Source organism: Pyrus communis, chromosome 17 (genome assembly GCF_041283825.1).
Source record: "Pyrus communis isolate YQ-2024b chromosome 17, ASM4128382v1, whole genome shotgun sequence".
NCBI lineage: Eukaryota > Viridiplantae > Streptophyta > Magnoliopsida > Rosales > Rosaceae > Pyrus > Pyrus communis.
This window is the reverse complement of record NC_142581.1, coordinates 20833168-20967500: the sequence shown is the minus strand read 5'-3', so window position 1 is coordinate 20967500 and position 134333 is coordinate 20833168. Positions and strand designations below refer to the sequence as shown.

Genomic DNA, 134333 nt, shown 5'->3' with positions numbered 1-134333 from the left:
TCTCAAACTTCACAAAAATGAAGATCTCAGTGAGTGGAGCAACTTTCATACCTGCCACAAAGTCCAAAAGTGGACGGAAGATGGTCAATTTTGCCCACAAAGCCGGCGGGTGCCTAAAACTTCCCTATGTCGATTCATCGTCTACGGTGGTCCAACGGGGTCAAAGTTGGTTGGATTTTGCTCCTGGGATGATGGGCTACAAAGCCCAAGTGGTGGCATCGGCCATCACTTTGCCAATTTTCCAGAAAATGAAAAAGGGTGCCCGGAGCACCATGAGAACTGCCAACTTTCGTGGCCTCAAACCGCCACATACTGTGGTTAATCAAGGTGCTTCTTGGGTTTGGTAGAGGGGAATGAGAGCTTCAAGATGGTGGTGGTGGCGTCGAAATAAATCCATCAAAGTTGGCCGGAATAGGTATTGGAAAATGGGTGGTCGCGAGGGGAAAAATGCACGCGAAAGCTAGGAGGTTTCTTTTTTTTTTTTGTTTTTTTTTTTCCTTCTTTCTTTCTGATTGGCTGAAGGCTTTCCTCCTCTCCTCTAATTGGTTCCTTGTCCCTTTAATTTAATTGGTCCACTATTCCCACAAGGTGGGAATTCAAATAATTTATAACTAAACTTTAAATAACCATTTTCAAACGTCCATAACCATACCGTTATAATCTGGACTTGCAAACGGCTTTCGCCTATGCGTTCACACCAATGAGTACTACAAGAATATGTTAAAAGAATAAGTTATACGTCTCTCTAGACGATGGTCAACATAAGTTAAAATCTTTGCCTCTATGGCATTTTCGTAAATTCACGCTTTTAAAATAAAATAAAAACGTAAAATTTGGAACGGGTTGTCACAGAATAGTTTTTTTACCTTTTTTTTGGTTGACAAAGATGGTTCTATTAATAGGTAGTTTAGAAATAATAAATTTAATAAAATCCGCTCAGCCCGCCTAGGCCCCTGGCTAGTCTGCCTAGGTCTCCACCTAGGCCCCGCCTAGGCGCTAGGCCCCAACCATTGTCTGACTAACGCCTAGCGTCTTTCAGAACCTTGGTTGTAGATTTAAAACTTTCGAGAAACCCTAATGTATGATAGCTGTTTGGTGCATGCTAACCTGCACTTGTGGAATTTTTTTTTGGACAAGGAATTCATCTTCTCTTCTCTTGTACATGCATCGAAAGCTTTTCAGACTACAATGAGACAAGTATACTGATAGGATTTTTACCACCTGCGAAAGTAGGGATAAAAACACTAAAAAATATTTGCAAGAGTACAAGGTTATTATAGTATTGCAGCTCAAGTAATGTCGTTTTCCACAAGGATTGAATGAATAATTTATATTTAATCTTTAGCTCAGTATTTGAAACAAAGTTTCTAAAAAATATTTAATCTTTAGCTCATTATTTGAAAGAATGCAAAAGAAAATGGTGTTGGAAAGCAATTTAAACAATAGGATTTTGCCATCACCATCAACAATCCGGCAATTTTACCAATTTCTTATGAATTTTCGCATAAATGCTTTGAAGGTTAAGTTTTCCTAATACATATTTTTCTCATGATGTTCAAGTGAAAATGTATATCTAACATGAAACCCATATGTGATGTTCAAATCAAATATAAACATGCAAGACTCATTAAGCTTTGTGAGAACCCTTTGAAAAACCATGCATCCCTTAAGAGCGTGATATTCGCCTCAAGTGAACTTACAATTACTAAATTGCATCAAATTACAGGGTGATGTTCCAAAACAAATTGCATCAAATTACTTCTTTAAATACCCTAATGGTCGCGAATCACTAAGACAATTAGATAGTTTAATCACGATGATTAATAATTTAAAGCAAGCATGCATCCATTCATAAGCAAATTAATAAAATCACATATTCATGCTAAGGCTCATGGCCTCACCCTAGCAATAGGAATTAGTTACACATAATCATAATAAAAACTAGAGAAAATATCATTAACTAGAAAAAGGATTGAAAACACCTTGTAGGTAAAACATCTGAAGTTCTCCAAAATAGTGCATCTCCCCCTCTCCTACCCTAATAGCTAAAACCCTTAATTATACTACTACAAAATAAAACCCTACCTAGAAAATGTCTTAGAATAAAACTAGGAAACATAATAAAATAATAAAACAGTAAATAAAAGGTTTCCTATTTGAACTGAAATTCGGACTTCTCATAAAATTAGACATTTGACCTACCAAATCAACTTTAATTTGGTCCCAAAAGGTCTCTTTTGAAAGCTTAACTCATCCAAACAAATCCTCAAAAGGAATCTTCCTCAATATGCCATCTTGACCTCCAAAATACCAAAAATGTCCAAAAACGTCAATATGAGAAAGCTGAGCGATGGGCCTTTATTTCATTGCCACGGTCAAATGGCTAAGTAGAAAAATCTGAAACTTTGATACAATCATATTGAAAGACTCTCGAACATCCTACAAATGGAATTACTCCAAAATCCGTCCATTTGAATACATTGGAAATATAATTAAAAGTATCAAAATTCTCACAAAATAACCAACAAATTAATACTAAGAATCGGATAAAATATATAGTATAAAATGGACTCATAATATACCTAATGAAGAACTACTCTTTGTACCGAGAAAAGAGACCAACTTCCTTCATTATGTTGGCAACTGCCTCCTCCAATTAAGGAGATAATGGTCATTAGCTTGTCACAAGGTAAATGCTTCTTTATTTCAGATATGTACTGATGACAATTACTTGTTTTTCCAGTCATTAAACTGTAATGAAGTCTTACATTATTACAACTCATTTTACTTAGCTCAAGCATCTTATATTGTTTGATAAACTCATACAAAGAACTTTTACATTCTCCTACATGAGTGAATCAAACATAACAATATTGCACTTGTTTGAGTAAAAGTGATCACTGAGTTGTAACAACCAAATGACTTCGGCAGTCAACCAAAATGATATACTTGCAGAACTTAAGAAAACATAGTATCAAAATTGCATTTCCAGAGTCACATTCCAATATAACATAATTTAAATGCTGTCATTGAGAAAACATTGATTAAGATCGAAATAGTATACTAACAAACTCCCACATTTTGGTCCAAAGATATTATGAATATTTCATTTATATCAACTTTTCAAAGATTTATTTCATACGACTAACATGTTCTGTGATACTCTGTCATAACTTTGTCGTATTTTATTTTATCGAATGTATGAAATTACCAAATTGCCCTTGAGGCATGAACGTTGACTTTCGTTGACCGTCTCGTCATGATGCGTATTACTAATTGTCTTAGTTTATTCTTATTGTACTCAACGCCACAAACGTGTGGGCATAAACGGAATCAAATTTGGAGTTATAACGAAGATTTTATGTTACGAAACGTCTAACGTTTTTTCAGATATTTAACGTTTAGTCTCTTGTGACCTTAATTTGTGAGCCAATGGGATCCACTTTGGATCCTTGCCCCCTTGCTCCTCCCCCCTACCCGTGAGTCCCCCTTCCCCTTTATGCTTTTTGTCACTTCTATCTCTCCATCTAAAACTCTCTGTTTTCTCCTTTTCTCAAAGCTCTCTCTTGACCCTCTCTTTTCTCTCTCAAACCAGCCCTCCCCAAGGGCACCACAAGCACACAACAACAACCATGACTACACCACCACCTTCCCTTGTAGTCCCTACGAGTTCTTGAACTAGAAAATAGAAGAAAAACCTTTCGAAAACTCACTCCCCGAGTTGCATTGTACAAGGAACTTCTTTGGCAAATTCTCGCCATTCCCGGTGAAGGTAAGCCTCAAAATTGGTCCCTATCATATTAGACTGTGTCTAGGTTCATGATTAGTAAGTTTTTGGATGGTTTTGGTGGTGTAGGAACATGGAAAAGCTCAAAGAAAGTCACTGTGCAAATTTGGAATTTTCCAAATTGTGGTCATTTGGCCATCTTTCAGGCCATTTTTCTGCCAACTCTAGCCACCACTTGGTCCAACTAGTATGAATCTCTTTTCTACATTCCTAACTACATTTTGGCTTTTGAATCACTTGATTTAGACTTGTATTGAGCTTGGAATGGGCTCTTGAAGTTGGAGGGAAAATCTGGGAAATTCCTAGATTTTCAAAGGTGGCATGTGGGTGTGGGTAGAGGCTACCATGGACGGCGTGTGGAGCACACGCGTATACGCCAGAGGTACTATGCTTTGCCACCGTCCACGGCAGCGTCAATGACTTTCTAGCCAACTTTTCCAATGATCCCTCTTGGCTCGTGGGGTGGCTCGTGGCCTCCAGGGCCGCTGCCCCGTGGCAGCGCATGCAGCGGCATGTGGGGGGACCCAAGGTCCCTCCTTGGGTTTTTCGATGTCTTGAATCCATTTACGATGTCCGTTTTTCCAAATTCAATCGTTTTAGTAGAGTTTTTTGAGTTGGCCCCTTTATGTGCTTAGGTGTTTTTGTTAGTGGCATTTCCATCCTCTCTAGTTCGAACGGCTCTTCTACGACGAAGTATCTGTGAGTGGACCCCTTCTAAAATGCATGATTTTATTATTAGAAATGCATACATGAAAATCATGATTTTATGGCTATGTTTTATGAAACGTTTATGACTAAATTGGATTTACGCTTTATGAAATATCATGCTTTATTGAATTTATGTCTACTGAGATATTTATGAACATTGATTATGATATGATGTTTGAGCTATTGAGCTCTGAAGAGATATAAATTTGAAAGGTTATGTTCATGATTTTATGTGCTTACTTAATGGATATTCATTTATATATGCCTTTGGGTGGGCAATGTAGGGCCTTTGGGTGGAAGATTTATATATGCCTTCGAGCGGGTGGTGTAAGCCCTTCAAGAGGGTGATGTAGGGCCTTTGGGCGATGGTGATACCACTACTAAGCACACTATATACGATATATGTTTTATGAAGGTTTTATGGCATGCTAGGGTTTTCAAAAAACCTATTACTTATTATGCTATATGAGTTTCTAAAGCTGGGGGTTAGTACATTGAAGGATAATTGTTTTAGTATTACTTATATATAAACTTGGTCCACTCATGTTTTGTTTTGCGCCCCCTCAAGACCTAGGAACGAGGCATACGACCTAAGCTACGAGGCTTTCCCATATCAGTGAATTTGTGTCCTCCTCTCTGCATAGGACATCTCTTGTAATCTCACTTTCTAATATTCCTTCCGCTTTTATCTTGAATTAGTAGTGTGCTCTGAGCATGTCATGCATTATCACTTTTAAATTGTTGGCAGTTGAATATTATATTTTTATGAAGGTTTGTACTTGAATATTACATTGCATGGTTACGCGCAAAAATTATATGCATGTTTCACATGTTCTCGGCATATACATTCATTAAATGGCTTGCGTCACCCTCGGATGTCGGCCAACACGTGGTCATCCCGTTGTTCTTCAGACACCGGGATTGGGGCGTGTCATGTTCAGAAATTGTACATTGCATAACAAGTGAAACAAATTGACTAAGTACATTTCTTAGCATGTAATGTAACATAATATAGTAACATTCATTCTTAAGTACCTTACTCCGACATTAATAATGATCCAGTACGTAAAGGATGCAATCCCATTTTCAAACGTGCTTGCTGAATGTGGTGACATTTAGAGCTTTTGCCAATGGATCTACAATCATGTTATGAGTGCTAATGTGCTCGATGTCTATGATTTCTTCCCTCACTTTATCTTGCACTTTTAAATACTAGATGTCCATAAATCTCGAAATTTCTGATCTCTTCTTGTTTTTTTTTACAAAGAAACCTGTTGCAATGTTACCACATAAGATATTTACTTGTCTCTTTATGCTTCTTACAACTTTCATATGATAAATCAGATTTTTCATCCAATTTCCTTGTCTCGTTGCTTCAGAACATCCTATATATTCCCACTCTATAGTTACTGCTCTAGTTTGTTGCTTCTTGCTCTACCTAGAGAGTGCTTCTCCAGCTAACATAAAAATATTACTACTAGTAGACATTCTATCATCTACACATCCTCCTAAGTCCGCATCTTTGTGACAAATCAAACCTAAATTGTCAACATAAATGTAACACAATGCATACGACTGTATCCCTTTCAAATACTTTCTTTCCAGCATTTCAATAAGCCAGATCAGGATTCGACGGAAACCTTCCCAAAACGCTCAATGCAAATGCCGAATCAGGTCTTTGCATACCTGTGCATACATTACACTGCCAATTAAGGATGCGTAGGGTTTGTCTTTCATCACGTGCACATCATGGTCTATGATAGGGCACTACTTTAAAGAAAGCTTGTCACCTTTGCCAATTGGTAACTAACCATTACTGCAATTTTCCATGATGAATCTCTTCAACACTTTTTTAATGTACCTTTTTGTGCCAATCCCAAGTTTCTTTCTGACATGTTTCTGATGATTTCAATCCCGAAACATAATGAGCTTTCCTCATATCTTTCATATCAAAACTAATGGACAGCAACCTCTTAGTTTCTTCTAACAATTAATTTAGCACATGTACTTGCAAGTAGGATATCATCCACGTATAAAACCATGAAAATGAAAGTAGACTTCACAATTTTCATATAGATGTAATTATCAATTTTATTCTCAGCAAATCCAGAAGATATCACAACTTGATCAAATTTCTAAGACCATTGTTTACAAGCTTGCTCAAACCATAAATTGACTTGTTCAGCTTGCAGACCAAATTCTCCTTCCCCCTTTCACAGAATCCAAGTGGTTTTTTCGTAGAAATGTTCTCATCCCGTTCACCATTAAGAAAAGGTAGATTTTACATCCATTTGATGTAATTCAAGATCAAAATAAGCAGTAGTGCCATGATTACTCTAAAAGAGCCTTTGGTAGACACTGGAGAAAATGTTTCATTATAATCCACTCCTTCTCTTTGAGCAAATCCCTGTGCCACCAACTGAGCCTTGTGTCTTTCTACATATCCTTTTGAGTCACATTTGTCTTAAAAACCCATTTACAACCAATTGTCTTCAAACTGTCATCATTATCAACCAAACTCCATAAGTTTTTTTTTTCCATTGAGGCCAATTCATCTTCAACTGCAGCTTTCCATAGAGAGGAATGATTACTCTCCATTGCTTCTTTAAAGAACGCTGGATCATCATCATCACCAATATCATAATCCATTTCTTGTAAGTCAACCATGTAATCATCTGGTATTGCTGATTTTCTAGGTCTGGAGGACTTTCTCACCACTTGTTATGGCTAGTGTAATATAATAAGCTGCTGAGTTGATTTATTTTGAGTCACAGGCTGTTCAATTTCATTACTTTGTGCATGAGAGGACATTGCAAGTTGTTTTAATGTAGTGTATGAAACTGGGATTTGCACTGTCATGTATTGAAGTCGAAGAATCACATGGAACTAAGCTGGAGTTCATTCCAGTACTTGACCAAAGGTAATAAAATTTATTGATTTGAGATAGAGGCAGTCTCAGGCTTTATCATCTCCTTATTCTCTTCTTCAAATACATAAGACTTGTTGCTTAGAACACAAGATTCTTCAAAGTCTCCAATAACCTTTGCATTGTGACTTTTATGCATAACCAACAAAGTAACAACTAGTAGTCTTCATGTCCAATTTCCTATCATTTGGATTGTAAAGCCTGCCCTCACATTTACAACCTCATGTATGAAAATGTGACAGGCTTGGCTTCCTTCCCATCCAAGTTTCAAATGGAGAGACATCTTTTGTGGGCACTCTATTTAGTATATAGTTTGCTGTCTTGATTGCCACTCCCTGTAAGAACTTGGGTAGTTGAAAATGTGAAGGCCCTTGTAACAGTTAGTTCATTCAACAAAGTCATTTAAGGTTGATTTTTTGACAGAATACCATCCTTCACAGGTCTCATCATTCTTTCTTTAGATTTTTTTCCGAGCCTTCCATGCCAAAGCATTGAAGAAATTTCATTAGTGAGCATACGTTTTGAAACTGAATGTTCAAGAGTGAGACATTCTTTATAGTATGTACATTGTATTTGCCAAAAATATCCATTTGGGAATGCATCACCAATGAGATTGTCAAACTGATTCTTAATGTAAAATTTTATTTGATCATCATCTCCAATGTTAGGAGAAACCATCCTTAACAAACTGAGTGACTTAAAACAAGTTCCTTCTTATCAAAGGAACATAAAGAACATTGTTCAAAATTAGTACATAACCAGATGACAATCTTAACATGACTCAACTAATGCTTTAACTACCACTTTATTTCCATTTCCAACAAAGACATTTTAGACTTCCTTATTACTTGTCCCCTTCTGGTTTTGAAATCCCTTTCTTGATCAACCATGTTCTAAAACCATGATAATTTTTCCTCAAGTGCTCAGTAGATTGGCAATAAAAACATTTTTTTAAAGTTGACCTTATTAACTTTCAGACCAGTGGAGCTAGAAGCAGCGTGAGGAACAAAATAGAGTGTTCTTGTACTGTTTCTTAGGACCAAAATCAGTACCAACTTGATTCTTTAATCCTGACTGTTTCTTTCCCTTGTAGTTTTCCTTCTTGATTCCAGCAGCCATCTTTCCTTTGCCTTTTATTGGTATTGACAAGATTTGCCAATTCATATTTCTCAGCCCTTGACTTCTTCATTCTCTCCTCCTTTTGACAGCATACGAAAATGAGTTCATTAACGCTCCAAATTTCTTTTTGAGTATTTTAATTCACCTTAATCTGGTCATGCTCACCAGACAAGGAATAAAGTGCCATGTGTACCAGAAATTGGTCAGTGATTCCAATCTCTATTACATTCAACTTATTTGAAATGTTCACCAACTTCAGTAAGAGTTCTCAAACACTTCTAACCCCATCATGCTTAGAATTAATGACGGCAGAAAGGTGTGCTCCTTGTTGGAAATTCAAATCAAAATAGGTTGCTATTGTTGAAAATCAATGTCAAAGTTAGGCATTGAAAGTTAGGCAATGTTAGGTATGGTTGAATAAAAATTATTAGGTGCAATTAATGTGTTTTGTGTGGTAATAAATAATCTTAGTTTAATCATTTGGTTTGCTATAAATACCCAAGTTCTCAAGCATTGTAAATCATCCCATCCAAATCCCACTTCCAATTGTGAAGAAGCTTGTAAGCCTTCTTATTCCAACAATTTGTAAACCTTTTTCATATATCAAAGTCCAAGTGTTTTGCCAAAGCTTGTTGCTTCCCTCCTTTCTCTATTTCTTTCTTTGTCCAATTTTATTTGAGAGTGCAAAGTGAAAGAGGTGTGATAGAGTTTGTAAACTTATCACCCACATATTTTGGTATTGAGTTAGTAAACTGTCAAATACCAACAATTGGTATCAGAGCCAGAATACCATTCTGGCAGGTGCAGCAGTTATGGCGTCCAACTTAGTGCAACTCCAAGTTCCCACATTGAAGAAAGAAAATTATGAAAGATGGTGCATCCAATTCAAAGCATTGTTTGGATCACAGGAGCTATGGGAAGTTGTCAGTAGTGGGTATGTTGTACCCACTGCCGAGCAAGAAGCCGTATATACTGCGGATCAAAGGAACACTCTCAAGGACTTACGAAAGAAGGACCAAAAGGCGCTGTATCTTCTATACCAGGGTTTGGAAGATTCAACGTTCGAGAAGGTTGCAGAAGCAACAACGAGCAAGCAAGTATGGGATACACTCAGTACAATCTACAAAGGAGTAGATCGAGTCAAGAAAGTGAGGTTACAATCACTTCGAGCAGATTTTGAAACTGCTCATATGAATGAAGGGGAGAGCATCTCCGACTATCACTCAAGGCTCATTGTGATAGTAAATCAGATGAGGAGAAATGGCGAGAGACTCGATGAAGTACGAGTTGTGGAGAAGATACTCCGGTCACTCACATCTAAGTTTGAGCATGTGGTGACTGCCATTGAGGAATCCAAGGATTTGGAGGTGATGAGCGCAGAAGAGCTACTAGGATCCCTCCTAGTTCACGAGCAACGCATTCAGAAGAATGCAAGCCCCACAACGCTAGAGCAAGCTTTGGAGTCAAAGTTGAATATTGACAAACCAAATAAAGGTCGTGGGCAGTGGAACTCACGTCGTGGGAGCTCATCCAACCGTAGCCGAGGACGAGCCCGAGGAAGAGGTCGAGGCTATGCACAAAATCAAGGTCAGTCTCAGGAGTGGAGATCTACTCGAGGAAAGACGCATATCCAGTGTCACAACTGTAAGCAATATGGACATTATGCCAATGAATGTTCACATAAAAATGGTGAGCATGTCAACATGGCAGAATCAAGTGGAAATACTGATGAAGAACTTACAGTCTTACTAGCACACCATGATTCCAGAAGCCAACAAGATGTTTGGTATTTGGACTCTGGTGCAAGCAATCACATGTGTGGAAAGAAGGAGTTTTTTGCCGAACTCAAAGAAGGGGCCTATGGATCTGTAAGTCTTGGTGACTCCTCAAAGTTGCCAGTTGAAGGCAAAGGGAAGATCAAGATCATCCAGAAGGATGGAAGAGAAGAATACGTCTCCGATACCTACTACATACCAGGTATGAAGAGCAACATTCTGAGCATTGGTCAACTGCTCCAGAAAGGGTACATTATACATATGGAGAACATGCTTCTCACTCTCAGGAATGCAAGGAGAAAGCTTATTGCACGTGTTCGGATGTCAAAGAACCGGATGTTTCCGTTGAATTTGAACACAAAGATTGGAAGCTGCAACATCGGTGTAATGGAAGATGAGTCATGGAAATGGCATCTTCGATTTGGCCATCTTAATTTCAATGGCCTAAAGTTGCTGTCAAGTGGAGGAATGGTTCGTGGTCTACCCCAGATTGAAGCCACACGCCAAGTATGTGAAGGTTGTGTGCTTGGCAAGCAAGCACGACTATCGTTCCCTGTTGGTGATACATGGAGAGCAAAGGCACCACTGCAGTTGGTGCACACAGATATATGTGGTCCATTGGATCCCATGTCTTATGGAGGTAATAGGTATTTTATTACCTTCATTGATGATTTCAGTAGAAAGACTTGGGTCTATTTTCTCAAGGAGAAGTCAGCTGCCCTAAAAATTTTCAAGGAGTTCAAGGCACTCACAGAGGCAGAAAGTAACCACAAGCTTGTGGCTGTGAGATCAGATAGAGGTGGAGAGTACACCTCCAATGCTTTCCAAGCATACTGCAAGGAGCAAGGAATTAGGCATCAACTTACTGCTGCCTATACCCCACAGCAAAATGGGATAGCCGAAAGAAAGAATCGAACCATCCTTGACATGACAAGGTCCATGCTTAAGGAGAAGAATTTACCAAAAAAGTTATGGGCAGAAGCTGTAGCTTGTTCGATTTATTTGTTGAATCGATGTCCAACAAAGAGTGTCAAGAGGATGACACCACAAGAGGCTTGGAGTGGATACAAGCCGAATGTTACACACCTAAGAATTTTTGTGTGTGTTGCATATGCTCAAGTTCCAGAAGCCAAGAGGAGGAAACTTGATGATAGAGGTGAGAAGTGTGTGTTTGTGGGCTATAGTGAAGAGTCCAAGGCATACAAGCTCTACAACCCACTAACTGGCAAACTAGTGGTTAGTAGAGATGTCATCTTCAGTGAGGAAGAGACATGGACGTGGAACAACAAAGAAGTCAGTAAAGAGAAGATCGTCTCCACTGATTTTGAAGAACCAGAAGTTGTACCACCGATTGAGCAACAGCCGGCTCAAACAATCACAACAACTCCAGTGCACAGAATTGCAAGGAGTGGTCCTACATCTAGTGAGGAAAGCAGCTCCTCAACTCCAGTAAGGTTAAGGAATCTCACAGAGATTTATGGACAAGAAGAAGAAGAAGAAACCAACCTTTTCTGCTTGTATGCAGACCACGAGCCTTTCTCATTCAATGAAGCTGTGGAAGAAGATTGTTGGAAGAAAGCCATGGAAGAAGAGATTCATGCCATCGAGAAGAATGACACTTGGGAGCTGACAAAGCTCCCACCAAATTAGAAGGCTATTGGTGTCAAGTGGGTTTACAAGATCAAACGCACTGCAGATGGGAGTGTGGATCGATACAAATCAAGGCTTGTAGCAAAGGGCTACCAACAGAAGTATGGAGTGGACTATGATGAAGTCTATGCTCCAGTTGCGAGACTTGACACGGTAAGATTGCTAATCTCTCTTGCCGCACATCATAAATGGAAAATTTATCAATTAGATGTCAAGTCAGCCTTCCTTAATGGAGTACTTGAGGAAGAAGTGTACGTGGAACAACCGGAAGGCTTCCAAGTACAAGGAGAAGAAGATAAGGTGTATCGTTTGAAGAAGGCTTTGTACGGCCTCAAGCAAGCACCACGAGCTTGGAACTCAAGGATCGACAACTACCTTCACCAAAATGGATTTCAGAAATGTCCATACGAGCATTCAGTTTACATGAAGAATGGTGAAAAAGGGGAGTTCTTAATTATTTGTCTCTATGTAGATGATTTATTGTTTACAGGAAACAATGAGGCAATGTTCCATGAGTTCAAGCAATCCATGTTCAGTGAATTCGAGATGACTGACAATGGATTAATGTCATACTTTCTTGGCATAGAAGTGAAGCAAGAAAGTGATGGTATCTACATCTCTCAACAAAGGTACATGAGAGACATATTGAAGAAGTTCAATATGGACAAGTGCAACACTGTCAATACCCCAGTCGCAACTGGATTGAAGCTGTCCAAAGGAGGAGAGGGTGAGTTTGTAAACTCAACAGTGTACAAAAGCCTCGTTGGAAGCCTAAGGTACCTTACAATCACAAGACCTGATATAGTTTATGGTGTTGGACTCGTGAGTCGATACATGGAAACACCAAGGGAGTCTCATTGGCTGGCCGCCAAGAGAATTTTGAGGTACATAAGAGGTACTCTAAACTATGGTCTATTTTATAATTTTGGTGAAGATGCAAAATTATTTGGTTATTCAGATAGTGATTGGGGAGGTGACCAAGATGAAAGGAAAAGCACAACTGGCTATGTGTTTTTTCTAGGATCAACAGCTTTCTCATGGACTTCAAAGAAGCAATCAATTGTTGCTTTGTCATCATGTGAAGCCGAGTATGTTGCTGTAGCCTCAACCGTGTGTGAGGCAATTTGGTTAAGAAATCTGTTGAAGTCAGTGTGTCATCCACAAGTGGAATCGACTGTGATTCACGTAGATAACGTGTCTGCAATCAAACTTGCAAAGAATCCTGTTCAACATGGAAGGAGCAAGCACATTGATACCAGGTTCCATTTTCTAAGGGACCATGTGAAGCAAAAGACAATTGAACTTGTCTACTGTCACACCAAGGAACAAGTGGCAGACATCTTCACAAAGCCATTGCCAATTGAAACATTCCGGCTACTGCGTGAAATGCTAGGAATGAAGGCGTTTTGATTTGAGGAGGTGTGTTGGAAATTCAAATCAAAATAGGTTGCTATTGTTGAAAATCAATGTCAAAGTTAGGCATTGAAAGTTAGGCAATGTTAGGTATGGTTGAATAAAAATTATTAGGTGCAATTAATGTGTTTTGTGTGGTAATAAATAATCTTAGTTTAATCATTTGGTTTGCTATAAATACCCAAGTTCTCAAGCATTGTAAATCATCCCATCCAAATCCCACTTCCAATTGTGAAGAAGCTTGTAAGCCTTCTTATTCCAACAATTTGTAAACCTTTTTCATATATCAAAGTCCAAGTGTTTTGCCAAAGCTTGTTGCTTCCCTCCTTTCTCTATTTCTTTCTTTGTCCAATTTTATTTGAGAGTGCAAAGTGAAAGAGGTGTGATAGAGTTTGTAAACTTATCACCCACATATTTTGGTATTGAGTTAGTAAACTGTCAAATACCAACACTCCTATCTTAGCTACATATCAAACCTCTTGAATTTCTCTTCCATCTTAGCCAAGTAATCCTTAGCCAAGTCACAGTTTGGCATGCTACCTCGAATATGCTCTTCCCTGGCATTTTGCATAATGAGAAAGAGGTTTAATTTTCTCCTTCCCATTTTGCAAAGTTATCCCTATCTTGAGGACTGCTGCTGTTTGTCAAGGTAGATGGTTGAGGCATCTTGAAAGCTATACTGATTCTAACACCCCAAAATTCATCACAATTTTTTGCTTCCAAGTTTTAAAATTATTGTCATTCAACTTCTAAATATTCACAAGGTTAAGCATGTTAATCTGCATACAAAGTCATTTTAATTTGAGATTCATGAATTTGCGAACAAGAACTAAACAAAATATCCTTGTCACACTTGAATTTAAACCAACCAATTTCACTTTTGGCAAGGAACTGTCTATACATGTGTATGAATTTCAAGTTTCTTGCATAGACAAGTATAAAGCACATGATCAAATGTAAAGCATCACCTTTGGACAAGAAAATTTGCGTAACTACAAGATTTTCATCACTCACTATGCATCAGTTTATAAATAATACTCGTAAATCAATCTCTTTGGAAATTTATTCACTTGTTAATTTTATAAATTGCTTTCTTAATGCACAATGTGAAACTTTAAGAGCATTAAATCATAACTAACACATTGGTGTAGAGAATGAATTAGTCTTATAGTTCTGCGCTAGGTACGAATTTGTATGTGTGTGTATCAATTAGTTCATCAGTCCATCAAGCCAACCAAGACAATTCGTGAAAAAAATTGGCTTCTGATGTATTACAATTAACCCTTGAACTACCGTGAACACTATACGCAATGATATTGGATTAAAAACAAACAATTCATATGTTAAAATTGACATGTACTGCTCTACATACTATCACACATATATGCAGACTATAAATATACCATAATCAGAAAAACAGTAGCGAAAGAATTTTTAAACTTTTAATAGGCTTCGATCATGAGTTTAGGATTTGAGTTGATCGGCTCTGATACTGTAAGAAACCCAAAAATGTAGTGAGCTTCATCAGTTCATGCTTAGTGCAATTATATAGAAAAAAATGGTTGTATTTCATTTCGAATTTATAAGTGTGACTCGTACAAGATTAGAGCCACAATGGAGGGAAACTTCAAGTTATAATTATTTGAATTAGGTAGCAGTTAATTGGAGAAACTGCTTGTAACTGCATCCTTGATGGGAGGATGAGTTGCAGTACGTATATATATCACTTTGGTCTCTCTTCTCGAGTGTGTGTGATCCTTTTAGAAGAAACAGTCTCATTGAGTGTTCTCAGATCAATTTCATAACCAAGAGAAGAGAAGACAAGTGATTAACTTGTTGTCAATGTCTTCCTCTACAAGTAAGTAAACCCTTACCACTTGTTATAATTGCTGCATGCATAACAACGTAATAATTGCAGCAGTTATCATTCCATGCTACATTTTTGAACTAGGATTAGGGTTTGATTGTTAACGATCCTTATACATATATTTCTAACATGTGATATCAGAGCCACACAATTTAAACCCTATTTGACCCATACGTGTTTCAAGTATTTCGCTGTTCATGCTAACATGATTAAGTTTAACACATTGACAAGTCAAATAACTGCTACATGAACCTTGCATGCGTGTATTTTTTAATTTTGTGTAAATTTGGATCCGCTATCTTTTCTTAAGTTTACTTGATGTGTTTGAAATGTTGTTATGTGTTTGAAATGTTGTTCAAAACCTATATTCATTTAACTTATCTGTGATGTGTCTGGTTTGCAATTGAGTACGATTATGATAATGATAAATTCCATGCAATATGCATCTGCAAACATATCAGACCAATGAATTCTGAGACTAATTCAGTATAACACCAAAGTGTAGGACTAAATTATCATCTCAGAATAATGTGATAGCATAGATCATGGTGATATGGAAACATTAACAAGTTAAACACTTCCAAAGAAGTAAGTTTGCTGGGTTCGCTTGTATAATCAGTGTATATGGAATCATGAAACACATGCTATTTGTCTACTCAAATTCACCCAAAGGTGAAATTTACATCTAGTATTGGAATTTTTCATGATTTGGTTATGCAGTAAATTTGGAACTCATGGTTACGTATGGTCAGTTTCTTGCCCAAAGGTGTAACTGAAACCATAATTGAAGTGTGACAAGAAGTTAAGAATTCATTCTTAGTCATATATGTTTATGAGATTTGTTTTCCAAATTCCTTTTGGTTTAAAGCAGGTTTCAACATGATGAGCCTGGTAAATATGGAGAAATTGAATGGCAACAATTTCAAAACATAGAAGCAGCAACTTGAAATGAATCTTGGCATATTGGATTTTGGTATTGCATTCAAAGTTCCTTAACCTGCAGCCTTGACGGATGCAAGTATTGCAAAAGAAAGGGAACATTTTGCAAATGGGAAAGGGCAAACTAGATTTCTTTGCTTATAATGCAGAATGCAATGGAAGAGCATGTGAGGGGAGGGATTCCTAGTTGTGACTTGGCTAAGAATTATTTGGACAGAATAGAGGAGAAGTTCAAAAGATTAGACAACGCTGAAATTGGTGTTTATCTGTCAACACTAATAAACACCAAACATGATGGATCAGGGAGTGTTCATGAACACTTGCTGAAATTGGTTAATATTACCAACAAATTAAATGCCTTGGATATTGGTATCACTGATCAGTTCCTTGTTCACGTGGCTCCTTACTCATTGTCCAGTGATTATGAGCAACTGAAAGTGAGCTACAACACTCAGAAGGAGATTTGAAGCATTAATGAATTGATAGCCATTTGCAATCAAGAAGAGGAAAGATTGAAGAAGATGAGGTCTAAGAACATTGAGATTGCTAACTTTGTGCATACAGGAAAAGGCAAGGAGAAAGTCACTGGTGTTAATAGAAATGAGAATTACAAGGGAAATAAGCCATTTGCATTCAAGAAGTCCATATCAACTGCTGGAACAACTTTTGGTTCCAAGAAGCATTGCAAGTCCATATGAAGATAAATGCACTCTCCATTGATTCTGGACCTAAGTACAATCACAATAGTGTAAAAAAAAAAAAAAAAAAAAAAAATGTCATTTCTGTCATTCTGATGACCACTTAAGGAAGGATTGTCCTGGCTTTAAAGTTTGGTTAATCAAGAGAAAGGATGATGAGATAAATTAAGAATGGAATATTGCCAAAGATGTTAATGATACTGTGGAATGTATTAACTGTTTTAAAGGCAAACTAACACCTCAACAAACAAGTGTGCAATAACAAGAAGCAATGATCTTTTAGATATCGTACATACAGATGTATGTGGACCATTTCCAACAAGAACCATTTGTGGAAATTCATACTTTGTTCTCTTCATTGATGACTTTTCAAAATACACTTTCATATATTTGATTTCTGAAAAGTCTCAAGTTTTAACTTGTTTTAAGAATTTCAAGTTAGAAGTTGAAAAACAATTGGAAAAATCAATTAAGATTGTGAAGTCCGATCGTGGAGGTGAATATTATGGAAGGTACATAAAAAAAAGGACAACAAAAGGGTCCATTTACCATACTTCTGGAACAGAAGGAATTGCAATACAGTATATAACTCTTGGGACACCATCATAGAATGGTGTTGCTGAAAGAAGGAATAGAACAATAAAGGAAATGGTCAGAAGCATGTTTTCTCATTGTCAACTACTAGAATTTCTTTGGGGAGAAGCAATGAAAACAACCAATTATATCTTGAATCAGGTTCGAACAAAAGTAGTGGCATTAACACAATTCGAAATGTGGACAAGTAGGAAGCCTAGTCTAGCTCATTTTCACACTTGGGGATGTAAATGTGAAGATACGTTTTATTAATCCAAATGAATTAAAATTGGACATGAGAACCACTAGTTGTTATTTTGTGGGTTATGCAAAAAGGTCCAAAGGCTACAAGTTTTACTGTCCTAATGCATTAACAAAGATAGTGGAGAGTAACAATGCCAAATTCATTGAAGATTGTAGTGATATACACTCATATTCCAAAACTTCATATGTGTTTGAAGAGAAATGTGAAGACCTCATATCACTGAGAGTGAGTGTACTACAAATGCCATTGTGAGTGTTTTGATACCTATGCCAATGGAGAGTTCACAAACATGGAATGTTGCACATATGCCATCTCCACCAAGTAATTTAGTACAAGATGTTATTACAGATCCATTGCAACATGATTTCCATGATAATACACTACAACAAATAACTGCACATGCATTAACTTCATCACCTGCTCTCGAAACCTTACCCATTCAAACAAGAAAGTCTAGTAGGCCTAAGAAATCTACCATTCCAAGTGATTATTTGTGTTACCTGCAGGAAGTTGAATTTGACATTGGTGATCATGATGATCCCACCACATACCAAGCAGCAATGGAAAGCTTCAAATCTTCACAATGGCAAGCTGCCATGGAGGATGAATTGGATTCAATGCAAAAGAATAGTGTTTGGACATTGGTTATGCCTGCAGCAATTGTCATACCTATTGGATATAAATGGGTGCATAAAACTAAAAGAGACTCATAGGGAAGGATTGAGAGATACAAAGCAAGGTTGGTGGCCAAGGGTTTTACATAGAATGAGGGTCTAGATTACAATGAAACATTATCTCTAGTTTCAATCAAAGATTCATTTCGAGTGATCATGGCACTCACTACTCACTTTGACCTTGAACTACACCAGATGGATGTTAAGACAACCTTCTTGAATGGTGGTCTTGATGAAGAGATATATATGAAACAACCAACTGGATTCATTGAACATAGGAAGGAACACATGGTTTGTAAACTTAACAAATCAATATTTGGACTCCTCTGGACAATGGTATAAAAATTTTGATCAAGTTATGACAGACTTTGGTTTTGTAAAGAACAAGATTGACGACGGCATTTACTTCAAAATGGTAAAGTCCACCTTTATCTTAAATTTATGGTTCTCTATGTGGATGACATTTTACTTGCTAATGATCATTTACTTAAAGAAAGCAAAAACATGTTTTCCAGTAGCTTTGACATGAAAGATTTGGGGGAAGCACATTATGTTTTAGGCATTGAGATTGCAAGAAATCGATCCAAAAAATGGTTAGGCTTGTTACAGAGAGCCTACATTGATAAGGTTCTCAAAAGGTTTAATATGAAGAATTGTAGTGGTGGAGATTTGCCACTTGGCAAAGGTGATAAGTTGTCATTATCACAATGTCCTATTACTGACTATGAAATGCAAACCATGAAAGATAAGCCTTATACTTCTTTAATTGGTAGTGTGATGGATGCACAGGTTTGTACCAGGCCTGATTTGGCTTTTGTGTTAAGTGTCTTAGGAAGGTTTCAATCGAATCTAGGGTTAGCTCACTGGAATACAGGTAAAAAAAGTGTTGAGATACTTCAAAAGGACTCAGTCGTATGTGTTGTGTTATCATCATCTAGATGATCTGGAATTGGTATACTATACTGATGCAGACTTAGGTAGATGCATTAATGACAGAATGTCTACCAATGGCTATGTTTTTCTAATGTGTGGTGGTGCTGTCTCATAAAGGAGCAAGAAACAGACTACAAGAGCAATGTCTACTATGAAGTCTGAATATATTGGTTGTTTTGAGGCAATGAAGTAGTGTAACTGGATGAAAAACTTAATTTATGAGATGAAAATTATGAGAACCATTGAAAGACCACTCAAGCTCTACTGTGATAATACAGCTGCAGTATTCTTTGCTAAAAACAACAAGAGATCAAAGGCATCAAGACTTATGGATATTAAGTATTTGAAGGTTCAAGATAAAGTAAGAGAGGGTGTGATTAACATTCAACATATCAGCACACATGACATGGTTGCAAATCCAATGACAAAGGCTTTGAATGTTACAGTTTTCAACAAACATGTTTGGAAAATGGGTTTGCAATCAACATTTAATGTTCTTTAAATGTGGGAGGTATCAATATAAATTTGTATGTATTGTGTAAGCTATCAGATAATGTTAATACATGTACTGTAATGCTAAAGTTTAATGCCTTTCATATGCTTAATGATTATTAAAGTATTTAAGGTATCTGTAGTACCTTGAGACCAAAGAAATGTGGGAGTATTCGACTTGCATGCAATTATGTCCCAAGAATTTTGTTCTCTCGAATACAACATAGATGTATTAGAGTTTAATCAGTTTGTGGTTTTAGAATTCTGACATTGTATTCAATGTTAATAGCTTTAAAACTCAACTGGTGGATTTTCAATATATAGTTGTTAAAGTCATTGAGAAAATGCAATCAGTGATCACATTTGTATGTATATTTGCAATTCAGAATAATGAACAAATTTTGCTCTTTTGGGAGAATGTAAAAAACCCTAAAATGTAGTGAGCTTCATCAATTCATGTTTAGTGCAATTATATAGAACAAAATGGTTGTATTTCATTTAGGACTTATATGTGTAACTCGTACAAGATTAGAATCACAAAGGAGGGAAACTTCAAGTTATAATTATTTAAATTAGGTAGCAGTTAATTGGAGAAACTGCTTGTAACTGCATCCTTGATGGGAGGATGAGTTGCAATATATATATATATATATATATATATATATATATATATATCACTTTGGTCTCTCTTCTCGGGTGTATGTGATCCTTCTCGAAGAAACTGTCCCATTGAGTGTTCTCGGATCAATTTCTTAACCAAGAGAAGAGAAGACAAGTGATTAATTTGTTGTCAATGTCTTCCTCTACAAGTATGTAAACCCTTACTACTTCTTATAATCGTTGCATGCATAACAACGTAATAATTGCAGCAGTTATCATTCCATGCTACATTTCCGAACTAGGGTTAGGGTTTGATTCTTAACGATCCTTATGCATATATTTCTAATAGATACCACATGTAAACCTTATTAACAGAGATTGAGATTGACTCAACCAAACCCTAGAACATGCTTCATTAAACCCTAATGAAGTCTTACATTTATAACAACTCATTTTACTAAGCTCATGCCTAATAGAGTTCCATTTTTTCGAGTTGAGTATCAATAATCAAACTTGTACTATCAACCACCACTATTTTATCTCTAGGATTCAGAAGTATTAACATTTGACATCTTTTAGCACAAGCAAAAAAATTTCTCACATAAGACACAAGAAACCAAGATCATGGGGCGATAGAGAAGCGAAATGGAAGTCTTTTTGGTCAGCATTGTATATGAAGTATTAACTTGAAATTGGGGTTAACTTTCAACAAAGATTAAGGAGAATGGAGAACAAAAGAGATTGTTGGTGAAGACGAAGAGATAGAATCAGAGTCATAATTAAAAAGGTTTCATATTTTTTCTTTTCATTGTGTGTTTTATTTATGAAATAATCAAATTAATGCTCATTAAATTAAATCTTAACCATTGATAATGGACTAATCTAATGATTTTAAAATTTATGTCTAAAATGTAGTGGCGTGGATCCTTTCCCATATAAAGTTTGAAGTAGTTTTCAAAATTGGCTATTATTAAATTAAAACTTTGTAACTCATTTTGAAAATCACCCAAAGTTGAAGGGTGTAAAAATTAGTTGGCCTTGACTATAAATTGAGGCAGTGTAGTTTTCTTTCCCTTTAAATGTCAAGATGGTTTCTGTGTTTTACTCTATTGGCCAATTTAGTCCCTATGTTTTCAATATGGCCAAATTGGTCCCTGTGTTTACTTCTATTAGACAATTGAAGACAATATGTTAAAAGACCGTTAAAATTGACATGTGCCAGGCACGTGAGAGGACAAAAATGTAATTTTATGTACACCCACTAAACATATATGATGCCTATCTTTAGAAATTGTAGCTTGATAGGAGCATATTTAGGCGACTTACTTAGCTTGTTTTCGTGCATCTATGTTGTTAATTCATAGTTGTTTTAGTAGTTTAAGCCATTTTCGTGTGTTTTTAGGTTCATATGGCTAAGGAAGCAAAAAGATGCATTTTGGAGCATTTTGGAGCAAAATTGGGCTTGGAATGGATAGCATATGCTTGGAGCCAAAGTGTTGGACAAATTTGAAAGCCTTGTATGCACTTTGGACATAAAACAAAGGGCCTAGCCCAATCAAACAATCCTTTGAGCCATGCAAAACCTCTAGCCCAATCAACAACCCTTAGCCACATGCATTCACATGCATCACAACCCCAAAACTTGCATTCCCCCTTGCATTTTCAGCCATTCCACTTCATCATTACACCACCTTCTCCATCTTTATTCCACATGCATTCATCATAATTCACCCTAGCTACCACCATTCACACACACATGCACTTACTCTTTCATCATTGCACCACCAATTCAACACATGCATTCACACACCAACAACAACACCTTGCTGTGTATTCCCTTGCCTTTCCACCAACAACCTAGCTGTTTTTCCATCATTATTTCATCCACATGCACTCTCAATCATAACAGCCACATTCACTCTTAAACAATCATCCACATATTCTCCCATTCCCCCTATAAAAACCCATGCATTCATACACAAAAAGGATTCATTCCATTCACAACACAAACACATATCCATAGCCGTGCATATCCTTCCATTTCTGTGCAGTTTTTCTCCTCCATTGCAGCCACTATCCAACCACTTCCCATCCCTCCAAAACACTTCACATAATCCCCAAAGCTCACCTTAGACCTTGTGCTACAACAACGAGGAAGAGAAGAGTGCCTAAACGTTCATACAATTCAAGTTTGAGTTGTTGGAATGTTTAGGTGTTTCTTTGATTTCAATGTTTAAATTCAATTTTCTTTGTTTTGTAATGGAAGAGAAGAGTGCCTAAACGTTCATACAATTCAAGTTTGAGTTGTTGGAATGTTTAGGTGTTTCTTTGATTTCAAAGTTATGAGGAACTAAACCCCCCTTTAGCTAGGGGGTGATTCGAAACTATGTTTATACTTGCAATATGAATTGATTACTTTCGTTGGAATTTCATAAGTTGTGGATTCAATTCGTTTAACCGTTTGATTGATAACTTATTTATGTACGTTTATTAAGAATGCGCGCTTAATTTTCATGCATGAATATGACGCTAGAATATAAGTGAGTTTCACTTAATAGTTACGAACTTATATTCACAAGTAGTGGAGGTTGCTTATAAACAATCGCGTTAAACGAATTCTTGGCATAAGTTTCATGCGTATTCCATAGTAACGAATGCCTCGTCAACACTTATAATTTTCATTGAACTTAATGATCTTGGTTGAATGTCTCTATCATGCGTATTCCATAGTTAGGGACTTTGATTAAGAATAATTTGGTTGTAATGCGTATTCCATTCAATCCAATGAATCTAGGGAAATCTGAAAGTTAATTTAAGCGGACCTAATTAACTTGGAGCATTGAGTTTCATAATTTATCGAAAGACCAACCGAAAATCAATCTTGTATTGCAAGTGTGACATGTGTGGAGAAGAACCCCTTGGCTATTCCATCATCCATATTTTCATCACATTCATATTTACGTTTATTCGTTTTACAATTTGCTTAGTTTATTAACTTGTTTTGTTATTTCAATTTTCGTCAAATCAAACTCCCCCCCCCCCTTATTTTGTTAAGTCTTAATCATTTGATTTGTCTTATTTTATGTTTTTAAGTATTTGGAGTCTTTTGAACTTGTTTTGAGTCTTTTAAGTTTGTCTTAGTGTTTTAAAAGTTAGTTTTATTTATTTGAGTCAAGTGTTTAGCATCCCTAGTTAATCCCCGGTTAGAACGATCCCTACTTACATCATTACTACAATTGTCACAAATAGGGTTTAGTTTGTGTGCGTATAAATCTCGCATCAAATTTTGGCGCCGTTGCCGGGGATTGGCAAATTTGCTAATCCCTTATCTTGAGTCTTGTTTAAATTGTTTAGTTTCTATTTTGTTTTAATTTTTTTTGCACCGTGTGTATGTGTTTTGTTTTTTTTTTGTTTTTGCCAAGTCTATTAAGTTGATTACTTATCTTGTTTACTCTTGTGTGTAGGTACTAGTTTATGACCCGTAGCTCACAACCTGTTCGTGAGCATATCTCCGACTTTGACGGTGATTTCGAAAGGACTTTGAGAAGGAAAAAGAAATCACAAGCATCTAATCCTCCTAGTCCCGAACCTGAATTTAAAGAAGAAGTACCAACCATGGCAGTGGACAATCGGACCATCAAGGAGCTCTCTGCCTCAGGTATGGGCAATGCCGCTCCTTTATGCATACAATACCCTACGGCAGCTGAAGGTAAGACAGAAGAATTTGAACTTAAGTCTAGTTTATTACATCATATTCCTAAATTCCATGGGTTGTCCATGGAAGATCCTAACAAACATCTTAAGGAATTTGAGGTAGTTTGCTCATGTATGACACCCATCAACGTTGATGGGAGTATTTTGAAGATGAAGGCCTTTCCATTCTCACTTATGGACAAGGCCAAAAATTGGTTGTTTGAATTGTCTCCTGGAACTGTCAATTCTTGGGAAAGTATGAAACGTGCATTCTTAGAGAAATTCTTTCCCACTGCAAAGATCATTCTCTTGAGGAAACGAATTAGTGGCATTCAACAAAATCAAGGTGAGTCGTTTCCATCTTATTATGAATGTTTTAAATCACTTGTTGCTTCATGTCCACAGCACCAAATGAAGGAGGAGCTGCTCATTCAATATTTCTACGAGGGACTCCTTCCCATGGAACGTCAAATGCTAGATACTTCGGCGGGTGGTGCATTAGTGGACAAGACTCTAATGGATGCCAAAGCTCTAATTGCCAACCGAGCACACAACGCTCAACAATATGAAGGTGTTGGACAAAGAGAGGGGCCACGACAACAAAGTGTGAATGAGGTAAGTACAATTTCTGATATTCAGTCACAATTGGCTAATCTTACTTCTCTCGTGTCTCAGGTTGTCAAGGGGTCAAAACCACAAGAAAACCAAGTGTGTGGCGTGTGTTCAATGCAAGGGCATCCATCGGAGACGTGCCCTCAGTTAATAGAGAATGGAGGTTGGGAATCTGCCAATGCCATGGGTTTTGGGAACCAAAATCAACCACGCCATGATCCATACTCTAATACCTACAATCCGGGGTGGAGGGACCATCCAAATTTCAAATGGCGGGATCCTCAACAACCCCAACAACAAGGAGGATTTAGGCAGCAACCACCGGGCTTTTATACAAAGCCATTCATCCCCAATCAAAACCAAGTGCAATCTGCCCCAACAACCTCAGGTATGTCTTTGGATAACGATCAAGTTGTTAAGTTACTTACTACTTTAACGCAGGAAGTACAAACTCAAAATAAGGAGAGACAAATCCAAGACAAACGGGTGGATAATTTGGAGAAGCAAATGGGTCAAATTGCCGAGTTTATGGGGCAAATTAGAGAACAAGGCACATTGCCTAGTTCAACCATTATGAACCCGAAGGGAGGATTTGAAACCGCTAAGGCCATCATGTTGAGAAGTGGTAAACAGGTTGGAACGGACTCAAGTACATCCAAATCAAGTCAAGACGAGGAGGACAAGTTGCTGCAAGAAGAAGCACGGGGAGCAAAGCCCACGGCCAAGGATGACCAAACCTTGCCGAATTCATCTAGTCCTCCTAAACCGTTCCACACCACCAAGGTAAGTCCCAATTCAACTTTTTCTAGTTCTATTCCACTAAATGTGCCCTTTCCTGGCAGGTTTAGGCAATCAAAGAAGGAAGAAGCTGAGAAGGACATTCTAGAGACCTTTCAGAAAGTTCAAGTCAATATCCCGCTCCTTGATGCGATTAAGCAAGTCCCGAGGTATGCTAAGTTTTTAAAAGAACTTTGTACAACAAGGAGAAGGATTTCAAACAAATAGGTGGTTCAAGTAAGTGAAAATGTCTCTGCTGTGTTACAAAGGAAATTACCCCCTAAATGCAAAGATCCGGGTAGTTTTACAATTCCGTGCGTTATGGGTAACACTAAGTTTGAACAATGCATGCTAGACTTAGGGGCTTCGATTAATGTTATGCCATACTCTATTTATGCATCTATGAACTTAGGTGAGCTTAAAAATGATGGTGTGATAATTCAATTAGCCGATCGTTCTAATGCATATCCAAAGGGTGTTTTGGAAGATGTTTTGGTACAGGTTGGTAACTTGATTTTTCCAGCGGATTTCTACGTGCTTGACATGGAGGATTCATCCCATTCCACCCCATTGCCGATTCTATTAGGGAGGCCCTTCATGAAAACAGCCCGCACCAAGATAGATGTGTTTAAAGGAACTTTAACGATGGAATTTGATGGGGAAGTCATTGATTTCAATCTTTCTGAAAGTATTAAATTTCCTAAGGACGATCATTCTTGCTTTTCTATTGATATAATTGATGATTTGGCGCAGGATTTTCTCGATTGTTTGGAGAGGGATACACTTGAAACAACAATTTCACAAGGAATTGGGCAAAAATCTGGTTTTGCCGTGCCTAGAAGTGTGGAGGAGGCCGAGATAGTGGCTGCCCTTGAGTCACTACCTCAACACCATGGTAAGCCTTCTAACCCAATTTCAATTTCAGTTTCCACTAATAAGTTGTTACCCTCAGTGATTCAGGCACCCGTACTTGAGCTTAAACCGTTACCCGATCATTTAAAGTACGTCTATCTGGGAGACAACGAGACATTGCCCGTCATTGTCTCCTCATCACTCACCGCCATAGAGGAGGAGAAGTTGATCCGAGTGTTGAAAGAGCACAAGACGGCCATTGGGTGGACTTTGGCCGATATTAGGGGAATTAGCCCGACTACGTGCATGCATCGCATACTTCTAGAGGAGGGGGCTAAACCAACTCGAGAGGCTCAGCGCCGTCCCAACCCTCCAATGATGGAAGTTGTGAAAAAGGAGATTATCAAACTTCTTGATTGTGGAGTGATTTATCTGATCTCTGATAGTCGTTAGGTGTCACCGGTGCAATGTGTTCCAAAGAAGTCCGAAGTGACAGTGGTGAAGAATGCCAAGAATGAGCTTGTGCCAACCCGTATCCAAACAGGTTGGCGAGTGTGCATTGATTATAGGAAGCTCAACGCCACCACAAGGAAGGATCACTTCCCTTTGCCATTCATTGATCAAATGCTTGAAAGGTTAGCCGGTCATTCTTTTTATTGTTTCCTTGATGGTTATTCTGGATATAATCAGATTGTCATAGCGCCGGATAATCAAGAAAAGACAACTTTCACGTGCCCCTTTGGTACTTTTGCTTATTGTCGCATGCCTTTTGGTTTATGCAATGCTCCGGCCACGTTTCAAAGGTGTATGGTAAGTATCTTTTCAGATTTTGTGGAAAAGATTATTGAAGTATTTATGGATGATTTCAGTGTGTTTGGTGATTCATTTGATGGTTGTTTGGAAAATCTCACAATAATTTTGAAACGATGTGTAGAAACTAACCTTGTGCTTAATTGGGAAAAATGTCACTTTATGGTTAGACAAGGCATAGTTCTAGGGCATATTGTTTCTGAAAGAGGAATTGAAGTGGATAAATCGAAAATAGATCTTGTGCGCTACTTACCCTCTCCTACTTCTGTTCGAGAGGTTCGTTCGTTTCTTGGTCATGCAGGATTTTATAGGCGATTTATCAAGGACTTCTCCAAGATCTCAAACCCTCTTTGCCGTCTCCTCCAGAAAGATGTGGCATTTGACTTCAACGAGGAGTGTGAGAAGGCGTTCAATCACCTCAAAGAAATGCTAACTTCAGCCCCTATCATAATTCCACCGGATTGGAGCCTTCCTTTTGAGCTTATGTGCGATGCTTCCGATTATGCATTAGGAGCTGTTTTAGGGCAAAGGAAGGAAAAGAGGCCGCATGTTATCTATTATGCCTCTCGGACTTTAAATGATGCACAATTGAATTATTCTACCACTGAAAAAGAACTTCTTGCTGTTGTATTTGCTTTAGATAAATTCCGTTCTTATTTGCTTGGTACTAAAGTTATTATTTATACTGACCATGCAGCATTGAAGTATTTGTTCACCAAGAAGGAGGCCAAACCACGACTCATTCGTTGGATGCTTCTTCTCCAAGAATTTGATATCGAAATCCGGGACAAGAAGGGAAGTGAGAATGTGGTGGCTGACCACTTGAGCCGTATGGTGCATGAGGAGGATGTCGTGCCTATCATAGAGACATTCCCAGATGAGCAACTGATGTCCGTCAAGGTAAGTGAACCGTGGTATGCTGATTTGGTGAATTATTTGGTGTCTAAACATGTTCCTAGTGAATTACTTAAACACCAATGTGATAAATTGAAGAAAGAGGCACGGTTTTATGTGTGGGATGACCCGTATTTATGGAAATATTGCCCTGACCAAGTTATACGTAGGTGTGTGCACGATTCTGAGTTTAATGCTATTCTAACCTTTTGTCACACTTATGCTTGTGGGGGACACTTTGGCACTCAAAGAACAGCACTTAAGGTGTTAGAATGTGGTTTCTATTGGCCTACCATCTTTAGGGATGCTAGAACATTTTGCATGTCTTGTGATAGATGCCAAAGAACGGGCAATATTGGTCCTAAACAACAAATGCCGCAAACCCCCATTTTTAGTGTTGAAATCTTTGACGTTTGGGGTATTGATTTTATGGGTCCCTTTCCTTCGTCACATGGGTTTCTTTATATATTGCTTGCTGTGGACTATGTGTCGAAATGGGTGGAAGCAAAAGCCACCCGAACTAATGATTCTCGAGTGGTTGCAGATTTTGTGAAAACTAACATTTTTGCAAGGTTTGGAATGCCACGAGTGCTAATCAGTGATGGAGGTTCTCATTTTTGCAATCGAACCATCGAGGCGTTGCTCAAGAAATACAATGTCATGCATAAGGTGGCCACACCTTATCATCCTCAAACGAGCGGGCAAGCCGAGGTTTCGAATAGGGAAATCAAGCAGATTCTTGAGAAGACCGTGGGGCCTACAAGGAAGGATTGGAGTTTGCGCTTAAACGATGCATTGTGGGCATATCGCACTGCCTACAAAACCCCCATTGCGATGTCACCTTTTCGGCTCATCTATGGGAAACCATGCCATCTCCCCGTCGAATTAGAGCATTGTGCACATTGGGCCGTCAAAACGTTCAATATGGACCTTGATGCCGCAGGTTTACATAGGAAGCTTCAATTGTGTGAGCTTGATGAAATCCGAAATGAAGCATATGAGAATGCCCGGATTTACAAGGAGAAAACGAAGGCATTCCATGACAAGATGATTCGTGCCAAGACGTTCTCTATTGGGCAGAAAGTGTTGTTGTTCAATTCTCGCCTTCGGTTGTTTCCGGGTAAGTTGCGTTCCAAATGGGTTGGTCCTTTTATTGTCACTAATGTTTTCCCTCATGGTGCAGTACAAATCAAAAGTTCAAGGACGCAGCAAGAATTCAAAGTGAATGGGCATCGATTGAAGCCCTATTACGAGACGTTTGAGGAGCATGTCATGGAGGAGGTACCCCTCCATGCCGTGGAACCTAGTCAAGCTTAAACGGAGGTACCGTCCGGCTGCAAGACGTAAAAGAAAGCGCTACTTGGGAGGCAACCCATGCATTCAACAAAGGAAGACTTAGAAAGCACTCCAATTCCAGATTCCTAAAACTTTTCTCTTTGTTGCTTTTTCGTTTCTGCCATGTTAGGTTGTTTAGTTGTTATTTTGTTTGTTTGTTTGTTAATTGTGTGAGAATATGATTGGAACATTGAGAAAATGTTTGATTTATTGATAGGCACTGCTAAACAAATAATAGGCTGTAACTTTCACAAAGGTCATTTGCTTGAAGCCCCACTACGTGGCACCACTCTAGAGGCGGGAGGCATCTGAACAGGAGGCATCAGAGGGGGAGACGTTGAAAATGGATCATTCGAGGCCTCAACACTTGGTGGAACACTTGATGAGCCAGGAAAAATGTGCCTCTGGAAGAAAGCCGCAAGCCTTTGACGGTCACTTTGACGGTCACTTTGCATTCGACCATTGGATTCTTGCAGCTCATCAAGCTTCCTCTTCATGCCCGACGAATAGTTATTTGCAAGCACATGCAAACTTCTATTCTCGTACTTAAGCAGTTTGATCTCTTGCTTAAGACTTTCCACCTCTGCCATCAATGATTCCACCTGACGGGAGCGAGCAAGCAGGCGTTGGCCCATGTTGGACACAGAGCTCGCACACTGAACACTAAGTGCGAGGGACTCTTGAACGGCCAACTCATCGGACCGTCCTGACAGCAGCCCACTATCTTTTGGAGTGTGGAGGTTCCTAGCTACTATTGTAGCTGTTGTGGCGTCCTGCATCACGGAGTCTTCACCTGTAAGAGGACCGTTAGAAGATAAGAAAGAAGGGCGCCATACGTTACCTTGACGCGGCGCGCCCGTATCACTGCTGAGACTCAATTCTAAGCTAAGGTTCGATGGGTTTGCCATTTTTCAAAAGTGTTCAAAGAGAAGGGGTGGATGAAGTTAAATTTCAAAGGATCGGAGTCGATTTTCAAGAATGGGAAATCTTCAGAGTATGTATGTTGGGTGATCGATACCGCTATAAAAAGCCAAGGCGACACGACCACCAATTCAAAAATCCGGATTTTCCTGGGTGAAGTTCGGCGACGCGTTCGCGGCTTTTCAGAAAACGCGTTCAACTTTGTCAAAAGATATCTGACAAAGTCGAAAACACGTGGAGGCCATCATCGCAACTACACATCTTTAGCCGACAAGCGCAAAGTTCGGCGACGCTTTCTCTGCTTTTCAGAAAACGCGGGGTAACAGAGCCGCACCCGTGACTACTTTTGCCATTCAGAAATCGAAGAGGCGTCGTTCAGATATCGAAGAGACGTTTGTCGACAAGGGTAAAAGAACAGTACCACCACTTGCTATTGAGAAATCCCTATATATGTCGACCTTCATCTCTTATGGCAAGGCAGACATGAAGAAAATGCCCAACTCTTCCTCACCTCTGAGGGCGCACTCCCAGCGAAGCCTCTTGAAATACTCAATTTTTTCTCCCCCAAAGAAGATACCAGAAACCTGGAGTACAGATGAGGCAGATGGAAACGGTGATCGAAGCATGTGGAGACAGCCACAACAAATACATGTGCTGATTCATTCGCCGTTTCTTCAAAAGCAAAGGTATCTCATATCATCAAGTTCAAAAGCAAGAGTATCTCATATCATGCTCTTTCCCTGTCTTTTCCTTTGTCCTTGTTATTACTCGCATGGCAAAGTGAAAGAGAGCAATCAAAGGCACTTGAAGTCAGCCTTCCGATCTGCAACCGACTACCTGGAATCTATTCCTGGTTGCTTACCTAGTATTGCTCTCGAGTAGTCATCTTCAACGGTTGATACACTGCCAGAGAAGAGACTGCTAAGACAGGTGACAATGAAACATCAATCTTTCCAACCCTTTTCAATACGAATTGGAAAGATTGAACAAAGACTTTCGGGGGAGATCAAAAGAATCCTGCTGCCCAGTTCAAGAGTAGCACAAAGGAAAATCAACGATGGAAGGAACCCAGTTCAAGAGTAAGCCTGTGGAATCACCAACATCAAGCCTCAATGCAATCAACAAGGAGAAGATAGAATTTACACTCCATAACCAGATTTGCGTCCCTAAACTCTTCTCTTTGTTAGTTACATTATGCCATGTTTAGTATGTATAAATGCTGTTTGTGTGTTTACTTATGTTTTGTGTGAATCTATGCTTAAAACATTGAGGACAATGTTTGATTTAAGTGTGGGGGGGGGGGTAACTAAGTATATTTAATGCAAATTCGTGGGATTTTATCACCCATTACTTCAAATGTTGTTCCTTGTTGTTTTAAGATGTTTTTAAGTTGTTTTAGAGTGTTTTAGTATGTTTTGATTTAATAACTCCGAAAATCACATAAAAATTTGAAAAAAACATGTTTTGAAAAGCCTAAAAAGAGTGTTTTGAGTCGTTTTTGTGTGTTTGTGTCTTAGGGTACCTTCCAACACAATAATAAGGATTTGGTTTGTAATTGCATGACTGTTAAAAAGAGTTATAAACATAGATGAAAGTTTGATTTACTCTTGGTATATGCTTGGTTATGGTTATAATGTATGACTTCACATGCAATCATAAAAGAAAAATTCGTTTTTGTAACATGCTTGAAGGAAGGAACTCAAACAAACGCTACGACCCTGTGAGACTCGAGCTATTACCTTCTTTGGAGAGTTATTTTCTGTGATTCTTTGTTTTCTAAAGTTGTTGCATGATCTCATTATTCCTTGCTTGGTTGCTACTTAGAATGCAATTGTATCATGATAGAACTAAATGCTAGAACTTATATCCGTTTCATTCAAAGCATGATATTGATTGCATAACATACAATAAGATGAAGTTGTTAGTCAAGCCAAAGCCAAAAAGCCTATCCCTTTTCACATGTATTGTAGGATTACCCCTTTTGAGCCTTTTCAAGCTTATTTTCTTTGTTAACCCCTTGTTCTTAAAGGATAGTGAAGCATGACTTAGAATGAACTCCTTTTGATCAATATACTGCAGAAAATAAGTGTGGGGGAAGATAATAGGGCACGGCCAAAGAATGAAATATAAAATAAAAAAATAAAAAAATAAAAAAAAAGTTGAATATGGCCCTAAGTTTTGTGTGACTTCCCCTTGGGTGTTCAAAGTTGATTTTTGCATTCTAAAGGAAATTCTAAGTGCCTAATTCAATACTTTGCTCACTATTGCTTTAAGAACCTTTGTTTTACTTTACCTTTCTTTGTTAAACCACTACCCTTATCCCCGTTACAACCCTCAACTTCTATCTTGATGTTATGTATTCAATATGTGGAGTTTGAATTTGGTATGAGCTTATGGAATCACTGGTTCTCGTTCTAAGCAGTAGCTTTCCATTCATGAGATCATATTCATGTCATTATCGTAAATCCAGAAAATGCTTTCTTTGTTATAACATATGTGAGATACTAGTCTTTCATGTTTACATCAATCTCTCACATATAACTAGTGTAGGGTGTGTAGTCAGAAAATCTGTGTGAAAATAGAGTGCATTCTAGTAAGGAATTGAGTAAATTCTCTAAAGCATGTTACTACATTTGAAATGTGTTTTAATTGCTTAATTGTGAACTAGTATGTGGTGACTATGATTAAGAAGGTACTTAAGTGTAAAGATGGCTAAAATCTGTGAGAATAATGATTTTTAACTTGTCATGTGCATTGGAAATCCCTAAGACGGTTGTTGGAAGGTTTAGGTTATGTTTTACTTGTTAGTGTCGTTTTGTTTATTTGTTATTATTTTGTTTTGCTCGAGGACTAGCAAAAGCTAAGTGTGGGGGAATTTGATAGGAGCATATTTAGGCGACTTACTTAGCTTGTTTTCGTGCATCTATGTTGTTAATTCATAGTTGTTTTAGTAGTTTAAGCCATTTTCGTGTGTTTTTAGGTTCATATGGCTAAGGAAGCAAAAAGATGCATTTTGGAGCATTTTGGAGCAAAATTAGGCTTGGAATGGATAGCATATGCTTGGAGCCAAAGTGTTGGACGAATTTGAAAGCCTTGTATGCACTTTGGACATAAAACAAAGGGCCTAGCCCAATCAAACAATCCTTTGAGCCATGCAAAACCTCTAGCCCAATCAACAACCCTTAGCCACATGCATTCACATGCATCACAACCCCAAAACTTGCACTCCCCCTTGCATTTTCAGCCATTCCACTTCATCATTACACCACCTTCTCCATCTTTATTCCACATGCATTCATCATAATTCACCCTAGCTACCACCATTCACACACACATGCACTTACTCTTTCATCATTGCACCACCAATTCAACACATGCATTCACACACCAACAACAACACCTTGCCGTGTATTCCCTTGCCTTTCCACCAACAACCTAGCTGTTTTTCCATCATTATTTCATCCACATGCACTCTCAATCATAACAGCCACATTCACTCTTAAACAATCATCCACATATTCTCCCATTCCCCCTATAAAAACCCATGCATTCATACACAAAAAGGATTCATTCCATTCACAACACAAACACATATCCATAGCCGTGCATATCCTTCCATTTCTGTGCAGTTTTTCTCCTCCATTGCAGCCACTATCCAACCACTTCCCATCCCTCCAAAACACTTCACATAATCCCCAAAGCTCACCTTAGACCTTGTGCTACAACAACGAGGAAGAGAAGAGTGCCTAAACGTTCATACAATTCAAGTTTGAGTTGTTGGAATGTTTAGGTGTTTCTTTGATTTCAATGTTTAAATTCAATTTTCTTTGTTTTGTAATGGAAGAGAAGAGTGCCTAAACGTTCATACAATTCAAGTTTGAGTTGTTGGAATGTTTAGGTGTTTCTTTGATTTCAAAGTTATGAGGAACTAAACCCCCCTTTAGCTAGGGGGTGATTCGAAACTATGTTTATACTTGCAATATGAATTGATTACTTTCGTTGGAATTTCATAAGTTGTGGATTTAATTCGTTTAACCGTTTGATTGATAACTTATTTATGTACGTTTATTAAGAATGCGCGCTTAATTTTCATGCATGAATATGACGCTAGAATATAAGTGAGTTTCACCTAATAGTTACGAACTTATATTCACAAGTAGTGGAGGTTGCTTATAAACAATCGCGTTAAACGAATTCTTGGCATAAGTTTCATGCGTATTCCATAGTAACGAATGCCTCGTCAACACTTATAATTTTCATTGAACTTAATGATCTTGGTTGAATGTCTCTATCATGCGTATTCCATAGTTAGGGACTTTGATTAAGAATAATTTGGTTGTAATGCGTATTCCATTCAATCCAATGAATCTAGGGAAATCTGAAAGTTAATTTAAGCGGACCTAATTAACTTGGAGCATTGAGTTTCATAATTTATCGAAAGACCAACCGAAAATCAATCTTGTATTGCAAGTGTGACATGTGTGGAGAAGAACCCCTTGGCTATTCCATCATCCATATTTTCATCACATTCATATTTACGTTTATTCGTTTTACAATTTGCTTAGTTTATTAACTTGTTTTGTTATTTCAATTTTCGTCAAATCAAACTTCCCCCCCCCCCCTTATTTTGTTAAGTCTTAATCATTTGATTTGTCTTATTTTATGTTTTTAAGTATTTGGAGTCTTTTGAACTTGTTTTGAGTCTTTTAAGTTTGTCTTAGTGTTTTAAAAGTTAGTTTTATTTATTTGAGTCAAGTGTTTAGCATCCCTAGTTAATCCCCGGTTAGAACGATCCCTACTTACATCATTACTACAATTGTCACAAATAGGGTTTAGTTTGTGTGCGTATAAATCTCGCATCATAGCTTCACTCAATCCACTTGACTACTATGCGATTTAGGACATGTCAATTTTAACTGTCATTTAACAAATTGTCTTGAATTGGCTAACAGATGTAAACATAGGGACCAATTTGGCCAAATTGAATACACATGGACTAAATTGACCAATAGGGTAAAAGACATGAGCCATTTTGATATTAATGTTTAAGCCTTTTCTTTTTGTGAAATTCATTTGTGAAAAAATTAATAATGTGGTAATTTATGGTGTGGGAACAATTTTATTTTGGCTTAAATGTCAAGATGATCCCTGTGTTTTACTTTATCCGCCAATTTAGTACTCGTGTTTTTAATTTGGCCAAATTGGTCCCTGTGTTTACATTCGTTAGCTAATTCAAGACAATCTGTTAAAGAATGGTTAAAATTGACATGTGCCTCTTTATTGTACACTCACTAAATCCACGAAAGATACAATGCTGATCTCTAGTATTTTTTCTCGCTATAGACGATGTAGATATCTCGGTGTCTTAATTTTAAATTAACGATTCGTCTCAATTCACTTGAATATTAAACAATTTAGGCATTCAACATTCATCTGGTCAGTGATCGAGAGATTGTGAGTTTGCCGACTGAGCTTTTGGTGACTACTAAAAAAAAGATGACAAGCAAACGAGTTAAACCAGACAACGCAGATGTGGATCGTCTTTGGTCGTCTTTGGTTTTCAATATTGTTGAGCTCTCGACTATGATTTGTTGGATATATTGTTTACTTTTATAATCAATTGGAATGGTTTCTTTAAACATCCTCAGTTTTTAATGTTAGACAGGGTAAGAAGTCTTATTTTGAATTGAATCTGGAGGAGCTTGAGAAAACAGCCTAGCACTTGAAGATAGAATTTGAAACGAAGATCTTGGGAAAACCCGTTTCTATCTTAACTTGAAGTTCAAGCGTTGTTCTGTCTATATTTTGGTCTACCAGTCAAATTATACCCCGAAGGTGTTAGCTTTGAGTATACATATGATCTTTCATACGTTATATGCAAATGAGACCCTTGAAGAGGTTATGGAATCTAAAGTTCCATATCTGAGTTCAACTTTATGCTTTGTTGTACTTAGCTCATAACATTAGATAGGATATTTCCTTCATTATTGATTTATTAGTGAAGACGCAGCATCGCGCCTACACGCAGCCATTGAATTGGTATTAAAGACGCTTTTCTACTACCCTGAAGTTGCTACGAATTCAGGCTTCCCGGGCGATCCGATTCTCTAATCCTCGAAATGATATTTCCCTTATTTTTATGTTAACGCTAGTTACTTATCCAACCTACACAAGGCATATCCCTAAATGGTTATGGCTTTACCATTAAGGATATCATAATATCGTCGAGGTTCATGATATGACCTTAGTTGCAAAATCTTTGAATCATTCCAAAACTCACCTCACTTCACTACGCCACACATGAGACATGGTTGAGAATTCTTATTGAGCATATTCGAAGGACCTGTTATTTTCATCCATCATTGAGTCCCAACAACAATCCATGAAGACTATGCCAGAGGTATCGACTAAACCAAGACATGATACATCAACGAAGTCAACGCGAAGACATATTACATCAACATCACATTAGCAAAGCATCAGGATATTAAAGTCAAGCAATCATTCCAGTCAACTTTGTTGGCATCTACACAATGTCTTAGCCGAAGTCTACCTTCTAAAAGCTTGTCTAAGGAATTGGTATGCAAAATTGTCTCGTATGCAATGCTTGTAGTTCTCATACGAAAGTTTTGTCAAACTCAAGGAGAGTATCCAGAAGTATACTTACTTGATCTTAATGTACTCTTTCCTTACGATTAGGATCATTTTCCCATTGGGTTTTTGCTACCTAACTACGTTTTAATGATGCACCCATCTTGGGCTGGTTATACTTGTAACGACCCAAAATTTATTCAGAAGCGAAACACAGTGATAGGCCAAAAATAAAGTCATGGTTAGTCTTTACTCTATTAAGCATAATAAATTTCCTTACTTGACAATTATTCAAAAAAAATTATTTCAATTACTTTATGGCTTATTTAACCTTTTGTTAGACTGTCTATGTACCCTTAATTAAACCATTCGTAGTTCATCATTTTTAATTAAACCGTTAATTATAATATTCAAGTGGTGGACATTTACGATATTAGATTCAAATAATTGAATCACATCAAATGGATATCAAATATGAGGCAAAGTCAGCCCACATGCCACACGCCATGCAGACGCCGATTTCTGGCGAACAGGAACCAAATTTTCCGACCAACTCTAAAAATTTCCAAATTTTACTGAATGGTAAAACACACCATGGGGAAGAATTTTTATACCTGGGCCAAAGTTCAATTCGTCCAGGAAGTGGCCTGAAAACACAACGATCTGCCATGAAAGCCTAAACAAGGTGTGTAAACACGAAGATTCCTGCGACAAATGAGACAAGAACATGTGTACAAAGAAATATTTTTGTATTAATAAATTTTTTGGTTACAATCTCTTTTAAACTTGATCCTCTGATTCGATCTCCATGAGGTGTAGAAGTGTGGATGTGTTGTTGATCCAAGGGTCGCGATGACTTGATGTTGGATGAACGGATGTCTCAAGGATTTGGCTTGCAACGAAGGAAGAACCAACACGTATAGTAGTGCTTGTTGATTCTTGTGATGGTTGTTAATCCAAGGGTCGCGATGAGTTTATCTTAGATGAACGATTGCCTTGAGGATTTCGCTTGCGGCGAAGGAAGAACCGGCACGTGTAGCAGTGCTTGTTGATTGTTGTGATGGTTATTTATCCAAGGGTCGTTGTGACTTGATCTTAGATGAACAAGGGCCTCAAGGATTTGGCTTGCAGTGAAGGAAGAACCAGCACGTGTAGGGATGCTTGTTGATTCTTCAAAGGTTTTGGCAAAGAATGAATAGTGTTTCCTCGATTCTTCAGAATTCTTAGGAATTTGGGAGGTTGGATGCTTGAGAGCTTTGGAGTTTCAAAGCTTCAAGGATTTTGGATTTGTGAATGTGTTGGTTTCTAAATTGATGAGAATGAATGAATTCTTCCTCCTATTTATAGATTTTTACAAGCCTTGGTCTTTAATTTAATTAACATTAAATCAAATAAATCCTTTTTGCCAAATGTTGACATATGTCCTTCTTGATGACTCGTTCGATTTGAGTCACGTACCATGTGTACAATTTATATGGCACATGGCACACGCCATGTAATCCCCCATTTCAAGGAGCATCGCATACATGTGATTGTCACAACTAGAAGATGTGTTTTGAAGTCCCTCGATGTAGATGTCGATTCAAGGGTCGTCGAGGCTTGGTATTGAATTGGGCTTGGAGTTTCTTTAAGCGCCGTCGAGGTTTGACCTTGAACTGGGCTGGAATGTTTTCTGGTTTCCTCCAAAGGTTTGAATCTACTTCATTTATCTGGAGCTAAATTTTATTCAAGGGTGGTCGACACTTGATCTTGAATCAAACTTGTGATTTCTTCAAGGGTCATTAGGGCTTGATCTTGAATAAAATAGGACCACGAGCGATTTCACGTGGTGGGTGATCTTCGACTTTGCTGGGGATGAATCGGCACGCGTATTTATTGTGCTTGTTGACTGACTTTCCACATATTCGATGTATCACTTTCACTTGTCTTATCTGTTCCCTAGGCATAAGTGGTATCATCTACTGCTTTATCTATTCCCCCGGCAGAGCGATGCTAGGTAAGCAATCAGGGAAGGAGGTTCCAAGTAATTAGTTCCAGATGTGAAGTTTGATTTTAGGTTCCGATGATGGCTCTCTTTCTCCTTGTCTTGCAGGTAAGAACAAGGACAAAGAAATGGATAGGCAAAAAGCATGATATGAGATACTTTTTCTTTTGAAGAAGTAGCAAATGAATTAGCACGTGTTTTGTTGCGCTTGTTAACTTTCTACAAGCTTAATCTTGAACTAGGTTGGAAGGTTTTCTGGTTTCCTCCAAAGGTTTGAATTTACTTTCCAAAGGCTTGATTTGAATTGGGCTGGAAGATCCAAGCAAGGAAGAGGAGAGTTCCCTGGCGGTGGTGGTGATTTGACGGCGTTGCACGACGAGGCTTTGCTTTTCAGCAACGGTGCCAGCAAAAGGCTATTGAATCTTCTCAAGCTCTTCAATTAGAGCAATAATGCTGAGCTTGGATTTGACTTAGACTCCTCCATTTGGATTATGCGGTTCTGTAGAGAAGGGCGTCGTGCTATAGTGATTTGTTCCAGCTCATCATTGTGCTCGAGCTCAGATGAAGAGCTTGCAGTTTCCTTTGCCAATTCTTTCAAACATGACCAAGTTGCCATCACTGAATTCTTTTCTAGTTGTTTTTTTTTTTTTTTTTTTTTTCCGTTCTTGGCAGGTTCCCTTGTAAATGTGATTTCATCCAATTCAACTACCCCGATGAAAACAGATAGGTGGCCAAGGCTACACTTGAAGGTTTTATATTGCAGCAACAGAGACATATTGCTTGTTGTCGTTGTTCGAAACCATCTTTGTATTGTTAGCAAGCTTCGGGACCATAACAAGGCGTGGTAGGTTCATCATTGATTTTTCTACTTCAATCTTTTGCATAGCAGAAATGGTGCACAACTTTTTTCCTTCGAATGGTCATTCATAACATCACTTCTCGACGACTCATCCATGCTTGGCAGCTTCAGTGTAAAGAGCCAACATCAAATCAATTGTTCTGAGGTATTTGTTGAGGAAACTCGAGACCTAACGACAGTTAAAGATAAGTACTCGAGAACAATGCTAGGTAAGCAACTGGGCAAAGGTTCCGGGGCAATCAGTTCCGGATCAAAAGTTTGATTTCAGGTTTTGACTGATTGGTTTCTTTCTCCTTTTCTTACAAGTAAGAGCAAAGGCAAAGGAAAAGAAAGGGAAAAAGCATGATATGAGATACTTTTGTTTTGGTGTGACTTGGTTGAAAAGATATTCTCGACGAGGAAGAAAACTGAGTATTTCGAGATGCTTCATTGGAAATGCACTCTCGGAGATGAGGAAGAGTCAGGCTTTCTTGCTAGTCTTCTTTTCCATGGTAGACAGAGGTCGACCTATAAAAGGATTTCCTCATAGCAAATAGTGGTGTTGTTCCTTTACACTTGTCTGCCACAGTGATGTAATTGCAACTGTAAAATTTACGCGTTTCAACTTTATTAGAGATCTTTGACAAAGTTGCCCATGATATCTGAAAAGCTGAGATTGCATTTAAAAAGTGCCAACAAACTTTATTTAGGCAAATCTGGCTTTTGGAGAGTTGTGCCTCTTCGATTTTTGAACAAGTGGCTTTGTTGCCTCTTCGATTTCTGAACAAGTGGTCCTGTTGCCTTTTCGATTTCTGAACAAGTGGCCCTGTTGCCTTTTCAATTTATAGAGGCATTAATTGTGTTCAAAAAGTACGTTAAAAAAGTTGCTGCCTATAGAAATTTCCCCTTTTTTAGCCTTCTGAAATTTATTTGACCTTCTTCCTTCATCATTTCTGAAAATGGCTTGCCCATCTGATCGTTGTTTAGATTTGAATGTTGTGAAAAATGCAAACATGTCTTCTTAAGACAACATATGGCACTCATCCTTCTTATCCCCTAATGGTCCTTTTACAATTGGGGATTATGTGATGAAGAATGACATAACCTCTACAGTGGGAATCTTCTCACCCCCTCCCCTCAAAGATAACAGGATGTTTTCCAAGCGGTCTGATGAGTTGGTTGTTTAAGACACTCCGGCTTTCAATGTTCAATGTGCAGGCTCTGTATTGAATATGGGACAACGCCTTCTTGCTCGAACTCGCCAGGTTCAATCATTGACAGCTGAGGTGGCAAGTCTCAGACAAGAAATTTGAGGGGTCAAGCAGAAAAATAGAGAGTTGCACATGCTCATAAATAATTACTCAACGAGCATGAAAAGAAAGCTTGACCAGCTGTAGGAATCTGAAAGTCAGATTCAAATAAATCATCAGAGGTTTGTGTCTTTATTCCAAAGGCACCTATTACCTTAGTCATCTGGAGTTTTACTAAGTATTAAGACTCCAAATAATCAACCTCTAGTGCCTCTTCTTTTTGGCATTCTGCCAAGTACTGAGGCGTCATATGATTAGCCTTTGTGAAAGCTCCCTTCTGTATGTTTGTTTTTTTTTTCTTTTTTTTTTTTTTTTGATTTTGCCATATACAATTTATGCTTTTGTGGGCCAAGATCGTGTCTTTTCCTCAGGCATAGTACCGATTCAAGAACTTGCCGTTTATAGGGCCAATCTTCAAGCCATATTCTTCCACGATCTTGTAAGCACTGTTTGTGTAGACTTCTTGTACTACGTAAGGTCCATACCACTTCGAGGTGAATTTACTCCCCGTCTTGTGTGTCGTGATGATAGGCCTACGCAATGCAAGGACGAGACCTCCCACTTGAAAAGAATGAGGGCGAACTTTCTTGTTGAAGGCCTTGGAGAGTCGTGCTTGATAACACTCCAAATGATGCTGAGCTTTAAGATTTCTCTCATCCAGTGCTTTTAACTTTTGAAAATGCAACTTTGCATTCTCTTCATCAGTTAAGCATTCTTATATAGTCATCTTTAGTGAAGAAATTTGGCTTTCCAGTGGCAAAACAGCCTGCACGCTATACACGAGCGATGGCGTAGCTTGAGTTGGTGTACAGTGCGTCGTCCTATATACCCAAAGCGCTTCAATTATTCTTTCATGCCAGTCTCTCTTTGTTCGGCCGATCACCTTCTTCAGGAGGTTGCACAACATTTTGTTGAATGTTTCCTCAAGATTGTTGGCTAGAGCATGGTGCATGGAAGATTTATGTTGGTTGAACTTGTATTTCTCGCAAAGCTCGTCCATGAGCCAGTTGGAAAACTATTTTCCATTGTCAATGATGATGTAACGAGGCACACCATATCAATGGATGATATGCTCTTTGATGAAACAGACAACTTCTTGACTTTCCTTAAGGATACGACTTCAACCCACTTGGAAAAGTAATTTGTTATAGCTAGAATGTAGGTTTCTCCTGCAGATGACTTTGGTGTGACCCATACATCAAACGGCTATGAAGCAACTATAGGGTGTAATGGTTCAGGCGGTTGATGTATAAAGTTAGCGTGGAATTGGCAGGCTTAGCACCTTTTGGTGTACTCCAAGCAATCCTTCACCATCTTTGGCCAGTAGTAACCCATTCTCTTAAGCTGGAAGTTTAGTTTTGGTCCAGACTGATGTGCTCCACATACACTTGAGTGTGTTTCTTCCATGGCTTAATTGGCTCATTCCTTACCTAAGCATCTTAGAAGTACTCCTTCAAAATACTGTCCGTAGAGTGTTCCCTTGTAGCAGAAGAAGCGAGGTGTTCATCGACATATTTCAGAGCGATGTCAAAGATCGTCTAGAAGCTTTCCATGTTCCAAGTAGTCGATCAGCGACTATCTCCATCTTTCGATGTCGATTAGAAGTATTGAGACGATGTTTGTGTCATCTACTAGCATTTTAGTAACAAGTGGGATCACCCATCTTTGGCAACCTAGCACATCTGCAACTTCATCTTCTTCTAGTGCCATACTTGAGGCTAAGTTAACGAGAGCATCCGCCTTTTGATTTTCTTTTCTTGGCACATATTCTAGCATCACGACCTTGAACTTTTGTGGTAGTTGAGTTGCTAGCCGAAAGTATGGGACGAGATTATCTTTCCTTACTTCATATTCAATCAAGAGTTGATTAATTATGAGTTTGGAATCGCCATACACTTATAGTGTTATGATTTCCAAGTCGATTGCCATTTGGAGTCCAATGATCAGTGCTTAGTGGTCAGTGACGTTGTCGGAGCATAGCTCGCTTAGTCGGAAGGAATAGGGTAGTACTTGTCTTTGTGGTGACATGAATAATACTCTTGCCCCCACTCTGTCTATTCGTACGGATCCGTCGAAGAACATTGTCCATGTAGGGAAGATGTCGATGTAGAACACCTCCTCGTCAAGCAAGTCGTTTGAGATTTTCCAATCGGCTGGGATAGGATGATTGGCAAGGAAGTCTGCTAGTGTTTGTTCCTTGATGGCTTAAGCTGGGACATAGATGATATCATATTGATTAAGAAGCAATGCCCATTTAGCTAGTTGCCTCAGAACGGGTTTAGACATAATGTTAACAACCAAGTGGATGATGTAAGCATGCATATAGTGTCTCAGCTTTTGGACGGCAAAGACTAGGGCAAGGCACACATCTTCTCGATCAGTGAGTAGTTAAGCTCGGCACCAATGAAAGTTCTACCTAGGTAGTAGAGTGCTATTTCCTTTTAGTCTTCATTTTCTTGTGCCAAGAGTGCTCTAATGAAACTTTGTTGTGAAGCAATGTATAGGATGAATGACTTTTTAAGCACAAGAGTTTCTAAGACATGTGGGTTTGCTAGGTACCTTTTTATGCTCTGAAAGGCATTGTGACAGGCGTCATCCCATATGAACGGAGTGTTCTTCTTCATGAGTAGACTGAAGGGTTGACAACGTCTAAAGAGGTTGGAGATAAATTGTTTGATGAAGGCTAGTTGCCCTTGTAGACTTTTCAGCTCGTGCAAGTTCCTTGGCTCGAGCATGCTTTGAATAACCTTGATCTTTGATTGGTCTACTTCAATGCCATATTGCTTGACAATGAAGCCAAGGAATTTTCCAGAAGTGACACCAAATGCACATTTCAACGGATTCATTTTGAGGTTGTAGTGCCGTAATTTGTCGAACACCATTCGTAAATCCTTCAAGTGATCAGATCTCATCTTAGTATTGACAACCACGTCATCTACGTGACACTCTACGTTTTTGTGTAGCATGTCATTGAAGATCTTCTACATGGCGCGTTGATATGTAGCTTCAGCGTTCTTCAAGCCAAAGGGCATTACCTTGTAGTAGTAGATACCTTTTGGAGTATGGAAGGCTGTTATCTTCGGGAGCCATGCGAATTTGATTGTACCCAGATGAGCCATCCATGAATGATAGCGCCTCATGGCCAGTGGTCATATCCACCATGATTTCGATGATTGGCAAGGAAAAGTCATCATTCATGTAAACATCATTGAGGTCTTAGAAGTCTACGCAAACACGTATTTGTCTAGATTTCTTAAGGACAATGACGATGTTGGAGATCCATTTAGGGTATTGCACCTCCTAAATGAAGCTTGTTTCGATTAGCTTGTCAATCTCAGCCTCAATTCATGGGATTAGCTCGGATCAATAGTATCTTTGAGTCTGCTTTATCGGTCGTCTTTTGGGTTTACCGTAAGACGGTGCATGGTAATGGTAAGGTCAAGGCTGGGCATTTCTTTGTAGGTCTAAACAAAGACATCTTTGTACTCTAGTAGCAGTTGGTAGTACTCCTCGATCTTGCCTACACTCAATAACACATAGGCTTTGGCTTATTGCTTGTGCCTAAGTTAAGCTCTTTGAGATCATTCATTGTGGCTTGCCCTCCATCCTCAAGCTGTTGTGGTGCAGTAGTGACGTCTTCCTTGGGGATTTTGATTTTTTTGTATTCTTGGATCGTGATGTGGAAGATGTCTTGGACTTCCTCTTCAGTGATGCCCTTTTGGGCTTGTTGGCGTGAAGATTAGCTGGTATGGACAATGGTGCGCCTCCTTACTTTCAGTGATCCTTTTTTTGTCAACCTCCAAGGTTGCTTGGTGCTTCATCCTTAAAAGAATCAAGCTTCGAACGTCGTCTTTTTCTACTAGACAGTCAAGCTTTTCTTCCTTTGGTGTTATCTTCCTCTTTCTAAAAGGCTTCTTGGTTTCTTCAAGTCTTTCCAAAGCCGACCATCGTGGAGGAAAGCTAGCCGTGTTGCGTTGTTTCTTAGGTTTTGACAACCTTTCGAAAACAGAGCTTTGGGGTGTTGGAGTGTTAAGCTACTTAAAGACAGAAGTTCAATATTGACCACCAATGCGACCAAGTGCCGAAATTATGGGTTTTGAACGATTTAACCTATCAAAGATTGAAGTTTCAGGGGTAGGTTTAGGCTTCTCTTGATTTTGTACAACGCTCACATTAATGTGTTGAGCGCTAACATTTTTTGCTTTGCTTGAAATCTTCATGAGTGTATTTGGTGTAGAACCAAGTCCAGCTTTGTTGTTGTCAACTCCATAACCATGCTCTTTTAACTTCTTTTGAGTGTCAGTGAGGTCACGTTCTTTGTTGTTAACGATGTTTGCATTCTTTTTTCCAAGATTTGAAAATGAGGCAAAATTGTACCCAGCCTTTGACATGAGTTTGTAGGCATTTGGGTTGAAACCTTCCTCAGTCTTCTTGCTTGGAAGAGAGCTTGGTTTCGCCCCCTTTGGCAGGGATTTTATGAAACCTTGTAGTGGTTTTGAGATTTTAGCATTGCCTAGCTATGGCAGAGGTAGAACCACATTTATCTTGAGCATCCTTACATCGTCCTTGTGCAACTGTGTGTTGGCTTTGCCTATTCCTTATTCTTGACATGAGGATGTATCGGAAGACATGTGTGTTTGATCCTTTTGAGGGCATCACAGTCCATTTGGTTGTTGCGGGCTTAGCAGGTTCGTCGTTGTTTTTGCTTGAAGATGGCACGGTTTTCCCTTCTTGTTTCTTGGGCATAGCTTGCCACTTTGGTTTCTTAGGTGCAGCTTTGCCTATGGATTTGATTTATTTTGGAAGAGCTTGAGGCGCCAGGTCTTCATCCATGTAGAACTTGGCATCTGCGAAGTGTGATTCAACATTGGTGAAAGGCTTAGTGTTGCCTTGTATCACCTTTACTTCTTCTCGATAGAACGTTAAGAATTGATAAAGGGTGGACGACACTACTCTATTCTCGTGGATCCAAGGCCTTCCTAAGAGCAAGTTGTAGGAAGTTCTTGCATCAATCACATGGAATAGCATCCTTGATTTAAGTTCGTCAATGGTCATGTCCACTCGGATCATGCCCATCTCTCTTTGTCCTCATTGGTTAAAACCTAGATTAGAAGGCGACTTAGGGATAGTTCATCCACCTTGATGCCGATTGTGGTCATTGTTAACTTTGGCATGATGTTTATGGTCGACCCACCATCCACAAGTATGTTGTTGATTTTGTTCTCTCTCACGTACCCAAAGACGAAGAGAAGGCAGTTGTGAGGCTTTAACCCTAGCAGCAAGTCTTTGTCAATGAGGTTGATTGTGTCATAGGCGACACAGCATGTGGCATATTCATATGGCCAAAGCTTCAAGCCTTCGTCCTTGCTTTCTTGCACCTCGTGGTCGTCGAGACTCGCCAAGACCACTACTAATGCTTTTCGCATTTCCTTGGGCAATCGTAGTGCTTCTTTGATGCTAAAGTGTGTCGGCAGGCTTTCTTTGGGCGTGAGGATCTTATCTTCCTCGATAGCGATAACTTTACCTTTTAAGGGCTCTTCGATCTCCACTTCAACCATGTGACAGGCAGCAGTAGTGCACTGTTGGATAAGCCCTTTGGGAAGTACTTATGCAAGGAGATGGGAATGTGCGGCTCTTGGTTCATAGGTTCCCTTACGTATGTTGGCTTAGCAGCTCTTACACTCATTTTGGACTTCTTATTGTTGCGGTGGTAGTGCTTTCTCCCTTGTTCCACCATTGGCCGTGTGGCTTATGGTCTTGGCTTCTTTGTATTTTTATAGGTCACTAGTGTCCACCCTTCTTCATTGTCGGTAGGTGCATTTTGGTCGCTTACCCCTAGCGATAGTTGGGCAGAAGGTACCGTATAGTTTAAGCATGGACGGGATTGGTCAGGCGTCACTTGGAGAGGCACAGGATTAAAGGATCCAAACGCAATCGTAATAGTATGTGTTGCAGTCGTGTCTTCAAAGTCAAGCTCAATCTGCCTTTGTTGAGATAGCTTCACCTTGAGGATGAAGCACTTACCGACAGGATGACTTACGATACGATGGTATTTGCAATACCTAGGATCATTAACACGATTCATCTCTTTAGGATGCTTGCATTTAGGTAACTCAATCACCTTCTTTTCCAGTAAGTCGTCTAGCATTGTAGTCACATTAAAGTCAGGAAAATGGTACGTCTTCTGCTTTAGTCCCCTCAAGATGTTTATGTACCTATCTTGGGTGTGAGAAGGCTTACCTCTCTTCATTTCCTTCATTTTGTTTTTCGAAAAGATGTTGATGGGCACGGAGGAGGTCTTAATGGGGGTAGTGTTGATGGTAAAAGCTTCATTGGTGGGCTTCTTCCCAGTCTTGCCCTCTTTCATAACAAATACCTTGTCCTTCTTGAAGTCGGTGATCGGCTCCTTCTTCCCATGATTGGATATACTCAGCTTCGTGTCATGGGAACAAGTTGCCAACTCCTTAAATGTTCTCGGGTTTATGCCTTAGAGAATGTAATGTAACCCCCAGTGCATGCCTTGAACACACATCTCAATGGCGGAGGTTTCAGAAAGCCTATCTTTGCAATCCAGACTTAATGAACGCCATCTATTGGTGCAATTAACGACAAGTTTATCTTTCCATTGCTTCATACTTGTCAGCTCTATCATGCTTACAGTGCAGCAGATGTTATAGAAGTGGTTGAGGAATTCCAGTTGTTGATAGACTTAGGCTCGAGGTCAGTGTACCAATCAAAGTTGGTACCTTTTAGCAAGCGCAAGAACTGCTTGACGAGGTAGTCTCTCTCCGTCCCAGCATTGTTACAGGTTTCAATGAAATGGGCAATATGTTACTTAGGATTGCCATTTTGATCAAATTGCAAGAATTTAGGTGGCTGATAACCCCTCATCATCCTCAAGGCGTCAATCTTCTTAGAGTAAGGCTTTGAGTACAGCACAGAGTCATGTAAGCTCCCTTCGTACTGCGCCTTGTTGGTGCTTGTGATCATCTCTTGCAGCTGTTGGATAGAAAGAGATTCCATGAGTGTGGTAGCTCGGTCCACCTCCAGCTTCTATTCGACTATTCCACCAGAGGCTCCTCTTCTTTGTCTGTTTCTTTCGTCATGCAACACCTCCAAAAGGTTGACGGGTAGCAATCTATAAATCTTTTTCCTCCACGATCCTTGTTAGCCTTGCAACTTCTCCTCGATTGAAGTCACCAATAGTTATGACTTACATAGCTACAAGATACGAGCTACTGCTTGAGTCAACATCGGAAGTTAATGACTCGGAGTATCTCCTCAAGCTTTCTTCACTTGGCGCTCTTAGCGAGGCTAGGGTGATCACGGGCTCGTGCCTCAGGTGCTCTTGCTCATTCAGCAAAGTTGATGTAGAGATGGAAAGCACGACAGTAAGAGCTTTTGCCTTCCTTCGGGTTGTGACGCCCCAAGTGCCACCACTTGCGGTAAGAATATTCTTGTTCTTCGTGTTAATTGCAGGAACAATTTAATCCTTTCTTGATACCATTAACTTCGAAGTGTGCTTGGCTTTCTTGAACGGAGAAAGATATAAGAGGTAGAGATGGTCCCACAGGGCGTGCCAAATTTGTAAACACAAAGATTCCTACGACAAATGAGATAAGAACACGTGTACAAAGAAATATTTGTGTATTAATGAATTTGTAGGTTACAATCTCCTTTAAACTTGATCTTTTGATTCAATCTCCATGAGGTGTAGATGTGTGGATGTGTTTTTGATCCAAGGGTCGCGATGACTTGATCTTGGATGAACGGTTGTCTCAAGGATTAAGTTTGTAGTGAAGGAAGAACCAGCACGTGTAGCGGTGCTTGTTGATTCTTGTGATGGTTGTTGATCCAATGGTCACGTGACTTGATCTTAGATGAACGTTTGCCTCAAGGATTTGGCATGCTGAGAAGGAAGAACTAGCACGTGTAATGGTGCTTGTTGATTCAAGGGTCGCACTGACTTGATCTTAGATGAACGAGGACCTCAAGGATTTGGCTTGCGACGAAGGAAGAACCAGCACGTGTAGGGGTGCTTGTTGATTCTTCAAAGGTTTTGGCGAAATACGAATAGTGTTTTCTCGATTATTCAGAATTCTTGGGAATTTGGGAGGTTGGATGCTTAAGAGCTTTGGAGTTTCAAAGCTTCAAGGATGTTGGATGTATGAATGTGTTGGTTTGTAAATTGGTGAGAATGAATGAATTCTTCCTCCTATTTATAGACTTTTTCAAGCCTTGGTTTTTAATTTAATTAACATTAAATCAAATAAATTCTTTTTGCCAAATGTTGACACGTGTCTTTCTTGATGACTCGTTTGATTTTGTTGAGTCACATACCATGTGTACAATTTATGCGACACATGGTGCATGCCATTTAGGCCCTGACAAGTCAAAACTTTAATGCGTTGGTTAACATTTATTTCATCGAAATTTCGATGTCTACAAGGTGAGCTTCGATTCTCTAATCTGTGGCTCCGCTGCTCCCAAACTTGTTTGGGCCTTACTTTTGTGTTCAAGAGAGGTCGTTGGGGTACTCTCGAAGTCGTCGGCATCGATTTTCACAAAATTTGACCTAATTGAGTTAGGTTTTTGGTATAAATGGAAGAGGATAGGTCGAGATGAGTTTCTAGGTGGTAGGTTGGAGCAGTTTATCAAAAAATGGTTGGTGAAAGCGCTGGATTTCATGGCGCAGTCGGGTTGGTTCATGTAAGGAAACAGGTCAAAGAGACAACCCAGGTTGGCTACTTCCCCCTTTTTCTGTTTTTCCTCATTTCTTCCCCTTCTCATTGGTTAATCTCCCATTTTCTCTCATTTCCTCTCTTCTTATTAAGCAGCATATTCCCTCTTTTCCCTCATTTCTCCTTTCTTCTTCCATTACAGCCACACATGTGGCTTCATCACACCCATCCCTGCTCTAGCAAAGCTGGAGCCTTCAAGAATTGAAGGGTCAAATTGACCAAAATTCCTTTGTCTTTGTTTGTTTATATCTTCTTCATTATAACTCCATTTGGAGAACGGATTTTGCCCACGAGCTCATAGGATTGACCTTTATCCAAATATGCCAAGAACGCCAAAACATATAAGGATAAAATATGTCCCCGTATAACTCTGTTTAGCCAACTAAGGGCATTCACGTCTTTTTAACTTATTGGAAAAAAAAAATTTAAACACCATGAATATAAATACGTCATAACTCTGAATACGACATAGCATACTTAATTTAATAATAAAACATGAGAACAGGATTTCACATTTCCTTTCACTTGGATTTCATAATCATCAATTAATTTGAATTTCATAACTAAATCATATATTTAAAGATAATCAAGGTATTACAATACCCTAGTGAGGTTTCCTACTGTTGTCTCGTATGACGTTTAGTTTTAATTTAATGTGACTTCTCATGTTTATCCTTAGTCTATGGCTTTTCTCCCACCTTAGGTTTAACCATATCGAGGTTTTGTGAGTTTTACCTTTTATGCATTCTTCTGTCGATTTGAGACTCGCATTCACTCACTTTGTCAACAACTTCATCAAAACTTACTTCATCACTGAAGACCTGATGCACATTTACTTGAGTATTTACACACTCAAGGGGAGTGTTGTAGTCCTAATACTTTAGGAATGTGATTGTGTAAATCCTAGGAAATCATTATGGAATTCTACCATATCTTATACTTTAGGTATTATGCTAATAGAGTTGTAATCCTATTAAGGTATGGAATAACCTTCTCTATTAATATAAATAAAGGTACAATGGAGTGAGAAAAAAAAACCTCAGAATTCACTCAATTCTCTCTACACTTTGTCGTACCCTCTCTCTTAATCTCTCTATTATTGTTCAGTTAAGTAGGCCTACAACAAAAACTACTGATTTCAAGTAAAACTATACTTCCAAATACAAATTAGAACTAAAATCCTAAAATTACTAATTTCAACAAAAAATATAATTTCAAATATAAATTAGAACTAAAATCCTAAAATTAGTCATATCAACTAAAATCATAAGTCTAAAAATAACAAATTTTTCCTGAAATTACTAATTTTAAACTTGAACTAAATCCTAAAATTACTAATACGTAAATTAATAAAAAAAATATTAATTTACAACTAAAAATGATAATACTTAACAAATTTAAAACTTAAATTTGCAAAAATCCTAAACAAACCCGCACCACCCATTCCCCTAAAATCTGAAAAATTGCAAACCCTAATCTCCAAAAATCCAACCCGTAGCTCCTATACCCTAATCCTCCTAAAATTGAACCCTAAATTCTCTAATCTAATGCTCTATAAACTGGAACCCCAAATGAAAATTGAATTAAATTTAAAAAAAAAAATTGAAATCCTTACCTTGTTAGATGCGGAGATGGGTGGACCATATTGTGGGCGTGGGTGTGGGACTGTGGAGCGCCGGAGATGGGTGTGTGGCGATGAGGGTGAGAGTCGACGAGTGTGTGTGATGACGAGGGTGAGAGTGAGTGAGAGAGGTGAGAGTGGGTGAGGAAGACTGGGTTTGAGATAGAGCAGATGAAGGAGTTCAAAAGGAGAGACATAAATGAAGCAGAGGGCTCTCAAGTTGTAAACTCCTTTTTTAATGATCCCATCTTCTTGGAAAACAAAAGAAGTATGATAAAGACTAGTACAAATTTCGGTATTAAAAATATCAATATTTCATCAAATTAACTCATTTTTTATATATTTTTATATAAATTTAAAAAGTTTGTTCTTTCAAGGAAATACCCTTATAAAAAAAATAAAAAAATCATTACCTCAATAATAAAAAAAAGTGAATCTTGTTTGATCTTTTTTTTTTTTAATATCCTCTTTCATTGGATTACTCTAGTAATGGGACACATATATCACAATCTCAATGCGAAATTTGAATGAGATACATAATTTCAAATTAGTAAAATTTTTGTAAAAAAATTAATACTATACACTTTGCGCAACGAAGCTCCGTCATGCAACAAAATGTCATTGCACAAATTTTAATGAAAGATTAGAATACCCCGACCAGTTTTTCGAGGGGTGCCAAATTTTCAGACCCTTACTCAACGAAGTCATGATTATTCATCATGCTAAATCTCTTTATGTGACGAATGGAAGTACTTCGTTGCGCAAGGGTCTGAAAATTTAAATTGAAACTTTCCAAAAATTTGGTTCACCTCGTAAAAAATTAAACCATGTGTGACGAAAGTTAGGTTATTCATCGTGTAAAGAGTACTGGCACAATAAATGTAAGGATATTCGTCGTGCAAATATTATAAATAAATATACAATTTTATTTATATCATTAAATTTATTTTATAACAATTTTAATAAATAATATTTATTTTACACATAAGATAGATAAATCACAATATATATTATTTAATTTAATTTACAAGAAAATTCACAAATTTACATTAATCCTCATCCAAACTATAATAACTTTCACTATCGTCACTTTCATCATTTTGAGAGTTACATTCCTCCTCGTTGATAGGTACGTCACTGTCGTCGTTGGCGACCTCTGTTGCATTGTATCGTGAAAGATCACCAAGGTTAATTATTATTGACTCAATCAGTATTTCGATTTCAACAACTCCTGTTATCTGAAACGGTTCTTGGACAAGATTTGTATCCCAAAGTGTTTCTGCACCAATTTCTATCAAAGATTCGGGCCATTGTTCAGTGAAGCTATTGCCGTCATCATCAACATGATCTAGGTCTAAAATAGCATATACGTTCCTATGATCAATCTTCTGAACAACATTCAAACCATTCACGCCCTTAGGGTCATCTACATACAAAATATGTTTTGCTATACTTGCCAAAATGTAAGGGTCGTCATAGTACCGAGTTCTGTTAGTGTTTACTGATAGTAAATCATGGTCTCCCTTAACACTCGTGTGCCTCTGTGGGTTTGTTTCAAGCTATCAACACTTAAATAGGATAACTTTGCAACGGTCTTTATAAAACAATCGTACGACACTTGTTAGTTTTTCATAGAAATCAATGTCTCTACTTTCACCTCTAGGACATGGACCCCGTTATTTTGCGTAGACAACTTGTCATCATGTTCAGCGCCCAAGAACTTAACATCTTAAGATGGCACCCTGAGAACAATTCAGTGCAAATAAGCCCGAACACCAAGTTATATCACTCTTCAGTGTAAAAGGGCAAATCCAATGCCTTCAATTTATTCACTTAATATAGTACAATAACTTAACTTGTTAGTTTTACCAAATTGAAAAACAATGATGAAATTTGTACAATATGTTCAATACAAACACATAAAACTTACATATTCGAGAAACCAATGAGGAAACAATTCACGGTGCTTTTAGGCATATAAATGTGAAGGATGTTCCGCCTTCTATCCAGGTATGTCATTGTCTCGTCACAATTGTTAAGTGCGAATCAATGTGCTACTCCACATCCTTTTTGAAAAATGACTCGCCTCGAACTGGGCAAAAACAAAAAGTTTCTCCCCTCCCACACCCCCGCCATTATTGCCCTAGAGACGATTCAAAGTCATCTCAATATCTTGTCGATACATTCCATAAAATGTACGCAACTTATATGCATTCCAAGCCTCTATAATTGATCATTCGGCCTTTGGCCTATTTTGTATACTTTTTTATAACTTGCCAAGAAACTTGTAAAATTAAAAATTTATGATACAAATGAGTCAAAGCATCCATTGATGATGAATAAACAAATTTTGGATGAGTATACAACTTTCTATTAGATACATCCATCGATAGTTGACTGGTCTAGCAAGCAATGCCTCATTCGACAAGTGAACTATCACATGGATCATACTTGTAAAGAAAACTGGACGAATATATGTTCAAACTTGCACAAGACTTGGACAATGTTGTAGAACAAATTAATGTTCGACTTTCTCGATGACTTGCAATCAATTATGAAAAAATTTGGACAACAACATGATTGGCTTCACCACATCTTCAGGCAAGAAGTGTCGAATACCAACTGGAAGTAAGCATTGTAGAATCACATGGCAATCATGACTCTTTAGTCCAGAAAATTTACCATCGTCAACGTTCACACAACACACAATATTTGAATTATACCCATCTGAAAACTTTACAGAAGATAGAAACTTTAAAAACTCTTTTTTGGCTTAAAAAAAACGCAAAGAACCTTCTGGCTTTGTCACCGTCCATATTCATCCATGAACCAAGCCTTATGCCATTTATTCCATATTGAGATGAGCTTTGATCATGTCTTTTGTCTTTCCCTTGATACCTAGAATTATGCCCATCAATATGTCGATGACATTTTTCTCAACATGCATAACATCATGGTTGTGTCTCACTTTTAAAATCCAAACAGTTAACTTGGTCCAAAATCTCATCTCCAGATCATTTTCTGGATCTTAGGCAAGTCTCTGTTGTACTGTCAAACTATTTATCATTTTGACGCCACTCATTGTCCCATGGCAACCATCTCTGATGATCAAGGTAACAAAATTTTTCGATGTGCCAAGAAGATGTTACTTTCTCCTTGCATTCTGGGCATGCCATATAACCCTTAGTGCTCCAATCGGAAACCATTGCATAAGCAAAAAAATCAGTTATAGTCAACATAATTGCTACCCCCAAAGTGAACATCTTGCTAATAAACTTTTCGTATGTGTGGGCACTATTTTCACATAAATCTTTTAGCTCATCGACAAAGGGCCGCAAAGAAAAACATCAATGAACCTATCAAGGTCCTTGTTAATCAATAGAGTCATCATATATATTCTTTCTTTATGCATTTCCAAGGCGGCAAATTATATGGAAATACAAAGATCAGCCAAGTGTTGTGGTGTTGGTTTAAAATCTCGAATAGATTGAATTTGTCAGTGTCAAGTCCCAATCTGACGTTCCTAGCCTTAACTGCAAATCGGGGTACATCCGATCAAACTCATTTCATGCTTATCCATTTGCAAGATGCTTCATCACATCATCATCTACCCGTTCTTTCGTATGTCATCTTATGTCGCTTACAGTATACGTCAACATATATAATCATTGCTGAAACCTAAGCTTTAATGGCAGATCCATAATCTTCTGTGGGATCTTCGTCGTTCTATTCTAAGACGTTATTTTGAACCTCGACTTATTACATACAAGGCATTTATCCAACGCTTTATTCTCCTTATAGAACAATAAACAATTATTTTTGCAAGCGTGATTTTTTTCATAACCCCATTTGAGACCATTGAACACCTTCTGCGCACTTTGTCCTTTGGAAGCATCCTCTTAAAAACTCCCAAAAAGTAATCGAAACATTGATTCGACATACAATACTTTATTTTGCCGTGCATCGACTCTACAATGGCCATGCATCAACTCTACAACCCGGGTATAATTCTTGTCTAGCACTTTTTAATAGTTTTTCATATTGATGGAATGCTTCACTGTCCATGGGTAGAGGCACATCATCTTCTCCTTCTTCATTGGTGTTCGTTGAGGCAAATGGATAAGCGTCATTTAGAATATTCATAACTTATTCATTAGGATCCACATTAGGTACAACATTATCCACTCTTGTCATGTTTAAAGACGAAGCATTGTCTAATTGTTCTCCATGATGATTCCATGTAGTATAGGTCTCTATCATCCCATTTCTTACTAGATGAAATGGAACACTTTCAAATGTCTCTCTTAATGTGTTGTTACACCTTCTACATGGACACCAGATTCTAGTTGACTCCGGGTAGTGTTTAATTGAGAACTCAATAAAATCATTTATTCCATCCAAATATTCGTTTGCACATCTATTAAGATTCGGTATCCACTATCTGTCCATAATATCTGCAAGCACAATAAAAAGTACAATTATTTCAACAATTTCAACAAGATATTGTCACCTTATGCCTTTGGCTGCGACCACAATAAAAAGTACAATGATTACAACAACTTCAACAAGATACCGTCATCTTATGCCTCCGGTAAGGGCTCTATCCCATTCAAGAATGCACAGTTGTGTGATGTAATTTATGACTACATAGGACTAGATTTTGATGTGGAAAATTTTCGGCAACATCTCTCTACAGTTCTCCAAGTGCAAGACATACATATAAAATACATGTATGGCACTCAAAGAACATAAAGAGATGTTACCGAAATTCCAAACCAATATTTAAATTCAATATTTATGCAAATTAAAACTTAAATCAAATTATATTAACCAAATAAATCAAATTAACCAAATAACTACTTAAACTTAAAATTTAATCCAAAACAAATTACATAAATATTTAAAAATACAATTCACAAATACATACTTAAAAAAGAATATTATTGGCCCATAAAAATAAAATAACACTTCTATTGCGCTTGTACTTCAGGATTTTGTTGAACTTCTGCATATCGCTCGACATCATACTTCCACTCCTAGAAACACCTTTTGAACATGTTATCCATGGACTTCATTAGCTTTGGGTCAGTTTCATCAATAACATAAGTACCCTGTTATGCAAAAATAATTAATTATTAATCATTATAATAATACTATTTAACAAAAATAATTATTACTTTACTAATTCGCACTTACTAATAACTCCTCCAACATATACTTCTTCAACTCCTCCGGCATTATTTTTCAAGAGGCCCACTCCATAGAACAATTGTTCTGCACTAGTACCCAGCATCGTGCCGAAGCATGGTGTCAGCCTCCATCTTAGATCACTTGAAATGATCATAGATTATTCGCTTAGGCCGGTCATCAATCACCATCCGAGCCCCGCACCGACATTCTCTTGGTATGTTTGTCAACAAAAAAAAATATAAATTCATAATCAAATTAAGTAATTCATCTAATAATTTTTTCAAAAAAATAAAAATAAAACTATTACATCTACACAAAATTTAGTATCAACTTTATGAGATCCTTCTCCCTCACATCTCTTATTGGTGGAGCAGCTGAATCGGCCATATCGATCGTACAAAAAATAATTGGGAAATCAAAAGGTTAGGGGAATAAGAAAACGGGGGAACTTTAGGATTTTGGGAAAAAGTATGTGAGAAAAAGGGAGAGTGAATCTGTGATTTTAAGGAACCCGTGGAACCTTTCCACGACGAAGCATTTGTCATGCAAAGTCCGCAAAAAATACTACTCCTTAAATTGCTAACCGGCTGACTTTGCACTACGAATAATTTGCCGCTCAACAGTTTGCAGTAGACCTTGTAGTAAATACTTTGTCTTAAATGGGTCACCGACCATTTTGAGATCACTTTGCGCAACAAAAACCGTGTTGCGCAAAGGTTTCACATGAAAATGTCCATCGCGTGAAAGTTTGGCACCTAAAATTTCCCTACCCTAGTTTTTTCTTAGCCTTTATGCGACTAACAATCGGTGTCGTTGTGCAAAGGCCTTTTGCGCAACCAATATATTAGTCACATAAAGTGTTTAATAATTTTTTTTGGTCAACATGTTTTTGCGTGACGAAACCCTTGTTTCATTGTGAAATGTACCATATTTCGTCGCGGAAAGTTTTGTTACGGAAATAGTTTTTTTCTACTAGCAATACCTTTCCTTTAATTTTCTTTCAATCCAATCATAGACCTACAACAAACAAAATTAATTAACGACACAATTAAAAAAATTAAATTAAATTAAAAACCTTAAATCAATTGGGAGAGGGAAGGATGGGGGAGATATGGGTGATGAGGTGGGTGTGTGTGTGAGTGAGAGAGAGAGATTTTTGCAAGCAGGGATGCAACGGCATGGGGGAGGAAGAAGAAAAGAAAGGAGAAGGAGAAAGATAAGGCACATACCCTTTAATGAATAAGATTTTGCCCAACGAAAAAGTTCTACGGGCAAAGTTAGGAACGCCGTCGAGCAAAAAAAGTGTTGATGGTTTTCTTGACAGGTCATCGTGGACCTTTGCTCAAACACTAGTACACTTTTCCCCACAAAAAGATTCATCGGAAAAAGTTCTATAAGCCGACGAACAAAACTTTCGTTAAGCAACTAGTGACACATTAGCGCCAATTTTTTCTCTTGGCGCCTAAATATTGCCCGACAAGACATACTTTGCCTTGCAAAATATATTTGTTGCACAAAGCCTTTGACAAAACCCTAAAAGTTGACTAGGTTCGCCCCAATTATTATTTTTTTTTCGTCGGGTAAAGTATCTTGATAACCTGACAAAAATTAGTTTGTCGCGCAAACTTTTGCCTGGCCAATGGTGATTTCTGATATTGAAACATAGCTTAATTGAGAAATGTGAGGTGAGGAAACAAGCTTCCTTATCAAAGATGAGAAAGATAGGAAAATTTAAGCCAAAAATGTAAAAAATCTGCCACATCGCATGATAACGGAGAGGAACGTTTTTGGGGTTAATTGCTAGCCAATGCCAAGAAGAACGTGGTGGCAGAGACAATGCTATAAGCTCGTGCAGCTCACAGGACAATTTAGGGCATAGAAATGCCTGACAATAAATATGTTTGTCTTTTACAAAATAATTCTGCATTCCCATTTATTGAGTTCAATCACACAGAAAGCGATTATCACAAGCGACAGCTTTGGCCTGATTTTCTTGAGATCAACATGACAATCATTACAATTCATAGCCTCATGTTTTATTTTTCTAACTTGTAATAGATTTGTGGGAAATAAAAGGTTGGGTTTTATTTGTCCATTAATTAGATTTCATTTTCAGCACCATATATTTTCGATACATGTCCTATTCTTTGGAGGGGATCTCCCCTTGTACCCAGGGCAGAAAAAAAATTTCAGTTTATGTGTCTTTTATTGGAATTTTCAAGTTGAGCAATTTTTCCTCTCTCTTCCAAACCCTAGGACAAAGAACACCAGCAGCCAGAAGGGACTCTTTGTCTGTATCCCTTAATATGATTTGATTTAATATATTTGATTCATTTGCTTTGGCTTTTGGAGATTTTTTTATTCAATTTTTCCATTAGATTGTAATGTGCAATTTTATTTTATTTTTTTCCTTGTTTGTGTTGCATATTTGCAACCCATAAAGCTCCAAGACATGAGAATTCCCAAGAACATGGCCAACCAATCGCAAAAAGGGCAAAAAATTCACACCAAAAAAAAGTACTTCCTTTGTAGAAAATGTAACCATTTTATTTACCCTAGACGACTTTTACGCTGTTATGATCATTTACATCTGCTAATGAACTTAGAGGAGCACAAAGTCTGACCGATGAAAGTGCCTTATTGAAATGTTTTGCTTTGGTGCCAAGGTACTCATTCCAAGTAATTGGCCGGTAGAGAGGAGGATGACTTGGACCAACTAATTTTGATAGGGGTGAGATTTGGACACTAGCCGGGGGACCGAATAAGTAAGCGATGGATAGACGATGTTGGGTGCGATTAACTACTGCCCGATGAAGGACACTTGGGTACACCCCGTTAGATAATATATGGATGAGATCACCAACATTGACCACCAAAGCACCGGGCATTGGTGGAACCGTGACCCATCCGGTGCCGTCTCGAAGCACTTGCAAACCACTAGTATTGTTTTGGTAGAGGATTGTGAGGAGGGTAGAATCCGTATGTGCAGCCAAACCCATGGCCCGATCTGGCTCTGGGCAAGCCGGGTAAGAGTTCAATTGTAAGGCAGCTGATGCACCTTTGAATTCACCTTTCGAGCCAGCCCACTTTACATCTTCCGGGGATATGCCTAGTGAGCCAAGCATAAGCCACATCAACCTCCCAGCAAGCCTTTTCATTTCCTTCTCATATTCCTCAATGATATTGCTACAAAAATAAAACAAGAGAAAATAAAAATCAAAACACTGTATAATACATAACATTACATAATATAACACAGATGCGCTAGTAAACAGATTTAATCTCTTTGGGACCGCATCTCTAGAGAGCACTTTTCCTCATAACCGTTTTTGCTAAAAGTTTTTTTTTTTTTAATTAAAAATAGGTTGAAATTTTTACATACAAAAAAAATAATAAAAAAATTCAAATACTTTCTAAAACAACACTTAGACGTATGTCTTGAAGAAGTATTCAAAAAGTGCCTTTATGACCCAAAATTATTTTAAAATTTTTCAGGACGCAGTAAGAAAAACACTCTTATTTGTCAAAAGAACACTTATATGTATATAGCTCATTCAAAACTAATCTCGAGGAGGCTATGTTGGTTATTTCTCACATACCAAATCTTCTTTAGTGGGTCCATAATCTTTTACCATATTATCACACACTTACAGTTCTTTTGCAACTTGCATTATGGTAAAGAAATTGGCATTTTGCCTACACGGCCATAGTATTCTCCAACCAAAACAAGAACCCAAAAAACAACAAACAAAAAATATATTAATATTGAGGTTAATTAATGTGATTAATACCAGAATTTTTCGTAATCTTGGGGCCAAAGTTGGCGAAAATGGTCAACTGGTGAGCCAACAATAGTGAACCCCTCAGACCACATGAGCTTCCTAAAAAACGAAGATATCCGAGCAAAACCATAGCCTGAAATGCCGTCCGGCGGTCGGGCGGCTTTGAGCTTCTGCTCGACTGGCAGAGAGAAAAGGCTTTTGCCTGCGGACTCAATGTCATCAAGAAGCTTCTGTGGGATGCCATGGTTAGTGACTTGGAAGACTCCCCAAGTCTTACATGCATGGCCTGTGAGCTTAAGAGCATTGGGTTCGGAGAGATCGATGACCGGAACAGAATCGTCTACCCCAAATAAACTTAGGGAAGATGGGTAGTGATCATCATTGTTTGTCCATGCATAGGAGTCTGGCAATTCATGTAATGAGTTGAAATCTGGGTGTTTGAGTTGGAGGTTGACAGGGTGGGATTTGAAGGCATCAGAGAGTCTTGCAGGCATATTGATCAGTAGAGTTTTTGTGTTCAATTGGGGGAAGAGAGAGAGAGAGAGAGAGAGAGAGATATGAGGGTTGGGGCTGTGCTTTGTGTGGTTAGAAAAAAATTAAGGGTGTTCTGAAGATTTAGGATATAGGATTAGAAACAAGTATAATGGTGGTAGTACTTGTTGCTTGAAAACATAGGATGATGATATAAAAGAAAGATAAGGTTTAGTGAGTATATATAGAGATGGCGGACAAGATAGTGACAAGTTGTCCAAGCCCTCCACCCCAAAACAGAGTGATATGTTTGTTGAGTTAAAACCAAAATAGAATTTCACGTACTGTAGAAGTTTCAAGAAAATTACTACATGTATATTATTTTATTTTATTTTATTTTTGGTTGGAGGGTTCATGCATTTCTTTTTGAAATATACCGTTCTAAAATATAAATATAACTAGTTTGGTGGGTTACTGTGCATTTGGATGGTGGTGTTTCATATATGCCCTTGTACTGACAAAGCTATTGATCAGTATACGTTTCTGGAAAATTAAAGAAGTTCATGCACTGTCTTAATTAGTTCATATCTCTCTTTTTTGGTAAAAAATTCATCTATCTCTTTAGTACGTAATTAATTAATTTATGGTGTCAGTTCATGCACTGTTATACGGAATGTTATTAGTTTGTGTTTTCTTTTCAATTTCTCTTTCAAACTTTGATGTTAATCTTTTTCCTTCAATAAAGTAATATGTCCCAGTTGAGAAAGAGAGTAAAAGAGATATTTTACTTAGTCACATGAGTTATATTAACGGTTTATATAAAAATCCTAGTGTGTGATTGCAGTATGTTGAAGAGGGTGATCGTTTAATTTGTTTCAAAGGTTGCATGTTGAGCTGAGTAGTGAGGAAGGGGACAAAAAAGTAAGGGAGATGGTATGTCCATTGGACGGGGGAAAGAACAAAATTGAAAAGGACCAAGTTGTCCTTAGAACAAGGGAATTGAAAGGCATTTTTAACCCTCTCAAACGAAAGGAGTTTTGATGAGAAGAGGGGACACTTCGACTCTCCATGTGCCCTTGCTTGTCCTCAAGTAGAAAAACATCTTAATCAACACACCTCCTCCCCTCAATCTTGGTCCTAATCTCTATTCACTACAGAACAACACCCATATAATTTCTCTCAAGTCTATGGACCCGTCCCAACAGGTTCTGTTTTAGAGTTCTCTTAAGGCGTCCATATAACTGTGTAAGGAAACGTAGTAGTGTACATGGTTTGCGGAACATATGGAAGAGAAAAATATTGGCTACGGACTTTTACGACCCATGAGAAGCTACCATCAAGTTCAAATTTCGATCATAATAAGATTTTGTAACACATGTTATGTTTCTTTTTTCTCTAACAAAATGGATATCAGATAATACTTAGGTACTCCCTAGTGAGTACTCTGTGTACTCACTATCTAATTTGGCCCCATAAGAAAATCTCGCGTTTCTTATTGTCTAAATTAAATAATATGTCTATTTTTTTCTTAAAAACAATAAAATAAGTGTTAAAACATCATTTAACAGAACCAAAAGGCGATTACCCAACAAAAGTAGTGCTCCAATGCTTTCACTTGTATATCGGTCATTTCCAAGAAAAGTAAAGTCTCTTTAGATTTTTGTGATTAGATTTGTAGTTTGTTTGTCCCATATGACCCCATGGGCTCCTAATACTAACACTAACGAACATATTTGGAGTGTATTTCAAAGCAAAAGCTTAATGGGTTTTTTTGTTCTTTAGTTTAAAATCTCTCTTGTCCCTTGGTTTATAGTTTATACTTTCTTTTTCATGGACAACAAGTTGAAAAAGCTCTTATTTCTCTTTTTGTTCCTTTTTTTTTTAATTAATTAATTCATTAATTTTCGTGGCTGTCATTGAGACACAATAGTAACCGTGATTTTTTAATTATGATGCCATATGAGTCATGTATTCCAATCCTATCTTAGCCATGCCTAATGTCTCATGAGAGATGAACATAAATATCATGCACGGACATGTGCTCGTGAGTGCAGCACCACATGCATATACTCATTTTGCATGCATGTGAAGATCTCGTGTTACAAACATGGCAAGGTCGGCTCGTTATACGCGACGGTCACCAAAAATAATTGATTGAGAGTGGATCCTTTAAGGGAAAGATTAGTAAAGGTTCAAAGTTAAACACACGGTAATACTACCTCACATTCACCTCGTCCATCTCATACAATTTTTAGTAAAAATTTAGGTAACTATTATTATTCACACTCCAATTTGTCGAGGATAAACGGAAAGTGGTAAAAGTAGTTGAAAAAGCTCCATTGTATTAGAAAAACCCGCTCCTTTGTAATTTAGTACAAAAGAGGTAATCTTATTTTAATTAATGTTGTTTGACCAATGAAAATAATGATAAGTTAAGAAAATTAAGGTTTCACTGTAAAACTTCCTAATATGAGGAATAATTCATTTACTTATAAGCACATACAAGGTTCCTTCTTCCCCGATATAAGATTCACGCTCAACCAAGGGCGGAGCCATGTACAAGGCTCCCCTAGCATAGGGAGAGTTTGGTTCTTCAAGCTTAAAAATATTAATTTTTAGGTTGGTTTATGATTTTTAATTGTCATATTTCATATAAGAAATGAAATTTTTTATTAGTAAGCCTGTTTTTAAGAATAATAAGAGCTAATAGATGTTAAATAAACTCACCACTTTAACCAATATTATATTTAATAGTAATAAATTAAAACTTTCATACCACAAATGGTTCCTTATTTTATTCACTTGAAAGCTTTGAAGGCTAGAAACCTAGAAAACATAGCATAAAATTCTTGCTTCAAATTACTACATTCAAGTTTTTACTATTATATAACTTTATGTAGGCAACATACACTAGTACAAAATCTGTTTTGCGTGACGGAAACTTGCCCAACGAAGCAAATTTTGTCGCGCAAAGTTTGTTTGCGCGACGGAAGCAACAAAGCGTCACGCAAAATTTCTTTGCGTGACGGAACTTTGCGCGACGAAGCATAACGTCGCGCAAAACTATTTTGCGCGACAGATGTGTGCATGCGTCACGCAAAAACATTTTTGCGCGACGAAGAAACACCTCCGTCGCACAAAACTGTTTTGCGCGACATTATGCTTCATCGCGCAAAGTTTTACGCGACGTACATAGACCTTCGTCACGTGATGTTGGGAAAAAAGCGGTAATTATCCTTGGTTTGGCGCCAAAATCTTGCGGGACGCACAATTGTGTCGCTCAAACTACCTTTGCGTGATGAATGTCTTATTCGTCGCGCAAAACTATTTTGCGTGACGTCACGTTCGTCACGCAAAGTGGACGACTTTTAGACCTGTTTCAAACCTTGTACCTAGCTTATTGCATACATTACAGAGGCACTGGTGTTAATTTTGTTTGGATTTGCGAATGCATACAAACATTTCCTTTCACTGCTTTAATGGGTATGGGTGTGAAAGTATTATTTTCTTCTCAAAGTATTATTGTAATTAAGTATTTACTTTGTTCTATGTTTCTGTAGGAGTCAAGAAGGGGTTAATAAGTTTCTGATTTCATCCTCTTGCAGGAATCATTCCAGAGATTGTTGCACAAGCAAGATGGAACTAGAGCTGAGTAGGAATATCCCTTTGCTGTAGCTGGCATCAATATTTCCTTTGTCTTGGCACAAATGTTGGATCTTCAATCAGGTACTGAAATTTTCAAGTGAGAGGATGGAAAATCTTGTACTGTCAGATAACTAATCGATGAAAAAGCATCACCTTAGCATGTTCATCTGAAGAGTTGTTTTATTCCTCCACCAAATTTTGAATTTTGATGCTGTGTTTATAATTTTTAGGTGTTTAATTTGATTTCATGTTCATCAAATGTTTGCTTACCAAGTTGAAAGGATGTCAATTCATTGAAGTAGGCAATTTCAATTTTAAAGGTATAATGTATTGCCCTACATTCTAGTGGATTTGTCCACGTTTTGGGTTGTTCCAGGTTCTCCATTACTCAAGAATTTAGAACCATAATGAATTGCCCTGCATATCTTGTCTCTGGCCTAAGGAAACAAGTACAAGTAAATTGTCATATGAAGCAATTTTGGGAAGCACTGATAACGCGAAAATCAACATGGGAAAATGATACATAAAGCATATATTAACACGGGAAAATGATACATAAAGCATATATTAACACATGAAATTTCGCAAAATATGTATTATAACCATCACTCAAGAAATAGACAAACTTTTGGTCGATATACTTATGATTTCAGCTTGTATTAACCAGTCCCTGATTTTTTACTTGAGTTCTATCTGGTCAAAACAACTATACCGTCTAAAAAATTAGATAACATTTGTAGAAACATTTCAATTGACATATGAGAACTGTAATTTAAGTATACAAACTCCACTATAAATGAACCAAATAACCATTTTATCCTACACAATATTCAGCTTATCTTCTTGGCAGTCGAAAAGTCTGAGTTATATGCTTTGCTATCTAGCCTACTCACCATGAACATACAACATAGTCCATACCCCCTTCAGCTGAACCCCACACGTGCGCGCGCACCCGCATACAAATACTTCAATTAGCATCTAATAATTGTAATTTTGCATTGTCCAACTTCGTTAATCATTCAGAAGCAAACAATTTCCATGACAAAGAAAGCAGAACGACGCACTAATCATATACAATATTTACCCCTTTTCTTGGCCATCTGAAATTAGTAACGATTATGTAGTCTACCCAGCTGAATTCTAGCTCCCCCACCACATACACACAATAAATTTTCATCTCTCTTCTTCTCCATTTCCTCTCTCTTCCTCGATCTATCACTATTCAATAAGCGATTTGATTTTGTATATGTAACTTTGAATTGAGAATTCAAACTAAAATAACTAAATTTGTTTTGTACAGGATTTTTGTATACGAATATCATTGAAGAACGAAATTGAAGGTATTTTCTTTGTTAAAATAAACTTTATTAATTTTTGTACATCACGTACAAAATTGTTTTGTGTTGTACGAAGTTAATACTACTTAACTTTGTATACTTTTTTGAAGATAAACTTAGTTTCCCGTTTGAGAATTAGTTGGATTTCGTGCATGGATGCGAAAGCATGACTGTGGTCCAATTAATTCTTAAATTGTCCCATCTTTTGGACAGTTTGGGAATGCATAGTTATGTGTTGTAGTTTGCGGTTCATGGATTAGGTTTCGATAGTGGAAATTTTGGTAACATTTTCTGATGTTCTTCGAGTACACGGTAGATATTATGTATCTATGACGTTCACTTGAAGAACTGTAAGGAAATGCTGCCGAAATTTGCACGCGTCGAAATTTCATCCATTGGAATCATAAATTACGGCACATAATTATGCATTCCTGAATGGGATAGGGCCCTTACCGAAGGAATAAGGTGACAAGACAATAGTTGAAGTTGTTGTAATTCTTGTTCTTTTATTAGGATTGCAGACAAAATGGACAAACAGTGGATACAGAATCATAATAGATGTGTTGTTGAGTACTTGGATGGAATAGAAGAGTTCGTTGATTTCGCAACTAGACACAACGTAGGTTCAACTCATATCCGATGTCCGTGTAGGAGGTGTAACAACTCAATGAGGGAGACATTCGAAAATGTTCGATTTCATTTAATAAGAAATGGGATGATGGAGACCTATACTACTTGGTATCATCATGGAGAATGATTAGACCAAGCTTCGTCTTCATACATGACACGAGTGGAGACTGTTAAATCTAATGTGGATCCTAATGAACAAGTTATGGATATTCTAAATGACGTTTATCCATACGCCTTGACCACCACCAATGAGGAAGGGGCAGATGACGGTCATCCAACTATGGACAGTGAGGCATTCAAAAACTATGAAAAACTATTGAAAAATGCCAAGCAAGAATTATATCCGGGTTGCGAGAACTTTTCGGTGCTCACGGCAATTGTGGAGTTGATGCATGGCAAGATCAAGTTTCGTTTGTCAAACAAGTGTTTTGATTACTTTTTGGGAGTTATCAAGAGGATGCTTCCAAAGGACAATTGTTTACCTGAAGATCATAAAAGTGCCCAAAAAGTGTTGAAGGGTCTTGGATTGGGGTATGAAAAAATTCACGCATGTGTAAATAATTGTATATTGTTCTATAAGGAGAACATACAGTTGGATAAATGCCCTGTATGCAATGAGCCGAGGTTTAAAATGACATCACAGAATAGAAAGACCAAGATTCCACAAAAAGTAATGCGTTATCTTCCATTAAAGCCTAGGTTGCAGCGATTGTACATGTCGATGCATACTGCAACCGATATGAGATGACATAAAGAAAGACGGGTAAATGACGATGTGATGAGGCATCCTGCAGATAGAGAGGCATGGAAAGAATTCGATCGGATGTACCCTGATTTTGCAGCTGACCCGCGAAACATAAGATTGGGACTTGCCACCGACGGATTTAATCCGTTCGGGGTTCTAAACCAAATTCACAGCACTTGGCCGGTCGTTATGTTTCCTTATAATCTGCCACCTTGAAAGTGCATGAAAAAAGAATACATGATGTTGACTCTATTAATTACCGAAGATCCAAGAAATTCCATTGATGTTTATTTGCGACCATTGGTTGATGAGCTAAAAGATTTATGGGAAAACGGTGTTCGTACATACGATAAGTCTACTGGGCAGATGTTCACCATGCGAGCAGCAGTGATGTGGACAGTAAACGATTTTCCCGCGTATGCAATGGTTTCAGGGTGGATGACTAAGGGTTATTTGGCATGTCCAATATGCAAGGAGAATGTAACATCGTCTTGGCATGCGAGAAAAGTTTGTTATCTTGGTCATCGTAGATGGCTCTCTTGGGACAACGAGTGGCGTCAGAATGATAAAGCCTTCCACGGCACAAAAGAGACTCAGCCAAGACCAAGAGAATGGTCCGGAGATGAGATTTTGGATCAGTTAAACCATTTGGAATTTGGTCATTTTGGCAAAGGGGTCAGTAAGCCTAGACCAACTACACATCTAAACTGGACGCACAAGAGTATGTTATTTAAGCTCCCGTACTGGTCAAAGTTAAAATTGAGACACAACCTCGATGTTATGCATATTGAGAAAAATGTGTTTGATACTTTGGTCGGGACAATTCTAGACATTGAAGGAAAAACGAAGGACACGGTCCAAGCTCACCTTGATTTGGAACGAATGGGCATTAGGTCATCCTTGTGGATGAAGAAAGTTGGTGGTACATTGAAGAAAGGCCATCCTTTTTTTACAGTTAAGCCGAATGGGAAGAAAGAGTTTTTCAACTTTATTTCTTCTGTAAAGTTTCCAAATGGGTATGCTTCCAATATCTCGCGTTGCGTGAACGTAAGAGGGAGTAAATTTTCAAACATGAAGAGTCATGACTGTCATGTGATACTCCAACGCCTTCTACCGGTTGGTATTCGACACTTATTGCCTCTTGATGTGGTGAAACCAATAGTGTTGTTGTCGAGATTTTTTTCACAATTAACTGCAAGGTGTTTGCGGAAGTCGGATATTAAGCAATTGCAAGACGACATTGTGAACGTCTTATGCAAGTTCGAACAGATATTTCCTCCAGCTTTCTTTACAAGTATGATTCACGTGATGATTCATTTGCCAGATGAGGCATTGCTTACCGGACCAGTCAATTGTCGATGGATGTATCCAATAGAAAGGTACTTAATTAAGCATCATATACAAACAAGTTTGACGGTTCGATTGTTCAAATTAGTTTCGTACAATCCATATCCCATCAAGTTCAATGGTATATATATTTATTAAGTATATTTAAATTTATTTATTTTGTATGTATAACACTTAAGAAATTGAATGATATATATATTTATTAAGTAGCTTTAAATTTATTATTGTAGTTCGGGTCGAGTTTTTGTTAGAAAAATATATTATTGTGGATTTTATGTAAAAAAAATTGATTTTGAAAGGAATAAAGTCATTTTATCAGTATTTAAAATAATTTAAAAAAAAAAATAAAAAAAAAACCTTGCGCGACGCCTTAATGTAGTCATCACGCAAAAACAATTTGCGTGACATGAACTTGAATACCTACGTCACACAATTTGTTACAATTTTGGCGTGCAATTGTAAAAATAAGGCGGTTTTTTTGAACTTTCCAAGTTTGGACATGCGCCCTTTCTTATACCCAAATTCCTATAGCCTTCCTCATCATTTCACCCTTTCTTATACATGGACTCCCGTAGCCTTTTTTTTTAAATCTACATCACTGGGTCTTTCACCCTTCCTCATCATCTCGCCCTCTCTCCGTCTCTGTACCATAGCCTTCCTCATCATCTTTTATATTTTGAACTCAAACCTCTGTTTTGAATCCAGATCTCTCTCCCTCTCGTTCTAAACGACGGGCAGCCACCACCCCTTCGTCATGCTTGTCTCTCTCATTAAAGGTAAGTCTAATTACAAATTATGAAATTGTGAAATTAAGGATTTTGATTGTGAATTGAGATGAATTTTAGAATTTAGGGTTTTAATTTGGGATAAATTACTAAGGCATGTGATGGATTTCAGGGTTTAAAAATTTGTGAATGGGATTTAGGGTTTTAATTTTGAAATGGGGATTGAATCAGGGTTTTTATTTGGGATAAATTATTACGAAATGGGCTGAATTTTAGGGTATAAGAATTTCATTTTTGTTGTTTCTTGTTTGCAGTTTGAAGATATTTTGGTATACATTTTCAATTCCTAGCCAACCAACAGGTATTGACCCAGATTTTCAATTCCCTCATCTGCGTTAAGCAATACGCTGCATGTAGTCCCTCTTACATCTGAATTCTTTTTGTGTTTTCATATGCTTAAGTTTGAGTTTTTATACGCTTGTTGTTGTTTGGGTTTTTGTTGTTGCTATTGTTCTTGTTCTTGTGTTTCTTACTAGAGTGTTTACTGGGCATGCCTTAGCCAATGCATATTCATCATTGGATTATCTTCTTATCTTCGTAGTAATAATTTTAGCTTAGCCCACCCACCGAATAATTTTTGGCTCCGCCATTGCTCAACAATAAGTGTTGAAGGAGGTTCTCATTTCAAATTATCTATTTTTTTTTGTACGTGTGTACATGTATATATGTACACTACTACAAAAAAACACTTTGTGCGACGAAATAAGATTTGTCGCGCAGTATGATTTCGTCACTCAAAACCTTTCGCGATGAAATTTTTGTCGCGCGTGGGTTTGTTGCGCAAAGCTCGTGAAGATAGGGTTTGCATGACAAAAATTATTCTTCATCGTACAAAGGTACTTTGTGCGACAAAATATTTCGTTGCACAAAGTTTTTGGTTTTTTATTTTTTATTTAATTAAATTAATTTAGTATCTTGCGCGACAAAATTAAATGTTTACGCAACGAAATATTTTTTCGAGCAAGGTTTTTACTTTTTGTTTTATTATTTCTCTTATTTTAATTTAATTATATTAATTTTTTGCGCGACAAAATATTTGGTAGTGCAATTTTTTAAAATTTTTACTTTTTTATTTAATTTAAGTGTGTGGGTTTATTTTATTTTTTTAATTACTTTAAGTTGAATTGACATATTCAAAATAAAATTACAAGTGAAAAATAGTGATCAAATCATCCATAATATACATTATAATAAAAATGTATATATAAATTAACAAAGTATAATGATAAAATCCTAATACAAGTCTATTGTGGCAGTGGTGGCGGAAGATATGGTCTGATAGTATCTTGATCTTCAACTCCTCAACTTCCACGTTAAAGTCTCGACGATTCCCTGCAAAAAAAAAAAAAAAAAAGTCAAAAATAACCAAAAAACAATATCAAAAAATGACACAACCTCCCCTAAAATCGACTTACCCCAAATCTGATCCTAAACTCTATCCCTCAGCCTATACCCAACCTCAAACCCAAAATCAACTCCAAAACACAGATATTAATGAAGAAAATTAAAATTTAGGGAGAAAATACATTTTGGGAAGATTGAGAGTGAGTGAGAGATAGGGAGAGAGAAGAGAGGTGCAAGAGAGAGAGAGAGAGAGAGAGAGAGAGAGAGAGAGAGAGATGAGAGGTTGAGTGTGAGTGTGAGGGTCAGATTTGAGGAGGGGAAAGAGAGAGGAGAGGTAAGAGAATTGAGAGAGACATTAAGAAAATTATGGAGTTAATTTGGTTTTAAAAATTGTACAACTTGGTTGCACAAAGTCTTAAAAAAAAAAAAAAATTAATTCCTTCTTCACATTTTTGGTGCCCACCCAAATTTTTAGGGTTTTGCACGACGAAGAATTGGTCCCGCAAAGTATAATAAATTTTCCACATCCCATTTTCGGCACTCGCCCAAATTTAAGGATTTTGGATGACTAAATGTGACATCCCACATCGCCCAGGAGAGTGATCCTTATATGTATATTCTCATCCCTACCTAGCACGAGGCTTTTTGGGAGCTCACTGGCTTTGGGTTCTGTAGGAACTCCGAAGTTAAGTGAGAAGGGGGCTAGAGCAATCCCATGATGGGTGACCCACTGGGAAGTTGCTCGTGAGTTCCCAAAAACAAAACCGTGAGGCCGTGGTCGGGGCCCAAAGCGGACAATATCGTGCTACGGTGGTGGAGCGGGCCCGGGAAGTGATCCGCCCCGGGCCGGCATGTGACACTAAATATTAATATTCATGTCACAAAGTTTAAAAAAAAAATAATAATAATTTTAATTTGCAATTGAAAATATAAATAAACACAATAAATAGGGTTCGTCACGCAAAGAAAATAATAAAAAAATAAAGAAATAATTTAGTTTAACAATATAAAATAAAATAAATAGGATTTAGATGACAAAATACTCATATTGGCCGTGCTAAGATTTAACAACAATAAAAAAGTATGAAAGAATTTTTGTTTACAATTTAAAATATAAAATTAAATAAAAGGAAAATAAATTAGGTTTAGGCAACGAAATATTTTGAATTTCGTCATGCAAAGGTTTTAAAAAATAATTTTTATTTATTTATTTTTCTAAATACGTTGCACGATGATTTTTAAAGTTTCTGTTTTTACAATTTAAAATATAAAATTAAATAAAAGGAAAATAACTTTATCCCCTAAAAATGTATTTTCTTTTCTTAAAACCTAACATAGTTTTTTTCTCATAATAAAACCCACAAACTAGACTCCACATAAGTAAAATCATTAATTAAGTCTGATTTCACACATTTTAAAATTTGTGGAAGGCTAAAATACTGTGACATCCCACATCGCCCAGGGGAGTGATCCTTAAATGTATATTCCCATCTCTACCTAGCACGAGGCCTTTTGGGAGCTCACTGGCTTCGGGTTCCGTAGGAACTCCGAAGTTAAGCGAGAAGGGGGCTAGAGCAATCCCATGATGGGTGACCCACTGGGAAGTTGCTTGTGAGTTCCCAAAAAACAAAACCGTGAGGGAATGGTAAGCCCAAAGCGGACAATATCGTGCTACGGTGGTGGAGCGGGCTCGGGAAGTGATCCGCCCCGGGTCGGGATGTGACAATTTGGTATCAGAGCCTAACCCTGGCCGTGGTGTGCCGACGAGGACGTCGGGCCCCTAAGGGGGGTGGATTGTGACATCCCACATCGCCCAGGGAAGTGATCCTTAAATGTATATTCCCATCTCTACCTAGCACGAGGCCTTTTGGGAGCTCACTGGCTTCGGGTTCCGTTGGAACTCCAAAGTTAAGCGAGAAGGGGGCTAGAGCAATCCCATGATGGGTGACCCACTGGGAAGTTGCTTGTGAGTTCCCAAAAACAAAACCGTGAGGGAATGGTAAGCCCAAAGCGGACAATATCGTGCTAGGTGGTGGAGCGGGCCCGGGAAGTGTTCCGCCCCGGGCCGGGATGTGACAAATACCCCTCATTATATACATACATACATACATACATACATACATATATATATATATCATCACGACAATTAATGTTATAAAATTCAATGCATATTAATAACAAATAAAATTAATGGGAGTTTTAATGAAAAGTCCACGGTATTGTTCACTTTAACGAAAAACCACATTTTTACACTAAAAAGTCAATCATGGTACTATTCACTTTACCCTTTATTTTGTCCTTATCGTTAAAACTCAAAGTTTTCAAGCCTTTTTCATTAGTTTTCCTTAGAATTAATGTCATGATATATATTTTGTGGCCAAAATGTAAGAGCATTAATGCTATAATTTCAGCACATTTAAATTTTTAAGAAAATAATGTACTTATTGTAACATCTCACATAGCCCAGGGGAGTGAGCCTTATATGTATATTCCCATCTCTACCTAGCACGATGCCTTTTGGGAACTCACTGGCTTCGGGTTCCGTAGGAACTCCGAAGTTAAGCAAGAAGGGGGCTTAAGCACTTCCAGGATTGGTGACCCATTGGAAAGTTGCTCGTGAGTTCCCAAAAACAAAACCGTGAGGGAATGGTAAGCCCAAAGCGGACAATATCGTGCTACGGTGGGCCCAGGAAGTGATCCACCCCGGGCATACCAGGAATGGTAAGCCCAAAGCGGACAATATCGTGCTATGGTGGTGGAGCGGGCCCTGGAAGTGATCCGCCCAGGGCCGAGATATGACACTTATTATTTAATTTTACGAAAATAATTTACTTATTGTTAGTTTTTTATAAAAATAATGTAGTTATTGTTTAATTTTTACAAGAAACAATGTATCTACTAGTTGTTTTTTTTCCAAAAAATAAAGTAAATATTAATCAATTTTTATGAAAATAATCTACCTATTGTTTAATTTTACTTGAAAAAAATAATTTACATATTGTTTATGTCACATCCCCGCTCAGGCCCCCACCACATCTCGAGCTCGACTCCACCGTAGCACGATATTGTTCGCTATGGGCCTTGACCACGCCCTCATGGTTTTGTTTCTGGGAACTCACACAAGAACTTCCCAGTGGGTCAGCCATCATGGGATTGCTCTCGCGTGCTACTCACTTAACTTCGGAATTCCGATGAAACTCGAAGCCAATGAGCTCCCAAAAGGCCTCGTACTAGGTAGAGATGGGAATATATTTATAAGGCCTACATGATCCACTCCCCTGGGCGATGTGGGATGTTACAATCCACCCCCCTTCGGGGCCTGACGTCCTCGTCAGCACACCTCTGGCCGGGATTGCCTCTGATACCAAATTGTCACATCCCTGCTCAGGCTCGACTCCACCATAGCACGATATTGTCCGCTTTGGGCCCCGACCATGCCCTCACAGTTTTGTTTATGGGAACTCACACGATAACTTCCCAGTGGGTCACCCATCATGGGATTGTTCTCGCGCGCTACTCACTTAACTTCGGAGTTCTGATGAAACCCAAAGCCAGTGAGCTCCTAAAAGGCCTCGTGCTAGGTAGAGATGGGAATATACATATAAAGCTTACAGGATCCACTCCCCTGGACGATGTGGGATGTTACAGTTTAATTTTTATGAAAATAATGTAACTATTGCTTAATTTTTGCAAGAAACAATGTAACTATTGCTTATTTGGGTAGGATACGGATTGGGAACCCCTATAACTATATCCAAACCCATAACTGAATAATATTCACGGTTTTTCCCCATATCTAAAATATATCCAAATCCATTCCATTCAGGCCGTGATCATGGTTATCGGGTTTATAGGTTAGAACTACCACCCCTAGATGTGAACCACTTCAAATTTTGTGGATGTAAACCACATCAAATTAATGGGTCAAATTCCCGTTAACTACTAAATTATTCAAATGACACAAAGCCGCTCCAAATCCCAAATAGCACAAAGATGCACCCAAGCCCAAACTAGCAATGCATTGGTTTGATCTCCCAAAGGGTACGTAGCCAGTCTAGTACCAAATTCTAGACATAATCACAACCAAACCCAAATTCAAACACACAAACACTCTTGTGTTCTTCATCAAGCTCAAAGAGAATCAACAAGTGCAACAAACAAGTGTCGATTCCTCCACACTAAAGCCAAAGACCACCCGGCTACCACATGAAACCGCTCATGGTTCCGTTTCATTCAAGATTAAGCCTCGGCAGTCCTTGAAGAAACTTCTAGCCCGATTGAAGATCAAGCGTTAATTGCCCCTTGAATCAAATTTTGTGACTTGAGAGAAACGAAGCAAGTCCAAATCTTTGGAGAAACCAAAAAGTTCTTCACCACTCTTGTGAAAACCACCAAGCACCACTGACACATGCCAGTTCCTCCAACATCACAAGTCAAACTCTTTCGGCGTTTGGCGACTAAGGTCAAGTCTCTACAACTTTTGGATCAACCACACACATATCATTGGAAATTGAATCAGATGATCAAATTTTTACACCCAAATTGTAACCTATACTCTCTTTAATACAAATCTTTTTTTTTTTTTTTTGTACGTGTGTTATTATTTCATTCGTTGGAGGGACTTCTGTGTTTACAACCTAATTAAAGAAAACTAATTGATTATAGTCTATGCTCTATACACAACAGTTCCAAATAAAGACACTCTTCTACTTTCTAAAATTTCTCTCTTAAAAAGAAAAAACTATTGGTTATCTATGAGCGGTGATGTATATGATTAAAAAAACTCTCATTGTCAACCATCTCATAAGAAATGACACTGATATTTAATCAAATAATTTCAATAATTGATGCGTAAAACTAAGGTTGCTCGATTTTCTACATAGATTTATAAACTGCCTACTTTCATTTATTATTCTAATTTTCAATCTATTTGGGAAAAGATTGTTAGTGCATGCATGAAATGATGGAGATGGAGACTTTTTCTATTTAATTGTACTTTCCTTTCCACGAAGAGGGGGAGAGATTTATATACGTATGTGTACAAAGATTCTCATGTCAATGTGTCTCTGTATGTGTATATGTTTGATTGTGTGTGCTTGTGTAAGCATAAGACCTATGCATGATAAAGAGAAAGAGATCTACAGATCTACCTAGCTGTGACATTTTCACAGACAACAATTGATTTTAGACTCCCTTGTCTCTAATTGAGTAAGCAAATTTTGTTTAGATTTGATGCTTTGTATGATTGAAAGCTTTCCAATCCAAAGTTCCAATACTTTGAAATTAATTATTGAATAAGGCCGACTAAATTTGGAACTACACCACTTTACTCAATTTTCACTAAAGAAATGATTTTATTATTTAGTATAGGAATAAATAATGCTTCACGAAAGCAGGATGCTTTTTGCTTAATACTTGTTGGCTAGATTTTTTTTTTTTTTTAAGAAAAGACATTTTTCTTCTATTAAATTTGTCATCAAACAATAAAAAAAGGTAGACAGAAGTGAGCATCTTTCAATAATGTGTGTCATAATAGAAATCATTTGGATAAAGTACAAAAAATTACCTTAACTATTGGTGTCATAACACTTTCATACCTCATCTTGTAAAATTGACAATGTCATACCTCATCTTTAGAATTTGTACCAATGTTATACCTTCCGTTAGCTTGGCCATTTATTTCTCAGTTAAATGCTGACATGGCTTGATCCGGACCCATTTTCTATTAAAAAATTAATAAAATATTAGGTAAATTACATTTTCATACCTTAGGTTTGAGGCTTATTTCAATTCCTTACAACATCTTTAAAACATTTCACTTCCATACCTTAAGTACTATGTTATTTCAAAATAATACCTCCGTTACATTTTTCATCCATTGATCCGTTAAGTGCTGACGTGGCTGCCACATGGCTGCTAAATGTCTGCCACGTGGCAAAAAAAAAATAATTTTTTAATTTTTTTAATAAACCTAAAAAAATTTAGAAAACTAGATCCCATCACCCCACCCCCCCTCCCCCCTAACCGAAACAACCCCATACATAAACCTTCAACCGAAAAAAATAAAATAAAATAAAATAAATAATAATAATAATATATAGAAAACCTAGATCCCGCACACCCTCCTCCCCAGATCCCGTCAAACACCCCCGCCCCTTGCGGTGTCGAAGCCTCTGGTTGCTTTCTGTGAAGGATTTGTGTTGACTTTTTGGTATGCTACTTCGGATTTTGCTTTTGGGGGCTTTCTGGGATTCTTTTCAATTGCTTTCTAAACATGATTTTTGCTTTGGTTTTGCCTTTGGGTTCTTAATCTTATGAATTTGTTTGGAGATTGCTGGCTTTTGTGAAAGGAATAAGATTGTTCAAGCTATTCGGTTTTCTTTTGTGTTTTCTGCTAATGATTCGAAGGGGGGAAGATGGGTTCTAGGGAAAGGGTGGGAGGGTGGGGTGCAGGAGAGGGAGGTGAGTCGCCGGGGGGGGGCGGGGGGGGGGGGGGGGCGGGGGGGCAAAAGATGGGTTGGAGATGAGGGAGACGAGGGTGAGAAGAGAGAAGGGGTTGGAGATGAGGGAGGTGGTTGGAAGGCTCGGCTTGGGAGGGATGAGGGGTGGGGAGGGGTTGCGGGGAAGGTGGGGTGGGCTCTGTGTTTTCTAGGTTTTTTTTTTTTTTTGAGAATATTTAGGTTTTTTAGAAAAATTAAAAAAAAAAAAATTTGCCACGTGGCATATATGTGGCAGCCACGTCAACACTTAACGGATCAATGGATGGAAAATGTAACAGAGGTATTACTTTGAAATAAAATAGTACTTAAGATATGAAAGTGAAATGTTTTGAAGATGTTGTAAGGAATTGAAATAGACCCCAAACCTGAGGTATGAAAGTGTAAAAAATTAAAATTAAAAATTAAAAAAAAAAACCTTCACGTCCCCTTTCCCTACCCCCCCCCCCCCGGCGTCTCTCTCTTCTCCCACATCTCCATCTTCTTCCCCTTCCAGCGCCCTTCCTGCAAACCAGAAAAAAGAAGAAGAAAGAAAAGAAAAAAACCAATTTATCTTCCCCCCCCCCCCCAACTCGCGTTGTTCCCCGACCCCCCTTCCTTTCTTCCCCCTCCCGTCTTCCCTAAACCCGCACCCACCCTCGCACTCACTAACTGCAACCCAAAAAAAAAAAAACCCAGTTCGTCCGTCCCACCCCCACACCCACCATCTTCCCTCTACACCCATTCCCCCCATTTTCCCGATTCCACCTCAATAGGATGGGTGCGAAGGTAGGGAGGTTGGGTGCGGGGAGAAGAGGGGTTGGTGGGGGGTGGGGAGCAGGGAAGAAAAATTGGTTTTTTTTTTTTTTTTTTCCTGTTCCTTTTTTTGGGTTGCAAGGGAGAAGAAGATGAAGATAGGGAGAAGAAAGAGAAGGAGGGCAGGGGAAGGGGACGAAATGAGTGTTGGTTCTTTTTTCTTTTTCTTAATAACTTTTCTTTATTATTTTAATATTTAAAAAATATTGAATGAGTTTTTTGTAGTTTTTAACAGAAAATGGGCCCCAGATCAAGTCACATCATCATTTAACTGAGAAATTCACGCCAAGCTAACGGAAGGTATAACATTGGCACAAATTTGTAAGATAAGGTATGACATTGTCAATTTTAAAATATGAGGAATGAAAGTGTCGTAACATCAATAGTTGAGGTAGTTTTTTGTATTTTATCCAAATCATTTAGTAGTAAGATAAACAAGAAGACAACAGCCTCCAAATAATACATACATATATATATATATATATGGATATATGGTTGTGCGAAAATTCTTAGTTTGTGAGATAAATACAGGATTTCAACGCATGAGACGAACCACCTCTAAAATAGAGCTAGCTTTACGAGATGGTTAGTAAAATCGTACTTGTGTTCTTGAATTGGACTAAAACCTGAAATCTCAAGAAAAATAGTGGGAGCTAGATCCAACAAATTTGCCCTTTTGAGGTATGTATTATCTTATACCGTTGTGGGCCAATTGTGCCTTTATTTATAGTTGTAAGGAAGGAAGAATCATTGTCTTTCAAGTAATATAACTGAAATAGGACACTATAAAAAAGATACTATAGAATTTCAATATGATTTACACAATCACATTCCTAACTAAATTAAGACTGTAACAGTTTGGAGTTTTATGGCCATATTTTTTATAACTTTTTTTTTTTGTAGCATTTTAATTTAATTTTATTATATTTTCAATACTCACCTGAAACTTTTCTTATGTGTGTGACAACAAAAAAAAAAAAAAGGGAGACTTTGGATGCAGTCCCTAGCTGTGAATATTTTTTACTTAAACCTTGTTGGTTTTCAATTTCTGATCGAAGTCCTTGAAATTAATGTGATAATTTATTTCTAAGTATGTTACTATATTTTTTAAATTAAAAATTAAAATTTATAGTTGTTTATATTAATGAGATTTTAAATAAAAACCATGATTTATGGGATTAAAAATATTAAAATATAAATTATATATAAATATGGGTACATTCATCAAAATTAACCAAAACATTATTGTACCAAAACATGGGTACATTCTTCAAAATCACAAATAAAAATAAAAATAAAAATAAAGATATTAAGCTTAATGACATTATTAAATTTCTTCAATTAAACTTGACATGGATACATTCTCAAATCAATAGAAAAAAATTGAATAGATTATATATGACACACCCCGAATCTGAAAGTGGAGCGTGACACCCTAACGCCCTTAGGGTTCCACAGGCGTGCCAGGCACCTGCTCATGCATGGCCGGCGCATCTGGCCATGCCTTGGTCGGCGCGTCTGGCCATGCCTTGGCTAGCGCGTGGGAGGTCAGAAAATTATTTTTAAAATATGGGGATGTTTGTGAGGTTGAGTAGAGCACGTTGGTATATTCAAACACCCCATTTGAGCAATGTATGAGAAGTTATTATCTAAGGTTGGTTATGTGCGTTAAATTGACGTTTTTATAGTTGTTTCGCATATAGGTGAGGACTATCCAGAGGACGAGCGCAGCCACGCGAGGCTCAGGGCTTACGATCCTTCTACGTATTAGTGAGTGGGCTTTTGGTTTTCCGTATATACCTATATACTTGAGAATTTTTCCAGAAAATGCAATTAAATGTTTATATGTTTTTTTAAATGTCATGCATAGTGTTTGCATATTTATTTATGCATTAGTAGTTGCATATATGTATGCTTTGGTGCCGCGGATGCTCAGGTAAGTCAGGTGAGTATATTGTTAGTGATAGATGTGGTGTTGATGAGATTGAGATATAGCTTATAGTCCTACACCTCGGTGATTGCGCTCTGCCAGAGTAGGGCCTAACATTCGTGTGGTCATTCACTTCCCGCACCGTACGCTCACCTTGGATTCAAGGCAGGTGCCAGCCTATCATACAGACCATTTTAGGTGGTTCCGACTGGTATGTGACTTCCGATACTTCGCACAGCCTTCAAGTGATCGTAGCACTAGAGCGTATTTATTTACACCCAGCCTATCGTACAGACCACTATAGGTGGTTCCAACTCGTGTGCAGGATAGTGGTTAAGGAGCTATAGTTTCAGCCATACATGTCACTTTAGGTGACTTCCGCTGACGTGTTGATATTATCAACATATTATGATTTGTATTATCTCACCTGCTTGATGCTTATATTGTTGATCGGATATTTTGACACAGCATATATCTGGCATGGCATATTTGAGCTTTATCGTTTTTAGCATGATTTGATATACGAGTATGTATAATATTTTTTGGAAAGTATACAGGTTTTCCAGAGAGGGGTTATTACTTGATATTGAAATGGTTTGAAAAACAACTTTATTTTTGCCCATTCACGTTTTCTATTTTGCGCCTATCCAGGTTTTAGGTAGCGAGGACGTAGGTGAGGACAGAGGCATCGAGGCATTTCTGACAAAGCACCCTCCGTGTAGGATTTTCTAGTTATCACTTGTGTAGTGTTTGTTTATTCTAGACTGCACCTAGGATAATTGAACTTCTACTTTGCCTTTTTCCTTCCATGTTTGTCACTAGCACTCACTGATCTTTTTATTGTAAATTATCCTGTTGACTTTATTTCCTTGTATTTTCACTCTTTTGCTTCCGCACTGTGCACTTGACTATGTCACCCTCACGTGACGGCTAGCACGCTCCACTTTCAGATTCGGGGTGTGTCAGTTTGGTATCACTAACACACCCTACAACACGAAATACGTCCAGGGGCAAAATCGTCATTTCATACTAACGGTACAAAAATCAGGACGGGCTGTCACATATATATATATATATAAAGGTACATTTTACATGTAACAAATTGGTATATTTAACAATGATTACATTTTAAGATTAAAAATTTGAAAACATTTAAAAAAAAAAAAAAAAAAAAAAAAGCTAATAGGTACAAAGTTATTCTAATTTTTTTATTTATTTTAGAAATGTTTTGAATTGAAAATTAGTTAGGAGTTTAATAAAGGTGTGAGTATTAAAATTCTAAATGAATTATTAATTTTTATTTTAAAAAATTATGTAACTAACATTTAAATTCATTATTACATTAATGCTAGGGACTTGGATCAAAATCTGAAAACTAATAAGGTTTCAGTTAATGAACTTTAGTAACTAGGGACCAGATACTAATTTTTCCTAAAAAAAATTGAGCTGAATGATATTGAAAATCTAATTTATTTCATTTAAACTTATAAATTTTTCCAGCAAACACTAAATATTGTTTTCCAAACATTAAACTATTAATATTAATTAGACACATTATTCCAAATAATTAATCAATTTGATACTGTTCAAACAATCAAGTGGGTTGAAAATGCCAAAATTTAAAAGGAAACGCTATAATTGAGTAACATAGAGAAATATTATATAGATTAGACATTTTTTTTTTAAAAAAAAAATTTATATTATCTACACTACTAGAAGGGGGTAGACTTAACCTCACAAGGGGCTACCAATAATGTGGTTCAAATTCGTCTTTGGCAATAATCAAACCTAAGAACTCTCACTTTCAAATGAAGAAGAATAGCACTAGACCGTATTATAAAGTGGTTATAGATTAGATAGTTTTTAAACGCATAACAAATACAAATGCCACTTAAATCCATTATTGAGGGTTAAGTGGCTATGATAAATACTTTAACTCAGAGCCACTTAAATCCAATTACAAAGTTCAACTCGGCATTTTGACATAAATCGGCAATGTCGAAAATATACGATGGTTTTGAATCTAGCTATTTCCACTACAGTCACCACAAATAGGTACGTGTTTGTATAACCTAAAATGGTAATCAAATAAGACATGCACACTGAACTATCATGGAGTAGCGCACGTGTCTTCATTGAGTTGGACCGTCCTAGTGATTCAGGTAAAATCAATCAAAGTACACCCCCAAGCAATAGGCCCAGGCAATAGGAATTTAGTTGACTTCAATAGATTTAGTCATACTTGTTTCTAATTCTAGGGTTTCACATCATGACATCGTCCTTCGATCAATCAATGTATAATCTTTTCATGTTTGAATGCATGACAAACGTAAGTTACTGTTCACGTATTAGACATAGATTGCTGTGGAAGTATGTCAAGTCAAGTAGAGTACTAGGGTATTTATATGGTTATTGTATTTCCAAAATTTACAAATTTAGTGTGGTAAACAATTTTTTTTGTTTATATTTGGTTTCATTATATTAAAATATGAAAAATCGAGTGTGGTTTGATGTTGATCAATGTTTGTCAACGATTTTAAGATCATTAGAGGGTGGTGCAGTAATTCTCCGGCTTACAATGTGTAGAGCTCGTAAATCTTATCCTCCCAGTTGGTTGGATGTGGATCCTCCATGACTGAGGAATTGTAATATTGTATTTATGATGAAATTATAAGTGTGAAGTTGTAGTTACTTAATACTACGGTTCAGTGATATTCTTCTTCACTTGTAAGTGAATGGTCTTAAGTTCAATTTTTGCCAAAGGCGAATTTGAACCACATTATTGCTAGCCCATTGTGAGGCTTAGCCAACCCCACCACTCCCTTAGTGCAGATATTACCGTTTGTTAAAAAAAAAGTGTGAAGTTGCGTTTCTTAATATAAGTATTAAGTTCTTGATAACACGACATGAACTCAAGCTATATTAAATTAATATACAACCCTAACCAGATTTACCCAAGACAGGGAAGCAAGTAGGTTTTGCGTTCTTCCCCTAGCTAAGAAAATGAAAGGAGGTATATGAAGAGTCCTATCAAGTGTGAGAAAAGATATGTTTCAGTGTTTTAGTAATTCATCACACATCACGCAATAAACAAGAATGGGTACTAATCGTTCTAGAAACTCAGTTTTTATTATGTTATAGTGATACAAATCCCTATAATCTCTCAAGTTTTCATCGGCATTCATTGAGAACTGCAAGCCCTAGGGTGGAAAACTAATTAGTAACTAACATATAAAGTTTTAATTAGTTTAGGTCCTTTAGGAACCGCTCTGTAGCTATAATTCAATAACTATGCAATTCACCTTAAACAACTAGCTACTTGCTTAATGTGTCATCATTATTTCTTCATACAAAACATTAGATTAAAAAGTTATGGCATAGATCGCCGAAAAACACCTCCATGGGTAAAGATGCACACACATCCTAAGAGCCTTGCGGTTGTTCCACATCCGTATAGCACTAATTTTGTATTAGAAAATACTGCTAAACTATATATATATATATATATATATATATATATATATATATATATATATCTGTTCTTTTCTGATATTAAATCTCTCTTGCATTTCACTCTAAACTTATTAAAGTTTAGCTGGTAACAAATCAAAAGACGGAAAAATAATAATTGATTACAAACTCTAATTCTTATTTCATGCACTAAAGGAAAAACACTACATAACACTACATATTACCATCACCGCTACATAACCAAATGATTACGGGCTAATTTGGGAAGTGCTTTTAAATGATTCAAAACGTTTTAGGAGAAAATGTTTTTGAAACTCATCCTTAGTAAAAATGCAAATCCAAAGCACTTGGAGTGCTTCTTGTAAGAACTGTGTGTTTTTGGAACCCAAAAAATATTTTCTATAAAAGCGTTTTCAGTCATTTAAAATCATTTCCCAAACGAGTCATACATCTTATCAAAATTTATTTCTATATTACTAGGAAGACCTAAACCTAAACAAATACAAAACATTTGTAAGCCCTAGTGATGGGAAAGCAAGCATCATAGTACTCGTCATACCAGAATATATAGTTTTAAGATGTAAAATATTCCAAACTAACAACAAACCAAATTACCTTCTCACTAACTTTTCTATCATCTTATCCTTGTATGTGATAATTATCTACTACAAACAATGTTAGGCAGCGGGTTGGGGCCAATGCCGAGGCGACTAGGCGGGTGTCTAGGCGGATTAGGCCAACACTTAGGCGGACTAGGTGGATTTAAATAAATCTATTATATATTGTGCAAATAAGTATCTGCTTGTACTTAAAATATATATAATTTCATCATAAACTACAAATTATATTAATATATATATATATATATATTATGAAGTATTGGAACATAATGAAAACATGGGGAACAAGGATATAATGTGTGTTCATTTAAGCATGCAACAATTTCTTACAAACTTATTGAAAAAACAAAATAAAAAGCAAAATGAAAGTTATCTATTTTATGTCTAAGTGAGTTGTGACCTAGCAGGTGCCTAGGCGATCGGGGTGGTGGTTAGCTGCCTAACACCTAGACGGTGCTATGCAGGAATTTGTAGAACAGTGACCGCAAATATTAATGTGCACACACTGACAAGAACGTGAAAATCATGTAAGAAAATGGAGACTTTTTGGACACCGTATGCCATGATTAGTTTATATAGTGTACGTATGTAGTTTAATGCACTTTAGAGTTGCTCTTTTGCTTTTTCCTCCGTAACTCTTACCCAAACACACATGGTGTAGCAGGAAACCAATGGAAACACCAAGTCCAAGAAGAAGGTTACGATAGAACAAAATATGGCCATTTCTCTTATCCTTTGTATTTAATGTAGGGACAGTATTTTGACACATCAAGTACCATCTTCTTTAGTCGACTCCACTAAATTTCGGTTTGGCAGTTAGTCGAAGAACATTATTGTAAAGCAAAATTTTCCATTCTTGACGGATTGCCATACTGGTATCAGATATGTTGGATATTTGCTTTTTCCTTTTAATATTAAAGTATTCATCTATTTATGTCTGTATTTTTATATTTTACTTTTAGATTCTACTAGTTTAATACATACTACATAGAGATGTGGGAAATCTCATCATTCACAACTGCAGAATTGCAATGTTATCTTCAGACACGGATAATTGGCATAGAAGAGTCCTTTAAAACACTAAACAAAGCTTATCGAGGAGCAGAAAGCAGGAAAGGTAACCCGTGTCTTATTTCCTCTTGCACACTCACACACACATAATCAGATCGAGAGCTGAAGGGGCAACTACCATTTTTGGTACCAATGCTCCTTGTCATTATTTCAAAATTGCGACGTTGCAAGTTGCAACAACTAATAAATATAGACAATAATTTTAGCCTATTTCGATCCTAGTCCTAACCCAGAGAAGGAAAGAGAAATTACATACATTCGAAAGTATATGTTCTCATTTTTTCATCTTTTGCATGTCATTTGTGATAAACTTTTAGGCTCAGTAGTAGTATGTGATATACCACCAACATTACCGATATTATCAACTTAACTACTAATTATTAGGTGTCGAGTTTTATCACAACACGTCTCGGTGATTTTAGTAGTGAATCTTCCACATAATATATATATATATATATAGGAAGCCTTTAAAGGAAGGGATCCCCATTTTTCAAAAAATAAGGGGACATTTTCTTAACCATTAGATTTGGTTTTAAAGAAATCATGTGGTTGAGATTCTGTGGCTTGTGATTTAATCACAGCCACAGAATTTCAGTAAGGTCAAATCTAATGGTCAAGAGGGTGTCTCCATTTTTTTTTTTGAACAATGGGGTTCCCTTCCCTTAAAGGGCATGTGTGTGTGTTGTGTGTGTGTGTATATATATATAATGATCAAGAGGATGTCCTCATTTTTTTTTTAAAATGAGGATCCCTTTCCTTAAAAGGCATGTGTGTGTGTATATATCCATTCGGATTTTGTTGAATGATTTTATTATTCAACAATACATGTATGATTACCATTTTTACGTAATAATGAGCGAGCAGTAACATGTCCGTTCGTATTCAGTTATCCAACGGTTGATAGGCAATACACATTCAAAAGTAATTGCATGAAAGCATCTTCGATATTTGTGTATCCATATAAGGGTCAGGATTAGGTATGCGCATTTTTTGCCACACTTTTTTAAGGGCCATTTGGTAATATAATTCAGCGACCGATCTTTTATTTTTTAGATATTTCTTTAAAGATCATTTATATTGTCTATTTTTTAAATATTCTCTCAATATCTTAATGGTTTTTAGCTTGTTTAATTTTTTTATAAGAATGATATATGAATGATGAATTGAAATATAGATGGTTCAGATCCTTAAAAAACAAATTATGAAGTGATAACCACAAGAAAGTGTGCCTAAATTGTTAGAGAATAGGATTCCACATGGAACAAATGACAAAAAAATGTACAAGTAAATATATGGGAATTTTCACCCCTAATATCACCAATGTCTTTTATGATAAACACTACACTTAATAATAAAGGGTTAAGTTGGGACAATATCGATGATGTTGGTGGTGGTCTATGCGTGGAGGATCGATGCGTGACGCTAGAATGTGGGGGGTGCGAGGAAATACAAACAAGAAATATTGAAACTAAAATTCAAGATCAACAAGTTAGTGGGGTCTCTCCCATAAAAATATACAACTGTACAATCAATGTAACCAAACCCTCACTAGGGTATAATGTCCGTAGGCTCCCAAAAATAGTCAACCAAAAGAAATATAATGAAAGGTGCGAGGGTAACCTAACTACTCCAAGAACTTTGATCTCTGCTTTGCTACCTAAGAAATACCTTGTATTTACTAATCCTTGTCCTTGCACAATTGCCCTCTACACCGTGGGAAATTGGAATGGTTCACGGGGCAAAGCAATAACCCAGATAAGCTGAGAAGCTCGTGTGAGTGACAATAATTCGTATGTGATAACCATAAAACAAGTACATCGATCTCAGTATAGAAACATCAATTATAAAATCATAAACAACTCGTTGGAAATCTCGAAGTAGTCACTAAGACATCCATCAACTTTTCTAAATCAAACCACAAAGATTCTCAAATCTCTAATTCATAAATACACTGAAATCTAGGCTAGAGCAACATAGTTCAACCAAAGCTTACAATTCCTAAGTTTCCGCATTCTAGACAACTCAAAGGAACCATAAAGATTTCTAAAGGTTCCAACTCAGTGGAACCGAATAGGAAGATGGATTCAAGACAACTTAACAGAATTCAATGGAGATAGAGTTCGGGACCATTTAGCGGAACCTAAGCTAAAAAGAGATTATGGAGTACTCAAAGAATCCATCGAAGATAGGGTACCATACCACTCAATAAAACCGAAAAAGGAAGGGATTCCATACCACTCAACGGAATCTAAAAGGAATAAGATTCCATACCAACTCAACGGAACCACATAAGAAGATGGATTTCAGGCCGCTCAATGAAATCCAAGCGGAGGAGGATTCTGGACCAATTCAACGGAACCGAATAGGATATGAGATTCCAGACCACTCAAAGGAATCCAGTTGAAGCAAGGTTCCAAATCACTCAACGAAACCTAAGCAGAACACGGTTCCAGACTAACTAAATGGAACCGAGTAGAATTCTAGAAACTTGTTAGAATAGCTCAATGGAACTTGACTAGGTACAAGTTCGATGTCACAACTCCCTGCAACCATGGGTTAGTGGTCTTCTACAAGCCCTCTAATTTCACAAACATTTCAAATATGCATAACATACTACCCTTTATAAAAATAGATCAATGACTAAATTTAAATGCAATAATTAGTATAAAACACATTTTGTATACAAGCATGGGAATTTTGTGGGTAATAACCATATCCATTAAGTATACAAGCATGGGAATTTTGTGGGTAATAACCATACCACATATATTAAAGTCACTCACCTAGACTCCGCATTAAAGCACCTAGCACAAGGATCAAAGCACTCACACCCGATCAACACCTAATGGCGTTAGGAATATTTTATCACCATGACGGATACTAGGTTGTCTCCTTCCTTCCTTCGGTTGTCAATGCCGCCATTTGCCGTCATCTATCTCGTTGAAAACTAAGAAATTTTGCCGGAATCCCTTTAGAAGTCCAAGAAATGGTCGTAGATGGCCTGAAAATTGTCAAAAAACTTTAGTTCAAGTCGGGGTTGTGTGATCTTTATATTTCGAGGTAGACTCGAACATCCAATGCTCGAAATTATCTTCTGAGATCACGATGACTAGATTGAGGAACATGATCTCGTTCTAAATCAGCAGGAAAATTCTCGTCTTCGTCGGACCTTCTAGAACTTCAGCCCCTAGCCCTTTTCTCATGATCTAGAGCTCAAGTTTGAGCTTGTAAGGAGAGGAAAATTGATGTGTTATTGGTTTGGTGGTCAACTGACCAAAATTTGGAGGAGGTGGTTGTATTCTAGGGGAAGAGAAAAGGCAAGACAGAGAAATTAGACACGGAAGAGAGAAAAGCAAGCTAAAAGAGAACAAGATTCTAGAAAAATGAGAGAGTGGATCCCAGTAACACACACCAAGGCCAAGAAAAAGACAACAAAATGTGTCTAAACAAAGGTGAAATTACCAAAATGCCCTCAATTTTTGTTTCGCTTGCACCCACATATTCGTATCGACATGTAGTACCCAAATATGATAAGAAAAGAAACAAAACATGAAAGAAGCTTAAATGTCCATGTAGAACCTCAATTAGAGCTATAAGGAAATTTTACGCCAATAATTAAGGAAGACTCGTAACAACTATGAAAAAGAATTGAAATAGTGAAATTTGGGGATGGGATTTCACATTTTTCCCTTCTTAAAAAGTGTTTAAGCCCCTAAACTCACCGTACATGTGCTCGTGTCAGGCCCTGTCTCAGCCTCCACAGCGGAAAGTGCACAAACCCTGCTAACTCGTTGAGAACCTCCTTGCAATGTCCAAGCTCCACTACTCTAAGCCCTTACTTCATGCTGACTTCCTCCAGGTTGTTTACCTCTATGCTGGCCTGAGCCTCAAGGTGTTCCAAAAAGCCTACTCTGAGCTTGAAGTGCAACTAAGCCACCAACATTAAATGTGGCTCCGCTCGTACCCTTAGCTAACACATCTGCATTCCCTAATAAGGTGAGGTTGGCCACACCAAAGCACATTCTAGTCTCATCCCTACATGGGCATGAGAGTCAACATCAGCAATGCGAGCATAATCGTAGTACAATCATTTGAGACTGCACCTATAATCCTCCCTAAACAAACTATGGGGTTCACACCTAAAGGTACAATCATCTAAGACCCCACTCGCTTATGCCTTAAGCTCCTCATTAAGCTCTAATGTGCATACATGATCAATCTCTAAACCGACAAAGATCTCGAATGCTTGGTTGAAAACCTTTAATCAGCCTCTTCATCTTCTTTTCCTCATAGAGATGCTTAAAGAAATGGTAAATTCTGGTGGAGTGGACCACATACTCAACAACTGTATTCGTGCTCGGTTCGATAGTGACGAACGCCGCCTCTAACTCATCTCAAAATGACTCTAGAAAGTACTACTTGTTGACTGTTATCTGTCATCACTCGTAAGCCTTAGCCGTCAACATATATGTCGTAGGGTCTACCTGTTCATCAAATGAACAATGTAGAACGGTTAAAACCTTGGAAACCTAGTTAGTCCATGACTCAATTGTCCACATATCAGTAATGCCATCAAACGAAGACGGCTTATGAATACGAAACTCTTCATACAAAGACTTCTCTTTAGTAGAAGTCGTATAAACATAAGCATGAACAAGTTATTTCAAATCTTTGATAGCCTGGAAACACCGTCGGGCCTGTCATAGTCGTGTACAACCTTTCATCAGAAATAAAAACTCCGTCATCATTGGGAATGTCATCCCCAAGCGGTTGAGTAGGACCATATGAGGTCGTCATTGTACATCTGATAAATAGAATAATTCAACGTAAGCGGATAATAACTTGAGAAAGAACCCACGCTACATACGTAAAGGTCTAGTTACCCATGACCTATCCAGGCTTCCTCACTTGAAGGTAAAAGTGCAGGTATAGTAACCTATTGCCTAAGTTCTGATACAATCAAAAATTGTCACACCCCGATTCGGATATACGTTCAAGATCGACACATGCAAAAAATACAAACAACAAATATTGAAACTAAAATTCAAGGTCAAGGAAGCTAGTGGGGTATCTTTCATAAAAATATACAACAAATATAACCAGCCCTCACTACGGTAAATCCATGTAGGCTCCCAAAAATGGTCAACCAAAAGAAATACAAAGAAAGGTACAAGGGTAACCTAACCATTCCAAGGACTTTGATTTTTGCTCTGCTATCTAAGAAGTACCTCGTAATTAATAATCCCTATCACTAGCACAATTGCCCCTACAACGTCGGAATGTTGCATTGGGCAAATCAACAACCTGGATAAGTTGTAGAGCTTGTGTAAGTTACAATAAAACATATGTGATAATAATAACAACAAAAGGTACATCAATCTCAATATAGAAACACCAATTATAAAACCATACTTTATAAAATCATAAACAATTCGCTAAAAATCTCAAAGGCCAGACATCTATCGGCTTTTCTAAGTTAAACCACAAAAGTTCTTAAATCTGTAATTCACAAATACGCAAAAAAAAACTAGGGCTAACGTGACACAGTTCAGCCGAAGCCTACAACTCCTAAGTCTCCACATTCTGGACCAACTCAAAGAAACCAAATAGGAATAGGGATTCTAGATTATCCAATGAAGATAAGGTTTGGACCATTACATGAAACCAAAACAAAAAATGGATTCTAAACCACTCAATGGAATCCAACGAAGATAGGGTTTCAGACGACTCAACAGAACCAAAACGAGAAAAGGATTGCGGATCACTCAATGAAATCCGAACATAACACAATTCCAAGAGGAGGATGAGGGATTTTGGACTAACTCAAAGAAACCACGTAAAAATGGGGATTTCAAACCACTCAACGAAATCCAAGAGGATGAGCGTTCCAAACCAACTTAACGAAACTGAATAGAAAATGGGATTCTAGACAACTCAACGGAATTCAGTCGGATCAGGGTTCTGGACCACTTAACAAAACCTAAGCAGAACAGGTGTATAGTCTAATAAATAGAACCGAGTAGAATTCTAGGAACCTAGTTTAAATTAGTTTAATGGAACTAGATAGGATACAAGTTCGATGTCACAGCTCCCCATAACCATGCGTTAACGGTTCTCTGCTAGTCATTTCACAAACATTTCAAATATGCATAACAAACTACATTTCATAAAATTAGATCGATGACTAAATGTAAAAACAATAATTAGTAAAAAAAAACACTTTTTGTAAATCCATGCCATTTCCACTAAGTATACTAACATGGGAATTTTCATGGTAATAATTGTGACCATGATTTTCTATGGCCCGAGTAAGGCGGATCGAAATACAAGTATCTTAAAAGATTAGTCATGGACTCACCAGCTTCCACAATTGAGCTGTATAGATAGAGCAGCGATGCCACCATCATGTTGTTCCAGATCTGTGGCTGAAGTACGCTAACTTCACTGAGATTGGCCATGCCTTTTCTGCAACATAGGAAACCTAATCCAGTAAGGAATCAACCAAGTTTTCTATATCCTTACAATCTTTACAGCCTAAGTGTTAGCATGCGTCACAAGTAATCATACTCCTAAGAGGTTGCAACATCTACTCCTCTATATCCTCCGAGATTCTTTCAGCTTAATATGAATTTCACATCCTAAAAGGTCTCTACCTCAACTGGTATAAAATACATCATTCTAGGGTTCGTCTCTGGTAACGCGATTATTGTACACTTATTCTCTTACCTACCACTTGAGTCTCATATATTTGCTTACTAACTTGACCATCGGAAAGCCTTTTACATGTTAAACACGTTTGTGTATTTCCTCCACATGTGGTGGTGTGTGAATTTGTTCAAACAATTGGTGCTTTAATTAAGAGTTAAACTCAAGTTCCCTTCCCCCCACCCCCAAAACCAAACCACTCTACCACAATAATGGCTATTTCAAAGCAATGTCCCAACACATTCGTCGCCTCATAACACAACAATAATCATGGTGGCGTAGATGTCTCCACCATGGATAAAATCTGGAAAATATTGATAGAGATCAATGCTTCTATTGAATGGAATGAAAAGGCTCTTAGAGACATCATCTAAAATTTTTAAGAGCCACTAGCTAACGCCCATTTTGACCCTAGAGTGAACTGTTAATCTGAACCTTTGTATGAAGCATCGTTGCCTCACACCTAGAACATTTTGCAAAAAATAGAAGAAATCCTAGGGATCTTCTAGAAATCAAAGTCTGATGGAAAAACCAGTTCTCGACGTTAACTACATTTATGGAGAACAAAAGTATCTAGGTAAAACCAAAAAGGAAAGAAAAACCAACAAGTGCAAAACCACCGTGCATACCTTCAATGATACTCCGGCCAATCGCTTAGAACAATGAAGCTTGCAGTTTAGGCAAAACTGTGCAACTATTTGGTGGCTTTCCATGTCATGGACTCGTAATGCCATACTCAATCAGAACTGGCTTTACAAGATGAAAGTGATCCCTTCATCCTACTACTAACTACTCTGTTACCCTGCACCTAGCGGAGTAAAAGAAATTAAATAAGATCAAGCAACAGCTCAATGCTGGTTAATGGAAAGCAAGATTCACAAAGGAAAATAGAGCTATACTGCTCCCATGGACGAATCAGCATAGCAAACACAATCTAAAGTGGATGAAGATGTTGTCTACATAAAGCTCAATCTTGAAAAGTCGAAGCGCAAAGCCAGAAACTGATCTAAACTATCAGATCAAGGGAAAAAACTATTTACCAGATTCCTGCAAGCTAACAAAGAAGTTTTTGCTTGGTTCGCAAAAGACATAAGCATTGACCCTTTAATAATTTGCCATCCTCGAAGTTGGTTATCCAGTGAAAATGCAATCATGGGACAGAGTAAAGCAAGATCATCTAAGAAGAGATTGTTAAGCTCAAAGATACTAACTTCATTGTTGAAGTCCACCACCAAAACTAGCTAGCCAATATGGTGCTTGGGTAAAAGAAGAACGAAAAATGGAGGTTATGTGTGGACTTCAAAGATTTGAATAAAGCCTACCTCAAAGACCTTTATGTTGTGCCTTGGACAGACTTGTTGGTCGATGCCATAGCGGGGCACCAGGTACGTTTTAAGGTTATGCCTTTTGGGCTTAAAATCGCAAGGGTAACCTATCAGATGCGCTGGTCAACCGAATTTTCAAGGAAAAATTATTGGAATAATAGACGTATACATCGATGACATGAGGCTTTTGCTGCAATGACTGTGTCAATTTGCTCATTGCCAACGGATTCCTACCAACATAGAGAGAAGGAAAGAGCAATATTAGTAGGTCATTGACACGAAAGAAACCTTTTCTTTCACAAGAAAGGTTGATGATCTAATCACCAAAGTTTTCAATCAATAGAGCCCCAACACAACGACCCCAATTCAAAATTGTGGTGAAAATTGGCAACACTTGGAGGTGTTGAATCTTTCAAACTAGATGAGAAATCCCTAAGTCTCATCCCACACATTAATGGATGCCTCTCTAATTTCTATGAGTGAGTGAGAGCTATAACCATTTCATTTTCCATCCAAGAAAAACCATGGGACTAAAACTCCTATTAAGTTCATCCTAAAGCTTCATTGGAGCTTTCACATTGAGTTTTTAACCTCAATTTACAAATTCTAATGACCAAAGTTTCTCCTTTTTGTCTAATGTTATTAGCAAGGTGTTGTTTGGGAATTTTTTTTAAATGGCTAAAAGCGTTTTACGAATTCAAAAGTGTAGTTATTAGTCGTAGAAGCGCGTCTTGCAGAAACATCATCTTACTCACCTCCAAGAGTCATTCAACCTACTCTAGAAGTACAACATAAAGCTCAATCCGACAAAGTGCATTTTCAGAGTAGCGTCAGGAAATTGCTTAGGTTACTTAGTTACAAAGAACGGAATCAAAGTTAATCCAGACCACATCATAAAGAAGAAGTCACCTCACATTGTAAACGAAATCCAGAGTTTGACTAGAAGAGCAGCTGCTCTTAGTCGGTTTCTTCAAATGGAACCCTTCATTACTGCAATAAAGAAAAACAAAGGAATATGAGGAAGGTTTCATAAAATTAAAGGGGCACATGTCTTAGCCACCATTCTTATCCAAACCAGTAGATAGGGAGGAATTGTACTTATACTTATAAGTGTCGGACTGCACAATTAGTGCGACTGTAATTTGAGAAGACTCGAGGTAGCATAAACCAGTATAGTACATGTCTAAGGCTATTCTCAAACCAAATACTAGAGATCCAAAGATGGAGAAGCTTATTCTTCCATTAGTGATGACAACCAGGAAGGCCTGGCTGTACTTTCAATCATTATGAGTTGTCTACATGACCGGATACCCACTCTGATACATCCTACTAGTCTAGATGCATCGTCCAAAATCACTAAATGGGTTATCAAATTGGGGCAACATGAAATCATCTATCAGTCGAAAACTTCGATCAGAGCCTAAGTGCATAAGGATTTCGTAGCAGAATTTACCCCTTCACATATTCGCAGAAAACACTCAAGAATCCTTGTCTTTGGAAACTCTATGTGGACAGATCGCCAACCATGAATGAAGCTAGGGTAGGATTGATCTTGATGACATCGAATGGATACATACTGAAGCATGCCTTAAACCTCATTCCGGGCAAGCAACAATAAGACAAAGTATGACGCACTACTCTCCAGCCTTAAGGTAGCAACAAAGTTCCAAGTCAAAAAGCTTTCAATCCATTGTGATTCAATGTTGATTATGAACCAAGTCAAAGGAGACTACGCTGCTCATAATCCAACTATAGGACTCTACCTGACTAAGTCCAAGGCATTACTTGAAGAATTTGAAAAATGTGAGATCCAAGAAATTCTAAGGAATAAGAATGGCAATACCGCTACATTAACAAACATCACATCCATCATGGATTCCTCACTCGAATGGACAATCCCTTTCGAGTACCTCGCCGCGCCAAGCATCCATGAACTAGAGCTAGACATAGTTGTTACTATTGGTACAAGAGAGAGCTAGATGGACAAGATCATTGGTTACATCCAAGAAGGGAAACTTTGTTAAGATTGCCACTTCACCAGGAAATTAGTCCAAAAATGTTTCATGATATGTCGTTATTCGTGGAACACTCTACCGACGTTCTTACTCCAAACCTTATACCCTGTACATAACTCTAAAGATGAGCTTACAGATCTTCAGCTATATCCATTATGGCATATGCAGAAATCATGACGGTGGAAAGCCTCTCCTACAAAAAGCATCAACAAGTGGATACCACTTGCCTACCATAAGACAAGATGTTTTGGATTATGCCCAAGCTTGCAAGAAATGTCAGAGGTAAGCGTCAATGAACCCTCAACATGTGGAGGAACTTAACACTTTGACTGCGGCATAGCCTTTCATACAATAGGGCATTAATCTTGTCAATCCATGAAAGACAACCATATGAAACAAGGAAGATCTAATAGTAACAACAAACTATTTCTCCAAATGGATCAAAGCATATCCTTTATCTCGAATTACTAGTGCAGTGGTAAAATCCTTCACCTGGAAGAACATTATTTGTCACTTTGGAATCCTCCACACCATACTCAGAAATAATGGACTGTAACTCACTAGTTGCGAAGTTACGGACTGGTACACAGAGTTTGGAATCAGTCATCTTACCTCTACTATGAGGTACCCCTAAGGCAATACACAAGCGGAAGGCTCAAACAAGAACTCTAAGGTACCCCTAAGGCTGGAGAGGAAAAACAAGTGGCTAGAGGAGTTACCTGGGTTTTATGGGCATATCGCATAACTGTTCGAAAAGTGACTAGAGAAGTTCCATTCTCCATGGCTTATGGAACAAAAGCCATTATTCATGTCAATTTACTACAATGCCGAACTTGTACACTAAAGAGCGAACTAAGTTAGAGAACATTGGGATCTTCATGTTCGACCTCGATTTTGCAGAAAAGCGCATGGAATGTGCCCGAGTCCGACTTGTCGCTTACCAATAGAAAATTTGATCATACTAAAACAAAGGTGTCAAACCCTGAAGTCTTCAATTAGGACATATTGTCCTAAGGGAAGTCTTCGAGAACACAAAAGTACTATGTGCAGGCAAAATCATAACGAATTAGGAAGGACCGTACAAAGTCGTCGGAGGAAGAGGTAAGGGCACGTACAATCTACAACATATGGATGGAACTCGAAGTACCAAAAGGTGGAACATTGCCAAGCTTAGATGATATTACTAAAGATTTCAACGCCAATGTCTATGCCAAGATAAGTCCATAGAGAACTCATCTCTTTAGCACCCTAGTAGGATATTCGTTAAAGATGATCCCTAATATAGGCACACGTTGTATCATCTTTTAACTAAAAATATACCGGCGATTTGATTATCCTTCTTGGAGATATGTAACCGTCATATTTGGATTCCATCACACCCCTTGTCAAAATCTTATTCTCTTCATCAATAAAGATTCCTCAAAGTTTAATCATCCACATCTACTACATATTTGTTTGTTCTTTTTTTCTTTTTGGAGATGCAAGGGATACCCTAAAAATCCCAAATAACACACAACTTTGAAACTTCGCATAATTGCAAGTCTAAAAACTCAAAGTGACAGTGTTAGGAGTCTCCTATAACCCAGATCCAGAATAACACACAACTTTGAAACTTCGCATATTAAGCATAATTATGATAGGCGAGTTACGGGCACGTGGACATGGTCCCCAGATCTGGAAGTCCATCGCACCATCCAGCCTTCGAAAGTTTATACAACCTAAGGGTGGTGGGTTATAACATTCAAACATCATCCAAGGATGGTTCAAAGCTCCGACCCTGAGTATGATTACTTCTATCATGTGTAGAGCCATGTTTGAATGTTCAAGGCTCTGACCCAACGTACTAAGTCAAGTACATTATGCAGCATCGTGTGTCTAATGCAAGTTCGAAAGAGGCATCCAGACTAAGAAATCCTCAAGAGGAATTTTATTCCAAATGAGCTCTGATGCAAGGAAATGCCTTAGCCAAGTCAGCTAAGTGTAATCTAATCAGAAATGTTCAGGTCCAACGCATAGAGTCTGCAAAAGGATTCTAAAAGTGTTTCTGAACCACATGCAGATAATTAAGTACCCTACAAACTTTCGTTTAAGATTCACTATGGATGGACATGGAATTCAAACTGGGAAGGAAGCTCTTTTGCGATGACATGTTGTGATCTCTAAAATCTTCAGACCCAGAATGGGGCAGTGTAAACGAACAAATAAACAAAATTTTACTTAAATATAAAGGACCACATCAAAGATAAGAGCCGGAGATCATTCCAGGAAAAACCCTTCACTTTCTCATCCTTAATCCGACCAATGTATTCTGGCAAATTCAAGATAAAAGATTTTTCATATGCTTAATACTCGGTGTTGGAGTGAGGTGGTATTCTGATTATCACAATGATAAATCTTTACAAGCACCAAGTTTGAGAGGTATATTTTTCTGAAATCATTGTTGCCAAGGGAAGCTTCAAGCTCTGTCCCGGGCCTACAAACTTGCTCATGTTTCACTCCCTTACTCATTACTCCGAAGTTAGTCTACTTTGGAAAAAGTCTCCTAAGGGTGCTATTTTCTACTATAAAGGTACTTGTTGTTCTAGCTTGCTTGGCTCACTTTGAGAAAGCACCTAAAGGGCTCCAATGAAGAAGAACCTGTAAAAGGATCTCAACACTCTGCTCAAGTGAAACCCGTATGCAAAGACTTCAAGGAGGAAGTCGCTTTTGGTTATGGAGCGAAGTGTGGAGGCTAAGGAACCCATTAAGGGAAGAAAGGTTTGCTATTCAAAGATTATGGCTCATCCCTACTTGACTTAGTATTTCTTAACCATGGTAAATAGAGATGTGGAAAACTCCTTGGCCACATATCATAATCATCAAAGGCTCAAGTGGGGAATAGGTTATTGAAGCGCTGAAAGGAAGAAAGAGATCCATGCTTTGACTTGAAATTCTAAAGAAAAGACTTTGGAAAAAATAAGACTAAGTCTAAGGTATTTAAAGAGAATGTGATGAGTGATCTTGTCATTGAATTAGGAACGCCTTGCCTCCAGATTCGTGTGTCTGAAAGCCGAAGTCACTTGATAATGCAAAGAGCCGTCTCTTGTTTATTGTGCACAAGTAACATGACATCGCTCATCACTGATGTCTTCACGCCACAACTTTCAAGGCCACACGTCTAAATCCGAAATGTCATAGTTCACGAGTTACGAAGTCAAGTTACCACGCATCAAAAAGATTTTAAACGGTATGTGTTCCAATTTACTCCGAAAGACATGGTCTTTGGACAACTATACATCCTCAATGAGAATAGTCATTTCAGATACATAGTTAGGGGCAATTGTGGGACCATGAACTTCCAGGTTGTAGTAAGGCGGAATGGAATACGTGTACCTTAGAAGTTCGGTCATGGACTTAACGGCTATCGGAGCATAGCTGCTTCGTCAGTAGCAATGCAACCATCATCATGTTCCAGAGCAATGAGCAAAGTCTGACAACTTTGCTAAGATTGACCACGCTTGTTCCGCAAGATACAAAAACATAATCCAGTAAGAAATTGTTTGAGCAATATTAGAAAATATGAAAATAATAAAAGAATTTCAATGAAAGTAATCATAAAGAAAATCACAACATCAATTATGTATGAGATTAATAAAAACAACTAGGGAGAAAGTTAGAAATACTGACAAACTTAGAGATTGAGGCTTACATAAATGCAATGTTCTAAAGACATAATTTCACCCCTACTCTTGTACTTGTAATTCGGTAAACGTCCGTTTTCCAGGATCAACAATCTATAATCTGAAGTCAAAGCACTTCAATCTTCGAACTCTAGCAAACTTTATATATTCCGTACTCTCAAGACACGACTCGGAAAATATTTAATAATGAGAGAGACAATAAAGTCTTGGGGATTAAACTTTATTGCCAACAAGCAATGGCTATGAACTTATATAGAACTCAAAGCCTTGTTTTATGAAGAGATGTAACTCAATATCTCAACAACAAAAAAAACATACAAAGCCTTTGCAAAAGGATGGCAACTCTTAATAAAACTATGTATCATTTGAATGAAACCTTTCACTCAAATTTCAACAATAACTACCTATTAGCACACTCATTTAGACAAGTGAGATTTTATTTTTTTTATTCAATTATTGAAATTATAATATTATATAAACATATAATTTCCAATAGAAATTAGTCATGTTTCCTATATTCTTGAAATCCTTACAATCCAAGGATTGGCATGCGCCGCAAGCAATCATACTCCTAAGATGATGCAATATCTACTTCTAGATATCCTATGGGATTCTTCTGGTTTAATTAGATTCCATATCCTAAATGGTCTCTATCTCGACTGAAATAAATAAACCTTTTTAGGTTTCATCTCTGGTTACGCAATTATCGCACACTCTTGCCTAATGATTGAGTCTCACATATTTCGTTAGCCTTTGGCTACTTATAGTTGTTTACTATTTTGCAGATTAAATGAGTTTGTGCATCTCCTTACACGCGGTGGTGCACGAACTTTATTCCAACAGACGAGATGGCGGAACTACAAAGGATAGTCGAGCGCAACGCAAAGTTGATGCCACGACGAACAAACTGGCCTGCTCGTCAAATGCCTTACCTGGCCATCATTGAGGAGAATTCATTCCCGAGAAACTTCAAGTGAAAATTGCATGATGATCATTACTTTTGGAGAGAATTGATCTTCAAATTCAAATTAACTCGTGATGAATTTTGTGCTTGAATTAAATTCTTCTATTTCAGATATAAGGATTTTCAGGTATTGACTCGTGATTTTATTTAAGGAGTAGAATGAAGTTTTCTATGTAAGCACCAAACAAAATAAATTTCAGAGATCTAACAATTGTGTATTAGATTGTGTTAATCCAGTTCAGACATGAACAGGAATTGTTGGGACCCTAAGAGATGACGCTTGAAAGTACAATAAAAAATAATGATCATGTAGTTTGAAACGGTTCGGTATATATATATATGCAGAGCAATCCTCCTTTGGGCACATGACATTGTTCTCTAGTACTTAAGAAAGCAACAAACGAGGTAAACTGTCACTGCCCTTGTCCTTTGTCTTCTTTGCTCCTTTTCATATTGCCACAACACACCATTTAGGTACTGTAGTAAGTCCACCAATCTATACGAAGGCATAGATTTGTGGTTTATCTTTTGAAAGTGTTCATGAGGACAATAATTCATGGAGATTTTTTTTTTTTTTTTATTTCACAAATTGGCTGTAAAATTTTGACTGTATATATTCTAAGCCAAAATAACTGTGTTCCAACGTTTAAAAAATACCAAAAAAAGTGCAGACTAATCGAATCATGGCCATCATCTGAATGCTTCTTGTCAGATCCATGTTAGAAGGATCGATATCAACAGGGTAACGGTTACTGTACCAAAAAAACCAAAAACAAGACCATTAATTGATTTGGTTAAAAAAAAACCACGTAAATATTTAGCCTTTGTTTTGAATAAATTAGAGAAAGATTAGTGGACATAAGCAATAAGAAACAACATGAGTGAGAATTACTACTCATACATAATAAGTGACTTGTACTTCATTGTTGACCATGATAATAGACATAGAGTTGTCACGTACTACGATTTAGTTGTTCCTCTATATTTATAAGTGAGAGGTTGATCTTAAGTTTGATGAATTCAAACTAAATTATTATGGTTATTCCATTGTGAGACTTAGCTCATTCTCACTCCCTGTATCCTTTAATATAGATATATCTTATGTATTAAAAAAACAAATAGATATAAAATGTGCTTGCATTTAATCACATAAATCCATGCTATATTCATATATGTACTTATATTAGTTATATGCATGCATAAAGCTATGACCATATGCACCCGTGCATGTGTGCAGAATCATAAAATCTTCTGCTGAAAGAATGTTTGACAAAAATGAAATTAACAATTAAATTAGAACAAGTCATTGCACATTCACATACGGTATGTTGATTCTTAACAAAATCAAGGTAATAAGAAAATTTATCTTATTTTTCACTCTACATGCGCTGAGATGAAATTAAGCACAATACATACTTGACTAAAAAGCTAACTGAAAGATATGAAAGTGACCTACCAGACAAGCACCATTCAAAGTTATAGACACCCATTATAATTATTTATTTGTTGAAGGCACCCATGGAGCATATAATTACAAAAAGGATAACGCTAATTAAGTAGACTAATGTTTAAACTAAATTTGAAGACTCATTAAAAATTTTAGACCACATTTTACAGAAACGGTGGTATTATTGCCACACCTCTATCTATTGAAGGCACCCATTAAATTAATTTTTAATACTAAAACTTATTTGTCGAGATGACTGTTGCGGTTAAAGAATTTCTTAAAAAGTAATAAAAGTTATTTATTTTTATCTTTCACTTGATATATGCTCAATTGAACTTAAGCACAATAGACACCTAACTCAAAAGCAAAGATTATGATAGTCATAAGCAGAAAAAAGTTGAGGTTCTACTACAAAGTTAATTGGCAATATAAGAATTAGTTCATATACTTATAAGTTCATATCTCTTATCAATATTGAATTTATTCTTAACACATACCATGTCATCTCTTATCAATATTAAATTTATGGGTAATGTCAGGAAGACTAAATTTGTAGACAAAATTTGCAAACTAAATGATATATAACAAATAATAATGAGCATGTTTATTAACGCTTAAGTCATAATCCACTCATCAACTTCCATGTTTATTAACGCTTAAGTCATAATCCACTTATCAACTTCCATGTTATTTATTTAGTCTTTCTAGCATTACCCTAAATTATATTCTTAACACATACCAAGTATGAATTGATCATTTTTCATTACCAATAGTCTATACTGCACTACGCCTTATAAGCAAGTCCAATATGAGTCCAGTATTCAGTAGTGACAGTAACTACCAACCGAAAATCCTCAATATATATTTGGTTGCTTTTCATTGAATACTTGAAGTCCAAGAGTCCTAGTATTCGGTTGGAACCAACCGGAAACTGTGCACATGTTCAGTAACTAGCAATTGAAATTCTTAAAACAGTTGGCTGCTTTCCACCGAATACTGGAGTTTTTAGTTTCCTTGGTATTAATCTCGTGTGTCACTATAATTATCCTTCACTATTTATCAGTTTCTGTGTTAGTACGTCAGCCCAAAAATTGTAAAATGTACAGTACTTACATGTTACACTATTTTTCAGAGAGCTAGCAGTATACGATTTTTCTGGTGCAGGTGCACCAAATCCCTTGCTCTTACAATCTCCTCCAAGATAACCTACAGGGGAAAAATAAACAAAGTGACTAGAAGGATAGTGTTAAAAGTATCAATCCTATATATCTAGAAAAGAATGAACGATGTAGTGCTTATACGTAATTAAGCAATTTTTCATAATGTCATTTAGTTTTATGGCAGAACCTCAACTTTCTCCAGACAGTGAACATTCATAAATTCATTCCTTTTAACTTTTTTCCATTATGTTTAATAATGGTGAAGTAAGAATTAGGTTTGGAGAAAATTAGCTTACATGCTTTAAAGCATGCTAATCCTGGCATATCCAACAAGTTCCACGTGCCCTCAGGGCATTGGCATACGTGTCCAGTCCCATTTGCTACGCAGGTTCCATCGCCACACCAAACAAATTCACAACCTGGAAATTAAGTCATTTCATTTTACTGATGCAGTATAATAATCTCCGAAATTCATGGAACATAAGTGAAAGATTTTTCTCGTATGAAGCTTTCAATATACTTACTGCTTGATTCACGTTTTCTGACCGATCATACTTTAGGCAGGATTCAGTTTCGTCGTTGTTAACAGTGTGATCGGACAACGTGATTAATATATTTTTACTCACTTTAAAATCATTTTGAAGCAAAAAACTTTATGTGTATGATAGATGTATGGATGAATATAATGTTTTGCTAAATCACCTGGTGGAGGAACCATAGGAGCAGGTGGTGGGGGCGGTGAGGCAGATCCATCACATTGGAAATTTACCGTGCCTGCATTATCATCATTCACAAAACTGTTATTGTATTTTTCCTTTCTATTTTTAATTTTTTTTTTTAACTGTGGAGTCAGAACTTCTGAATTTAATATACTTAGCCGTTGAAATATCAATAAGCCAAAATAAAGCAGACAATAAGTTCATGCTGCAATTGATATTTTGTAAGTGGAATATTACCGTCCAGATAATTAGGAAAAAAGAAAATTATATAGGCAGTAGTAAGTTGAGATAATATCTATGTACGTGACTTCTTGATAAAATACTGATCTGATTTGCTCAACTATCACATGGTCGATTGAAACAATGACCAAAATATAATATGTCAATTTATCTTTTTGCATTTTCCCAAATCAGTTTCCTGGCATTGTGATTAGCGTTTATCTGTTTTTTATTTGAAAGCAAAGAATTGCCGCCGAGAGCCTGCAGCTAAAACATTGGCAACGCTAGATTATAGTTACAGTATCAGATTCACACAAACAAAGGTGACTAGCGAGATTGTATAGCGGAGTCTCCCACGCGATGGGATTTCAAACTACTGTTAGTTTGGTGATACAAGTTTATAATATGATTATCCTTCAAAACTACGAGTAAATTTTGATCAGCCACTAAAAGTAGCAAGTGGTTTGAACACTACTTAACCTTCATAACACTTCTCTTTAAAATGAAAGAATCTGGGAAATTTGCGAGGGGTTTGTTGCTCTATTGGTTAAGAGTGTTTATTCATGTATCCGACGTCCTATGTTTGAATCCCTCTATCCCCAATATCATTTTTTTTTTTTTTTTAAACAATACAATTATAGGAAACTTGTCGTAAACAGTATAAATAATGACCTTAAACTTTTCATTCCGCTACTATTGCTCTCTGTTTAGATACCAAAGAAAAGGGAAATTATTGCATCAAGACTTGAGAGAGAGAAATAGAGAGAGAGAGACTCACAGTTTGGAATAACACAAGCGGGATAGGTAAAGGGACCAATCGGAATCTTCTTCCAACCAGGATTACACTCGCAATCAAAACCAAGCAGTGTCTCATTAGAAGCCTTGCATACTCCTTGCCCACAATGTACCACTTCACACACAATATCTGCAATGCATACAACCAAAAGAAAACCATGCATACAACCAAAAGAAAAACAGCCACATTATTATTACCAACACAGCAATATTAACCACACCAAGCAACAAATTAAGTGAACCAATTAAGATCAAGTTCGAAGGGAAAATATATCGTTTCTACACACACACACACATACACAAGCATATATGTATTTTACCTCCAATTGGGTCTGATGGAATTGGAATCTTCTGTGTGGAACCGATTGTAGCGTAGAAGGTGAAGAGGGCAAGGAGAAAAAGATAATGAAAATAAATTAGATTGAAATTCAAACTGAAATTTTTCATGATCATGATTTGGTGTGAGAGACAAGGTTTAGTGGAGCAAACTTAATTAATTAGAAACTAGAAAAAGCATTTTATAAGAGCTAATTAGTACTGTGGAATTATGCTCCCTCAAAATGCACACCACATTGCCGCCCTTTTTCTGTTTCACATTCTTTAAAATTTCTATGAAATTAAGCCACCTTGCACTTGCATTGGGGCATCACATCACCAAAGACATTTTTTTAACTCCATTATTTTGTTTTAGGTTAAAAGAGGCAGCCAAAGGCCGAAAATTTTTAGATTGTGGGGGCAAGGCTAAGGGATGCATTTTGTAATCTTAGGGTGTGTTTGTTTGGCTTCGTTAATTTTCATTGGATTGCACTGAATTATATGTTAATGTAGGCATGTGTTTGTTATAGGCAGGAGTAAGTTTAATGGGACTGACAATATTGTGTAGCAGTGGACATCTCAATCAACACAGCTTGTCATACAATTCATTAATCTATACTAACAATAAGAAGCTTTCAGCCCTCCCTCTTAGTGTAAATAATATCCTTTATCAAACAAACAGTAAGAAGCTTTCATAATTTTCCATCTTCTTGTAATAAATTTTACGATTGATAATTGGGATTTGCTATTGGCTACAAGGATGTCCGATCAGTTTGATAAACAAGATTTAGAATTTGTTGTTTCAACTTTCAAGTGATCACGCCTCCGAAGATGGGTTCGAGGAACAGGTGTCTTAGAAAAACAAATTAATCAAAATTTAAAAAACTTGAGATCCAATCAAGTAGCGATTAAGAGGAATTTAAAATTTAATAATATCTTGATCAGCAAGAAGTTGAGATGTTGAAGTTCTGTCTGCTATATGCTTGAGAATTTTTCTGTATGACTCTTGTACCGTCACGTAGGTTACCAATAAACTACAATACCAGATACATGAATATGAACCACGTCGACTATTCATATTATAACACGTGTATATTGTTGGAAAATATTAATATTTTATGGTTATTTGATTATTTGGGTTTGCTTGTTACTTTAGGCCTAGCCCATGGGAATTAGGGGTTCGAGGTTTTGCTCTCTATAAATATAGCTGATAGTTTAGTATGAATAACAAGTTAGTCACAATGTAGCCTCTTGGAGTTTATGTAGCCGTCTCGATGATTTTGTAGTGTTTGATATCAATAATATTTCTAGTTTTGTAATCTGTTTGTTCATTCATCGTGGTATGCGCACTCTGATATTCAACTTGGTATCTATGCAGGTTAGATCCAGGATTTGATCGGCTTGTTTGATATTCATTTGTCTGTCGCATATGTTATCTGTTAGTTAGGGTTCTATTAGTTTATATGTGTCTGTCATTGTTCGTGTTTAGATTGTTTAGTTTGTTAGTGTTTAAACTATTGAGCTAAATTACTCTATGTATTTGTAATCAATTCAACAAGTAATTTAAATGAATTCATAGATTGAATATCATAGATGAACTTTAGAGAGAGAATGAGTACATTGCTCCTCGAATCTACGTTGGATTCAATCCATCAAAGTCGGCATACATGGTAGGATTTATAGTTGTTGCATACCCAGACACACTTGCAGTGTGACTATGATCACGTGCACATCACATGCTTTCATGTAACTCCTAACAAACTAGACACGTGGCAAGATATACACCACAAAGATGTTATAATCTTGTATGTTCATTACATTATTTGAAATTCAACTAATCTAACACTTAGACCATTTGAACTCTATTTCCTTCTTTCATTCTTCAACTGCAATGTATCTAATCCAGCTTCCATGCTTATCCACCAACACTCCCTTCTAAGCTGGTAGCTGGTTTAGCTTCAATCTTCTCTCTGAGTGTGCAGAATCTATCTTTAGCAGGACCTTGGTGAAAATATCTGCAAGCTAATCTTCAGATTTGCAATAGATTAGCTTGATAATGTTTTACTGCAATGCTTCTCGAATGTAATGATATCTTCTTCCAATATGCTTTGTTATATCTGAGAACCTTCTTTGCTGCTCCCAAATGCTTCTTTGATGGTCCATGCATGAATCTGGCAAGTAAGTTAGTTGTAAACATAATGTCTGGTCTTGTTACAGTTAAGTACAACAGACTCCCAACCAATTGCCTATATACATTCTCATCAGTTTTCTCACATTCATCCTTTTTCTTAAGCTTGTCACTCCAATTGAGTGCTAACAAGTTTGCACTCCTTCAATCCAAATTTCTGCAACAAACTAACTACATATTTCCTTTGATTAATGACAATCCCCGATTCAGATTATAGTATTCCCAGGCCAAGAAAATGATATAACAGTCCCAAATCTATCATTTCATATATGTTCATCATGTCAAACTTGAACTCTTTTAACAACTCAATGTTGCTACCTATGTAGATAATGTCATCTAATAGATAGCGACAATAATGCGTTCACTTTCTCCCCTTGACTTAATATACAAGATTGCCTCACTTAAACTTCTGGTGAATCCACAGTTGTGCAAATGAGTATCAATTTCTTCATATCATGCCATTTGGGGCTTGTTTTAACCCATACAAGGCCTTCTTCAGTTTATAGACTTTGTCTTTTGTACCCTGCACTACAAATCCCTCAAGTTGATCAATGTAAACTTCCTCTTGCAACACTCCATTAAGGAAACCTGATTTCACATCAAGTTGAAATAGCTTTCATTTCTTTTGAGCTGCTAAGGCAATAAGAGTCCTAATGGTATCCAATCTTGTAACAAGAGCAAAAGTTTCATTGAAATCAACACCAAGCTTTTGTGTATAACCCTTGGCAACAAGTCTTGCCTTGTGTTTCTAAATTGTCCCATCCATAATCAATTTGGTATTGTATATCCACTTCACTCTAATAATAGGTTTGCATGATGGTCTATCAACCAATTTCCAGGTCTTGTTTTTCTCTATCATCTTAATTTCAACATCCATTGCTTTCTTCCAAGCTATATCAGTGAAGCATGCTGGTTCAATCATGCTAACATTGCATCTAGCATATATTTCAATTAGTGACTTTTCTTTAATTGGTGTGGTTTTAGCAGAACTGGATTCACCACTCTCGGTTTGAGAATTAGTGACCCTTTGAGTTACACAATCACTCCCTTCTAGTTGAATATCATCTCTCAATGGTAATGAACCAATCTCAGGTAAATTCAGATTAATAGGAAATGATAGTTTCTAACCATTTTTTGCATTCCAACACCAAGTACCCTTATCATCAAATACAACACTTCTAGACAGAAATATCTTTTTGGTAATCAAGTTGTATATCATGTATCCCTTCTCCATTTTTCCATATCCAACAAAGATACCATTCATAGAGGATTCATCAAGTTTTTGCCTTAATTGTCCAGGTATGTGACCAAAACAGATATATCCAAACACCTTTAAATGTTGAATACTTGGCTTCCTGCCACTAAAAGCTTCAAATGGAGTTTTGTGTTCCACAACTTTTGTTGGACATCTGTTGAGTAAATACACTGTTGTGTTAACATATTCTCCCTAAAATGCATAGGGTAAATGCTTGTCATGAAGCATACTCTTAAGCTATTTCAACAATGGTTATGTTCTTCCTCTCATCAATACCATTTTGTTGTGGAGAATAAGCCATAATAAACTGTCTTTCAAGCCCTAAGTCTTCACAAAATTGAATAAACTCATGAGAATTGTACTTTCCACCTCTGTCACTTCTTAACTTTAGAATTTTGTTGCCACTCTGCAATTCAACCATGGTTTTGAATTTCTTGAACACTTTGAACACTTCTGATTTGTGATTTAGGATATAAACCCAACACGTTCTGGTGGCATCATCAATCAATATCAAGAAATATATGTTCCCTCCAAATGTTGTAACTTGCATTAGCCCACATACATCTGAGTGAACAAGTTTTAGAGGCTTGCTTGCTCTCTAAATCAACTCTTTACTGAATACATCTCTGTGTTGTTTTCTAGCAATACATTCTTCACAGTCACCAGTTGATTTCTTGAGTTTAGGTAGACCTAGCACCGTTTCTTTATCAAACAATAATTGCAAGCTATTAAAATTCAAATGCCTCAGCCTTTTGTGCCACTCCCAAACATCACCCTCAATACTAGCTTTTAGTGCAGAACCATTCATATCCTCCATAAGTAGTGGAAAACACCTATTACCAGTCATCTATACTATAACAACATGACTCTTCAAGCTTTTATTGTCAAGGATTGCAACTTGGTCATCTCCAAATAATAAGAAATAACCATGCTACATCATTTGCCCCACACTTACGAGATTTCATCCGGTCTTGGCACTAGCATTACTTCTTTAATATGTCTGGTACCTTTCTTGGTTTCAATCACCAAGGTTCCTTTTGCACTAGCTTGAACAATATGTCCATTCCCCATTGTGATTCTTGTTGAAACACTTATGTCCAAATTAATCAACATAAACTCATGTGAAGTCATGTGATTGCTGCATCCACTGTCAATATACCAAACATGCTCACTTTTGACTATTGCAGCAGAATTACAAGCAAAGAACATAGAGGTTTCCTCCTCCATTTGTTATGCCACTTGAACCTGTTGAACTAGTTTACTTCTACAATCTTTGGCAAAGTGATTAAATATGCCACAATTATGACACTTTGTCTTTCCCTTAAACATGCATTCACTATAGTGTGCATTCCCATAGATTTTACATGCCTTTCTTGTGTTCTCCTTGTCAAACCAGGGTTTGGTAGCATATTGAGGCTTATCATTAGCCTTAAAATCATCCATCTCATCTCTAAATTTGAAAGGCTTCTTCCCCTTGTACCCAGTGGTCTATGATCCACTTTTGTTTTGAATACTAAGACTGTTAGACACCTTATCACTCACTTCCTCATCTTTAGTATACCTTTTCAACCTCTGCTCAAATCATTTCAGAGTTCCAACAACCTCATTTGGATCAATCTCATCCAATTTCTTAGTTCCCTCAATGACAGACACAAGGTTATCATATGCAAGAGTTAGACTAATTAACATTTTCTCAACTAGTCTCTTGTTTAGCAAAGTTTCACCAAACATCTTCATCTTATTCACAGGAGCAGATAATCTAGCTAGATAATCAGAGAGAGATTCATTATTTCTCATCCTAGCATATTCAAAATCACCACGAATACCTTGTAATTTCACAGCCATGACTTAAGCATTATCCTTGAATTCTTGCTTAAGAACACCCTTTGCAATCTCTTGATTTATGATTCTGGAAAAGATCTTATCACTCACAACTCCTTGTATCAATCCCAAAATTTTTGCATCTCTGGAGATGAGATCCTGATCAGTAAGAATTTGCTTCTCATCTGTCTCCTTCCTTTCCTTCGATAATGTGAAGCCATCTTCAACAAAGCTTCACAGATTATGAGACTTGAATATAGTCTTCATTTTGTTATATCATACATACTAGTGCACAAAGATCGATGCTAGATCCAACCATTTTTATGCTTCTGAGTTCTTCGTTGAAAACCCAGATGAACACTCACAGATTCACTCTCAGATTCAAATCCAAACCTGGCTCTGAGGCCATGTTAGTGTTTAAGCTACTTTTGAGCTAAATTTCTCTATGTATTTGTAATCAATTCAACAAGTAATTGAAATGAATTCAAAGATTGAATATCATAGATGAATTTTAGAGAGAGAATGAGTGCATTGCTCCTCGAATCTAGGTTGGATTTGATCCATCAATGTCGGCATACATGGTGGGATTTATAGCCATTGCATACCCACACACACACTTGCAGCGTGACTATGATCACGTGCACATCACATGCTTTTATTTAACTCCTAACAAACTAGACACGTGGCAAGATATACACTGTAGAGATGTTATAATCTTGTCTGTTCATTACATTATTTGAAATTCAACTAATCTAACATGTAGACCATTCGAACGTCCATTTCCTTCTTTCATTCTTCAGCTGCAATGCATCTGATCCAGCTTCCATGCTTATCCACCAACATAGTTGTCTGATTTATAGTTTGTAAGAGAGAGAGAAAAAATGTATGTTTTAGAAAAAATTCAGTTTGCATGACGGCCTTCAGCTCCTTCCCCGCAATCCATATTTGTCCTAATCACCCGCACCTGTAGACGAAGCCCAGACCCGAGAACCACTCGGATCGAGTTCGTCTCCACTTGAACTCCTGGTTCCTGTAAAGTTGATTTAATAAACACATATCTACAGATGTCCACTGATCTAAAACCACCACCATTCAACACCGCCTTCACACCACCGTCGCACAACTGCACGTATCCCGCACCGTTTCCTCATCTGGATCCATCTCCACCGTCATGACCATATACCTACACCGCCCGCATCGCCGCGCTCTGATCTGCATCTCACCAGCTGCATCAACACATCGTTTCTTGCACTGCATCCGCACCCTCTGCACCCCGCGCATTTTGCACTAGAGTTCCTACACTTGTTTGCACAGAAGGGAAAAAGGGGACAAAGGAGAAAATAAGAAGGGAAAAAAAAAAAAAAAAAAACAAGCCCCACATGGGCAGGGGAAAAAATTAGGAAAACTAATGAAAATGGCTTGAAAACTTTGAGTTTTAACGATAAGGACAAAACAAAGGGTAAAGTGAACAATACCAAGATTGACTTTTTAATGTAAAAATGTGGTTTTTCGTTAAAGTGAACAGTACCGGAAGCTTTTCGTTAAAGTTCCCAAAAAAATTTGGTAAGAGCTCTTTGGGGTCCACTTGTTGTTTGAGGTTGCAGGCCCACAATGAGTTTGTTGATGTTGTTTGGCTTGTCTGTTGTTGCTCACCACAACGATTGCTCGAGTGCTTGGACTGGTGACCACTCGAGTGATGTTGCAAAAGTTGGGTTTTTTGTTTATTTGTTCAGGTTTGTTTGGAAGCTCACAATTGGCATTGGGAAAGTTTGCACTAGTATTGGTATTGATCTTGCACTGGCACTGGCATTGGAATCTTGCATTGGTATTGACACTGGTATTGGCATTTGAAATCTTGCACTTGCATGGATGGAATTTCGTATTGGACTTGGCATCGAATTAGCATAATGGAGCTTGCATCCACATCTACTTGTTGGCAAACTCCTGTCGTGTACCGCCATGAGTTTGACAGGGTGTTGGAAAATATTAGTAGTTTATGGTTATTTGATTATTTGGGTTTGCTCGTTATTTTAGGCCTAGCCCATGAGAATTAGGGTTTCAAGGTTTTGCTCTCTATAAATATAACTTATGGTTTAGTATGAATAACAAGTTAGTCACAATGTAACCTCTTGGAGTTTATGTAGCCGTCTCGACGATTTTGTAGTGTTTGATATCAATAATATTTCTAGTTTTGTAATCCATTTGTTCGTTCATCGTGATATACGCCCTCTGATAACTTGGGTCTTGGTTAGGGAATCGGTCCATATGACCAATGTTTGGATGATAGCACATACACTAAATCACATGGATGTTGCATCGTTCTTTTCACTGAATGTCTAGTTATAAATCGCTGAATGAAATTTGGAGTGTATTAGCATGGATAAAAATTTAAATAAGCTCTGCGAAAAGCAGATTCTATACACATACACGGTTACAGATACAAAATAGCACAACACTATGACACCTTTCCAACGCTTTGGGGTACACCAACTAATTTCTGCCTAAACTCAAATGGGAATGTCACGGACAACAAGCCAATCACTCGGAAACTCGACCATGCACTGCAACAATCCATCACCCGCAATATGAGTTGATAAACTTTATGCTGATCCGAATTCGTGAAACCATTTCTCATGCCGTTCAATATCAGCTTGAGAAACACTGCGTTGGACCTTCGCCAAGGCTTCTTCGAAGTCACACATGGCAACAGGATCCTTTGATATATCATCCTTGGACATGCTCTTAATCTCATCACGTGTCTTTCCAGCTATTTTGCGCCTCATCCCATTCAAGGAAGCATCCCTGCAAACGTTTGTGAGATCATCACCACTATATCCCTCTGTTCGACGAGCCACAGCATCCATATCTACGTCAGGGGCCACCTGATGCATCAGAAGCATTTTTTAGATTTAATTTATCTAGGATATAACACAAAACATACCATTTGTTTCTTATCTTTATGACGTTACTACAGACATTTTACCTGTTCAAATTACAAAATGAATTCCCTGACACATCTTAGATTCTAATTGTCTAGAGCACAGAGCAGTCAATCTATATGATAAACAAAAACCAAAAACCCCAGGAAATTAGTGATTTTGCTGTCCCACCGTTGAAGATACCACATGCTTTTATTCTATTTTCATTTTCTAATTGGTATCACCACCTTAATAGCATAAGAAGACACCATGTGAGCCATATTAAGTTATTAAGCCGTGACAGAAACACATGTCCAAAATTAACCTACAGAATTAAGGTGCAAAATGCATAATATAACCATAATAGAATATCAGTAACTGCAGTACCTCGACAGTTTTCATATTTATCCGAATAAGTGCTTTACGGCTCTCAAAATTTGGTAGGGGAATATATATACGTTTCTCCAGCCTCCTCCTGAATGAATAACATCGGGTTAGAAATATCAAGACTGAACAGGCATTGTCAAGTGTTTTTTAAGCCTACCACTCTTTCCAACTCAAAGTTTGAAGAGCAGTTAGGAGTCTGAAACTTAAATACAACAAGATGAGGACCAACCTGAGTGCCTCATCTATGTCCCATGGGAAGTTAGTAGCTGCCAAAACCATCACTACTTTACGAGTACCATCTTCATTCGTACCAGCATTGTTGACCCCATCTACCTGAACTAGAAGTTCAGATTTCACCCTTCTGGATGACTCATGCTCCCCTGATGCCCTAGACAAATGGATATTTTCAATTTAGGTGAGCATAAGGAAAAATCCCACATTACAATGAATTTTACACTTGAAATGTTAAAAACAGGAAGATATACAGTTTAAAACAAAACATGCAACAAACGTAACATACATGCAATAAGCTCTTTTAAGTAAAACTGAAATAAAATCTTACCCCCGGGAATTGCAGAGTGAATCAATTTCATCAATGAAGATGGTACTTGGCGCATAAGCTCTTGCAAGATCAAATAAGCACCGTACCATACGTTCACTCTCTCCACGCCATTTTGAAGCTAAAGTAGCAGAGGAGACATTGAAAAAAGTTGTGCCACACTCAGTAGCAACAGCTTTAGCAAGTAACGTCTTCCCAGTTCCAGGAGGACCGAACATTAGAACACCCTTCCATGGCCTCCTAATTCCCTACAATCCAAGAAGCAATAAATTCAATGTGAGAAATGGCCTATCAGGATCGAGATATTTCAGCATGTAGAAAAAGAATCAATTGCTTCGGTGAAATGTAGAATTGTGAAATTGGTACAAAGTACAGATGTGAATACTATTTGGGACATATTAATGTAACTATTTTCATTTTCCCTATGTAAATGTTGTCAAATCATCTCCATAAAAGACATGAACCATTCAAAAAGTAGCTCCACAAGTGTTACAAATTCAAAGTAGGTCCTGAGGAAGTGCTGCTTCTTAACCAAAGCTATGTGGTACCATAGAAAAGACCACGTGCCAATAGCCAGGTACCCAACTTCACAAGGAAACCCTAACCATTAATTGATGCCATTCCTGCCAAAGAGACTAAAAATGATGCAATATACTATTATCTTAATTTGGTTTTAACCATTCAACGATACCTGAAAATATTCCGGCATTAACAAAGGAAGCACAACGGCTTCCTCTAAAAGTCTCTTTGCTTCTTGTAAACCAGCAACATCATCCCATCTCACTCCAGGACTGGTTTCCAGTACGTCCCTCTCAAGCATTTCAGCCAAATCAGGATCAGGTCCCTCATACTGTGACCTCTTCGACTTTCCATCTTCAGCATCACCATTCTATAAATTCAAAAAACAAATCAGTAAGCTGGACAATGAAAGGTACCAAAACCAAAGATTCCAACTTTGATGCAAACAACTACAATACAAGGTCATAACCCAGTCTTTAAATGAAGCAAAATATTAGAGTATAAGACAAATGTTTTTACCACAACTTAATTAACTAGTGATAGGTATTTGCAAAAGTGAAGATCAGCGCCTTACGCTTCAAAAATAATCCTGGTATCCAAATACATTAACGAACTAAATATAGTACAGTGAAATATATCATTTGATTGAACTTACTGCTGAATCTGCCTTGCTGGATTTGCCAGAACCAGTGCCTTTCTTTCCAGTAGTAGAAGTTCGAGCCCCTGAGTTAGTCCTACTTGATCCACCAGCCTTTGCACCACGGCCAGGTGTGCCTGTTTTGGTTGCAGAGCTACGAGCCCAAGTTGCATCTTGTGGTGACTTCCTCATACCACCTTGGCCAGCCTTTCCAGGTCTTCTACCCGAAGTGTCCCGACTTGGTGGCCTCCACACATCAGGATCATCCATGGGAAAACCAGAAGAAGTTGGGTATTCATCTAAGGGTTGAAAAACAAATGACGACTTAGCATGAATTGGAGGTGAAGAAGGGCGCCGGCCCACAGGATTATCCTTAAATGCACTTCTCTCTGCATCTAATTGCTTCACAACCTCTGCTTCCTCAGAAAGTGCTTTCTTTACATTCATCCATTTCGCACGAATCAATGGATCATCGAGCGTGTTTAGGTGCCTAGAACAAAATAAGAAATTCAAATTTATTGCACGTAGACTTAGGTAGGAACAGTGGCAAAGACCCATCCAGTTGTTTGGTAGAATATAGCAGCTAGAAAATCTTATAGGACGAGAAAATGACAAAGCTTCTTTCTGGTCTTATAATTCTGTTTAATAGTGAGAACGGGCAAAAATCATCCTCTTCACTATTATACTTTTCGTTGTCATGCAAATTAAATACACAGAAAAAAATCCAAAGCATCTTGCGTTAGGGCAATTCAAAGTACGCCGCCTGTACTGAGGCCCATGGAAATCGCCCCCTACCCCTCAAAAAATAAAATACGGTTATCTTGTAGAACTTGCCTTGTTGATTAATAAAGGGCATAATGGTAGGAATATGATGTTACTGATAAGATTATAATCATAAAGTTATAAAGTTACATTTTTGCTCAACCTTGTTCAAATCTTGAACTATGACTTTATAGAAGTTGTCTTCCTATCAAATTTGAAAACTTTTTTAGGTGGGCAGTCCAAATACATTCATGAGTTTATACACCTTATTCTGTTTCTTTCAAATTCTATGAGTAATCCCTAGAACTAATCCTTTCCCATTTATTCATTTTCATATACAAATCAGAAAATTAGAAGTGATGGGCCCCTCGGATCGTTGCGAAATTTTCCAAAGAACGCCCATAAATTCTCTTTCCACCTTAAGCGCAGTTAAATTATCCCAAACAGAATGAGCATTTTCCTGGAAAATTCAAATCTTGGAGTCGCAAGAATCAAACAGATACAACAAAATTTGAAAATCCCCCATACATTAAGCAATTAGCTCAAAACAATTTCTAACCCAAAAACCTAGAAAATTCAAGAAATTGCTCCCAAACAGATAAAACAGTAACGAAATGAGAAGAGATGAGAAGAAATGGAAGAAGAAGAAGAAAATCAGAAATCAAGAAATGTACTTGTTGATCTGAGCAATGCCGCCGTCAAAGAAGATCAGGGAGTTGTCGTAGAGCCCTTCCATTGCGTACTCCCTCGCCAGCTTCAGGTGGTCTTGAAGACCCACCAGGGTTGGCCCCACCATTCTCTCTCTCTCTAGCTCTGATTTTCTAGGGTCCCGTCAATTAGGGTTCATGTACTGAGGAGGAAGACGAAGAAGCTCAAACTCGAACGCGAACAGTTTCTCTCTCTAGAACTCTCTCTCTCTCTCTCTAGGATGATGGAGCAGTCCAGGAGCTTCGACGTCGCCGTCTAATTAAGCGTTTTCAGGTGGAAGGGAAGAGGGGAAGGGTGTGGTTGAATTGACCAAATTGTCCTCAGGGTTAGTCGTTACGGTGTGGCCCTATGTAGGTTCGCCTAACGGGAAGGCTTAGAGTAAAAGCATACCCGGTAAAGAAGAGATGGGCCCGCGGTGACCAAACCCAATACCCGTTTCATGATTTCTTTTTTTTTTTTTTTGTTTTGCTTTTTCCTTTTTTTTGAAATTCAGGTTCTTTTAAAACCAAAAACTAAAGAGACAAAAGAAGCTAAACTAATGTATGATTTTGGTCCCCTAAATTTAAACAAGTCAATGGATCCGGATCCGAATCCAATGCAAAATTAACTCTTTTTTTTTTTTTTTGGACAAACGATGCAAAATTAACTCATTTACTTGACAAGAACGGACGCAGGACTGACAAGATTTTTTGGAAACCAAAAATATCTCATTGCGGTGAAATAGATTGTAAATCGCTGGAGACGGTTGAGCCAAATGACGACATTTAGTAATTTACTCTTCTCTATTAAAACAAGCGTTTCATCCACTTCAAATTTATTTTTTTCCAAGGGAAAAATTCTAATCTATTGTTGTTAACTTATAATTCTAATGCTTTAGCCGTTTGTAATTTTTAGAAATATCTTGTAGTTACTAGCTAGGAAGGTAATTGAAGATGTCGAAATAGATAATATAAGTGTTTTACAAGATTTATAGAATTTAGGAGATGCTATAAGAACATCGAAACCATGCAGAATTTTCGATAGTTGAACTAACGAAAATTCGGTTTAAAATTCAGTCCACCCCATTTAATTATAGGATAAATCTCAGTTTACTACCCTCAAGTTTCATGGTTTTCAACATTTAGTACATGAAATTTTTTTCGTCCCAGAGTGTTAATTTTGGGACAGTCTCATACATCCGTTAGTCTAACTATTAAGTCTCCCATTAACTGATAACGTGACACCCATGTGGATAATGACTTGGCGCCACATGTCATTAAGGGATCCACGTGGAAATTAAAAATTCAAAACAAAAAAATAAACCAAAATTTCAAATAAACCAAAAGATATTTAAAAAATTTTAAAAATTAAAGGGATGCAAGCCTTCCCTTTCCTCCACCCGCACCAACCCTTTTTCTTCTTCTCTTCAATAGCCACCAAAGCTGATCTGAAAATCAGCACCACCACAGTCTCCCTCCTCCGTCCCTCTCCCTACTCGCACTCGTCGTTCTCCCAACTCGACACATCCCTCCCCTAGTCCCTCCATACCCAACCTGACCCGACCCATCCCTCCCCTAATCCTTGCATACCCAACCCAACTCAATCTCCTTGTGTTCGAAATCGAGAAGGCCCTGACCTCGCTGAGGAAGATCACGCAGACCAAAGAGGATGCCCAGGCACGACTCTGCACCTTGCAGTGCATGGTCCTTGGATTTGGTCTGCTATTCCAATGGCAAAGAGCTTCATTGGTGCGATGTGTTGTTGTGATGTGCTAGGTGATGCTCAGCGGAGAACACGAGGGAGGACTTTGGGTTAGGGGTGGGTTCAAAAAACCGAAAACCGAAAACCAAACCGAACCGAGGCCGAAAAAAACCGAACCGAAAAAAAAATCGAACCGAAAGGGTAAAACCGGACCGAACCGAATATGGTTCAGTTCGGTTCGGTTTCTGAGGTTTGAAAACCGGACCGGACCGGACCGAACCGAAATAAATTAATAATTTTTTTTATCTTCAACGGCGTCGTTTTAGGCTAGCACTCACACTATCGTCTTTACCTCAGTGTTCAGTTGTTCAGTGTCTGAAAGTGAGAAACCCTAAACACTCCGCCGGCCTTCCCTTTCCCTTATCCTCCTCTGCAGCAGCAGCACTCTCACTCTGGACCATCTCCTTCCCAGCTCCGCAGCTCTTCCGATTCGTCTTCTTCCTTCCCTGTGACCTGATGCAGTGCTGCGACCTGCCTCACACATCGACGCCGTCTTACTCTCTCTCAGTCTCTCACCCGCGCACGACCCACGACTTCCTCTCGCCGTTTCTAGTCTCCAGTCTTGACCCACAAATTCCCTCATTTGCAAGGTTAGTCTCTCACCCAGTCACCCTGCTCTGTGCAGATTTTTTTTTCTCGATTTCATTGGTTATCTCATTCAGGTCATTGCCACAGATCCGTTAGAAAATGTTGACAAAGAAAAGACAGATATATCGATGTATTGCACTGGAGGTATCCGTTGTGATGTATATTCCACAATCCTAAGGTAACCCTCCATCTGTTGCAATGTATATTGATGATTGTATTGCATTATTAATGGGAAAATCTGTGATGGAACGGATTGTGTTGTGATGTTGGAAGCAATTCTTTATCTTTCTTCTCTCGCCCTTCTTATTTTGGTCCTGTACTCTGTAGACATTTCTATTGGGTGCTATATTGCTATAACCATTGTTTTAATTTTGGTTTATAAACATTATTCAGACATTTGTAATTTTGGTTATAAACATTGGTTTTACTCCCTGACATGAGACACACTGACATAGCAGATGTTTATATGCATAATCCTGCATCAACATTTTTGCCTTTTCTACATTTTCTGCATAATCCTGCCTTTTCTGCATAATCCTTCATGAAATTCAGGGGTAGTTATTTCGTTTGGTGTTCTATCGATCTACCTTGGCTTTACTCCCATAGCACTCTGCCACTCTATGTACTTTAATTTTGTTTCCTTTGGGTTGTGCTTTAATTTTGTTTGGCTTGGCTTCAGTTTGTTGTATTGCATAATTTTAGTTTACTATCTACAATTAGAGTTAGTGAGATTACTCTCGGTTTCAATATCTAATTGGGGTTTTTTTGGTAATCAAATTTTCAGAGCTTCATTCTTTCCTGTATCTAATTGGGTTTCTTTACAGGTACTCTTTGTTTCTTTGTAGAGATACGACTATCATTTCAAGCTTTGCAAATTTTGTGGTGATACTATTCGGTAGGTTCTTACAAATTTTATTTTTGATCTGTATTTTTCTTTCCCCAAAAGATGGTTCAATTACAGAAGTTGTGTATATAACTGTCAATGTGGCTTTCGTGTTACAACATTTGCATTTGTTTTTACCCTTCTACTTCAGTTTATCAGATTTTGATAATAATTGTAGGCAAAACCTGCTTTTCCATCTGTTTGGTAGCTGAGAAAATGTAGGAGAAGTAAAGGAGGGTAAATTGATGTTCATGCAATAACATTTGCATCTGTTTAAATTATTTTGCTTCATTTTATCGGATTTTGATTCTGTTTGGTAACTTTGGTTGCTGTGAAAATGTAGGAGGAGGGAAAATGATGTTGATGTAATATATTGCATTGGTATGTAGGTTGGTTGAAAAAGTGATGTTGATGTAATATATTGCATTGGCTTGTAGGTTGGTTGAAAAGGGATTCCCTTTTCTTTAAAAGAGACAGGATACGGTATTTCAGTTTACTTTTATGGATGATATTTGAATTATTTTTGGAAGATGACACTGTATTTTCTGGATATTGGAGGAGCCATATTTTCTTTAAGCAGAAATTGATTTAATCTACACTGGTTATAGAATCGGGTTGTTTTTTCTCCTTATGGGTTTCTATCGGTTTGGTGAGAAAATTGAGGAAGAGAAAGTTAAGCTCAGTGGCTGTGTTGGTTGTTGCAATAATTATTTCTCCATTCTCTTTTTTCTGTTCAGGTTTCATAATTTTCTGAGAAATGGGAAAAGGGTCGAAGGAAGATGAGAAAATCGAAAGAACAATTCGCAGTCTTTTGAAACTTCCCGAGAATAAAAGATGCATCAACTGCAATAACTTGGTATGGCGTCTTCTTGTTATATTGTGCCCAAATAAGTGAAACTACAGGCATCATTAATGGTTCTTCATCTGCAGCATTGTACTAGTGGAAGCAGCAAAACACTGTATTTATTAATATCTGCCAATTAATATTCGAAATCCGTAAATGCACGCCCATAGTGGAAGCAGCAAAACACTGCATTTAAAAAAAAAAAAACCGAAAAAAAACCGAAACCGAACCGAGAAAAACCGAACCGAAAAAAAATTGAACCGAACCGAACCGAACCGAAATTTCGGTTCGGTTTCGGTTTTGAGAAAAAACCGAACCGATTAGAACCGAACCCAGCCCTACTTTGGGTGTCCATCAATCCCTCTTTTACCCTACCCATATGTCTCTCAGATATTCTGAAACTTTTTTATTTTTTAAAATCATTGGTGCGATGTGTTGATTAGCCTTTTGATTCATAGGTCTCTTAGATCTCCTCGCATCAAATGGCTGATTCCCTTTCCTCCACCTGCACCAACCCTTTTTCTTCTTCAGATGGTGCTCAGCGGTCAAGGCTAATCATCTTTAATTTTTTTAATTTTTATTAAATCTTTTGGTTTATTTGAAATTTTGGTTTTTTTTTTTTTTTTTTTTAATTTCCACAACCCAATTCCAATTGAATTCAACCTACAAACCCAGCAAAACAAGTTCCATAAATCACCATCTCTCCGACCACAGCTTTCCCTACCAAATAAAAAAATGCCCTTTTTTCCCACTCACTTTCCATACCTGAGCTTGGATTCTTTCCTTCCATGGAGATTTATCAGTTTCCCAGTCGCCACTGCAGCACCCATTTGAGTTCTTCAAAACCCAGAATTCAAAATCACAAATTTTAGCAGCATGGCTATCAAGGAATGGCGTCAGCCTCTGTGGATTGCAATTGGGATCTTAGAATTCTCAAGTTTTTTTCCATGGATGTAGTTTGCATTTGGGCAATTTGGTTTATTTGAAATTTTGGTTTTTTCTTTTTTGAAATTTTAATTTCCACGTAGACCCCTTAATAACACGTGGTGTCCAGTCATTGTCCACATGGGCGCCACATCATCAGTTAATGGGAGACTTAACAGTTAGACTAACAGATGTATGAGACTGTCCTAAAATTAACACTTTAGGTATGACTCTGGAACAGAAAAAACTTCATGTACTAAATGTTGAAAACCACGAAACTTGAGGGTAGCAAACCGAAATTTAACCTTAATTATAAATGACTTTGAATATATGGATCAAAGCTGATCTGATACTAATTTGATCTATTTACGAGTCTATTTAAATTAGTACTTGATTGACATACTGATAAAATGGAGAATAAGAAGGAAATAAAAAAGCAATTGTTCATTCATATCCTCAAATGCCAAGCCAGGGTTTCTAGATACATTCAGACAGGAGCTTACATCGAGAGATATTCCAAACAACACGGAGATATAAACACACAGCACTACCATAACAAACATACATGATGGTTTTTTTAGTACATCGATATTTTTACACTAAGGGGAGGGGGAGTTCGGCTAAACCACACAATGGGCAACCTAATTTGGTATCGAATTCGCCATCCATGAGATTCAAACCTAAGACATCTCACTTCCAATGAAAAGAAATAGTAGTGATTTAGACCTCAAATGGGCTTGGTATCCATCAACTCCATTCATCCCCAAGCCCAGGACTTTCCTCATTGTTGGATTCGGGTTGTGACCTAATCAAGTTTTAACACTCGGTCCTAAACTTTGAAGTCCGAGAAACGCAGAAGGAATTCATTAGTGTCATCCCACGTAGTATCCTCGATGGAATTCTTTTCCACTAAATTAGTTGTACGTCGAGTGACAGGCTTGTTCTTGGGTTTGAAGAGTTATCTACTCAAAATATGTTCAGGTTACCAGACGACCTTTCCATCTGATTGAAGAGCCAGTAATTGAGAAGATGAGTGAACGTGATTTCCTACTTTATTTTTATGCAAGAATACATGCAAAGTGATGCGGGAGGTAGACCTTGAAGAAAACAATTTGAAGACCACTATAATGCATTGGAATAATATGGCTGTGTATTTTAATGACATAGGAACTTGTTAAGTTACTTTTAGAGAGTTTCTTAGGAAGTTGTAGCATATTTATGTTCCTTTATCTTGAGTTCCTTTAAATATTGATGTATCAAAAGCCTTTGGGGCAAGACTTGAATGAATTAAAATATTATTTGCTTTGTGCATTTGAAGTGAGTTGTTTCTCCTTCTAAAATCAAGCATTTGGCTTGGTCGTGTGAGTGAATCCACGATTAGCAACGTGAGCAAGCTTCGTTGCCCCTGGTTGAGCAAATCCCAGGTTATCTTTTCCACTCTCCTTGATATCCTTGGTTCTATCCTGCATCAAATGGCATCAGAGTGGGTTTTCGGATTTTTATCTGAAATCCTGGTGGTAGCGCTGCGCACATCATCTGTGTTCGTCCTCAAAACCAATTCAGTTCCCGTGACTTTTATCTAGAGAGTCATAGATCACTGGAAATCTATGGAAGTCTAGTTTCCAACGCAACAAACCGTGCATCAAACCGAATTTTGTGTGTGTAGATATCGGCAAAACACCACAGAGCATCAGTGCTGTCGTGAAAACAAAATCAGTTCTCTTGCGGGTCAGTTTTCGATTTGGTTAAGCATTTCACGACCTTCATGCCATATATCATTTGAAAGCCCTTCTAGTCTAGTTTCTAAATTCTCAAGCGATTCCTCAATCCGTTATTTCTACAAAACAATATCTTCAATTTACTAAAGCATGTTGCTGCCTCCAGTAAATGAGGTTGGATGGATTCTAGAAACGGCTGTCTTTGATTTTTCAGGTGATGATTTTCTAAATCTCAATCTTCCTCCAAATTTTGATCATTGTCCAGATGGTTATGTGAGATTTTTTGTGCATGTAATGAGGTTGAAAAACGTTTTAACATGGAGTTTGGCATGAAAGGGGAACATACAGAAAGCAGTGATGTAGTCGATAACTTTGCCGAATGGGATTCCACCCCGGTTTATGAACAGTATGAAGGCGATGAAGATGTGGTTGAAGAGTTCCATGGACAACTATATAATGGAGTACAAGCTCTTAATATCTGTAGCATTCATGATCCTTTTTGGGACAGTTTTGTTGCTCAAGTTACGAGAGGAGAGCTCTTTAATAGAAGAACTTTTCAACACGATTTGAATTCTCTTGGCTCATTTGAAATAGTGATTTGGAAGCACTATTCCAAGGTGATTATTTTCAAGAAGAAAAGATTAATTTGTGCATGGTCTATAGGAACTTGGAAAATTTTGGTGATAAATTGGGTCTTGTGGAACATCTTGGTTGGACATCCAAAAGATCGAGGAAAAAAAAAAAAAAAAGAGGTCAATTGAAACTCGAGGATGAGTTTTTTTCAAGAAAAAGAGAATGATGCGGGAGGCAGACCTTGAAGAAAACAATTTGAAGACCACTATAATGCATTGGAATAATATGGTTGTGTATTTTAATGACATAGGAACTTGATAAGTTATTTTTAGAGAGTTTCTTAGGAAGTTGTAGTATATTTATGTTCCTTTATCTTGAGTTCCTTTAAATATTGATGTATCAAAAGCCTTTGGGGCAAGACTTGAATGAATTAAAATTATTTGCTTTGTGCATTTGAAGTGAGCTGTTTCTCCTTCTAAAATCAAGCATTTGGCTTGGTTGTGTGACTGAATCCATGATTAGCAACGTGAGCAAGCTCCGTTGCCCCTGGTTGAGCGAATCCCAGGTTATCTATTCCACCCTCCTCGATACCCTTGGTTCTGTCCTGCATCACAAAGTGGGGTGAATCGAGCAAATGGAGGCAAATCCAGCTTGTAAGCCACTTTTCAGATGCGGTCCAAAATCTTATAGAGAAAAATGTAGTGGAAAGGCATCTTATGACAATGGTTCGTCTTCATGGTGGACTGCCTGTAATGCTGGTGGCACATATAGACAAAGTCTTCGACTTGAAATTCGTGCTTAGTGTGATTGTTGTTCACATAATTCCTCATCTATCATAGTAGTTGTTGGAAGACTGAATAAATTTGGAAGGACGTGTGTACCTTTTATGTGGAAGCTTGAATCTCGACACGCTCCTACAAACACAAACAACTGCTCTAACCTTCCGTTCACGTCTAGTACCTCGCAAGTCGTCAGGTTGACTACGGTATGTCGAGTTGCCCCTTGGTTTTCGCCTCCCAAGATCTAGGGCATAAAGTGATAGCCCTAAAGACCTAACTAGAATATTTGAATTGTGCAAAGAGGATGGACGAAATTGAAGACAAGAAGAGCTAGGAAAGGCTACAAATCTGGTGGAAGAAGTTCTATTCCAATGAAGATAAGGAAGAAGCAAGAAACAAGGAACCTTATCCAACCTTATCTTATCCTATCCTAGAAACCTTATCCTATCCTAACTCTAACATTATCCTATTCTATCCTATCCAAATCAGATTGGGACTTAAACCTAGCTAATTAGGGGGAATCAATTACACATCTAAACACCTATTTCAATTTCTAGAAGACTTATCCATACCAATGCCGCAAGACACCATTCCTTGTAGGTTTAGGAATCACAATCCTTTTCCTACTCTTATATCACATGTCCTAGGCCCTTTAGGATTAGGAATCTGCCTTAAACACAGTTTCTAAAACACCTTATCCTATCCCTACATGTGTGCCGCACCTAGCCTTCTAGAACTCCCTAATTCCTAGCCGCACTACCTATTCCAAATCCCACTTGATTTCTGCCTTGAGTTAACCCTTTTTCAATGGGATTAGGCAATCCTTCTCCTTCACTAAGTGTGCCAAACTAGCCTATATAAACAGCCCTTGCCGCACCATTTAGACCACCACCCCTTCACACAACATTCATACATTCCTTCAGAAATCAACCATTTGCCGTGACCTTGCAACCACCCATCCATCATTCCCTTACTTCCACACCTCCATCCCAACCTCCATACACCACCATCATCCATTGCCGCACCACCATACATACCTAAATCCCTCCAAAACCCAGAAAATCATCCACAAAACCACCCTAGACCTTGTGCCGTGACTTAGCAAGAAAGAGGAGAAGGAAGACCAAGCCTTGGGCGTTTGTGCATTCGAGTTGGAGTGTTGGACGTTTCTAGGTATAATCTATCTTTTATTTTTAATGTTTAATTCTATGTTGCTTTGTTTTGTCATGAACATGAGAGGCTAAACTCGTTTTAGCCTAGGGATGCTTTGAAACCATGATTACATTTATAATATGAGTTGATTAAGTCCAGTTGTGATTTCATAAATTATGAACGCAATTTACTTAACCGTTTGATGGATAACTTATTCTTGTATGTTTATTAGGGAGGCCTACTTAATTTGCATGCTTGAATTTGGGGCTAGAATATAAGGGTGTTTCACATAATCGTCACAAACTTATATTCACAAGTAGTTAAGGTTGTTTTCACAATCATGTTAAGTAAATTCCTAGCATGTGTATCATGATGTCATAGTTACAAGTGCTTTGTCAATACTTTATGATTTCCATTGAACGTAATGATCTTTGACCGTATCTCTATTATGATGTCATGTAGGGGACTTTTTGAAGAATGCTTTGGGTTGTCGTATGATGTCATCCAATCCACTAACTTAAGGGAAATCTGAGGGTTAATTAGTGATGTCACGGTTAATCTGGGGTGTTGAGGTTCATGGTTTATCGGAAAAGCAACTGGAAATCAATTTATGTTAGAAAGTATCATGTGTGGAGAAGTATCCCTTGGCTATCCCATCATCCATTAGTTTTTCTGAAATTCGTCTAAAATCTGTTTTAAAGTTTTAAGTTACTTGTTTTCTTTTAAATTCGTCCAAAATCAAAACCCCCTTTCTTATTTGTTCCAAATCTGTCCAAAAGAGTCTTTTTGAGTCTTTAGAGTCAAAACCAAGTGTATTTTCGTCCAAATTAAGTCCTAGAGTCTAAATTGAGTCTTTTTGGTTGTTTCAAGTTGTTTTGAGTCTTTAAAGTTTGTTTTTGGTCAGATAAGTTAGTAAGAGTCTTGTGAGGTCATTTAAAGTGTTTTAAAGCATATTTTCACATCTTTGAGTCAATTTTCATTAGATTAGCAATCCCTCCTAATCCCCGGCCTAGAACGATCCCTACTTATATCTATACTACAATTGTCAAAAAGAGTGTTTAATTTGAGTGCTATCTTATTTCACATCACACATAACCATATCGCCTGTAATCGTCAATCAAAGTCATAAAATAAGAGGCGCCATGATGGGCCTTCACACTCATCGGTCCACAGATGTCATATTGGATTAACTCTAACTGCTTTGCCAACTAAACATGGCTCACATACAAACAAATTGACATTAGTGAGTGACCCCAATAGGTCTTCTCTAACTAACCTTGTTATTTTATCTTGCCCTATATGCCCTAGTCTAGAATGTCATGTTTCAGAATTAACATGTTTAATAACAGTTACTAAAGAAGTAAAAGAACAAGAATCAATTAAATCCAAGCAAACAAAATCATCCTTTATTGAACCATATTTAATTTCAACTTAATCCAAATAGATCACAAGTCTAGACGGGCTTAAGTAAAAACAATATCCTTCATATAAAAGTGCAGTAACTGAAAGTAAATTAAATTGCATCCCAGTGGCGTGCAAGACATCATGCAGAAGTAGTTAACACCCAATGCTTAGTTAAAGTCGATAAGAACCAACTCCCAAAGCTTCTGTACAACTTCCTTCACCCATGTACACCCAGTATGACTTTGTTAGAGAGCGTTGATAATTTTCGAATCCCTTTTATCTCGCATCATATGTTTGGTTGCTCCGGTGTCTACAATCCAATTATCAGACGTGTGATCAACATGTATATGCGAACATACATAAACAATGACAGATTTGGGGTGAAGGATTAGCTTTTTATTTGGCTCAGTGCAATTACGAACGAAGTGTCCCTTCTTTTTACAGTTAAAGCACATTAAGTTGGATTCGTCTGTCTTGCCACGTTTACCTTTGTGGGCCTTGATCTTATTAGAATTAGGAGCAAGCTTTGCATTTTTTTTCTCATACTTGGTTTTGCCCTTTCCTTTGAACTGGTTACCCTTTTTGGACCCACCTTGAGTCAAAAAGGCAGTACTCTGAATCGCCACTCGGCACTCATCTTCTAGTTCAACATGACGCGAGATGTCATGAAAGTTCTTAATCTGATTATTATGTGTCATGATTTGTTTAAGGGAACCCCACGAGTCTGGGAATGACCTACTCACAACTTGGACTTGTTGTTCATGGGTAAGGATACTCACAGTAGCTTTCAAATCTTGTGCTATGCTGGACATCTTCCTAAGATGTTCAAATACAGAGTGCTTGGATCCATCATGTAAACCTCAAACTTTAGCACTAAACTTCTCAGCCTAGTACCAAAAGAAAATTTCAAATGGTCCCACATCTCCTTGGCAATTGAGTACCTTTCAGGGTTGGTTTGGTATTGTTGTGCTTTGAAAAAAAACTGCTTCTGCTGTGCTGTGAGAATAAGCAACTGTGAAATAAAGCAGCATAGTGTTTGGTAAACTTTTTTGTAAAAGTGCTTTTGAAAAAAGAAAAAAAAAGCAGTATTAGAGTGTTTGGTAAACTTTTATGTAAAACAGATGTGAAAAAAAGCCGGTTTTTCAAAGCTAGGTTTTGTAGCTTCTTGTTTTTGGCTTTTTTTCATCCAAAACTGTGAAAAAAAGCTGAAGCTGAGTGTTTACCAAACACAAAAACAGCTCCCAGCTTTTTTTGATAGCAGCTTTTTTCAGAATCACCTCAGTACCAAACCAGGTCTCATACTCACCAATAAGATCATCATGCATACTGCTACATAGTAAAGCACGCACTTCGATCTTTCTTGAACCAAGATTTATAAGACCTTACTCTAGCCGTTGTATACTGAGCCGTAGTGGTTCCATCTCTCCCAAGATCAGGCTCATCCATCAAAGCCTCCAAAGGCTCCAAGAGCTCTTGTTCATTAAGAAGATATTGGATCTTCCTATGCCAAATATCATAGTTGGTTCCAACTAGCTTTTCTCCTTTGGTCAAATTAGCAACGACATTTTTGGCAACCATTTCTTTCTACAAGGGTGAAATAATTTTGACATTATTAATTACACATCTTACATTTATTTATTTGAAAAACTTACTAGAAAACATTTCACTTTTTCTTCTAGGTTGAAATTGAAAAATCCGCTAAATTGCTCATAATTACCATTCAATTCTAAGAGTTAAGATCATATTTTCAAATTATTTTCGAAATAAATCTTATTTAAACATGATTATGTTTTAAAATTATCCATTTTTCATGTAATATCCAATTGAGTGCACAATTAGGGTTTTTAGACAATGGGCTTGACAGATAGGCCTCCGTAAATGCAGCCAGGTCAAATCCGAAAGGGGTGACAGCACGAAGCTTTTAAAAACCGAACCTTTTTGACACCCAAAGTGTCTTCTTAAAGATTTTTCCTAGACACCACATCAAATAAGAGGTGACCATTAGTGAACCCAATCCAATTTTTATTAATTAGGTAATCTTTTTTAAATATTCTCCTAAAGAATATTCCTTGCTAATTTAAAATGCTCAATCAACATGGGCAAATTTGATCAACATTATCTCATTTTGATTTTCCTAAAATCATGGCATGTGTTGGATATTTTTAAAGGTTAATTAAGAACGTTTCCCTAATTTTAGTAAATTAAAAATGTCTCAAATAACAAAACTAAATATACACCTACATAGGTTAGTGAACCATAATGATTCACTCGCCAGTCGTGTCCCAAAAACACGACCCACGAACTGCCCAAAGCGACGGTGCAAAATTTTTTTTATTTTATTAATTAATTTAATATTGCGCGAACCCACTCGCCGTAAGTGGCGCATGACACATACACACCCCCTTCTGGTGATCCGATGTCATTCTTTTGACCTCCGTTGGATTGAACTCCCTGAGATGAATCAAACGGTGTAGCAAACATCCCCAAAAGCCTAGCGTTGTACTCGTACTTACTCAGGGTAAGAGTGGAAGAGATGAACCACTGTTCATCATCTTCCTCCAAGAAATATGGAATTTCCAGATTTTTCACTCTCGAGAGGCTTGTTTACAGAGACCATAACTTAGCGAACATGCATCCACTTTATGCATATTTTATGTTGTTAGAAAGATCAGATTACCATCTACATTTAAGTCTTTTTGGCAAATTCCAAAAATAACTCTAACTACACGAAAAAAGGGTTGCAAGACCCTTGAAAAAAATCGTTTTTCATGCTATTATGAAACTAAGGTTTCAATTATCTCTCTAACCACTTGGTTTTTCTTTACCAAATTTTAAATATAGTCTCATATGAATATAAAGAACATAAACCAAGCACTAAAACCCAGAAGAAAAAAAAAGCGTGGCAAAAACGAAAATTTTAAAGACAAGCATTCATGGCATATTGATATATATCTCATGCTTTCATGGTTTCATACATGGCATATACATATATATCTCATGCTTTCATGCAAGGAGTGTGTGAGTGGCTCTGATACCACTGTTGGAAGAATATGAATAAATTCGGAAGGGCGTGTGTACCTTTTATGCGGAAACTTGAATCTCAACACGCTCCTACAAACACAAACAACTGCTCTGACCCTCCATGAATGTCTAGTACCTCGCAGGTCGTCGGGTTAGCTACAGTATGTCGAGTTGCCCCTTGGTTTTCGCCTCCCAAGACCTAGGGCCGAAAGTGATAGCCCTAAAGACCTAACTAGAATATTTGAACTGTGGAAAAACTTGTGTTTCTTGTGTTTCTTGTCTTCCCCAAAGCCAACTTACATAATGGTTGGGAAGAGCATAAAATGACTAAAATGCCCATGAAAATCCCAAGTATATTCTAATATGAATATCTCTTGATTTTCATCTAATTATCACATAGATAATTCGGAGGCTAATATCCTCATGTGGGTGGAATATCCTTTGATATTTATTTGTCCCATAAGATAAATCATGTTAGAGCATTATTAGAAAATATGAAAATAACACAAGAATACCAATGATAATAATCATAAAGAAAATCACAACATCAATTGTATAATTAATATAAACAATTAGAGATAAAGTTAGAAAAACTGACGAACTTGGAGATTGAGGCTTGCATAAATGTAATGTCCTAAAGACATAATTTCACCCCTACTCTTGTGCTTGTAGTTAGGTAGGCGTCCATCTCTCAGGATTCAACAATCTATAATCCGAAGTCAAAGCACTTCTACCTTCATACTCTAGCGAACTTTATATATTTCGTACTCTCAAGACACGACTCAAAATTTGACACACGAAGCATGAGAGAAATAAAGTGGGGAAACCCTATTTCTCAAGAGTAAAAATTAACTCTAATTTTCTATATTAATGATGATGGTTTCATGAGTTTATATAGCACCCAAGTACTTCTTGTTAAAGAGATGTAACTTTTCATCTATAAGTATACATCATTTGACAAGGGAATGCACCTAAATAACATAAGCTTTCTAAGAAATACGGTTAACATTTTTCATTCAATTAGTAAAATTATATATTACAATATTTTATGTTATCATATATAATTTTCAACAGTCCCCCACATGAATGAAAAATCAAGAAGAATTTGAGAGTACAGGAGGACAAGAGATGCATCAGGAAAGGTGTCTTTTGGACTTGAACCTACCCTAGTGAATACTTATCGGGTTTACTTGGTGACGTAATGGATGTGGAAGATCTTGAACTGTTCACCACAGCAATAAACCAAGACAATAAGCAACACACATCACTAATCCTAATATATTATGGTTTATACAGTTGTGTTTATTTTGGTCCTTAACAAATCCCGGATTCATGAGAGCTTTAGAGAATTTAGCCATCTCATTCTCATAGAAGCGACCCACTTCTACTCTCACATAGGTGACCACTAATTAAGAATAGTTTGCTTTATTCCTCTTATTTATAAGATATCACTGTCATTAAGTATAAATATACACCCTAAAACTTCTAAAGACAACACACTTCTTCCATCATAGGAATGAGGTATATAGTGTGTTAACTTCTTTGAATCATGCCTAACCAATTTGCCTATTGAACTTAGACTATGGGATCTCCAATCAACTAAGTTAAGTTTTGGCCCAGCTGATTCATTAGTTATGTTGGCTTTAGCCTTATTCCCCTCGATGATCAACTTACTCTCTAGTCTAACCTTTAATAATTGGATCCACTACTAGGTTTTTAATGGTATGCACAATCCATCTGATGAAATTATATTTCATATGAGAGTAGTTGTTTCTCAATTTCAAGTCCTCAAAAGTGTGTGTGTCTATATATATGTGTGTGTGTGTGTGTGTGTGTGTGTGTGTGTGTTGGGACTTTTGTAAGTAATTTGCGAACACTAGGAAGTAGACTTCCCCCACATTTAAGATATTTAAAGAAAGATCTCTAAAGCTTTATGTACCTTAAAATTGTATATTATTACGTTTAGGTAGCAAATTCTTTTATTCTTTCTTGTTAAGTAAATACCATTATATCTTAATGATATTTAAGCAACTCCACAATTCTCTCATAATTGTGATTGCTTTAAGGTTGTTAAAGCACTTCTTTGGACCTTAGCCTCCTCTATTTATTAATCCAGTTGTCATTTTATTAAGACGAAAGTAACTCATCCAGAATGAGTTCAAGCTCTATGATTTGAATATGGTATTGTGTATTGTTATCACAAATGCGTTCTTACCATGAACAACCATGATATGACAAACTCATTGGTTGTCCTTGCTTACCAAATAAGCAACATTGCATCTTCTGCAAATGTACAAAAAACCTGTAGAAGACCCCCACACTCTCAGTGTCTTATTCTTTTCAAATGAATTGGGAGTTGACTTCATCCATGGCTAACTTGGTCATTGCGCGCAAGATTCTTTATGATGCTTGTCATAATAGTAATTAACTGCCTTTTTGGCTAGTATAATTAACAGCCTGAAACTATTTCTTTTTAGCCGTAACACAAATATCTGATAGACAATATTATCATCTTCTTGTAATAACATCATTTAGATGACAGCATTAATTATATCCATTTTGTGCAAATAGAACATTAAATCAAAACACCGCTTCAAACAATATTGCAATTGCTTTAATTTGTTCATGTCTCTTCATTTTACAAACTACTATTGGTAATCGTTTGGCATGGAATTCTTGTCCAAAACACCTAAACAATTCCCAGGTTTTGATCTTGGAAAGCAACTTGCAAACCCATCAAGAATCCTAAGCGGTTTCTAAGTTCCTTCATCAACGCAAATATGTCTCGCATATTTATAGGAATTTCTCATTTATAGATCATACAAATAGTAAACTAATTTAGAAAACCACAAGTTCTTATCCACATTTTAATAGCAATGTCTCTTTTTCCAGAAGAAGGAATTGGAAACACCGATAATTAGTTATTTAAATTGAACTGCATATATGTACAACTGATCGACATGTATTTCACAGAAACATGCATGTATCCTAGAATCAGACTTGTTCTAGATTAATGCATAACTTATAACTTTATAATACTAGATTATAATGCATGATCTTCGTGGCCTGTGTATATGCATGCCAAGTCAATTAACAATTCATGGACAATTCTACACGTACCTCTTATGAAGTGTCAAATTTTTAAGGACGTCAAAAAGGCTATTGAGACACCTCCTTTGTTTGAATCAAATCATTCAATCCAAAAGCCATGAATCAAAATCCAAAAATCCATTCTCTTTTTACTTTTATCTTCATCAATATATATATATATATATATATGAAGTCTCACAATTAGATATCTCCCATCAATCATTTGTACTTAAGAAGGTGGCAATTTTTCATTTACGCTACCATGGAATACAACGAAAGGTCATACTTTCATAATGATCATCACATACAATGATTTGAAGATCTCCAACTTGTTTAACGATTTTTTTTTCTTTTTCTCTTCACTGTTTTACGTATACTGCATATACGTCTTACAGCCCATAATCTTTCGAAACATATTTTCTAACAATTGCATATAAATTTTGTCTTTAGATTGTTAGAGCATTATTAGAAAATATGAAAATAACACAAGAATTCCAATGATAATAATCATAAAGAAAATCACAACATCAATTGTATAATTAATATAAACAACTAGAGATAAAATTAGAAAAACTGACAAACTTGGAGATTGAGACTTGCATAAATGCAATGTCCTAAAGACAGAATTTCGCCCCTACTCATGTGCATGTAGTTCGGTAGGCATCCATCTCTTAGGATTCAACAATCTAAATCCGAAGTCAAAGCACTTCAATTTTCATACTCTAGGAAACTTTATATATTCTGTACTCTCAAGACACAACTCGAAATTTGACACATGAAGCATGAGAGAAACAAAGTGGGGAAACCCTATTTCTCAAGAGTAAAAATTAACTCTAATTTTCTATATTAATGATGATGGTTTCATAAGTTTATATAGCACCCAAGTACTTCTTGTTAAAGAGAAGTAACTTTTCATCTATTAAGTATATATCATTTGACAAATGAATGCACCCAAATAACATAACCTTTCTAAGAAATATGGTTAACACTATTTTTCATTCAATTATTAAAATTATATATTATAATATATAATTTCCAACAAATCCTACAGTAGTGAAGTTGTTTGAAAAGAGAATCCAACTCTTGGAGGGTTGAATCGACAGTGGGAACCGCTTTTGGACCCGTAACAAAGAAAGTGACACTAGTGTAGGATATACCACCACTCGAATGGCAGCTTGATAAGTGGTGTTATACCACCACTTGGTCCAGGGCAACCAAGAACTCCAACTAGAAGGTTTATCACTGATTGCCGGTCCGACTGTAGATGATAGCCAGTAGAAAAACTGAGTTTTGTACACTACGCTTTGAAGAATGTTATTCAGAATCGACTCATGAATATGGAATTCCGGTCACTGACGATGCTTTTTGGCAGGCCATGTAGGCAGAATATCTCTTTAATGAATATATATGCCACCTTTTGAGGGCGTGTAAGGGTGGGTAATAGGCACAAAATGCCCATAC

General features: G+C 37.4%; 2 protein-coding genes, 1 long non-coding RNA gene and 3 pseudogenes across 4 annotated transcripts; 4 read left to right on the top strand and 2 right to left on the bottom strand.

Annotated features, from left to right (window-relative positions):
* Nucleotides 1-16193: 16193 nt before the first annotated feature.
* On the top strand, nucleotides 16194-17117 carry LOC148689600 (uncharacterized; annotated as a pseudogene).
* A 6776-nt stretch (nucleotides 17118-23893) lies between these two features.
* LOC148689599 (uncharacterized) lies at nucleotides 23894-39331 on the top strand (annotated as a pseudogene).
* A 19758-nt stretch (nucleotides 39332-59089) lies between these two features.
* On the bottom strand, nucleotides 59090-61035 carry LOC137708767 (gibberellin 3-beta-dioxygenase 1). The gene is made up of 2 exons (XM_068447920.2): nucleotides 60380-61035; nucleotides 59090-59774 (listed from the first exon to the last, which is right to left on the bottom strand). The coding sequence occupies exons 1-2, from the start codon at nucleotides 60862-60864 to the stop codon at nucleotides 59144-59146; spliced, it is 1116 nt and encodes a 371-aa protein (XP_068304021.2). The 5' UTR covers nucleotides 60865-61035; the 3' UTR covers nucleotides 59090-59143.
* A 5569-nt stretch (nucleotides 61036-66604) lies between these two features.
* Nucleotides 66605-100017, top strand: LOC148689598 (uncharacterized; annotated as a pseudogene).
* Nucleotides 100018-111988: 11971 nt separating this feature from the next.
* Nucleotides 111989-116508, bottom strand: LOC137708766 (katanin p60 ATPase-containing subunit A1). The gene is made up of 7 exons (XM_068447919.2): nucleotides 116123-116508; nucleotides 114705-115176; nucleotides 114222-114419; nucleotides 113534-113778; nucleotides 113201-113359; nucleotides 112972-113059; nucleotides 111989-112548 (listed from the first exon to the last, which is right to left on the bottom strand). The coding sequence occupies exons 1-7, from the start codon at nucleotides 116242-116244 to the stop codon at nucleotides 112267-112269; spliced, it is 1566 nt and encodes a 521-aa protein (XP_068304020.2). The 5' UTR covers nucleotides 116245-116508; the 3' UTR covers nucleotides 111989-112266.
* A 1672-nt stretch (nucleotides 116509-118180) lies between these two features.
* On the top strand, nucleotides 118181-120368 carry LOC148689597 (uncharacterized). Of its 2 annotated transcripts, none has more exons than XR_015958358.1 (3): nucleotides 118181-118486; nucleotides 118572-118662; nucleotides 119309-120368. It is a non-coding gene; the product is annotated as an uncharacterized LOC148689597 (long non-coding RNA). The 2 variants fall into 2 exon arrangements; XR_015958359.1 differs by having other exon boundaries at nucleotides 118559-118662.
* Nucleotides 120369-134333: the final 13965 nt, after the last annotated feature.

Coding starts and splice junctions, on each gene's coding strand:
- LOC137708767 (XM_068447920.2), bottom strand. CDS start 60,864: ATGCCTGCAAGACTCTCTGATGCCTTCAAATCCCACCCTGTCAACCTC. Junction 59,775..60,379: donor CAAGATTACGAAAAATTCTG/GTATTAATCACA, acceptor TTATTTTTGTAG/CAATATCATTGAGGAATATG.
- LOC137708766 (XM_068447919.2), bottom strand. CDS start 116,244: ATGGTGGGGCCAACCCTGGTGGGTCTTCAAGACCACCTGAAGCTGGCG. Junction 115,177..116,122: donor GGCATTGCTCAGATCAACAA/GTACATTTCTTG, acceptor ATTTTGTTCTAG/GCACCTAAACACGCTCGATG. Junction 113,060..113,200: donor GACATAGATGAGGCACTCAG/GTTGGTCCTCAT, acceptor TTATTCATTCAG/GAGGAGGCTGGAGAAACGTA.